This window comes from Coloeus monedula, assembly GCF_965178545.1.
Source record: "Coloeus monedula genome assembly, chromosome: 16".
NCBI lineage: Eukaryota > Metazoa > Chordata > Aves > Passeriformes > Corvidae > Coloeus > Coloeus monedula.
In genome coordinates, this window is record NC_138796.1 from 730,486 (window position 1) to 871,932 (window position 141,447).

Here is a 141,447-nt window from a genome sequence, read left to right on the forward strand (position 1 = left end):
CAGCTCAGTAGCTGAAGGTGGCAGAGGCGTGAGCACAGAGCAAACACTGAGGGCACACACAGATTCCCTCGCCTGACCCAGTGGTCAGCTGCCACTGATGCAGAGCTGAAGACTTACAGATGGATTTGATTGAGGTTTATTTGCAAACACACGTCCTCCCCTCCTGGCAGCAGTCCTGAGACACATCAGCCAACGGGGATCTGCCAGCACTGCCAGTCACACGAAGGAGATGAGCTCACTGCTGAGGCTTCAAATGGATAAATGCAGCCTCTCTGCAATTCCACATTAGAGTACAGGCTGCTTGTGGGAGTATCCCTGCAATGCTAACTGGGTCAAACCAAGAGAAAGGCAAAACTTCACAGCGTGCACAACCTGGGGTCCTTTCAAATTCACAAACTGCGAGTTCTCTTCCCCCCTCCACTGTACCATTTACCTAACAATAAAGATTTTGAAGGACCTGACTCTAGAGATTTATTTATACAAACCTCTCAGTACCACTGGAAATATTTAACATTTATGCATTTTGTTAAAATGAAAAGAGAAAAAATAGATGTTACTTTTTATGTACCCCTGCAAGCTTGGCTTTTAAAATAAATTACCATTTCAAAACATGTAAATACCTTAGCTAAAAAAGAGTTCTGGGAATCTGTAATCTACTATCAACTTTATTTTTAGCTTTGCCTGACTTTGAGTTTCATGTTGTTTGGGAAAAAACCCCAGAAGTTCCTTCCCGTCCCATATACCCAGTGTTACACTGTACAATTTATAGCAACTCCACATGGAAAAAAACTTACTCTCATTTGTTTGCTGGCATGAAGATAAATATAGTCCTCATTTCCAGAGAATTAAAAACAACTATCCCTCTAAATCACTTCAATCTTCTATTAAAAATTTTTTTCCCCGTATTATCTGAAAGTTGCAGCTTCTTTTTAAAATTAATTATTAAAATGTTTAGTTTGAACACTCTCAAACTACCACACAGAATAAAATAGAAAAAATTTATTCAAAAGCACAGGAAAAACACACAAAGATACAAGTGCAGAAATTATAAGTTATTATATAAAAATTTATTGGACAAACCCAGTATATTCAGGTGCAATTTCTAGACACAGGATTCACTAATGTGACTCCCTAGATGGTTTTCCTTCTATCAGCACTGGGGAAAGAAAGAGCTTTGCCAACATTTTTTAAATTGACAGTAAGTATGACCTTGTGATCCTGTCTCATGAGTAGATGTTACAAGCTAAAATGGTCCCATTGGATTTATTGGAGAAATTTATGCAATGAAGAATGTCCTGAATTAAATCCGACAGACCCTGATAGGAGAAATTAGCAAATGAAAGATATCATCTCTTTATACTTCGTAAAATAAGAGGCTCTTCGGTGCTCGTGCCAGCCATCCTTCCTGGTTCTGGAATTCTGTCTGAAAACGAAACAGACAAAAATATTCTCATGCATTTGGAGGTCCAAGGTGTGAGTACTATCTTCTACTATTGTCAGCTTTGATACACCATATCATCATAGAGAACCCAGGCAATTTTACAAATGAATGTTTCCATGAAGCTTCGCATCACTAAGATTAGATTTCAGACAACTTCCAACTCAGCTGTACTGAATGAGCTAAAGAAACACCATATTCCACACCTTTTATCAGGATCCCCAGCCTGCTGGAATACTCATACATCTAAATAAGCAAAAGCAACTTAGATGTTAAATAGGAGACTTGGCAGGTTGAGTTTATGAATGGACTTGACTACCCTGAATATGCAGCCTAATTAAAAGAGCTGGATAATTAGTATTTTAAACCCACTGCCTTTAGGTCTCCACTAATATACTCAACAAACACATGCAGAAAGTAATTTCAGAATATATTGACTTAAGGTCCAAAGCCTTAAAACTTGCATGGTTTTCTGTGTTTTAAAAGCAATATGCTGTTGTGTCTTATGATTAATCCTGACTTCTGTAACTAACAGTAACCAATTAAGTCTCCATGTGAAGTTACATTGGAGTCAACACGGCAGGGTGATCCTGCAGTCAGTAGAAACAAAAGTATACTTTAAAAACAATTCTCCTATATACTCAGTTTGTTTTAAAGCATGGAGAAATTTCTGATAGGAATAATTGTTTTCTAACAAAGAGGTAATTTATAGCAGTTTTGGTATGGAAATTTTGTTTCTTCAGCCCCCTCTTCTGGCAGAAGAAAAACAGCATTGTCTCAATGAATTAACTGTTAAAAACTGTTAGTACTTCTCACACTTTTCAGATGTCAGTAACATCTCAGGCCTCATACTTCTGAAATTTTTGGATACAAACCAAATAGTTCATAGTATTAACAGGAGAGTAATAAATTTTCACAGTAAAAAATGAAGCAATATGCCAAGCAGACTCTTTGAAGGAAAAAACTGGACCAATGAAGCTTTTCATTCTCTACCTCAGGTGGTATTAATTGTAACCAGTCTGAAAGCAGACCAGAAAGGGCAAATAACATTTAGCAGTGTTTACTGCAGAGCAATAAACTTTGGGCTTAAGCTTTTGTGGCAAATGGGATATGAATTAGGTTCTCAGAAAAGGTTTATGCCCATATAAAGAACTGACAGCTAAAGAGTTAAGAACTTTCTAAAGAAATTAGGTTAGACCAGATAAGAAACAGAGATATGCCCACTATTGAATATATTTTATTGAGACTTTTGGTTAAAATCTTGTATTAAATTGCCAATGTAGTGAGACTGTCTTTAGCTGACCCTTTGCAGATTTGCAGTAGTATAAGGGAGTAGGATTTGGCCCGTTGAACCTTTAGGGAAATGGCACATTTGGTGTCAGATGAACGCATTCCTTGCACAGAGGAGGAGGTACACTGTGTCCAGCTGCATGTTTATGCTTTTATAAGCATATGCATAGTATAGGAAATCTAGTCACAGATAAAACTTCTGCAAAATGACATTGCACCCACCTTTTTGATTTCTCTCAGTAGGTGGTTTGCCAAGGTTCTGCTTTGGATAATTCATCAAAGACACTTTTGGAAGGATATTCTGGGTACTTTCTTCTTTACCACCATGTAAGAAATGAGAGAGAATTCCATACAGGAGAGGTCTGCTTAAGGGAAAAATTACAAAAGTAGTCTGTAAAGTCTATGAAATACTGAGCATTAAAAATACACCTTTTACCCAGGAATTCTTAGATCTTAATATTTACTTCTAGAATATGTTCAGATGTCTTTAATGATTTAAAACACATTATGCCAAGTATCATTACATAAACAAGCACAGACCTAAGCTCCCCCTGAACACCAACAATCCCCTAAAAATCTCAGACTAAGAGACACTCTCCACTGAACTCCAGCTCCAGGTGAAGAAATGGAGCATGTTTAGCACAAGAGCAGAAATCCACATTCTCATCCATGGATCAGAAGGACCCACACACTCACAAAAGATCAGATTTTGGTGGGCTATAGGCCAGTCCACCACAGTACATCTAAAACCTGGCTCTTCCTAAGCACCTGACAGATTCAGACAGCATAAGCTACAGAGAATGCTGAACATGTCTGAACCTGCTTCAGCCCTCAGTTCTTTAATGCAGTTGTATTGGAGCACTGTGACTTTTTATCTAATCTCACAGTAATCTTTTTATTGCTCCACACAGCAACTCACAGATATGCAAAGAGCAGATCTACTTTCTGTAGAAAGCAGAATGTACTGGTAAGAGAGTTGTGTTCTGGCGTGCAAGGACACTATCTGGGGAATGCCACCGTGTTGGCAGAATTCAGTGTTAGTCTGGAGTATGTCTGAAAATGGCCCCATGTTTGGCATCATGAAGCTGAATCCAGCACATCAGAGCAGGAGTGGGATCAGCCACATTTCAGTTGGTGAGAACATTTATATGTGATTTATAATAACACTGAAGAGAAAAATATACTGGTATACAGAATATACAGTACATTCCAAAATTCCTCCTTACACTGATTTTCCACTTGCATCTTCAACTATATTCAGCTCTTTGGCAAGAAATTCTCTATCCAAGGGCACTTCAGGCTGGCCGGATTCTGGGAAAAAAAATCCCTGAAATTCTTAAGACTGGTAAGAAAAATGCCACCAATTAACAGAAAACTTCAAAAGAGCATAAGAGCACACACCTCCCCTTTAGACTATTAATAACTAACAGTGTGTTGTAATTCTAGGGAACTCACTTAAGCATTAGTGATTCATACTTGTAAAATTTACGAGGACATTACAATTTTTATCTTCATCCTAAAAGAATCTAAGGAAAATATTAAAGAAGTCTTACAGCAGAAAGATAAATTAATCAGGCAAACAACTCTTTCTCTAAACTACTACTCTCAGACATTTCAAGAAATTTGAGTCTGCAGGCTGTTATCAAGTTTTCTTGCTCTTGCATCAACTACTCTGTCAAACAATGTACCTCAAGGGTAAAGGAGCAGAGAGTAAGTTTTCTTGAAAACTAATGGAATGATTTGGCTTAATGCTGCAAGTAGAACTGTGGAGAGGTCGTTTGTACCCTATTAATTGCCAAGGGAAGACAAGATTATGTAGCTTGTCACACTTACTAATTCCATAGTATCAATGGAATTATTCAACCAAACAATCACTGATTACTATTACAGTGATGACACAAATTCATTGCCAATACCTGCTGTCAGAACAGATGCTGTGTATTTGTACTTGTTGTACTCTAGGTATTCCCGAATGAGTTCATTGATCAGGAGGTTCTCCCGGGACAGCGTCGGCCGCGGCTCGCTCTGGTCGTCCAGGGCATTAAACACTTCAGCTCTGATCCTCGCTCTGATTTGGGCAAGAGCTCCTCTTTTTTCCAGTGTGTCCTTTAAAACTATCACCATAAAAAGACGCGTTAATTTAAAGGCAAACGCATTCAAGCAGCAGCATTAATTAGCCCCGATACGAACAGAGCTTTGGCGAACCCCAGTGCAACAGCGATAAGGTATCACACCTGCGCGCGTGCCAGCACCCACCAGGCCAGGCACGTCACAGATAGAAGTCAAGCCTTCGGAGAAGTCACAAATACATTTCTTTTAAATCGCAAGCATACGTTCTGGCAATTTAAGAAGTAGAATGTTACTGCACCAAGATGTGTTTAAGTACAATGAAATACAGCCCACGGTACACGAGAGGAGCAGCGACGAGGGACGGCAGTCCCCATGTGCGCCCGCGGCAGCTCTGAGGCCCATCCAGGTGGCCGCGGGCCGCCGGGCCGCTCTCCCGGTGGCCCCAGACAGCCCCGGCCCCGGCCCCGACCTGCTTTCAGCTCCGCCACCGTCGCCATGACCGCGCCGGGACCCGGATGGCGCCGCGCACACTGCGCAGGCGCGGGACCGGGCGGGGGCGTCCTGAGGGGACAGCGCGGGGCCGGGGAGCTCCTGAGGGGACAGCGCGGGGCCGGGGAGCTCCCGCAGGGAACCCTCGCAGGGAACACCGCGGGGCCGGGGCGGGAGCGCCCTGAGGGAACACCGCGGGACCGGGGAGCTCCTTCAGGGGACACCGCGAGGCCGGTGGGAGCGCCCTGAGGAACCACCGCGGGACCGGGGAGCTCCCGCAGGGAACCCCCGCAGGGAACACCGCGGGGCCGGGGAGCTCCTTCAGGGGACACCGCGAGGCCGGGCGGGGGATCCGCGCTGTCCGCTGCCGGAGCTTTCGCCCGGCCCCTCAGGGAACGGGAGCCGCAGGGGATCCCTCTGCTGCCAGCGGGCAAGGTCGTGCCGGATAGAATAACCAGCATCAGCAGCGCCTCCGTGCTGCCCATGGAGCTGCCGCTCGCTGTCCTGCTGTGCCCGCCCGCAGTCCAGCCCTGCCAGCTGGGCGGTGTGCCAGGGTTGCCGTGCTTTCTCCTTCTGTAATTTCAGAGGTTGTCAAAGATTAGGGAAGGAAACATGGAAAATGAGAGAGAATTTCTCCCGTGTGTGTGACGGAGGAGTTTTGTACCGACAGGTGTACCGTCGATTAAAAGGACTCGGCAAAGATGAGCTTCTAATGAAAAGGACTTGCCAAAATGTAACTGTATATGGCGTGTTTTGCAAACTTGAGGATCCCTGGCGTGTCTGGAGGCTTGTGTGTGTGCTCCGTGTTGCTGGGATGAGTCAAGAGTGTTTATTTTGTCAATGCATTAAGTATTTCCCAAAGGAAATGCAGGCGGCGTGGGTGAACAAACTGGGTTTGCCATGGTCTAGATAGAGCAGCCTGCTGGGGCTTGTAGGAAAATGTGAGTCGCCTTAGGCAGTAAAGCCCAAGACTCACAAGACTTAAGTGTGGGGGGTGGGGAGGTTGTTAGGATTGTTGTGTTTTGTTTGTTTTTTACATTTCCTCTCAAAGCAATGTTTATATGACAATCTTCCAAAGCATCTCTGGTAGAGGTCAATAAATAAAATTTAGGAAGAGCAGAAGTGATGGTGAAGTCAGTGTGTTTCCTTAGCCCAGCAGTCGCTGTCAGTGAGTCAGAGCAGTGCGTGCCCCTGGCCACCCTGAGCCTGCTGCCCGGATCCCCAGGGCGACTCCGGGGACAAACAGCTGCTTATGTTTAATGTTAACGGCATTTTCACAGTCTAAACATGTTTCTCCGCATCCTTCCAAACTTCTCCATGACGTTGTGAGTCACTCTTCTATCACACCTGATTTCCCATTGATAAGTTGTTGCAGTTTTCCACACTGTATTTTCTGACCTGCTTCAATTTGTATCCAACAAAAAAAAGGTTCATATAGAATTTTGTGTGGTTCTTTTTTCTGCTTGCAAGGGAATCCCCTTTTAAAACAAGATTTCAGTTTCTACTTCTTGTATTAATCTGTGTTTTAAAAGATGCTGTTACAACAGTGGTTTGTGAAATCCGTGTTCAGTGACTTTCTGGTACTCTGAGACCGTGGTTCTGTATCTCTGCAAGTTTGGCCTTGTGTCAGCTCTGGTTTTTCTCCTCCACAATAAATATTTTGAGTCCATTACATTTTTCTTCTGAACTCTTCTGCTTCCTCTCACATTAATTATTTACTCTCTATTTTGACTTTGCTTTGGTTTACAAGGAAATAGAATTAATTGGAAGAGAACTAGTTTGAGGTAGAGATCCAAGTATCATTATTTGAGGAGAAACATCATTAACATGGAGCATGATAACTGGTGATACTGGGACAGTCTGAAGCTGAGAGAAAAGTATTTAGGATGTGTAACTTAAATTTTGTTAGTCTTTTAGCTTACAACAATATCTTGAGAAAAACACATGTAGGTAAAAATGTAGTTTTCTAGAAACTCCTCACTTCATGCTTATTTACTGTCTTCTGCATATAAAAATAAAGGGAATCATACTTGAACATTCAGCTGTTCTCTTGCAATACTATAAAGATTTTAACATGTTATGAACTAAGGCATGGGTTAAACTGACAAACTCGTAGAACTTCTGACACCCAATGTGTGTGGCTTGATCTTTCTGTGATAATTCTGCTCCATTCATCAATGCAGATGTGCCCAGGGTTGGGCTGGACGCAGCTGCTGCTGCTCTTCGACCTGACACCCTGAGAATGTGGGATCCAGGGGGACAGACCAGAAATATTGCAGCTGGATGGACAATCTGGCCACTACCAGCACAGCTCTGAAAGTGCAGCTCTGAAAGTGCAGGTGAGTAAAGAAGCAGTCTGTGATAGACTTTTGGTATGTGTGATGCCTGCTTTTAAGTTATCTGTTAAACAAATGAGACCTCTTTTTAACAACTTTGTCCGTTACCGTAATTGCCCTGGATGGACAAAAGCATTTTAAATTGACGTTTGTGTGATTAAAGATTTCTGATGTTACTGTAGAGTACTATGTAACCACCCTGCTATTTCCTGCAGCATATGATGCCATTCCTACATACGTACCACCATACTCCAGCTGGTCTATTCTGGTACAGTAGTCAGGCGAGCTGACTGGATTTAACTGATGCATTTTAAATAGGATGTGAAGAGTGCAGCATGAAACACAGCCCAGCGCAACCACAGGGCTGTGCAGTTAGCTCAACTAGTACATATTTTGATGCAAACCTGGCTGTGGATGTAGTTGTTTTGGTTCTGTTCATGCTAGTCAACTTGAACTAGTTTAGGGCATGAAACCAGTGTAACTGGTTCACGCTGAGAAGTGAGCTATTTGAAGGTGTGCTTAGGCTTTCCCTGGGGCCTTCCCCGAGGACGGTGCCTTGGCTTAGTGCTTCGGGGCCCGGGTGTCAGCGGGGCACTGCGGTACCTCTCCTCGGGGGAACCGTGGGGACCCTGTACCCAGGGGCCGGAGCAGTGCCACGGGGAAGGGGATGCCGTCATGCCCGCCGCTGGCTCCGGTCCGGTCCGGCCCGGCTCGGCGGGCAGGTCCGGTGCGGGTAGGAGCCGCAGGACCCTGGAGGCTGCTGGAGCTGCCGGGCACGCGGGCGCGGCTGCGGTACTCCGAGGGCAGCGATTTCGCCCTGGGTACGCTGCCGGGGGCGCGGGGCATTTCTGCGTTGAACAAAGGCACGCGTCGGGCTCTGGCCGAGGCCCCTGGGCCCGTCGTCCGCCCCGGATGGGGAGGCGTTGGTGGCCCCGCGGGACGCGCTCACCCCCAGCGCTGCGGGGGCAGCCCCCGGCGCCCGCACGCGGCACCGCCCGCCCGCCCCCGCCGCACCGAGGCGGGGCCGCGCAGCGCGGGCGGCGGCGGCGACGGGCTCGGCATCCCCGTGACGCGGAGCCAATCAGGGCTCCGAGCTGGCGCTGTCGGCCCGGCCCCGCCCGCCGCCGCCCGGGCACGGAGAGCTGCGGACGGGGAAGCGCTGCTGTAGGAGCCCGCGGTCGCGTTGCCGCGCCCCATGGGGATCGAGAGCTTCTGCAGCGTGGGCGCTTCCGAGCCCTTCTGGGTGAGCGGCGGGATGGGGCCGCGGCGGCGCGGCGCGGCGACGGCTGCCCGGTGTCGGCTGCCGGTGTCGGCACGGAGGGATGGCGGGGAGCCGGGTGGGACGGGGATGGTGGCGGAGCCCGAGGGGGCTGCGCCCGGCAGCGGGAGCCTGCGGTGCAGGCGCTCCCCCGGGCAGAGCGCGGGGGCTGCGGTGCGCCGCGGAGCGGCCCCGGGCCGGCGGAGGGGCCGGGCCGTGCCGGCGGCTCGTGGTCGCCGCCTGGGCGCGATGTCCCCACGGCCGGGTCGCGGCGGGTGCTGGCGCCCCTCGTGCGCGGGGTTTCCGGCAGGGAGATGCTTGGAGGGGGAAACTGGCGAGGGGGTGCCTGCCCGGGAGACTGGGAACGAGTTCCCGAGTGGCCGGAGCAGGTCTCTGCCCACGCGTTTGGCCGCTCGGCCGCGTTACTCGGGGCCGTGCGGGTAACAACAATAACGGTGCCTGACGGCTGCCGTCACACGAGAGCGGTGCCCGCTCTGAAGGAGGGCACAGACACGCTTTATGTAGCTTTATCGCATGCTTGTACAGCTGTATTTTCGCTCTTCCTTCATCAAGAGTGGTGAGCGCAGGTGCTGTGTGTGAACTGAAAGCCAGCTGAGCCCAGGTGAGCGGTGTGGGGACGTTGCGATGGGGTCTTGCTCAGCTGAGACGCGGGTTCCTGTGCGGTGCACCGGGTCCTGGCAGCAGCGAGGCACCTGGGAGAGCAGGACCGGAGTGAGAATTCATCTCAGGAGCAAACTGGTTGTATGTAGAAGGAGGTTGTGTGGAGGAAGGGAAGAGCTGGAAGTTGGGAAAACTGAAGGCAACATCGGGGAAAGAGCTACTTGTGTATTCATCAGATATTTGCGAAATGGTTTTGAGCTAATGAGCTGCCTTACTAGTTAAAAAATTAAATAGATGTCTCAACAAATACCACTGTATTGTTTGTCTCAAGAACCATTAGGGTATTACTGAACAGATATTTTTAAAATCATCAAGACTAAGACAATTAGTTTTTTCCAACTGATCAAAAGTGACTCGGCTGACTTACTTTTACATTGCTTATACTAATATCACTTTTCTCCTATTTCTCAGCTTTTTCAGAACTGGCTAAATTAGGGGTTGTCATTATGCATATTTTTTTCTCTCCCCTGGAATGAGACTTTTCATTTGAAGGGCTAAGAAAATACATGTTTCAGAATTAGTTTATGGAAAAACTGACTTGAGAGAGTAGTAGGATTGTGAAAAAGAGCTGCCAGCTCATACTTTGAGCTGTGGAATTGTAACATCAGGTAGACACAAGAACTACAATTAGGATGTTGGAAGCAACTAGTTTATATAGGATTTCTGACAGCAGATTCCTTTATTAGGAAAACTGTTCTCATTTCTATTACAGCCATTTCTGGTGTTTTTGTAAAAACTACTCCATACATTTTTTCCACTAGTTGCACTGGTTCCCAATGGTTTGCGATTTGTCATCCTTTTCCAGATCACATGGACTCTGCCTTTAATTTCTTCCAGCTAAAGATCCTATGGGTGTGGTTTGATTTCTGGATTCTTCGGATCCTGGAGAAAAACAATTGTGCACTTGAGTTGGAGTTAGATGTGCTTGCAAAAATCTTCCTTCATGCTGAACTTGTATTCATAAGTAACACTATTTCCACTTTGTTGTTGCATCATTCCCAGTAGGGGAGAGTAGTAATGCCAGTTTGGGTGCTTACGGGTACTCTTTGCTGCTGCTTTTTCTAGCATTTCCATTATTGCTGCTATTTAAAGCTGAAGCTGTACTGGATTTTCAGAAATTGTCTGTGTATATGCTGTGTTTACTGGGCTTTTAGATATGTCCTGTGATTGTGCTGCTCTTCTTCCTGGCTTCTGGACTTCACTCTTGTACTTCTCAGAGCTGGGTGATAGCTGGATACACAGTGGCACGTGTTACTGCCTTCTTGTGGTGGTTGCATTGGCTGTTTTGGTTGGTCCTGAAGCTTTGCTAGTGGAGCAGAGGGATTTCTGGCAAGCTCTGCTTCAAGGAGAAGATGTGTTTTCTGTCAAAAGGGATCCTGAGTTGTGGACAACTCAGTTTTAAATTGTGGGGGAGACTGTGGTTGAAAGGACCTAATGGACCCTTAAAACTGTATACTAATCTTCTTAGGCTTTGCTGGCCAGGATTTTTCTTGTTTGCACGCCCAAGGAATGTTATTGTTGAAAGTTCTTGTCTGAGAATTAAACAGATTGGTTTTATTTAATACTTACTCTGAAAGGTCAGGAACCCAAGGAAGATTGCCATCTTCTTCACTCCATGATTTTTTTTTCTTTCTCACTGTCTAACCTATCTCTGTGCCCCTACTCTGTGTTAACTTCACTGCAATCAGATTTTACTGCATGTAGTTATTTTATAGAACTTTACTGCATCTTGCTTCCTTTGAACCAGACTCCTTTTTTAGACAAATACTTAACCCTTGCTTGCTGTAGCATCGCCGAGTGTCTTGGAATGAATATTCCATCCATAAGATAAAGAAAGGTGCAGCTGTGCAACATAAAGTTACTGTTTACTGATAGCTGTTGATGACAATAAAAGCTTCAAAAGCTGTAGTGGACTTGGGGTAACGTTTTGCACTACTTGCATTCCAGTTCAGTGGATTTAAGGGCCTGTTCAAGCTGTAAAACTTTGTGACCTTACACATTGAGATAGCTTTGGCCAGAGTATCACTGCAGTCTACCTTATTTCAATACCAGCACACGAAAACCCAGAGGTAAAGCAGGGTGAGGAGCACTGTGATTCTGGTAAGCAGGATAAGTGTCACAGCAGATGTAAAACTCACTGTACACTTTGGCCTCCTGACCTGGATGTCTGGAGATATCTGCACATGCACAGTTGGTGGTCTCAGTGCGTGTACATTTTGAAATAATATGCTGTTTTTGCTTTGAATAAAATCTTGGTTTCAGTTTTTTTTCAGAGCTTGTAAAGCCTGCAGTACCATGTTTAGAGAAGTCTTTTCATGTTTGAAGTTGCTAAAGGAAGAGGTTAACAGTTTTTGTGACACTTTGAGATTTCAAAGCTCTCAATAGGGCTTTTATGAAAAAGAAGTGGCAAATATGCATCTGAAACTTTTGAGGTTCTTGCTTATACTTAAGGGAATGTGAGATAAATGGTTTATATAAGTTCCTATCATGTCGTTCATAGGCAGACAGTGTTTATTTTAAAGTTAATTTAGATAGAAGTTAACTTCTTTATTTCAGTAGGAATTTAGCAGAATTTTTTTCCACAGTTTTCTAGTTGGGCTTTTTGTTGTTGAGAAATGATTGAAAGCAAGTAATTGCATTCATTTCTAGGAGAAAAGCAAGCTTTCAGCTTCTCTGCTTTGTTTTGAAAACCAGAGTCCTGTAATGATTCAAGCTGTATCTCTGGCTGTGTAAACTGTGGCCCATTTCTTCCCTGTTGGTTCAGAAAGCTTTTGTGAAGCCTCTTCACTGTTAGTAAAGAAGTGGTATCCACATACTGTTCTAGGTTTAGCACTTCTTTGTGTGAAAACAAACTACAGAAGAAAAACAGACTGGATGAGTGAAGATGAGGCAGAACCTCGTGTGCAAAATCTAGGGACCAACTTGGAGGGATTGGGCTTTGGTTCCTTTGCTATTATGTAGAGTTCTGTCTGAGGCTTTCAGACATGTTTATCTACCTAAATAAATGTATTTTCTTAGTGTTTGTCCAAAGACATTATATTTTGTATTTGGTTGACATTGCTGTAGCAGGAGAGATCCATAATGTAGCTTGATAGAATTTTATTTAAAAAAAAGGTATTCATGTTCTTTAAAGCATTACAGTTATTAACTGACATTTGTGAAGTGATACTGTGTGACATAAACAGCTGCTGTGCTTACATTGTTCATGAGGACACCAGTAGTTTTACTGAAATAGACTTCTGAAGAAAAAGCAGTCTTATGTACGGAGCAATTTCGTGTTCTGAAGATCTGTGGCTTATGCTGTCACACATCAGATAGGCAGTAAATTGGCATGTCTCTTGGAACCCTGCAGCTTTTTGCACTGTAAGATATGTCTTTAGTGCTTTTTCAGTGTGTTTGTGGCAAAGCTGTGGGAGGGAGGGACTTGGAGGTGCTGTGGGAGAGTACTGGGTGAGCTTGATAACAGCTGAGTTTAGTCTCTTCTAAAGAGTACGCAGCTCAGGAAACTGCTTATATTTGCTGACACAGGAAGGTCATATGTGCACAGCATTTGGAACAGAGGAGTAGCAGAGTGTTAAACACAGAAACCTTTACACAAAATGGTGCTTTATTGTAATTAACAGTACATTGCATGATTCTCATGCCTTGGCTGTTGTGTTTTTTGGCGATGAAAGCCAGAGGCTTATTTGTCAGCTTTCTTCCATTTATGAACAAGGGTCTAAATGTGCATAGAAAAATAAAACTTAGATTAGAAATGAAACTGGTATCCCTTGATCCAGAATAGATAAAATTAAGGGAAATACAGGGAAATTAAGCCTCATAATCTGTTGTTGATGGGGATTTTCTGAACAGATGATCTGTAGTTCTGCAGCTGGCAATTCAAAGTTGCTCAGAAAAGTTAAATGAGGAAAAAAATGCGGCAAAATGCCTGAATAACTCATGCTGTTTCATGCAATTACAATGCAGTTTACATTGAAACACTGTGCTATACTGGGACCAAGTGAAGGTCAGTCCGGGTTGTGCTGAAGTCACTCTGGGTCACATCTCTAAAAAGCGTACTGCCGGGTACTGACCTTTTGCTTACTTTCAATAGTCAGAACTCCTTGCATTACTGTTTTCTCACTCTTTGCATCTGTGGTAGGTTCAGATACAGTTTATCCCAACTTAATTGTTATCTTAGTCCCTTGGTAAGATTATTACCCAGGTGTGTTCAAACTTCTCAGTGATTTGAACTCAGGGTACAGGCTGTTGCATTATTAAGCAGAAGCCCTGTTTTTGGTGCAAAAAGGAGATGGAGAGCAGGAATCTTTTTCTTGTATCCTTTTAGGTAACAGTGATTTCAGTGAAAAACTTTGCAGAAGGGTAAGCTCCATCCTTTGGTTCTGAAACTAGTAGTGGTAAATATTGTGTTGTCAAATGGCCAAATGTTTTGTCATGGTACTTGCAGATATGGCAGGGTACAGAAATGCAGCGTCAGTAGAGAGAGGCTAAATTTTAATTTTGTAAGAGCTAATATAATCTGTTAGATGTTTCTCTGACACACACACAAAAAAATTAGCCATAGTTTGGTGGCTTTTAGCTTCCTAGATTACAAAGCTCAGCTGTTGTAAATGCTGCAGGTGCTCCTTTCTCTGGTAATTTGTTAGCACCTGCTTCTTATTTTAGGCTAAAGGGGAAAAAAAGTGAAACGTTTTTTTTCCTTGGAATTTTACACACAGCTCCAGCTGATGTGGTGTATTCTATAATAAAGGATCTCAACTCTTTGTAAACGTTTGGAAATACTGATGTTTGGGTTTGGGACAAGGAGGTACAGACACCTGATTTAAGTTCAGGACCAGTTATTGAAAGGTAGAGGCTTTTCGTTGGGTGTGTTAACAAGTCAAATCTGCATTATGTAAGTCATTACTGTTGAGAACTAAAACCATTTATAACTTGCTAAAACCATTTCTAATAGAAAACAATATGAGAAATTAAGGGCATTTTATTGTCACTGCAAACACTTACTGGTGTTTTTCGCCCTAATTCTTCTTAATATAAACAATTAAGAAATTTAGGACTCTTGTTTATTACATGGTTATTATTTTTTGTCACTTTTCCACCTCTTGCTCTAACAATCTTGCCTTTGACAACATTAAGAGATTTTAAGAATAAAGCTCAGATTTCAGAATTTGAAATGAAGGAGGGCCATGGTGTCTTCCCTTTTCTGAGGTCTCAAGCTTCATGTATTATTTTGGGAAGCTGGGCTAGAAGACTTGCTTATGAATGATTTAAGCCTCTTCATTCAGACCCAGGACTTGCATGTCAAAACCTTAATTGGAGACCTGTATTTTTTGAACTTTTGCTAAACAGTTATTTGTTCTTTCCTTCCCTGACTCCTACTAGCATTTTAACCAATGAGCTTCATGTTTAGTAGCAGGAGTTTTATTCCATTCATGGTTTTGTGAGAAATCCACAATTGCTTGGTAAGTTCAGTTCTCCTGTAGTAATAAATAAAACTCCAAACTATGCTTTTTTTGTGGGTGAATGTGATCTCCACGAGGGCTGGAGATCTGAATCTAATTCTTAAAATTCAATGTGGTAGTTACCATTAACATTTCTTATTTCACCCTTGTGGCAGTAGAATAACAAAAAGGCAGAAACTTATTGATCTAATTGGGCTGTTATTGGCCCAAAGAAAGGTCTGAGGACTGTGTGGATATGAGCACCTATCCTCACATGAGCCCACGCAGGGAAGTGCTGAAGTCTCTTCCCAAACTGGCAGTCAGGCTCACACTGTTCATTTGTTCCGTTGCCTGTGGTAAATGGTATAGTTCTAGGCAGGAGCATAATTCCACAATTTCTCCTGGCAGAAGTAGTTTCTAGAGTCTGTGGAGATCTGGGAATGAGATCAAGTATTTGGTTGTGTGGCTTTTACTTTTTAGTAGAATCCTGGGCTTATGTTTTCCAAAAATAAAAAAATATCACTGCTGCCTTTCTTTCATCAAGCGTATTAAAAAAACTGTTAGAAAAGTATTATTGTAAAACCTGTACAAGTGTCTTAAATTTTTCTTCTGCCTCCTGTTTTGCAGAGTACACCATTAAATGCTACAGTAAAACATTAATTTTATGTAGTTAGCACAGACTTCAAAGGAATTGGCAGTGTATTGAAAGTTTTGTATAAGTACAGCATGGGGTCAGTGTATGCACCACCACAAAGGTACCATTTTATTTTCTGCACTAACCTCAGTTGCAGGAAAAACAGCTACATTGTGTCACAGGAGAGGTCTGTGCATTTTGAGTGACTTCCTATTTATTAAGGAAAAAAGCTAGAGGAAATAAATGTCAGCTAAGGTGGAAAGATATTTTTCCACATATATTGTGCTACTTCATCTGGACTTGATTCTAGAGCCAGTGGATCCTTTAATGGAAGTAGTACTTTTTTTCAAAATAATTTCAATATAATAGGTATAATATTTTCAAAGGACTTAAAAACACGTAAATAGAAAGTTTGCGGTGGTTATTTGAATGTCACATGTCTCATTTTGTGATTTGTTTACCACTTTTAGGGATTTTGTTACTGTCTACTGCTTGTTTCTGTGAATATTGCTGAGGAGACAGGAGAGCTGCAGGTGTGGGTGTTCCTGCTGCTTTTTTAGGGGTTCTTGAGTACTTTTCTTGTACAAATATCTGTTGCTTGTCTTACCAACTTGTCACTCCCTGTGATGTAGCCTGAACAGTAAGCACAGCAGAGCAAATGTGATGCTGGTGAAGGTTGTGCCATGATCATGCTTGTTTAGGCTCCATTCTAGATATGCTCTTAGACAAATGGTGAGCCTCAATACAGGTTTCATGATCTGATTCCAAAATATGAATGGCAGAACAAAGATGCCATATCAGGTATGAGGGACTTTTAAAGCAAGGTCAGAGTTCCTTTAAAGCAGCTTTAAAAAAGAGGTCCTTTTCTGCACTCCCCTTACCCCCCTCCCTGCACTGATGCAGCTCCTCTGAAGATGTAGGCTCAGCCAGATCTGCCAAATCTCCTATCTGGGGAGAGGCAGGAAATTTGCTGTCCTAGATAAATGCCATGAGGCTATTGGCTTTTAGCCTACACTGAGAGAGAGTGGTTCAGTCAGGTCATAGGTTTATAGGTGCTACACTGGGGAATTTTTCAATCCTGTATCTAGAGCTGGCAGATTGTAAGACTTCCTATTTCAGTGGGAAAGTGATGATACTATTATAATGAAAGTTGTCAGCTGCAATTACAGTATTAGTGCCTGAGAGAGCTAATTACTTTCACTCAACTAAATATAAACATTGCATTAAACAAAAAGTCCTTTTTACTGTTAGGGAGATAAGATTGAGAAGCTTTATCTTGGTATTACAAGGGAGGTTGTTCTTCTGTGGGTGATGTTGAAGTAGTGGGTACACAATGTCAGTGTCAAACTCCATTTGAAGGAGTAAGTGTTGACCATGATGTTAAGATTCCAGCGTGGTTTTGTAATTTCATTTTTTACATAGGTGTGTGGTAATGTTTTAAGTCACTTCTGAATCACAGTTTGGTTCGTGCAGGTGGGTTTAACAGTGTGGCTAGCAGCCTGCGTCTCCAGCACACTTGCACACAGCAGGCATGAAACTGAGCAATTTGGGTCTCTCCATTTCTGCCAATGAGAATTTTAAAATGTGCTGTTGGTCAGGTGGGATTATTGATGTGAGAACAAGCAACCCCCGGCTGCTCTCTTGACAGCCTTTCCTGGTTGCCAGGAGAGGCAGCCGGCATCAAATACTGTTATTGCTCAGATTAGCCGTGCTGGAGGCATGCAAGTGCCCTTGGTCCGTCTTCCCTCAGCAAAGGCAGAATAACTGGTCTTTTGTTTTGCAACTTTGTCTTACAGTTCTTCTGCCAATGTTTTTATCTTGCCTGTTCCTGAAATTTTAGACAGGAATTAGTATAATTAATAATTTTCCTAGGGTTTATGCACTGTTAAATAAGTGGTTTACCTGTGAATAGATCCACTGGATTCTGGGGAATGCCAAGCATTTTTTGTGCCCTTCTTGTAGACAGAGGGTTTAATTTCAGCTGTGATAGGAAGCTTTTTTGTGCCATGAGAGAAAACATGCTACAGGGCACTAAAACTGTGGACTGGTATTTTTGAACCATACTGCTGATGATAGAAATGAAAACTGAGAAATAGGTCAGGTAAATTTAAAAATACCCATCTGCTATTCTGGGAAACTTTAAAATTGTTAAGGAACTTCTGAAAAGAAAAACTAATCTAAAACTATTTAACATCTGAGATATGGTTCTGGACTACACTAAAACTAAGCCAACAGTGTATCTCTACTCTCCCAACATCTACCAAGGAAGGAACAAGGATCTACCAAGGAAGGAACAAGGATCGGGCTGATTCTTCTCCAGTGGGTTCCTGCAGTCACAGCTTAAAATAAAGGCTGCTTCCAAATTATACAGTCTAATAGCTATAGACCTTACCCCTTTTTTCCTCCTCGTCCTTTATGGCAAGAGGCTGCTGGTTTGGGTAGGCTTTCAATAGTTGTATCTGTGTCATTTGATGTGACTTTGCAAAGTAGAAGAGTTAACTGATCAGTCAGAGTGAAAATTGTTAATCTTTCAACTGAGAAAAATGGAGTAACTTCATGTTTTAATAGAACTCGATAAAATAGTGTTTCTAAAACTTGAGTCAGAAAAAATGTCATTAATTTGTTAATTAATGTCTGTTAAATACAAAGGTCTGCTTCAGTGAATGTTTCTGCATTCTTCCATGAAGAATTTTTGTTTGTGATGGAAAAAAACAACTGAAACTGGGTTTAAATAAAGCAAAGGAGAAGCATGTACTTTCCACTGGCAGAAGTAGTCTAGACTTGCGTAACTGAACCTGTAATTTAAATGTGAATGCATGCTGGTTTCGTGATGAGAGTCACGTGTTTTCTAACTGCAGTGGAATCTTCTAAAGCTGTGGTGTCCTCCAAGCAGAACTTAGGGTATGCCTGCCTTTTGTAAGGGATCGAGTTCCTCTTGACGTTGTCCATTGAGGGCTGTCACAGCTCAGTTCAGACAGAGTCTGCTGCTGATGTGTCCTACAGACAGTCCCTGGCCTGCTTGGTGAGTCACTCCGGTGGCCCCAGTGCCTTTTGGGCTGGTGTTAACTAGGAAACTCCAGTAGCTGCTGGTCAGTCTGCACGGCAGCCGTGACCCAGCAGTGTGAACCTGAGTGGAAGGGTCCTGTGAGGACATGGGGTGCTCAGCAGCAACTATTGGGTCTGCAGCTCTGTTCCTGTCTGTGCTACTGCCTTGTGTAGATGCAGCCTGAGGGAATTGCACTTGGGGAAGCAGCAGGAAAAACACTGCTGTGTCTTCTCTTCATGTGTTCCTTGCCTTTTGCCACCTGACATGAATGTAAAATGGAAGGGACTTCTGTGTCTCACCTCTGTGTTGCCATTTCTTTTGCACAGAGAAGTGTTTTTAAAGCTAAGCATGCTCCTACTTGATAGCAACAGCCTCTGGATGAAATCCTGGAAACATATGAAAGAACTGATGTTGCTGTTAAATTCTACCAGTAGTCTTGCCCAAAATTGCCTATTTCTCCCATCTTTCTGTTCTGAACCCTGAAGTACCATTGCAGTGTACACTCTTGCCTTTTATGCAGAAACAAACACCTCCAGATAACTTGTAAATATGAAAGTCAAATGAAAGGTTGCACGTTTTTAGAATATCCTCCAGCCAATATGCATAGTAGTCATATTTACAGCACTTCTTGCTTTTATTTTGCCACATGGCAGTGATGTGCATTACCTGCCCTCTGACCTTGCTGGTATTTGCTAGATTCATTTTATAGCAAGCATTTAAAAACACTGAAAAAGAAGTTAACAACTTTCTAAACAGTGTATAGATCTCCGAAAGTTTACTCAATAAAAAGATGTCAATGCTTTTGTTTGTTTCTTGTAAAGCTGATTACATCCTGTTGATTTACTTGTATAATCTTACACTGTCTTAATTTGTGAATTGTAAACTGTTCTGCAGAGTCATAAGACTTCTTCTTGGCTGTTGTGCTGGAGTAGAGCAGCTGGGACTTAGAAAGCCAAAAACGTTTGCGTGGTGGCTAAATGTAAGGATGACTCAGCTGAAATTTCTGATGAGTTATGCAGTCAGGAAACTTAATAAGTGTGTGGCTTGCTCACAGCGTCTCACAGCTGCTGCCTTGTCACGAACAACTTGTATGACCCCTACACAGATACATTCAAACATAATTGGGCATTCTTATGTTCAACCAGTGTTAGTTCCCTTGAATTGGCTGTAGTAAGCTCAGAGATTTTCTAAAAATGAAAAATTAAAAATGATACAAAGTGAGAAGAATTTTTAGAATGCTGTGGAATTAGAGGAGAAAAATACCAGCTGGGTTTCCTGTGTATACTGTCTGTTGTATCTAACTGAGAAAGAAATCCTAGATTCTGAAAGAAATCGAGGGAAATGGGGAAGGAAAATGTATCTTCCATTGCTCTTTAGATCTGTGTTCTCTTTGTCATTGTGTTTGAAGCTGTTTATTCAGTGGAAGATGGGGATAAACAAGGATCAAAGTGTGGTGATTCTGGGCAGTGGGATCTGCATTCGGCTTTGATGTTGGAATAGAGGGAACAGGCACTACAGCTCCTTTTGGTTCTGTTTCCTCATCTATAAAATGTGGACAATGGCACCTGTTTCAGTGACCAGCTCAGGCTTCTACAGAGGAGTAGGATTACTGGCTGTCATTATGTCCCTGTAGTGGTACTGGTGTTTTGTGTAGTTTAAGCTGTGCAACTGTCTGAAAAAACGCTTTGCCACTGAAAAGTTAACACTATAGTCAACAAGCCTTTGGGCATGGGACTGCTGCTCTTGGCTCAGTGACTTTTAAACAGAAGCCAGGGAGCAAAGCTTTGGCTGTTGAATATTGCAGTCCATCTGCAGCTGCAGTATTGTGCATTGGATTATTCTGTTGGAGAGTCAAAAATCTACGGCACTTGAGAGAATGTGTTGCATGTGATAATTTTTCAGCAAGGTCAGTGATTTTAAGGTAAAATTTGCTGCAAGAGATTTTCCAAACTCAGAGCAATTGTAAATATGGTATGAAAACTCACGTTACTACTAAATAGTCTGTCATTGTGAATAGTCCTTGTGCCAGTAATTAAAATAGTTACGTTTTTATTACTGTGAGCATCAGTTTTGGTTTGATTGTATGGTGATTTATCTTGGGTTTGAGAATTGTGTTGAGAGAAGTAGGAAAACATTGAGTTATGTCAATTTACATTCTCTTCTTGTGAGTAGGAAATGAGCTTCAAGGGTGAGCCTTTAACTTGGTTATGTGCCTTGTTGTGGATTTTTTTATTCTGAGTCCCTGTTTCTGATTTTCAAATACTGGAGTTCAGTGTTGGCTTTGTCTGTAACTTAGCCTGTTTTCTTGCCCCAGGATTGGAATTTGACATGGCACACAGAAGATCCAGACTTCACCCCATGCTTTCAGAACACAGTCCTGGTCTGGATTCCTTGCATTTACCTGTGGCTCTGCTTCCCAGTGTACTCCCTGTACCTTCGCCGTCATGACAGGGGGTATATTCAAGTGTCAAACCTTAACAAAGCCAAAACGGTACGTGAGTCTTTGAACAAAATCAGAACTTATCAGGCTTGTTTGGAAATTGGAATCTATTTTCAGCTATGTTTTAGCACAGTATTTTTTTGAGCCTCAGTCCTGACCCACGTGCACACTTCAGGTATAACTTATTTGTTCTGCTTGTGCTTGATTTCCCAGCCTTTCCTGTTTTCATTGCCCTTTTATCAGGCTTTCTGAAATCTACCCTGGCATTGCAACAAACATGCAAATCCTTTTAAAGACCAGTTGGAGAAGACTATTTTAAGGCAACTCAATCTCAAAGCCCATATTTCTATCATAAAAAGAATTTATTATCCTGCCAGCTTCTTAAATTACACGGTATACATTTCTAGAGCTGCTGCAGGTGTTCTATTCTGCTTCAGTTGTGAAACAGGTACTTAATGATTTTGGATTTTTTCTTCCCTGTAGAATAAGTGCAAAGTTTTAAGATGGACTTTTATTCTTCTTTTATTAAGAAGAATAGCATAGTGTATTGGAGAGGTTTTTGCCTCTGCAATCTGTTATTCAGGAGTGAGATTGACCAGCTTTCTGCTTCATGATAGACTGAATTACATGGTATTAAAAATCAGTAAACTTTTTTCTTCTAGTTGGAATTCAATAATTAAAGCCAAATTGCTTTTCTTTTGTGCATGTGGTAGAATTGCCCAAACAATAGGATCTGATTATGACTCCTGCTAACACGTAACATCTAGTGTTCATCTGTATATTGTGCTGCATTATCTTTGTGAACTGATGCATTAAAGACACTTTTTTCTTGCAGGCTTTGGGCTTAATACTGTGGATAGTCTGCTGGGCAGACCTTTTCTACTCTTTCTGGGAAAGAAGTCAAAATATTTTTCGAGCTCCATTTTTTCTTGTTAGCCCTACAGTATTGGGTATAACAATGGTAAGTTCTTCTGCACGGCCATTGTCCGTGCAAAGCTTTAACCAATAACACCATTTTGGTATTATTCACAGTGCTGTAATTCTTTAATTACCAGAAAAGTAAAGAAGTAAAAGATTGGCAGCTTTTGGCAGTGCTTTTGTGTATGTGACTGTTTATTTCTATGTAATGTATATTCTTTTCCCTTTTTTGCCCGCTCCTTATCTTTACTGATACAGAGAATTTCCTATTTAAATGTATTTTTGAATTACACTTAAAATTTCAGAGGTTTAGAAGATCTGGGAGATACTGGATTAGAAATGTTAAATAAGCAGACTTTAGCACAGTACCTTTTACGTGTGCATAACCTATTGTAAAACTTAAAATTTGTGAATATGTTTTCATCTTATTTGTCTACAGTTGCTGGCCACATTTTTAATACAATATGAAAGAATAAAAGGAGTCCAGTCTTCAGGTGTAATGACAATTTTCTGGTTCATCTCATTGTTATGTGCCACAGTGGTTTTTATATCCAAAGTAAAACATGCCTTAAATATGGTAAGTGGATTTTAGCCTCATTCAGTTGAAAATAATCCTAAATGCTGTAGTGATAAAGTAGTTGCTTGGTAATTTTGCCAGTCAAATCAGTTAATGATTCATTTAGTGTACCTTCATTCCTTGGGTTGTAACAGCAAAAGCAGCAAGAATTAATGACTTCTGTTTTGAAATGCTCATGAAATTCATAGTGATTTTAACTGTGGCAACAGTTGCCAAGAAAATTGGGTTGTCTGGTGGAGAAAGCGGATGTGTCTGCTCAAGTACACTCAAAATGTGTAATCTTTGATATCAAACTGCTCTGGCTGGGAGTTTACATCATCTTCCTGTTGATTATACAGTGGATTTCCTGAAACACTTTGTTCAGTGCTGGTGTGGTCTCACCTGCTTGGACAAAATCAAAATGAAATATTTTTATGCTAATTTGCCCTGTAGTAAGGTGACTTCAAATAACAGACTAATTGTGGAGCTGCTTCTTGAACCTTTAAGCTGCATTGGGAATTTTGGGAACTTTCAGCCAACTTTTGTCTTCAGCTGTTGGGAATGGGATTTTACTGAGAGTGGGTGTCCATCTATCCCTGTGCTTTGATTTCTGTGGCTTATGTGTTATGCATCAGTCCCAGACAAAAAAATGAAAGAACCTCTGAATTTTGCACACAGTGGAACAAAGTGTAATCTAAATTCTGCTCCTCTAATTCTTATCTTCTGTGTGCATACTAATTTAAAGACTTGCTTTCAATACTCTTTGCTACCTAATGCATAAATGTCTTGCTCCTGTAAGGAATGCACTGACTTCAAATTGGGGCTGTGTTGGCACAAACCATGTGTTAAGGAGAACTTTTTACATAAGAAATCCATGCTTGTATTTTTATGGTAGTGACTGAATAAAAATAAATATGTCTTTCACATCCTCTCCCCTCGCATTACCTTCCCTTTACCAAAATAGACACTGACTTTAATTTGCATGGGGGTGAGTAGTGTAGCACTTAGTTTGCAGAATTTACAGTAAGGAGTTGTTTTCTGTTTAATCGTAACATGTTACTTAAAATTAATTCCTCAAGCATTCTAATTGGAATATTACCTTCCTTTGCAGGGTGCTGATGAGGATGCATTTCGTTATGTCACCTTCTGCATCTACTTTGTCCTGGTATTAGTAGAGCTCATCCTGTGTTGTTTTCCAGAGCAACCACCTTTGTTTTCTGAAACAGTAAATGATCCTGTAAGTGAGTCTGTAGTATCACACGTGCAGTATTCTGTGTAATGAGCTCCAGGGCCATAATCTCACAGATGACAAGTAATTAAAATTCTGCTTTTTATTTGGTGATGCAAAAGAAGCCCATAACATGCAAAACTGGGGGAAGGGAGGGGCTGTATGTAAGAAAAAAGCACAAAAATACTGTTGCACTCACTGCTGAATAGCATTCCTGAAGGATCAGTTATAGGTATTTATATTCAGTAGTGCTGCTGGCAGTTGGTGGGAAATAGTGATTTGAAATGCTGTGCTCCTGGTTATCTGATATGTTCAGTAGGCAGTAGCATGTGGATTCACTTTATTTGAACATGGGGAAGAATTTAGACCTGGAAAGCTTTTGAACCTGGGCAGGTGGCATGTGATTTCTGTTTTTATCTCTCTTGTGTCAAGTAAAAATTTAATCAGCTCAGATTCAAGAGCAGCTGATGTTAGAGGGTAATTGGATGTAGACATCTAATTTTACATTGACAGTATCTTCTCTGCATGTGTTCTTAATTATACCAGCTCTATGGGGTGGATCTAAAGTGACCCAAAGGATGCTGGATCATCCTTGCACCACCTCTGGGTTAGATGTTGAGCCACAGTGGGGTGACACTTGCCACTGCCTGGAGTTTGGATGTGCTGAGTTTAGGAACTTCAGTTCTATACAAGGTCTAATTCTGGTTTGATGGCAGTTAAGTGACACTGACTGGTGAAGGAAAGTGTGAAATATGTGAGGGGGGAAATAAATACTGCCTTTGTAACTGTGGAGAGGGTTCATGACCATTGCACTTACTGAATCCCACAGTTACATTCTCCACCAGTCTCCAGGGTGCCAGGGGTGCTCTGCTTGGCCATGGCAGACAGTCTGTGTGTGTGCCTGGAAGGTGGAGCATATTGCTGAGTCTTTGGATCCTCTTTGTCTTTTGGTTCTTTTCATCTCATTCAGGGGTTAAATATATTTGACCAGGATACCGTGGGTATAGGGAAACCTTTTCTTCTTTGATCATGGTTGTAGTAATTACAAGGTGCTTTGAGACCACAGTGGTTTATTTTTCTGAGTATTTCTAGGAGTGTCTTTAGGAAACAGGGCAGACTTCAAATTTTAACCTTCCATTTTGTTGGGGAAAAGAGCAAAGAAATCATGTTAGTCAGCCTTAAATTCTGCTTTATTCCCTTTTTCCAAATATTTCCAAACCAGAAATGTCTGTAAGTCTTCAGTAAAATTTTAGTGTATGTTTACTTAAGCCTGCAAACTACAGTGAAATTTCTAAGATGTAGATGCTGATGTATGTAGAAGTCAGACAATGTGTTTTGTATCTTGTTTACATTATGTAAATCCAGACTAGTTAAAACTTTTCTTCATTCTATCTGGCATGAAAGTCAGTAGGATTATTAATTATTTGTGTGATAACTATTTAATTTTATCAAAAGTAGTATTATTTAGAAAGTAATCTAACATGTTTTAATATTTTAAACTTTTACTTTATGCAAACCAAGTCGAGTTTTTGGTAGTACAAGATCTAGTGGGCTCTTAGATTCAGAGTTTCCACCAGCAAGTAGATTAAAAACAATACAAAGGAAAAAAAGCAATACAGCATTTTATGTAAAGTTCAGAATATTTTAAAATTTTGGTGTAGTTGAAAGTATTCCCTGTATTTGCTGAAGTAGAAGTCTGTCTGTCAGGAAAGCAGGAGTGGCTGAACTCTCAAAGTTTTGTCCCCTTCCCCTTCTCTAACTTTAAAAACTTCTATTTATTCACTAATTGATGGTATTGGATTTGTTTGCAATCATTTTACTCCAGGTGTTTGAATACTTTGGAGATGTGAAACTCTTATCCCCTTTCAAAAAACAAAAGCATCTGTCTGATACATTCTTTTATTGTTCCTTGTAAAAGTTGCAGAAAGGGCTATGTGAAGAAGAGAAAATGCAAGACTCTGTTTTGTGTAGTTGGATTATAACACGGTGCAGGACAGCACAGTACAGGAGAAGCCAGGCTACACAGACATGAGTTAAAAATGCATATGATTGGAACACTTGGCTCTGGCTCTTTTAGTTGCAATACTCTAGTGATGTTTGGTAACTTCTGTAGATAGAATATCTGAGTTGCTCCAGTTATAGTTGATGATAAAACCAGTGGTTTGTTGTGCCTAAGGAGTGGTGTTAGCATTCCTTAGATGCTGTTCAGAGCTCTGAAAGAGGGAAGAGAGAAATGTGCACAGAAATTCTGCAAGTAAATTAATTTTTCATACCAGTGAAATTCTCCCAGCCTTTCTTAATGCTCTTTTAACCCAGCCAGATTAGGAGAGGATGTGAACCTGGAGAGCAGCTGAAAGAGCCAGCCTTTGTGCTGGGTGTAGGACCCGAGCAAGCTGTGCACTGAAGGAGCTGTGCTGAGCTACTTAAGTATAGATACTTTAGTTTCCCATACATATTTGATGAATGAGATGCAGGGCTCCTAAAGGGTGTTTTGGGGTGCTTTTATGGAGTTTACAATTTTTTTTCATTTGTGCATCTGTGTCAATGGAGTCCTAGCACTTCACTGCTAGAACAGGAGAACTGAATTTTTCATTCATGATTAACTACCCAATTAACATATTTGTGCCCTCATATGGTAGCGTACCTTGCATTGACATAGGCACTGAACATGACACCTGGAGAGACTGTCTGGCCTGCACTGGCCTCTAAAAGTCCTTCAGCTGTTTGTTGTGTTGTTGATATGGAGCACTGCTATTCCTGTGTCCCAGTGGTTGAGCCTGCTGTCAGCCCTGACTCTGTGCTTGTGTTTTCTGAACAAGCTCCCAGCAGCATAAATAAAAAAGTTTTAGTAATGTGAGAAAAATACTGTAAACAAAAGGAATTTCAAAAACATCTTCTCTGCACTGCTTGTTTCTTTAGGCCCTGCATCAGTCACTTTGCATGTGGATTGATTTCTTTTTCTCTCCTTTAGAATCCATGTCCAGAGTTCAGTGCTTCTTTCCTCTCCAGAATCACATTCTGGTGGATCACTGGGTGAGATCAAGCTCTGTATAATGCACCAGTTCAAGTTAGATGGCACTTTGGGATCCTGCTTTTAGAGTGAAAATAGCAATAATCATGCAACAGTAATTTTGGTTGTTTTGGTTGGTTGTGTCATAGATTAAATCAATTTTTTCTTCAAATTTGATTAATATTTTTTTATTTCCTTTGTAGGGTCTTTGTAATTTTAAATTTTGACAGTATATATTTAGTGTGTTTGATGAAAGAATATAGTAAAAAATATTCTTTGGGAAGTACAAGAAGGTAGAAATTATTTGCTGTATTTAGAGGTTAAGACATTGAAAACCATTACCTCTTTTTGTCCAATGGGCTCTTTTTTTCCCCATTAACTTAATTTTAGTAATGCTATATTATTTGTGAATTAAAACACAGAAACATGTAAAATAATACTGGTATATAGTTGTGGCTGGTACTTGGCCAGAGTTCCAACAGAAAGCTAGATGAAAGGAATTACTTTGTGAAATTAAAGGCTAATAACGATTTTGAAACTTGCTAGGCATGGGAATATTAAGTGCCTGGCTGATTTTCAAATGAGATCACTTCATCCTTTCTTTTATTTTCCCTGAAATTTGAATTCAGTGGCATATCCTGGATCCTTAGATGTTTTGGTGTCTAATTCTCCCAGTAAAGACAGGAGGATGTATGTTTTAGCATCTGGACCTGTGTTGCTGCAGGCACTAGTGCTTGCTGCATCTTTGTGGAGAGCTGGCTTTGTTCTGGGGCCAGATGCAACTGTGTCTATGTATCTGTGTCTGTATATACATACAAACATTTCTAGTGTTCTTAAATTTATTTGCTAATTCTTTCTAATGCAGGTTGATGATTCAGGGTTATCGGAGTCCTTTGGAAGCCAAGGATTTGTGGTCATTAAATAAAGAGGACAAATCAGAGGAAATAGTGCCAGGTTTGGCTAGAAATTGGGCAAAAGAGTGGTCAAAGACCAAGAGGTAAGTTCAGTTATCCTGGCTTCCAGTTCTGCCAAGATATAAAGGTTTAAAAGCTCAAGTTACTCAGCCTCTACTTAGAGGTATTTGTCATTTGTTACCAAACCTGCTTTTGTAAGGCCCATGTGGCTGCCTGTGTTTGTCCTGAAGTGCACACAGAGCAGGAACCAAGTAGGGCATTGTGTTCCTTCTTTATGAAGAGCTGCGTTGACTTTCCCTTAGTCTTTCATGATCCAAAACTTATTACTGTGACTTTTGATGTATGGGTTTTTTTTCCCTGGGGAGGGAATGTTTGGACACAAACTTCTGTCATGTAATTTAGGAGCTTGGGCTCCCTCTGTAATTGGCAAAGCCTCAGGAGGGTAGTTCAGGGTGTAAAAGTGAGCAGCTTATTCCTTTCTTTTGACTATATAGGGAGTCTGAGCATCTAAGCCAGATGACTAAAATTAGAAAGACTGCATGCCTGCAGTCTCCATTCTACTTTCATCATCCTTGGCTGCAGCAAATAGGAGCACCTTTTCATTGAAGGAAAATTGTGTGCTTGCTTACACAGTGTGTTTTACATACAGCTTGTCCTCAGTTCAGAGCATGTAGTTTAGCGTAAGCCAGATGTAAGAAAAGAATGTGTTCAGTCCATTGGGGATATCTTGGCATAAATCTGACTTCAGTCTTTTAACTCTGGTGGTACAGTGAAGCCTTGATTTCGATGGAAGTTCAGCATACTGGGTTCTAGAATAATAATGTCCTCTGCTCTGAGCCGTATTCCTCATTCCCCAGGGAAGACTTACAGGAGAGATTTCCAGGAATGTTACCTATCCAAGCAAAGAAAGCCATTTCTGAATGGCCAGTTCATGTAGTTAGGTTGTGTGATTTAAAATGTTTGACAGTAAAACCCAGTTAAACTATTAAGAATCATAATGAGGTAATTTACATCCTATTTGTATAGTGTACATTTTCCCAGTTGGCTTTATGCTTGAATAAAGGCTACATTCTATACCTCATGTTTTTCCAGGCAACCACAAAACATGTTATATGTGCCGAAAAAGCAGCAAAAATCAGGAGACTCAAATGGTGATGTGACAGAAGAGGTTGAAGCTTTGATTATGAAACCATCTCAGAAGAGCTCTGAAGCATCTTTATTCAAGGTTTTATACAAAACCTTTGGACCCTATTTTCTCATGAGCTTCCTTTTTAAAGCTGCACATGATCTCTTGATGTTTTCAGGCCCAGAAATTCTGAAGTAAGACCTATATACTTTATTATTGTATTAAAAGTATGTGAACAGGTTTTAAAACATGCTGGTATTTCACTCCCCAAGCTGCTTTGCCGTCAGCTGATGCAATGAGGAAGAGGTGTCATACAAGGGAGAAACCATAGGCAAAGGTGATTTTGGTCCATTGGTTTTCAAATTGCAACATCATGCAATAAATGTTTGACTTCTTATTTTCCTTTTTGACACCAGGAAGGCAGGGCAGGAACATAATCAACAATAGCAGGAGAGTTTGCTCAGTTCTAACCTGTAATTATTCTGTGCCTGCACATCACAGTATGTGATGCAGCAAAGAGCTGAGGGGCTGGGAGAGCTTGTATTGCTTTGAGCTGAGAAGTAAAGCAAGTGTAAGTGGCTGTATTTCAGCTGGAGGGGATATGGAACTTTTCAGTGTAGCTCCAAGAGAATGCTGTGTGTGTAAGCTATGTGCTACTCCATGTTTCAGAGTGGTATTTAAGGAGGGAGTGATGTATGCTCATAGAAAATGATCTCCAGTTTCCAAGAAGTTTGCTTAAGTGTTTTATCTAAGTTTGGTACTTTAGGTGCTTGAATGACCCATACAACGTTTGGAATAAGCTAAGGCTGTAACCATGACATTTGGTTCTGTTTTCCATCTATCAAGAGAACTCATTTCTCTCTCCACAGGTTGCTGCTCAACTTTGTAAGTAACAAAGCTGCCCCAAACTGGCAAGGCTACTTTTATACAGTGCTGCTGTTTGTTTGTGCCTGTCTTCAGACACTGATTCTTCACCAGTATTTTCATATTTGCTTTGTAACTGGAATGAGGCTCAAAACAGCCATTGTTGGTGTAATTTATCGAAAGGTAGGTGTTTCTTTAAATGTACAACAATGCTGTGACTGCAAATATGCAGTATCTGTGACTGTGAGAATGCATCACTTAAGTCTGAATAATAAGTTAGGAGACTCTGGTATGCTGATTCCTAACTCTTAATAGAAATAAGAGCATGTCTAATTTATAAATAAAAACCTTTAAGCTAGGGCAGTTTTCTAATTTACTAGTTAATATGCTGCTTCTCACTGTCAAATAAGAAACCTTGCCTCATTAGATTAGGGGTGTGCAGTGCTTCAGTTGGTGCAGAAATTAAGGTGCATCTACATTTACAGCTTCATTTGAGATTTACCAGCAGTGCCACCTTACCTTAGAATAAGATGGAACATTTTAGACAGCTGAGGACCAATAGCTCTGTGTTAGATAAATGTGTCACAAGAAATTAAGATTCCACTTCTTACACTAGAACAAAAACACAAACCAAACCTAGTAAATGGTACCCCCAAGCAATCAAACCACCAGCCCTAACCCCAAAGTTTGCTTATTGACTTTAATTCTGTATTAGCTTAAGCCCAGCTGATTGATTCAAACCGTTCAACTTGCATTTTGCGAGGTGTATATGGTAAACAGAATATGAAGGAGGAAAAGGATTGCTTGTAATTTTTAAAGAAGCAGTTCTGTAAAGCAATTGAATTCTGTGGAGAAAATGCAAATGGCTAAGTCTGCCCTCATGTTGTTTTAATTGTTTTTTATTTTTTACTTACATGTAGGCACTTGTTATCACAAATTCTGCTAGGAAGACTTCTACTGTGGGTGAGATTGTGAATCTGATGTCTGTGGATGCTCAGAGATTCATGGACTTGGCTACCTATATAAACATGATTTGGTCTGCACCTTTCCAGGTGATACTAGCACTGTACTTACTGTGGCAGGTGAGCACTGTGTGTTGTTTGCTGTTTTGACTTTGGCAATGTGCTGCTTTCATGATTCTGTGACTAACACAGCTGTTGTTGAGATCACTGGAGGGTTTGCAGCAGTGAGGGGAAAGTGCTGTTTATTAGGAAGCCATTCAGAGCTGCTTTTGTCACTGCCATCAAGAAGGAAGGCAGGAGGTTCTGAATTCACATTGAGCTCGTACGGGGAGGATGCAGAGGGGAGCTGTTATCTTTTGAGGCACTGCAGCACCCAGAGTATCTTATATGTCCCTTGATTTAACTAAAAGTTCTCTTGGTTCTAGAGTCACCATGTGAGATGTCTGCTATTTCTGGTTCACATAGCACTGGGCTGATTCTTCTTCAGAAGAACAGACAAATCAGCAAAAAGTGGAAAGTGTTAAAACATATTTGTGTGTATAATGAGCTATTTGGAGAGAGATTGAGCTCTATGTACCTCTAAATGGGGACTATGTATGTTTGTTTCAAAAGTCAAAGTATACAGATACTAACCTAAGCCCCTACTTGATCCTCCTCTTCTTCCTCCAGGCTGAAAACCTATTTCAGAATGATTTTCTGTAGTGTATGCGGTGGTTTGAGTCAAGATTTTGAAAAATTAGTTTGAATAAATGCTTGCAATTACGTACTTTTCAGAATTTAGGTCCTTCAGTGCTGGCAGGGGTTGCTGTCATGATCCTTCTGGTTCCAGTAAACGCTGTGATGGCAATGAAGACAAAAACCTATCAGGTTAGCACCTCTATATAGTGCTTTTAAGAAACATCTGTTCTTTGATTTGCTCCTGTAGGTTTTTCCTTTTATTTTTTCCCATCCCTCTGTCTATCCCTCAAAAAAAGGGAAGGGAAAGAAAGGTCAGAGGTGTTGTGTATTCAGGACAAACAAACTAATGCATTTTTCAGCCTTATAGCTGATCTGTGCATAATGGTCTAAAAATTTGCACTAGTGAAGACCAAGGTAGCACTTTGGGCAGCTTCATGAGATGTCCAGTGATTGAATTGGAATTAGTTCAGTTTTTAAATTGCTTAAAAACTAAAGTGCAAATGTGAACTACTGTCTGCTTAATGAACCTGAATGAATGAAATATTCATATTCCCAGGATGTGTAGCTTGTCCTTTTTATTGTTTGCTTCCTGGAGAGATGAAGAAGGGGAAGTCTTAGTTGTTGGCTGTTTTTGATCCCTTGTTGATTTTATTTAGTGGGGATCAGTTTGTTACAGAGAGCGCACATAAATAAGCGTAGACTCAAATTTGAGTTTTCTCCTGTAAAAATGACTTCCAACAGCCCCACCACATGCTTTGTGCAGACTTCACTACTGACTGAATTTGCTGAATGTCAGAAAAGATTGATATGCTTAAGTGAAACCTTAGTTAGAAGTTCATTAAAACATGCTACAGCATTCGATTCCCACAGGGGAGAGGTAGGGACACCTGGCCTGCCACAGCCACCTTGTCTCTGGTCTGGGATGGCTGTGCCAGTGCATTCTGCTGGCTGCCTCTGCTGAGTCAGCAGCAGTTCAGCTTTGCACTGCCCTCGTTAAAATATTTTAGGAAGATGGAAACTTAAGAATGGCTGAATGGAAAGCTTCTTGCCTTAGTACACCATCAGAAAGCCATTGATATTGCTGAAAATGAAGCAAAATCAAGTTTGGGCTAAGGTTAGATGCAAGCTGCACATCTTAGTGGTTTATTTTTTAACTGCATATTGTACCTGAGTCTCAGGGCTCCCTAACGCAGGGTTAATCATACTTAAACCAGTGCCACAATTGTTTTGATCTTGGTTTGGATTTGTAGTTACATGAAGCACTCTTTTAATTGGTTTAAAACGTCTTGTTAATTCTGCATATTTGTTTGTTCAGATAGTATCTCAGATTTCCTGCTTGGGAAGCTAGTAAGCATTTGATGATAATGAGGTAAATTTGCCATTGCAAAATAGAAAGCTCAGAACTTTGAGGTTCTGCCAAGTATTGTGCTCTGTTAATTATTTTTTGCAATGTTGTTTTTAGGTGGCTCAAATGAAGAGCAAAGACAACAGAATTAAGCTGATGAATGAAATTCTCAATGGGATTAAAGTTCTGAAACTTTATGCTTGGGAATTAGCCTTCAGAGAGAAGGTATTAGAGATCAGACAGAAAGAACTCCAAGTCCTAAAAAAATCTGCTTACCTTGCTGCAATGGCAACCTTCACTTGGGTTTGTGCTCCGTTTTTGGTAAGTGAAACAAATCTAGAAGTCTTCTCTCCTTTTTGGGGTTGTGGTTTCCAAGGCAGCACTTGAGGACTTCTTTTGGTTTTGTGTTTTAATGAGTTGAGTCAAAATGCCCTCCAGAGTGGTGGGTGATGGAGCACTTAGGGGTCCGCTTCTCTATGGAAAGGCACTACTGTTTTCTCTGAAACTCAGTAACATTCAGGTTGGATGTATTCTAGAAGTTAATGGCCAAAGTATTGGAAATAAAAACCTCTTCTGCATCCCCTCCTATTTTTGGTTGAGTACTTGAGGAACCTAAGATGAAATGTATGGTCAGATTTAGGAGAGTAAAAAAATCCCTTACTTCAATGTGTTTCTGAGAGCATCAGGCCCTTACATAAGAGTTCCTAGTTAAATGGGATGTTGTGCTCCAGGAGTGACTCTGGCCAGGGTTCTCCAGCATCTGTTTAAGAACAGTGTGGAAGAGGCAAAGCCATTGTGTAGCCTGAGATGGCTTCAAATTCTTTAAAAAAAAAAAAAAAAATCAAAAAAAAAAAAAAAATCCATGCTACGTGAAACATCCTTCCTGTGCTTGTGGTTAGCTTACATTTCAGCTAATACAAGGGAGAGAAGAGTGAATCACATCAAAATTGCTTCAGACCCTATTAGAACAAGGGGCCATTGCTCTTGTCTGCAGAAGCAATTAAAAGCCATGACTACATTAGGATAAAATATGTGCTGTTCCAGTTGAAGGTGTTTAAATGTACTTTCCAGTCTCAGATTCCTTCCCTGCAAACATTTATAGAGTTTACATTATGCTCTAGGCATGATGAAAGGCAGAGAAGCAGTGCCCTGGGTAGGAAGCATCAGCTGCATTCTTAAGTGAATGCTTTTCTAAAAGAAGTCTGAGATTATCTTAATATAAATACATTATTAAATGAAATTTCTAAATAAAACTCTGCAGGTGGAGTCCCTGATGCTGTTCTGTGGAGCCTGAGGAGACAGATTGGTTAAGGTGTAGCTCTGCTCCAGCACACACGGGGGATGTGTGGCTGTGGCTCCACGGGAGCTTTGCCACTGGGGCACAACCCGAAGTGCAAGGCTGCTCTTCAGCATCTTGTTTCTTGGATGTTTGGGTTTTTTTTTTTTTTTTTTTTTTGGTATATTTTGATTTTAAAAAATTATTGCAAATGCCTACTTGAAAGCACTTTTGACATTCAAAACTTTTATTTCCTCTACTCTTTCCCCTCTTTCCATGGCCAGGGTTTTTAAAAACACTGTTTAATAACAGTGCCAGGGTACTCGTTTTGCAGTACCTCCCCTGCTGCTGTGTGTGCTGATAAGGGTGTATTTCAGACTAATTGCTGGTAACACCAGCGCAGACATGCTGCTTGTGGGGTTATTCTTTGGACCCTGTCTTGTTTCTCATCTCCATGGGAGGGCTTTCTCCCTGGGATGTGGTTGTCCAAACTAAGGGCTGTACAAACAAGCCCCTGTACAAGGCACAGCTGAGACAGCTGCTGCACCAAGAACAATACATGTCCTCACAGCAGTCAGATTTTTTAACAGAAATAACTGATGTCTTCAATGGATGCTGTGCTTAGATGAGACTGTTCCTTCGGTGGAGAGCTCATTATCTCAAGTCTTTTAGGAGGAGCGATGCCAGAGGTTTATCTACCTTGATTTCTTGTTTTAAGTGGCAGTCTGTGGGAAAAAGCTGCTGGATCTTGTGATATACTGAGGTATGAGTGGTATTATCACAGAAGAAAACACTATGAAGGGAATAGTTGAAAGTAAACATCTGTTTTTACTTAGTTTGGTTTAATTTTACTATAATTTATTCAACACATTAAAAAAAAGTCTGTGGATGTTTGGAATTATTTTTATAGCTTAGGTCTCATGATAAAAATGGTTCCGTGTAATTTTCTTGTTTCAGTATGAAACTGAAACAGTTCACAGCAGAAAATTGTAGTTACTAAAAGGCTTCATCTTTTTAATGCAATAACATTTCAGGTTTCTTGGAAAATGGTCTGTCCATAATAAAGTGGGCTGTATTTGGAAATCTAGGGTTGTGGTTGTCTCTACAAAATATAAAACAGGTTTGTATTGGGACGCTTCTAACTCTTCTGTCTATATATGTTACTGATCCAATATCTGATACTATGAGGAGTGCCTTAAAACTGAAGGAGATCAGGAAAAAAGACCAGTGATCATTTCTCTACTTACCTTCTCCTGCTGTGTGACCTGGGACATTTGTGCTTTCGCCTTTGCTACGTGAAGAAAGTGAGCACTTAACCACTTTTCCAAGAGGAGCCATCTACTTCTTTTTACAACAGCAGATTTAAATCATGTGTTCCTTTTGCAAAAAGTGTTGTCAGGAGCAAGAAAGTTGTCAGAGCATTCTTCTTTGTTTGATTTATAGTCTTCTGATTCTAGTTGTCAGACTGTGTACTCCTGACTTGGTGGCTTTAAGGCATGTTACCCTCACTGTAACCCTTACATTTTGTTTCAGGTCGCCCTGTCCACGTTTGCTGTGTATGTCATGATAAATAAGAACAACATCTTGGATGCTCAGAAGGCCTTTGTTTCTCTGGCATTATTCAACATCCTCAGGTTTCCACTGAACATGCTTCCTATGGTCATCAGCAGCATAGTAGAAGTAAGACTTCAGTAATTAACAGGTGTTCCTGTGCAGAAGGAAGGCCCTGGGTGGAAAGATTACATTCCCCTGCTTAGAGAATGACCACTGGGGAAATTTGGCCACCTCTGGAAGGGGCCTTGCAGTTCCTGTGTGTTAAGTGCTGTGCAAGTGAAATAATCCCAGTTATGGTGGATGAGTGTTCCTGACATCACCCATATTTCTTGTGGGTTGGGAAGTGAAAGTTTGATGACTATTCAAGCAACTATGCAGTGGATTTAAGGAGGGATTAGGAGTGCATAATAATGATACAATGTGTATGTGGCACAAAACAGTGAGCACTTAAATGTAACAAGCAGAGTATAAATAGTTCTGCATCCTTTTCCCATGCAGGCCAGTGTCTCCTTGAAGCGCCTCAGGGTGTTCCTGTCTCATGAAGAGTTAGATCCTGACAGCATAGTCAGGGGTCCCATAAAAGAGGGTGAGTTTCTTTGCCTGTTGCAAATCATTGTGTACAGGTTTGGGTGGTTTCTTTTGCATTCTATAACAAATTTATTGCATTTTTGGTGGGTTTCACTGATAAATTTGAGCCAAAAAACAGAGACGGGAGTTTGTAAAATGAAAATTATGTAAAGGTTCTTCTTCCTTCTCAGATAGTTTCTTTCCTCTCCACTCCACAACTGATTTTGCAGTGCTAGAGATGCAGGATTTAGTTGGTATCTCTGTGTAGCTGACATTCATGTACCTCTTGGTTCCTGAGTAAGGGTAAGCTTGGAACCTCTGCTAAATTCAGTAAAAGCAGAACACAAGTTTTTGGTAAGCAGTGGGTTGTTGTTGTTCTGAAAAAGTAGCTTTATACCTCTACCCATGTGTGTTTGGATTGACTTCTGTGGCAGGATCCAGAGCACACAGTTTAGCTGCTTGCACTGGTACTTTTATAAATATGAGTTTTCTCTTTGCAGCTGAAGGATGCATTGTTGTGAAGAATGCAACGTTTAGCTGGGCCAAAACGGATCCTCCTTTGCTGAATAGGTAGGGATTGGTACCCTTCATTCCACTCCATAATCTTTCTGCATCACAAATGATCTATATTTGAATTATAGAGTACATATGGAGAAGAGTTTGTTGCCATAGAGAGAGAACAAATAACATCAGTTCTGTTTTTTTTTTTTTTTTTTTTTTTTTGATTGGGGCTTTGTGAACTAGAGGGACTTTGATTTTATTGCATTTATGGAATGCGTAAAGGGTGGTAGCAAGAGATGTAGGGATCGAGGAGGAGAGAGCTGCAGGGCATTCTGGGCTCTTGCTGTGTGCTGCAGGTGGGATGAGCACAGCTAGAGGATGCAGCCAGCTCTGGTCCCTCCTGTTTGCCTGTAGCCCCAGGCTCCGTTCTACAGCCTGATTCTCACTTTACTCTGCTATCCCTGATCCCGGGCTGCAGAAAGCAAACAGTGATGCAGCTACAAGCTGTGTCTTCCCTGTGCCCTGTTCCCTTTCTTAACTTTGGCTGCTTTTTCTTGGGCCTTAAATGGCAAATTCTTTGGGACAAAAATGCTGTATTTACATGTATGTTCATAGAACACTTGAGAGAAATCTTGGCAAGGCTGGGTCACAGTGCTTTTTTTTCTTTCTTTCTTCTTCCCCTTTTGACTAATTACATATTAAGATGCTGTGTTCTAAATATGAGGAGAACTGGGTGCTTTCTGAATGAGAGGTCTGGATTTTCAAGCAGTTGCAATTTCAGCACTGAGTCAGTATTTGCAGTGGGTGTTCACACTGCAGCTGGTTTTAGTTGGGCAGTTCAATTGACTGTTTAACTACTGGGGTGTGCCAGCAAGCAAGGCTGAATTATGTGCACTTTATTTCAGCATTAATTTCACTGTTCCTGAAGGCTCCTTGGTGGCTGTTGTTGGTCAAGTTGGCTGTGGAAAGTCTTCACTGCTGTCTGCATTACTGGGGGAGATGGACAAAAAGGAAGGCTACGTGGTTGTCAAGGTGTGACATGTCTGAAGAATTGTTCAGCTGTTTGTGGGTAGTGCCAGAGGGTTGCTAGATTTCCAAGTAGTGTGAAGAGGGAAGAGAGAGCATTTCAAATGAATGCACTTTTTAGCCTGATTTCCTGGCAAACCATGTATATGCCTTAGCTTGCACTCTGTGTAATTGCTTGTTAAGCCTTGACCCCACAGCATCCAAATCTGTTGGTGTCAGATTTAGCCACATAAAACAATGGAGGTGTCAAAGATGAGTGTTCTGGTGAGTCTTGTTAGCAGCTGGGTGTGAGATGGGGATACCCTGTTACATATTCTCTGAGGAAGAGCAGTATTGGGCCCTACCTTCTTAGACATCAGAGAATTACAAGGAGAGAGGGTGCACCCAGAGACCTGAATGTGGGAAAAGCTGCTGTTGCAGTTCGTTTGTTCTTGGACATCAGAGCTGCACAGAGCTAACAGAGAAAAAAATGACCTGGAAAGAAAATTACTTTAAGAGCAAAACAAATACGTTACATTTGAAAGTCTGCAGGTTTGGCCACCTCCAAAATTGTTGTGGAAAAATAAAGTAGTTGAGATCTGAATCACTAATTATTAGTGCAGAAAGAGAAGGCAGAACTGATACTCAAAGCAAAATACTCTGCATTATCTCAGTCTCTTCCTTTGAAGTGACTTTTATATGAAAACCACTTCCTCTGCTTTCTACAGAAATCTCTTGGCAGGGGTACATTTGTTAAACACTTGCATTCCAGATTAAACTCTTTTGTGCAGAACATAATTTATAATTATATGAAAGAAGTAATACTTTTGACATGCAGAAATTGTGCAAACGTTCTCTAAACAAATGTTTCCTCCAGGTTTATGTTAATCATATTTTGTTTGAAGTCCTTTATTTTCCACCAATGCACTTTGATACATTCACTTGTAGAGAGGATTATAAAAATAACATTTTGGAGGAGGTGGTAGCCCAAGAAGTACTTTGTTTGGAAATGACTGTAGGTAATTTGTGAGGTGATTAGCACTGCCTGCCTCACAAAGCCCTGCTGTGCTTTGACTCTCTGTGCAGACTCTTAGTCTAAAGTACTGAACTTTACTTTTCTTGCAGGGCTCTGTAGCCTACGTTCCTCAGCAGGCCTGGGTCCAAAATGCAACTCTGGAAGATAACATTGTCTTTGGAAGGGAGATGAGTGAGAGCCGGTACAAGCGTGTGATCGAGGCGTGTGCACTGCTGCCTGATGTAGAGATTCTTCCTTCAGGAGACAAAACAGAAATAGGAGAAAAGGTATTTCAGTACCCACTCCACCATTAACGGTGCTATTGCTTGTAGTTAAGGCTGTGTGACTTCTATTTTACTTTATCTCAAAGTTGTATTGAATTTAAAACATTCAGAGCAGAAATCCTCTAGAATAAGATGCAGATTTGAAGTGTGTTTTCCTTCTCTTTAAGCCTCAAAGGGGAGGAAGGAAACCTGTCCTCAGTTAGGAATGTAAAACCATCTTGTAGTGACAGTTTTTAATTGTCTCTAAGTTGCTATGGTCATAAAGCTGAAAAATATATAGAAACAGGAAGAGAAAAATCTTCTGAACACTTCAGTTTCATTAAAAACAAGCAAACACCCCTCCAACCCCAACCTCCCCCCAGAAAATCCAAACCACAATTCACACAACCAACCATCACCCCGAATCTGGCCCTTGGTTACTGAAGCAAGGGTGGTGTGGGGTTTGGGAACCCGCATGGATGTTGTAGTGCAGTGCTGTGGAAGCAGGAGCCCGTGCCCTGTACCAGGAGCTGGCAGGGGGGGTGTGTGTGGCTGCTGGGGCTTCTCTGAGCTGCTGCCCTCAGGTACTGGCACATGTGCTCTGCCTGCTGGCGGGCTCCAGGTGGGCTGCAGCTCCCAGCTGACCACAGAACTGGCAGCCCCAGATGCAGTAAAGGTGCAGCTTTATCTTCCTCATTGGTCAGCAGGCCAGTCACATTGTAGAGTGTGAAGAGAGTTCGCTTCCTAAATCAGAGGCAGCAGTGCAGAAATAGAGCTGAGAAGAAAAGTAGCTTCTGACTGTACAGAGTTAGGTAGGTCAGTCAGGGTTAATTGCTTTACAAGACTAGCAAACCTTTTTTTTGACTAGCCCTTCACTGTCAGTGAGAACAGAATAGATGTGCCTCCTTCCAAGAGGATTGTGACTGATTGCTTATGCTGTTGTGGTAATGAAATTATTTGTGGAGATCTGTTTCATGCAATGTTGAAATTACTCTAATTTAAATAAATCACTTATGACTTGTGTCTTTCCTGAGCTGTATCAAGACATCATCTTTCAGCTGTAAATAAAGGATCACGTTTTCTTGTTTCCCCAGGGTGTGAATTTGTCTGGAGGACAGAAACAGAGAGTCAGTCTTGCTCGGGCAGTTTACTGCAATGCAGATGTCTATTTACTTGATGATCCTTTATCAGCTGTTGATGCTCATGTTGGGAAACATATTTTTGAAAAAGTTATTGGACCGAAAGGAATCCTGAAAAATAAAGTATGTTATAATGTCTCTAGAGAATGCTTTTTCTTGTCTGAGTTCAAATAATTACAAGTTTGTCAAGTTGCATATTTAGGCTCTTGTTTCTAACATCTGAAAAATGAAAGAATCCTTCTGCAATTTTTAGAGGACTTTATAAAGCACTGAGATTTTTGTTGTGAAAGGTGCTTTGGTTTCTGTAATTCAAAATTATTTAATGGAAAAATCAAGACAATTTTCTCTTAAAAATGCTGCATGCCTGGCCCTCATTAGTATTCTATTATACACAGAATTCAAGCAGTAAAGAGCAGTAGTCCAACCATGGTATTCACTAATCTGAGATGATAGAAACCCTTTATTTCTCTTTTGCCTTTTAGACTCGGGTTTTGGTAACCCATGCAGTCAACTATCTGCCTCAAATGGATACAATTCTGGTAATGACTGATGGAGAAATCTCTGAGATGGGCTCCTACCAGGAGCTGCTGCAGCAGGATGGGGCTTTTGCTGAGTTTCTTCGTACATATGCTAATGCTGAACAAACCATGGAGAACAGTGGTAAGCTCACAAAGAAACTCTCTTGATGTCTGTTGTCTTAGTAAGGGAGTCCTGTTAAAGGAAAAACCATAGTACTTTCTGTAGGTAGGAAACTTAAAAGAAATTACTATTTCTTGTGATTGCCTGTATAGGTAGAGGTGCTTATTTCTTGAGGATGTTGAAGGCTGTGAGGTTAAACACACATTCTTTCTTAAAAATAGGAAAATGTGTTACAGATCTGTAGTAAAATTTCCTCTCAGTGCAAAATTCAGATGGTAGTGAGACTGCATGAAGGCCAGCTGGGGTTTGTGCACCCTTCCTGTCTCTGTGTCTTCTTTCTGCAGCTAATTCCTTTGGGGATGGGGAGGAGGAAGAAGCGGTTCAGTGCTCTACCTGCTGTCCTTGACTCCTGCTTCTGCTTTACAAAACAGCTGTAGAGTTGCACTGGTACAGGAATATACTTTAGATTTATTTTTCTTTTATCTACAGACAGTTGCAGTATTGGATTTTAATAGGGGAACTTAGTCTTTGCCTCCAGCCTGTTTTCTTCACTCTCTTGCCTGTGGTGATTTCCTGACACTCCTGCTGAGAAGAGCACCGTGCTGGCTGGGGTTAAGTTGTGGACACGTGTTTGGTAGCACATGCTGAGTGCTGCAGACAAGGCTTTGGGAACAAGGAGGGGCCTCTGAGGCTGCTTTTTGCTTTGTCGTCTATTTGGAAAACTGTTGGTTCCTTCCCATTCCCTAGAGGGAACACAGAGGTGTTTTTTGGTGTACTCCTCACATGTCCATCATGGGCAAAATGGAAATGGTGTCTCATTTACCTGCACTGATGCAGCTGGGAAGTGTTAAAGAGGTGTTGAAGGGCTTCCTTTGGCAAGGAGCTGCTCCTGGTGCTCATGTCAGAGTTGCCTGTGGGAGGGCTGTGATGGTCTGCCTTGCTCTCCGAAGCTCTACCTCTGAAACCTCCATTGATTGTTCCAGGCTGCCAATTTGCATTGTGCCCCTGGGGCAGCTCTCTAGGTCCAGGCTGGCACCAGGCTGCCCCTGGAGTCAGGAATGGGCAGGGTTTGTTTCGTGCCTGTGCAAGGTGGCATCTTCTCCTGGCTCCCTCTTCCAAGGAGCTGGATTTGGGGATGGTCTGTCATCTCAAGGCTCAAGCTCAGGCTGCCCTGCTGTGTGCTAGCATTCCTCTTGGAAAGTTCTCGTGGTAGTCCCAGCTGTTGCTCTGCAGACTGGGATGCTGGTTTGGGTGGATGCTCTAAACAGCAGGTGCTGCATGGGTGGGTGTCTCACTGTGGAGAGCTTGTGGGAAGAGGTTCTGTGGAAGCAGGATCAGGTTAACTTCTGTGTATGTTCTGTAGGTGCTTCTGTAGCTACTTAGGGCACAGTCAGACTTGTTGCAGTCTTCAATGTATGTAAAATTTGTAGGCAAATAAACTTTCTCTGTGCTTCCCTAGGCAGTTAACAAGTTGACTTTAATATGAAGATTTGCCTCATTTAATAGTCTTGTTCTTTTAGTCTTTGTCTCCTCCCATTTTCAAATGTGGAAAAGTAGGTTTTGAAATCCTTTTCATTAAACTAAATTACTTTATTTTTCCATTTAATTACTGAATTTTCTTTTGGAAAGTGAGCCAGTGCTTTATCTTTTGCCATGGTTCTCTGCAGTTTTCTAATAAGAAGCACTTCTAACTTCAGTACGACCCTGGTGATCTGGAGTGGATTGCTGTATCACAGGGTTGGCCTATTTGCAGTATATTTGTTCATCAGTTCCACTCAAGTGATCTTCTGCCAATGGTAAAAAGTGAAAAGTAGAGTAATTTCTTGTCTGATTCACAGGGATAATATTCATGTTTATTGAATGTGTAAAGGTCACTATTACTAAGAATCACAGGCTCTTGGATGGACACAGGAGTCTGTGACAGGAGTCTGACTGAGTTGGCTGGAGGGTATCTGCACACCCACTCCTCAAGGGAGGCTCCCTCATGTCTGAAGCTCTGTGTTGGCAGCCTGAGAACACTGTGGTTTGGTGCTTTCTGCCTGGAATGCATCTGCTCTCCTAGGGTGGGAAAGCCTCTCCTCCTACCCAGCCCCTGAGGTTTGACTGCAGCTCTGGTCCCTGTTGCCTCCCAGACTTTTTTTCTCGCTTTGGGATTCCTGAGGGTTACCTGTGCTCTACTGCTGCCTTTCCCATCCTCAGCTTCATGCGGTTTCTTCTCTGTGTGGGAAAACCGTGTTTGTGGTTTGGGATTAAAAATAGGTCAATTTCAGCAAACTTGATTCTGCCTTGGGTTTTGTGGTTTAGGTTATTCTACTTGGATGTGTGGTTGTAAAGATTGAAAATGGTAGAGTGTGTTCTGGAAAAAAGTTAATTATATATGCTTTTAGAGTCAGATCCTTCATTAGAAGGAACGATTCAACCTCTGGAAACAGGTAACTGTTTGCCATGTGGCTTTATATTAGTGCTTGCCTTGGAGAGTAATATGAGTAACTGCAGTTTATTTACGAGAGACTGAGTCATTATTAGAAGAATTTTATCTGCACAGTGGAAGGTATTTGCATGGTTTGCATGTCCTTGTTTGTGTGAGCTGCAGCAGTTGGTGTGGCAGCTTGTAGGTAACTCAGCAGCAGCAATTCTGTATCTGAAAGGCTTCCATGAGGAAACTTTAAAGATGCACCCTGGACCTAGAAATGTAGTGAGTGTACCAAGAGAAGCGTCATTCAGAATTGAGCCCTGAGGGTCCCTTTTGCTCTCAAATGTGTATTCAGTACTCACAGCTGTTCCCTTTTATAATTTCTGGGTACTTTTTTCTGCAAAACCCTCATTAGTGGGGTTATTCCCTAAGTGCATGTGTCAGATTTACTATGGCAGTCTTGAGCATTTTTTGTTCTCAGAGCTAAATATGGTATAAGCAAGAAATCTTTGTGGCCTACAACATGAAATTAAATTTGAGCTTTTAGGGGAGGATGGTTTATTTGTGGTTTTGTTTTCTTCAGCAATGTTCTAAAGCAGTATGTCACTGGAATGCTTGCTGTTTTTCATATGGGAGCCTTTCAAAACAAATGCTGTCAAGTGCTTAAAATAACTAGCAGTCCCATCTTGGTTGGTCCTTATTCATATGAATAAGAACTAAGTTACTGAACTTTTTCACATTCTCTGCATTTTGTCTTTGTTAAGACCATGCTGAACGATTTATCTTTGGGTTTTTAGAGTAATGAACCAATATTCAGTTTGCAGACTGGAAAGGAAAGCAGTCCACAGTTAATGTGCTGATGATCTGTTTTTATGCATATATGTGCTTTAGTATAAAAACATGAAAATGTCAGACTCTAGATCTACACAAATTTTCCTGAATATCTTTTGAATATTTTCAGGTGGGTATCTTTGCATAAACTATGCAGAGCCTTTAAAAATGCAAAACTCCTTGTTGCAAATTCCAAATTAACTTTCACACATGAAAATAGAGTTCCATTTACTGACGGCTAACATTTCAGGAGTCAGACATTTGGTTTTTATAAGGAAAAGTGTCATAACCTGAACCTAGAAGTTTTACTCATGGCACTATATTACACTGAATTAAATTGTTCAAAAAAGGGTGCTATTTCAAGCTGACAGGTTTTCTGGAGTGTGCCACATCTTGGTACAAGCGGGATGTTGTGGGATAACAATTCATGGAGAGATCTCTTGCTTAAAGTCACCTGATTCCTACAGTTGCCTAAAACACCAGGCTTTTGCACGTTTCTTCCTGCTCAGCTTTGCAGGAGGACTCAAAGTTACTAGCACGTGCCTGCTGTTCTTACAGCTTCACTCCATCGTTTACAGAATGTCTTCTCATTGCATTTTAAAATAATAATAATTTTTAACTAACTATGTAGGAACTGTGGTTTGACAAGGAGTGGCTGGAGTGTTGGGTTTTTTCCCATGGAGTGGGTCACATGTGACTTGGTGTTGCGTGCTTGAACATAAAGTATGTCCTCATTATTGTATTACGTTATCATTACTGACCTACATTTTCTAGAAAAATAAATGTTCCCTGTCCTGGCACTTAACCCTGTTGGGGGTTGAACTAAACTGATTTGTACACCTGGTCAATTTTCTGTTATTATTTGTAAATACTTGTGTTCCCTGCTTCGTTTGCATATTAAGACTGCAACTGGCAATTCAGATTGAAGTGAAATGCTTGTGTCTCTTTGCCTAACCATTTTCATGTTTACTTTTACTTTTTCACCCTCTCAGATACAAATAGTCCATCTGCAAAGGAAGGCAAGCCTATAGAAAATGGAGTCCTTGTGAATGAAGCCCCTGAAAAGCTTATGCATAGGTGTGTATTCTCCTTTATTTTTCTCTTCCTCTTGCCCTGCATCCTTTCAAACCAGTCACTCAGATGTGAATAAACAGTAATTTGATGGTCATGGTATTTGTTAGAAGAAAATATATCATGCTGGATCCATCAACTTGAGACAGGCAAAGCTGCTGCTGCTCTGTGGTTCCAGGTCCAGCAGTAGGAAATGCTCCAGCAGGCACCTGAAGCACCCACATGAGCACAGCACCATGTGGCCTCATCCAGGCCCCTCTCTGGCTGAGCAGGACAAGGTTTGCTGGTGGTAACACATTACTCGTGTCCATCCAAGCTGGATCTCTGCAGTGGGTGGGCTCAGTCTCTTGTCTGTGTGGGAGCTGCCCCTGGCACGTGGCAGTTGAACCTCTGGGGCTGCAGCCCCACTCCAGGCTGGTACAGGCTGTTGCACATTTGTGTCTGCACACACACAGCTCTCACAATACTCTTTCCATGTGAAGAAACTCTTGTGTTATAGCAAGATATTGTGGGTTTGGCTTGCATAAAAGGGAGAGTGTTCTACTGGCTGGTCCAGCTTTTGTGTGTGTTCCCAAGGCTTCTGCATTTGACTGCTGTCAGATGGGATGAAGTGCCAGGTGGACCTTAATCTGACCTAATAGCAGCTGCTACTGTGCTTGCAAATCACTCTGATGATACCTTTCCAAAATCATCTCCTGGTCTATGTCTTATTCTTATGGGACTCTAGAGACACTGTATTTCTGGAAGCTAATGAGTGCCTGGGAGTTAAATGGCTTTTTTTGAGGTGAGTGCAGGTACCCTTTTTGCACTCCAGCTGCTGCTGTGCTGCTGATGAGGTTTGGAAAGGCTGGTCTTGATGTCACAGAGCATTTTTCTTTCTGGAGTGGGATTGTGCAACCAAGACTTCTTTATCTGTCGACTTTATCTGTTACTTGCACCTGAACATGAGTACTTGGGACCAGGGCACTGAGGGGAGGAGGGAGGTCCGAGTAACCTCTGGCCCTGTGATGGCTGGTTAGGACATCTCCATAGGAGTGTAAACCACTGACTGGGAGCTGTGCACTGTCAAAGCCCAGTTGTGAGATAAACACCTGTCCTATGTCAAGCTAAGACTAAAAAATAAACGTCTTCAAACAGGCAACTCAGTAACTCTTCAACATTCAGCAGAGACACTGGGAAGCCACAACACCAGAGCAGCACAGCAGAGCTGCAGAAGCCACTTGCTGAGAAGAATTCCTGGAAACTGACGGAGGCTGACACAGCAAAGACTGGGAGGGTAAGGTCTCCAGTTGCCACTTCCTGTGCCCTCGTTCAGTTTTGGAAAAATCTGTTTCAGAAGAAAATAACTTCTGAAGACCATGTAACTGGTGTGGGAACAGGCTGAGTGAATTCTTGAACTTGCTACTTGTTGTGTAATACCTGATGGAAGTGTTGCTATGCCCTCTGCTCCCGAACTTGAGCCCCGTGTTTGCCTGTGGAAAGAATGTCAACACAAAACTTCTGTGTGAGATGATGGGCCTGACCACATCAAAGTTTAGAAGGAGAAATGAAAACCTTGCAGCTATTTCTTGGAGAGGTTATGACAAATTAGGTGACCTAATGAAAACTGCCCTTCAGTGTAAGGGGCTGCAATTGAGTCAGATGAATTTAAGGCAAATTTCCACTGTAGACATAAGTATCTAATCCCAGGACACCCAGGGCTTTTTGGGAAACCTGAGACTGGGAAAGTGGCAGTTAACACCTCCTAGCAATGTTGCTTGAATCCAAGCTTGGATTGCTTGTTGTTGATTAAAGATAGATCATAGGATAGAAGCCATGTGGAGTAAGGGTTGGTTTGAAGGCTTTTTAATCTTGTGGTACAAAGAGAGAGCCAGAAACTGGAGCTCCTCAGTGAAGTTTTTGGCTCTGCTACTGATGCCCTGTGTTACTTCAGGCAGCTCCCTCCCTACTCCTCCCTTCCCTTGGATGACAAGGGAAGGATGATGTGTGCCTCCCCTGAGGGAATGTTGGGTTTGGCATGTCTCCGTGGAATGCTTTGCAGCATGTGTTCCCAAGCAGTGGCTCTCCAGAGTGCAGCTGCTGTGTTTTCATGGCCTGATGGAGGGATACTGACTTTAAATAGGTGTTGGAGAAGGGGGTGTTGCTGCTTTGAAACTTAGCTGCAAAATGAGTATTTCTTTTTGTCTTGTCTTTAGGTAAAGGCAACAGTGTACTGGGACTACATGAAAGCAATTGGAGTCTTTATGTCTTTCTTGGCCATTTTCCTCTTTATGTGTAATCATATAGCCTCCTTGGCTTCCAACTACTGGCTGAGTTTATGGACAGATGATCCTGTTATCAATGGGACACAGCAGAACAGAACTCTCAGACTGGGAGTATATGGAGCACTGGGAATTTCTCAAGGTTTGCTTGGTCTTGTGTATTTTAAGATTTGCTGATTCAGTGTTTCTAATGCTCTTGGTGCCTGCAGCAGCATTTTGCTAAGGATTTGAGTGTGGGTTTTTGTAAAAGATGAAAAACCTGAATTTAAAAAACACCAAGAAAACCAACCTATAAAATTATTCAGTTAGTAAATGTGGTTTTTCTCTCATTTGTACAAAGTGAGAAGTGTTTTGCTGGTTGATGAACCAGAATTGTAACAAAATGTCTGATCTGAGAAGTGGCTCCTTGGCCTGTCAGCAGACTGTGCTGGCCTGGTGTGCAGGGGCAGTTTGTCACCAGAGCCCATGGCTGTGCTGCCTCCCTGCAGCCCCAGCCTGGCTCAGCTGCTCTGGCTGGGCTTTGCTCTGGCTGCTTGTGGCTCCATCCAGGGCACTGTGGAGAGGCTGCTTCAGTCATGTTTTGTTTTGTGTCCTCTTTGTGGTTTAGAGTTTGTTTGCCATGAAACCTAAGGCCCCAAGTACCCCACTTCAGAATTGGTATGAAAATCCCACAATAAAAAACAAATGCCAAGTGAAAATTCAGTGACTTTTACTCAGGGAAAGTGTTCAAATATTACACAAATTTTTGTAATGGAGAAGCAACTTCTTCCATGAAAGGAATGTGATGTTTTCACTGATTTTTTTTTTTTTTTTTTAATTACTTGGTGTATTTGCTGAGTCTACCTGAAATGAACCCTAGTTCTCAGGATTATTGTACTAGAGACATGCTAATGCTCAGTGATAACAAAATGAGGAAAATGTTTTGTGTGAGAGGTGGCAGCAGTTAAAAATGAATCTCCTTTTCTAGGTATTGCTGTGTTTGGCTACTCCATGGTTGTGTCAATAGGAGGAATATTTGCATCACGACACCTGCACCTTAACCTGCTGCACAATGTGCTCCGGTCTCCAATGAGTTTCTTTGAACGCACTCCCAGTGGGAACCTAGTGAACCGTTTCTCCAAGGAGATAGACACCATTGACTCCACCATTCCACCCATCATCAAGATGTTCATGGGCTCCACATTTAACGTGATTGGGGCTTGTATCATCATTCTGCTGGCCACACCTATAGCTGCTGTCATCATTCCACCCCTGGGACTTGTCTACTTGTTCGTGCAGGTAAAGAGTGTTACCTGGGGGAACCAGGACCAGCAGTCACATCTTCTGTTATTTAAGACAGCTCTTACTCTGCACTAGGAAGGATTTCAATGTGTTGGATTTGAGTCATGCTTGACTGACTGTGCTTTGCATGGTTTACTGATAACCTGACGTTAGCACAGCCTTTCCTTCCTTTGTCAAGTGTAAAATGACCTCTGTGCAGAAGTAAATCCTTTAATACCTACTTTATAAAAATGCCATTAGATTTTGTGGCAAATATTGTACAGCTTGATGCTCAGAGCCCAAATATGGAAAACATATGGGCTTTTCCAAAACCTCTTTCCAAATATGAGAGTAGTCTTTAGAAGGGTGTGTGTCTGTATTGCTCATGTGCCTGTTTCATCAGACTATTGTCTATGGAGCAAGAGAGTGGATGGCAGCCTTTCACTCCTGTCCTGTGTGGGCAGGGTGTGCTTGCTTCACTGTGGCTTTACTCCTAGAAACTGGTAGAGCCTGCACAGATAGAACAGCTGGGGTTTGGCTCTTGAATTAGTAAACCCATTTGGCTCCATGAGTAAACCTTAAAGGTGGTGATGTGTGTGTTTTATACGGTTGAAGTAAACTTTCTGATAAAAGAAAGAGGAGAAAATGGCTCTGGCATGAGATGGTTTGATTGACAGTTGTTTAAAGGCAGCAGAATGTATGCAATGGTCTTTTAGGCCTAAAGGTGTTGGAGAGGGGTGTGTATTTCCATGTGTAAGTTGAATCTCTGTCACTAACAGCCCAGATGGCAGGGAACTGTTTATGATTCCCCTTGTTTTTCCAGACACAGTCTAGATGTAACCATAATTCTCATACTCTGATTTGCAGAGATTTTATGTGGCCACTTCGCGGCAGCTCAAGCGCCTTGAGTCCGTCAGTCGTTCTCCTGTGTATTCCCACTTCAATGAGACTCTCCTGGGAGTCAGTGTCATCCGAGCCTTTGAGGAGCAGAAACGTTTCATCAAGCAGAACGACATGAAGGTGGATGAGAATCAGAAAGCTTACTATCCAAGCATTGTTGCAAACAGGTAACAGTGGAACAGCAGTTATCTGGGGAGGACATGGATCTGCTGGCTGTGCTCCTTATCAGTCACAGCTCTTGGCATACTTATCCAGGGGAGGGTGGCCTGTGTGGATAAATCAGTTTCAGAGATGTTTTGTTTAAACTTCTGTGATGAAATTAAAATTACTTCTGAATCTCTCATTTCTGAGAGTTCCTGCCTTACTGCTGGCTTATATTCTTTTAAAAAGTTTTGATTTATTGATCCCAGTGTCCAGAAAGCAGTTGTAGTTAAGACAGGAATTTATGCACCTGAAACATTTATTAACTTTGGATGCCTCTAGGTTCACATGCTGCTGAAGCAGAACCTCACATATCTTGCAGTGCCTGTGTCACTAGCAGGACACACATGCCATATTATTAATCTTACATTAAAAAGATGTGTGACAGACCATTTGTTGTCCGCATCCCTGATCTCTGTGGGTGAAGTACTGGAAAGATGTTTTTGTGCCTTGCAGGTGGCTGGCTGTGCGTCTGGAGTACGTGGGGAATTGCATTGTCCTGTTTGCAGCATTGTTTGCAGTGATTGCACGCAACAAACTCAGTGCAGGGCTGGTTGGCCTCTCAGTGTCCTACTCACTGCAGGTAAGTTGGGCTTTTTTAAAAAGAGCAAAACCTCTGAATTGTTAGACTGCATCAGAAGGTCAGAACCTTGATATGGCTTTGGATGGAAAACTAATACAAGGAACATAGAAAATAATAATTACGAATAGTGTCTGAGAAGATGCTGGGAAGTTTCCTCTGTGCCTTCCCTGTGGGAGAGGATGTGGCCAAGGTGTCTCGTCCCCTGCATCTTAAAGGCATTTGGGCTTTCCTCCTGTCCAGCACTGATTAGTCAAGATCTTGCCTGTGTTTATGCATTCCATGAAATTGCAATGCTTTGGTTGTTCCGTGCTTTTCATTTATTGCAGGTAACCTATTTAGTGTAAACTGCTCTCTGACTTCTTTTCCTTCTTGCAGATTACAGCTTACTTGAACTGGCTGGTGCGCATGTCATCTGAGCTGGAAACCAACATTGTTGCTGTTGAAAGAGTCAAAGAATACGCTGAAATGGAGAAGGAGGTACTTGTGGAAGTCACTGCCCTATTCTGAGGTCTCAGCTGCCCACTGAATGGGTTGGAGGGTGGGCCTGTGCTCTGAGCTGAGGGGTGGGACAGAGCTCAGGGCTGTGAGTGCCTGCCAGGGACAGGCTGGGTCTCAGTGGGGAGTTCCTGTTGGCGCTTTGTGGTGCATCTGGTATTTACAGAGTGCTGTTTAGGAAATGTGCTCTTACATCCTGGGCTAAGCAGTAGGTCTGTACAAATGTTTTGGTTTCCTAAGTCTTTAAACATCACAGTTTAATTTGTTTCTCTTTTTGCACTCCGTATGGGGAATAAAAAGGTTTTACTTTTTTTTGTTTTGATTTAAATCACATAACTCATTTCATCTGCAGTTATTCCCTTTATGGTTACAGAGTTCCCTGGGGCTTCTCTTTGCCTTGCTTATCACTTGAACCTGACCTGGGTCACTGTTTTTGCAACCAAACATTATGAAGACCCTTCCTAGAATTTTTTCTTGAGTTCTGGTAGCAGACCAGTGTTTATAAATTTAAAAGCCTTTTTATTTGGCAGTGGCAGTGAATGCAGTGGGGTGTGTTCTTTCCTTTCTCTCCTCTGTGGGAGGCTGAGGTAGCAGCTTTTTACCAGCTTATTAATGTTCTAGTGCCCAGTCCCAGCTAAACTGCTTCTAGTTGCACATGTGGCTGCCCCAGAGGTTTCCTTGCTGTGGTGGGGTGTACAGACAGGTTGCCTGAATGTGTGCTGCCTGCATGATTCTGCCATTGGCAAGAGGAAAATTTATCCAGCAAGTGGGCCTTGAGGTAGCCAAGCCCTTGGCTACACACACCATTTCATCTGTCTTGAGGTAATTCTCTCCCTCTCTTCTCATCACAGTTCCTTTTGCAAATTACACACTAAGAAGGATTTTTCTTAATTGCATTCTGTGAGTCCTCTGAGCCTGTGTTGGTTGAAGCAGGAGCTGATCAGAGGTGTCTGTGTGGCTCTTTCAGGCTGAGTGGAGCATTGAACAAACGGCCCCAGCCAGTAGCTGGCCCGAGGAAGGGAAGGTGGAGTTCCGAGGCTACGGTTTGCGCTACCGCGAGGACTTGGATCTGGTTCTGAAAAACATAAATGTTACCATCAGTGGGGGTGAAAAGGTAATGACTCTGAATTCATAATAGAGCGTTGCAGTTCACAGGTCTGCATGCAAAAGCAAAAGAGAGGTTTAACCCTGTTGTGTGTCTGGGGTTCTTAAGAGCTAGAAAAGCTTCTGTAGAATCAGCCCTGTTGAAACTGCAGATGTTGTGGGCTCTCAGCCTTTGCAAGGTGTGTTTTGCATCATGGATAAAGAGGCACTGTTGTGTGGGGCTGCCAAGTATCACTTGGCCTGGTTTCACTGGGAGATGAGGTTTATCCTGTCTTCTCTCCCCTTCTCAGGGAATTTTGCTAATTTCTTTGCTGTAAGCAAAGAGAAGTAGGTTGCAAAGAGATTAATTTAATTATAATCTCAGGAGAATAGCCTGCAGAGGGGGGAAGTCTGATCTAGTGAGGCAGAAGTTGCAAGGTGAGACTGCAGGAGAAAATGGGACTTCAGAGCAGATTCTCTGGATCTGGCCAAGCTGATCTGTGTGTTTCTCCTCCTTCTTCCTTGCCCGTGCGCTCACACGTGTCCTACCCCAGTCCCGTGTGGATTCTCTGATGTCTGTTAATAGTGTGATCTTGCACAGCAGAATAAAAGGTAGCTGTGACAGATCTACTATCCAGCTTCCTTATTTGTGGTAGCCAGCTGGGCATTTGTTTTCTCTTGAGTGCACACTTTCTACCTACAAATAAGTATAGGTAGCAGAATGCTGCCTCAAGTGGTAGGAATGGGCAGATGGCAAGAAGTGTTATCAGCCCACCAAAGTAGCAATCTTTTATATTTATTTTTAAAAAAGAGAAGAATTGATCAAGACTTTGGTCTAACTGGGAAGTAAAATGTACAGTGTGAAACTGAGAGCTTTTGGTGTGCGGGTAACCCCAAGACAGCCTTCAGAAAATGTGTTGGTTTCAGGTGGAAATGCTTGGAAATGCTTTAACTCAGTAAGTTGTTCTTGTATTTCTTCCCAACAGATTGGAATAGTTGGAAGAACAGGAGCTGGAAAATCCTCACTTACTTTGGGTTTGTTTCGCATTAATGAAGCAGCTGAAGGTGAAATTATTATTGATGGGATTAATATCGCAAAGATAGGGCTCCATGACCTGCGGTTCAAGATCACCATCATCCCCCAGGTAGGTGCAAAATCCTGCCACTACCAGAACTCCTTGGGTAACAGTGATGTTTCCATAAAGTACTGAGGAGAAAATTGTTACTTCTGCTCTGATGTGTGCTATGAAATTCAGTCACTTCAGATTGCTCTTTCATGGACTTGAAACCAAGGTTTTCTCCCTAGGCTGGTTTCAGTTTGCCTGTGCCAGCTAACAAGTAGGAGCTTGGCTGTGGCTGAGCTGTGTTGTGGAAGTAAAACCTTGGCCTCGACTCAGGAGCTGATTGCTTACATGCTACAGACAGCTCAGCCTAAATGGGAAGGGCTGATCCCAGCTGAATACCTGCTTGGGATCCCTTTGTGAGCTGGGCACAGTGTGTGCTATCAGTGCTGTTCTTTCACAGAAACCTGTACATAACCATCCCAGTCTAGCCCAGCAACTGTGGGTTTGATAGTATTAAACATTTGGAAATACAGCTTTATGAGCATTGGATTTAGTCTCAAGTCTTTTTGTTCTTACTGTGTAGCCTTTATTGCCTGTTCTGATTCAAAGTAAGACTATAAAATGTGATGTTAATAATTACCATTGCAGCAGACTGGCAAAAACAAGTGAGCTCACTGTAAAAGGTTTTCTGCACCACTTCTTTTAGAAATCTGGAGGGGACCTCACTTTCTCCTTTTGATTGCTTTGCATCAGTATTTCCAAAGTAGTATTTCTTCCTATCCAAGAGAAAAAGAGGTGTAATTTCATTCATACTGCAGCTGAAGAGTTTTGAAATATTTACAGATGGTTAATTCCCTAAGAAGTGAAGAGTTGACTTAGTAGTCCCTGCTGACAGAAGGTTGAGCAGGGAGGGCCTCTTTTGTTGCCTAGTGGTCCAGTAAAAAGAAAGTTGGCTGGGGTTTGGGCATTTTGATTGGTTTGTTTGTTTTGTTGGGGTTTTTTTCTGAATTCACGAGTTCCTAACTAATGGAAAGGTCTGGACTGCAGAGGGCAGAGGTCAGGCCCCCAAGAGGAGTAAGGAATAAGAGTGAGGGAGAATAACCTGTCACTGGAAGAAAACAAGCCCTCACTCCTAAACTCATTGCATTAGCATGCTTGCAGCTGCATCTGTACATGTTGTTTCCTTTTGTTATCTAAGAAATATTTTTGGAGCACTTGCCATGTTCTTTGTACATTGTCAACTACCTCTTTCCATGACCAGGATCCAATATTGTTTTCCGGCTCTCTGCGTATGAACCTTGATCCTTTTGACCAACACTCTGATGAAGACATTTGGAGGTCTTTGGAACTGGCTCACCTGAAGAACTTTGTATCATCCCTTCCTGATAAACTGAATCATGAGTGTGCTGAGGGTGGCGAGAACCTCAGGTAGGTCAAAGAACTGTGCTTGTGAAAATTCTAATACCTCCCAGGCCTGTGTGAGAATCTGGGGAGGCAGCTGGGGAATTCTTAATGTGTGACCAGGCAATCAACCAGCTAGGTTTTATTCAACATGTTTTAGCTCTTGAGTTTGGGGATTTCAAATAATTTAAGAAATACTTGGAATGCTCTGAGGTTTGTCAATTCCCTTGGAAAGCATTTTAGCAGCAGCAGTTATTCTAAGGAAGCTGTTGACTTGCTATTTGCACCTTAACAGGGTTTTATATGTTCAGTTTGTAGAAACCACTTAAGTCCAGTCCTCAACACTGCACTAATTCAGTGAATCAGCCTGATGCAGTTATGCTGAAACCACTTGTGTTCTCTTACTGCATTGCGAGGACTTCATTTGAGGGGGATGTAGTTTCAGAAGCTGTTAGATATTCTGCAGGGAAATAGTAAGACTGACCTTATCTTTAGAACAAGGAATTGCCAGGTTTCAAAATGAATACCGATTAATGCTGCAAACTTGTTCTGACTTTTCTCCCCACCCCACCCCATCTGTGCAGTGTGGGACAGCGCCAGCTGGTGTGCTTGGCACGAGCTCTGCTCAGGAAGTCCAAAATCCTGGTTCTGGACGAAGCCACAGCTGCTGTTGATCTTGAAACAGATAAGCTCATACAGTCAACTATAAAGTCTCAATTTGAAGAATGTACTGTATTAACTATAGCACATCGTCTGAACACAATCATGGACTACACGAGGTAAGGTGATACTGCTTTTATCTTGCTGACTGTGTGATCTGCACTGTGCTCAAAAAATCTTTGTGTTAGTTGGATGTTTACTGGTTCATTTCTAGCTGCCTCTGCACAGGGCTGCTGGGATCCTTGGTTTGATGGGTACGGTGTGCACGTTCTGGCTTGTGGTGGCTGTGCTTGGCCTGGGGAGCTCCTCTTGTCCCTCTGTCACACTGCTGTTGTGCTGTTCCTGCCTGGGCAAACTGGGAAGGGGAGAGGGGCAAGGACAGGAGTCTGTTCTTGGGTCTTGCCCTAATTTAGGCACAGACAGCATGGGGAATCCAAAGGGGCAGATCCTGCCCTCTGAAGTTTATTTGGTGTTTTCACTTTCCATCCCTGCTGGTTATAGTTCATACAGCCTCCCTCAAGCTCAGCTGCCTTGCTAAGGTGTGGTTGAGGGCCAAGTTGTTGTCTTGTATTTCAGTTTTAGCTCTCTTGTCCCATTTATCACAGAATGGCAAAGTGACCAGTGGTAGGATTTCAGTGTACTTTTGTAGCCCTCTCTTTGTGCTGTCAGCAGTGACAGATCAGAGGGAGGAGCACTGCCCGTGCCAGCCACAGCCCCAGCAGTGCTGCCAGCAGGCGAGCACCCAGTTCAGCCATGGCAGTGGTGACACCAGGCAGCAGCCCCTGCCAGGGCTTGGTGACCATCTCTGCAGTGCCTGGCCATCCGTGGAGGGAGCTGCAACAGTGTTTAGCAGTGAGCTGACCGCTGACTCGGTGCACTTCCTTGTCCCAGCTGCATGTTTTTGTTTTGTCACAGAAGCTGTGTAACAGCAGTTGGTGTGGGGTGGCGTTATGGGAAGGTTATTTATCCCAGCTCTTGCAAGGTCTTACAGGCCCTCTCACACCTTGACAAGAAGTGCTGCCAGCTTGTTTCTGGCTGGCTCAGAGTGCAGTCCAGAGTCTCGAGGCTGTCTGCAGATGGCTGGGTAACCATGTGCTACATAAACAATGCAGCACACAGACCATCTGCAGTGAGAACCTCGCCTGTTCATACAGTCAGCACTGTCCTCACTTGCAAATAATGGCTATGCTGCAGTCTCTGTCTGCACACATATATCCATGTTCACTGGCTTTCTGGATCTTCTTGTGACCACTTTTTCTTTTTCTTTTTTTTTTTTTTTTTTTTTTTTCTTTTCATCTCCTTGTTTTACAGAGTGTTAGTCCTGGAGAGAGGAGAAGTGGTGGAGTGTGGTACCCCAGACCAACTACTTCAGGAAAAAGGCATTTTCTATAGCATGGCCAAAGATTCAGGCTTGGTGTAGCATTTGAACTTGGCTATTTACTGTGGGGAAGAGGGAGGTGATACATTTGGAGAACTGTATCTTCTCCCCTGAGCTGGACTAAACCACACAGCTGAGTTTCAGACACAGTGAAGTTAACCAGAGCATGGCAATGGAAGAAACATAAAGATACAATTTTTTCTTACACTTTATTTCTCCTTAGTATTGATTTTACCCACCTTTAGGAGAAGCACATACATGGTGCAAGACACTTCAGAGACTCCTATTTTTTGCCTGAAATCTGTCATTATATGCTCAGATGTATGGCTGAGTGATTCATCAGAGAAGTTCAGAAAAGCTTTTTCTTCTCATCTACTCTTATGTTCTGAAGTTCCCTCCCTTTTATTTTTTTTTTAAACATTTTTGCAAATGCTAGTTATTTGCTTGTTTGTGGATTCCTCATTTCATGAGCCATCTATTGTGGGATGCACTTGGAACATTTTGTGGCATATAGTACTATAGTCCAAAGATTTTTCTTCTTGTGAAATAAAATGTGTGCCAGACTTTCTCATTATGGCATTTACTGTACATGGTTGATGCTTTATGCATTGTCCTAAAGGTTTCATGTGTTTACAGCGTAGAGCAGCAAGTTCACTGTAATGTCAGTAGTGCTGATGTGAAAAAGCACAGTCAACTTCAAAGCAGTATTTAAGCATGTCTAGAATGACAATCACTCCAAAACCAAATTGGTGCAGCAGTTGGTGCGTTGCTGTGTGCAGGCCCTGATCTTACACCCAGCTCACTCAGGAATTCTGACTGGGGTGCCCAGTGCTGGTGACACCTGTGGGGACGAGGCTGAGAGTGAGGATTCGCCTGAGCAGAGGCTGCAGCCTCAGGGTGACGTTGATTGTAACACCCTTGGCTTTGGCAGTTCTGTGCTTTCATAGCAGCTCTGCCACATCAAGGACCATTAGCCTTATATCAAAGAAACATGCCCTTCATGCTGCTGCTGTTGACTCTTAAATTTTGTGGGAAAATGTTCTGTTACAGTTGTTTAAAATTAGTGTTTTTAAAGTTGTGTGTCGGAAGGGTCTAACAATTAAACTAGCAATGGAGTCTGGTTTTCAAGAGCCATGCTGAATTTTCATCTTTCTGTGGTAAGAAAAAAGTTACTTTTCTAATGTTCTAACTAGTCTTATTTTAGAGGAAAATGCTGGAAGAAAGCAAACTAAGTCAGATGGATCCAAATACACAGCACTGAGAATGTGGACTTCTGTGATTGATATTGCTGACCTTAATACTAGACAATTGTTGTCCTTAGAGAAAAGCTATTTATTTTTTTGTAAATTATGACTCTCTGAAATTGAATAGACTGGAAATTTCTTTGGTATTTTTTGTAATGACAATGCAAATATTTGCAAAGAACTTGCAGTAAAAAATTGTTTGAAAGAAAATGTGTTATTTCTTGCGTTGTGTTTGACAAAGGGTTTGCTTTGTCAGTTTAGCTTTTTGCCTTGAAAATAGAAATTGCTGGTCCTGCTTAGACTAATCATTCTGCTCAGCCTGATGTCTGGGGTTGTTAGGGTGGTGGGTAAGAAGCCATGAGTGCAGATAACTGTGCTGTGGTAGGGCTGGCTCATTTTGTGGTTTGCTGAGTAGCCAAGGTCATCATGATGGATCAGCAGAGCAGGAGTCACAGTGCTGTGGACCTTTGTCACCCCCAGTGGTGTCCATGGCCTGTGTCTGCCACGTCTCCTGAGCTTGGTGTGAATTTTCTCTCTGGAAATGGAATGAGCAGGGGCTGATTGGGGAGTTTGGGGAGGAGCTGTGGGTTTTAGTTTTTCAAATCCTGGAACACTTGTGCAGCACTGTGATGGACAGAAGGGTGGAATGATTGGAGCATGTGTTTTATAGGAACAGAGTAGGGGGCAGGTACCCCAGGGCAGAGCAGGGGGTCTGTGGGTAAGGGGTGTGGCTGGTGTTGTACATTAAGGTGGAGATGGAGCTCCCTGCAGAGACCCAGAGGAGAAACTCTGAATGCCACTGAGACACCTCTCCTGCTTGGGAACAGGCATCCTCCAGGAACACTTTGTGATCCTCCCCTTCTGCCCCATCCTTGGGAGACCCCTGGCAAGGAAGGGAGCTGCTGTACAGCTGAATTTACTGTATCTGATTTCAGTGCATGTTGATGTATCTTGCCTGACATTGTTTACTGCAACATGGAAGATTTCTCACATCTGGAAAAGCTGATTCTGCCAAAAAAACAGCTCAGAATTTTTAGGAGACCTGAAAAAACCACCCTGTTTTCATGTGTGTCAACAGAGCTACTTCTGTAAGTGTTCCCAGTCCTGACCCACAGAAGATCCTTTCGCGGTGTGGCGACGATGTGGCCCAGCAGCAACTGTGCTTTGGCTCACTGACACCTTTAACATTTTGGCATTCCTGTGCATCTTGTGACCATCTGGGGCACTGGGAGTGTGACTTGCACAGTTTGTGTTTGGCATCAACTTGGTGTAAATCAATGCACGACACCTTTGATTTATTTTCTGGCTTTAGCAGTTTCAGTATTGCCTTAAAATTGGAATCATGGGACAAGGATTTTTTTAAGGCAGCATTTCTCTCCTACATGCTATCTCCAAGTGTTAACTGTTTTATATATTTTGCTTTAACCAACTTCCAGATAACCTCTGTGAGACTTGAGCTCCAGATTCATCACAGTACTTGGACATATCTCTGGGGACTCCAGCACATGTGAAACATGGTGGGATTTTCACATGTGATTTTGGGAATTGCTTTTCTTTTCCCTTTTCAGCACAACTTGATGTGTGAAAGCTGATGGTATTTTTGCTTGTTCTTAGTTTGGGTTAGCTGACAGCAGAGCTGTGCCCTTTCAAAGGTCACCAGTGTAAAAGTATGTTTTGATTATTGTCTCCTGTTGCCTTCCCTCTTCATTACCAACCTAGGAACAGAAAACAAAGCATTTAAAGATGTTTATATTGGAGATTATGGAATGCTAAAAGATGTCTGTTTCAGAATTACCCAGCAACATGGGCAATTCTGTCCCTCTTTGACCTCAGTTAAAAAGGAAAAATACCCATCTCAGTATTTCTAAATGCTCCTGTTTTTGAGGTCCATTGATAAACCTTCGGAGTGCTCCTAACTCATATCTGGTTTTGGAATTGTTTTGTCTGTGCCCTCAAGTACGAGATTTGGAGAAAGTAGAGGGGAAAAAAATTCTTTCCTGGTACCTGAGCCCCTGTGACAGCAGGCACTGGACCTTGGTAGCTTAGGGACTTGTGCAGCAGGAACCGTAAACTGTTCTTGACTTGGGTGCAGAAGCCACTGAGCAGCTGTTGGAGAAGGAACTGCTGGGGTTTGCCAATCAGTTGCCAATTCTTGCAGCTGGAACTCTCCCATCCCCTCCCCATTGCCCCTTTTTGTGTTACATTTGCTTTAGTTTACTGAAGAGACTTATTTCAATACCTGATTCTATTTTTATTTCAGCTCTCTAGAAAATGAGGTGATGACAAAAGTCGCAGTAAAGAGCAGTATCTCACGGTATTTTGTCTGTCACATTTTCATCTTGTGTTTCCTGAGGAGAAACTTGGGGACATCTCTGGCTGCAGACACTGCAGGAGGCCCAGGAAGGCTTTACTTCTGCTTTGGTTTGTTAAAGCAACATCTGATAGGTGACCATGCCAGAGGCTCTGCAGCACCAGGGTGGCACATCCAAGAGTCAACTTGCACTCAACAAGGAAACCAGGGACGAACCATCAGGTCAACAGGTGAGATCCTGCTGCTTTCCTCATGTGCTGCAGGGATCAGGGAGGAGGGCATTTCCAACCATGCAAATTCCTCGTGGCCAAATTCAATTTGGAAATGTTGGTGTCAACGTTTGGACATGCCCTGCTGTGAGCACCTGGCCCTTGGCAGTGGGAATGCTGCAGGCCTTGGGCAGAAGGAGCAATGGATGCTCTGGTGCCACGCCCAGCCATGTTCCTGTCGTGCCCTGCTGAGCCCCTGCCGGAGCTGGCTCTGCTCCTGCAGAGGGAGGGAGTGGATCTGATCCCCAGCTGTGACAAGAGGCAGCCTGTGCTCTCCTGCTAAGGGGCATCCTGCCTCCTCTTCCTCCTCCCCCACTGTTTGTGCACTTTGGATGATGAGCTCCAGCTGCTGCCTTGGAGTCCACAACTGTGTAAGAACAGCGCCCAGGTGAGCAGTCCTTAAGACACTGACAAAACACTTCATTTGTTCTGCCTGGAGCTTAGGATAAACTGCAAACAGTTCAGTTTCCTTGCTACCAGTTAAACTCTTCCTTGCTGTCCATAAAATCTTGTTGGCTTTTAAAAATAATCTGTGTAATCTTTAAGTATGATGGATATTTGGACTCCATTTATAGTATAAATAAGGAATGCTGTGGTCTTTCCCTTTTGGCTTGTTTGCTTTTATACCAGAAAAGTGTTTAAGTCCTGACTGGCTCATTTTCAGCAGTCAAATGAGGTTTTGGTATCTGGAAATACAATGAAAGTGGAATTGCAAAGTTTCCTATAGAAATAACGTGTATCCCAAGTTACCCCTTTCCATCTACTCACTGCAGGTCTGGCTCATACAAGCTTTGGTTGAATGTCAGGCATTTTGGAGAGAAACCAAAACAACTCAATTATGAGATCAATTACTCCTGATAGTGGTGGTGCTATGGGATACTCCATGGGTGAGTCATGCAAGGCCTGATTCTTCCATCAGTCTGTAGAATAGTCCCTTCTGAGCTATTAAATGTTCTGGAGTATCAAATTCTGCTATCCGACCATTTTCCAAGACTAAAATCCTGTGAACATTAAGACAGAGGTGTAAGTTTGGGGACACACAGCAGCTGTAATAAATGTAGTTATTTCTACTTAGTTTTAAAATAAATTTCAGTACTTGCTGCTTATTCAGCCAAGCTTTCCAACAGCTTTTCAGCTGGGAAACAGTACTGGGATAGAAAGAGTTTCTGTTGAGTGACTGTTCAAGTACTGAGTTTGGGAGGAGGGGTTTTTGGCAATTGAGACTGGAGTGAGATTTGTGAATGGGTATACAGGTGTTTTAGTTTCACAGCTCTCAGGTGACACAAGGAGCTGTGGTCATGGTTTTGCTGTCAGTGGCAGGGAAAGGGCTGTGACACAGCACGAAAGGCATTGTGTGGGAGTAAAGGATCTCTGATTAACCTACTGGTTTCCAGCTGGTTTAAGAGAGATCCACCAAACTCTAAAGCAAAGCTTGGAGGGTTAAACACAAAGAGGACAGAAACGAAATTGCTGTTCAGCACCACTGTGGTGTGTCAGTCACATCAGCTGCCTGTGTGTTCCCTCCTGCTCAGAAATGTCTGTACCTGTCACAGTCCAGGAGGGTGTTCACCCGGTGAGTGATGGTTAACACGGTGCTGTCTCTGAACTGAGTCCTCAGCATGGACTGAATCTGGACATCAGTTTCTACATCCACTGCTGCTGTGGCCTCATCCAGAACGAGGATTGTGGCTTTCCGCAGGAGTGCTCTGGCCAGACAAACCAGCTGTTTCTGACCAGTGCTGCAAGTAAGAAGAGGGCTGGTAAACTGAGGCTGGTAGTCACTTTTCCTTGGGGTCAGATCAGATGATTCATATGAAATTAATAATGAAAAGGTGATTGTTCCCTTTCTCTGAAAGGGTGATTGAGGCTGGTGGCACTGCAGGTAGGTAACAGCATCAAACAGCTTAAGGAAGTGAAGGGGAGGCATTGCTATGGCACCCAGAAAATTAGGGTACTTGGAACGGGATTGTGGGATTCTAAGTACTGCACAAATGCAAACCACCACAATGATTACATCTCAGAAGTCTTCCTTGGTGTCTTCTGATTTGATTTCATGCTGCTAAACAGGACAGTAATACAGCAATTTGCTGTCTGGATGCCATTAAAAAAACCTGATTATATTTTAAAAGGAATTAGCTTCCTTATCCAACCAGCTCTGTTCTCCTAGCCCAGGGGCTGGCACTGCCCTGCCACTCCCTTTCTGCAGATAAAGGTACCTTAGGTTTTCCCCTTGGTCAGTGCACTTATATTCCAGCTGCTCTGGCAAATCTGCAACAAAGTTCTTGAGCTGAGTCAGTTCCAAAGCTGTCCAGATGTCTGCATCAGTGTATTGGTTTAATGGGTCGAGATTCATTCTTAGGGAGCCAGAAAACAAAACTGGATCCTGAGCACAGAGACAGTACAAACAACTCCTGAAATGAATATAAAAATGAGCTCTTGGGTCCTGCCTGCTGGGTGGGAATCTGTGACTGATGTTATCTTGAATGGCAGATGAACATGGCATTTCCAACATGGAAATTGCTCAATGTCCCTCTTGTCACTGAATCTTTATAAACCCTTCCCAGCTGTTCAAGATCCTGCTCAAGGATTTTGGAAATGAGTTTCATACCTGGGGTACGACAGTTATCTTGGATCTGAGGTTGTGGAGGCCTAGTTGGGCAATATCCTGTCCATCAATTAGAATGGCTCCTTCTGCAGCTTCCACCAGTCGCAGCAATCCCACGGCAAGGGTGGATTTCCCAGCTCCTGTTCTGCCAGTTATGCCAATCTGTAAAGTGCAATGGAAAGACTTTGGTTTTGATGTTGATGGTTTTCTCACAGTTGGACAAACATGTCATGTAGCTGCTCTCTGTCTTTTGACAAGAGACAGCTTTGCATGGATCAGATCTTTAGGGCTGCTCATGATTGGCATAGCCTGGCAATGCTTTCTTAAAGGGAAGCATTTATAGTTCACAAAAGCCTTTGATGGGAAGAATAATTACAAGACTTAGCAGCTCGAACAGGGCCTTGATGTGGACCTAGAATGAAAAAATGGAATTCCTTTGCTGTAACAAGCTGGACAAGGTGTGCAGTGGGGGAGATGGGCTCCTGCTTTCCTGCAGCTGCCAGGCTGCCTAGCTGGGTGCAGGTGGGGGCTGTATCCCCCTGGATCTGGTCACTGCCCAGCACTGCTCACAGTGCTAGAGGAGTGGTTCTCCTACCTTCTCGTGCCCATTGATGGTCACACTGATATGCCTCAGTGCTAACTCTAAACCTGGCCTGTAGCACAGGCTGTAGTTTTTAAATTCAATCCTTCCTTCAGTGAGCCAAACTTGCCCTTGGAGTTTGCCGTTCAGAGTCCAGGGTGCCTGAAGAGATGGAAGCAAACAGCAGTGTTTAAGGCTGATTTAAATTACCCAATCAAGTGGCCATACTGGAATGGGATGCTCATGAAGATGTCTGTGCCAACTCCCTCCCAATCTCTTTGCTATTTCCAAACCAGAAAAAGGCCTCCAACTTTCATACTGCAGATGCTGGCTTTTTACTTTATCCAAAGATGCCAATCAGATTTTCTTTACTGAAAATGGGGATGAATATTTGCTTGCAAGTCAGAGTTCTGACATTGAGTGGTTCAATAAAAAAAATTTATATTCCCCTGTAAACAGGACTGTGAAAGCATCCTCTCTCAGGGCAGCATATGGAGATATAATTCTAATGATTACAGAACAAAAATTTTTTCACTGGAGACTTTTAGCAGCTAAAAGGCTATCTAGGAGCCAGCAGTTATCAGAGTTGCATCTGAAGTCACATAATAAATACTCCAAATATGGGCAGAAAATGTCTCATTCCATGAGTGTTACCAAGTGAAGCTATTTTAATGGCAATCCAATGCATAACTCTCTTGAGAAAATAATGATCAGAGGTTATAAAACAAGTCTAGTCAGTTGGATAAAACCCAAATGCTGCAGTTCTTTAAAGGAAACATGACAGGCCTTTCAGGAGGGGAAAACTAGAGGTTTTTCAGGTGGAACAGGAAAGTTACTCATTGAGTTTGCAGAGATGTTCAGCCCCTTCTAATAAGGTCAGTAGTGGATTAGCTACCTCCTTAGGAGTCCTCAGGTATTCTCTCACTCTCTCCACAGAAACAATGTTGTTCTCTATTTCTGTCCAGGAGCGAACCATCCAGTTCAGAACACCAGTTATCTGCCACAAGGAAAGAGAAGCATTGGGGCAGAGAAAATGAGCCCTGACCTGTGCTTGTGAGTTACCCGGTACTTTGTGTTAGTGTTTATTTCTAAAGATCTCCTCAGCAGCTAATTATATCAGAAATTAGATTACATCAGAAAACTTTAAAATGCTGAAGTGAAAGCCAGCTCCTGCCACAGCCCCCTTCAGCAAGTTTATAGAGAGTTAAATGCTACTGACTTGGATGCTAAAAGGTGGTGTAGCTGTTTCTTAGGTTCTTGTGCAACTAGTCTACAAGCACGTAAGACAGGTGCTAGAGACCTTGCTTCAGATGCCCAGGGGCTTGCTTTGACTTAAGTATAAGTTCAGGTGCAGGAGGAAGATGGCCTGTGCATGCGTTTATGAGGTTCATTCCCTAAGGGGCCACGTGCTCCAGATGCTCTGGATTTTAGCAATGACAGCAGGATTTGGTAGGAAAAGGCATCTAGAAAGGCACAGAAATAGTTCATAATTTCTTAGAAATTAAAATGCAGTTGCTTTTGATAGAGGCAAGCATGGTATTATTTCCACACTGGGTTACCTGGAGAGCACAGGAAATGGAGAAGCCAGCAGTTCCTGGGCTGAGCTGTGTCCTGCCCATGGCTGCAAACAGGGCTGCAACCAGCACGATGCCATTGCCCAGGAACTCCAGGTTTGTAGCAAGCCACCTGCAGGAGGAGGAGAGCCCAGGGCTGTTGCTGGGTGCCCTCTCCCTTTCTCCCAACACGTGATTACTTTACAGAACACTCACAGAGCTGCTGGGCAGATTTGTACCTGTCAGCAACAGCTCCAGGGAAGCAAATTCGCTGATTCTCATCCACTAGGAAATTGCTCTTTGAAATAAACCTCTGCTGGTCCTTGTGAGCACGGATCACACTGCTGCCTTGGAAAGTTTCTGAGATGTGGGAGTAGATGGGAGACCTGCTGGCAGCCTCCATGCGTCTCAGCTGGCAGGAGGTGGTGACATAGAAGTGCTGGTACAAGGGAAAATGGAAGGGAGAGACATTAGAAGGCTCATGCCTCTCAGGAGGTGCTCCACAGGAAATTTGGGAGGGCCTCAACAAGTGCAACAGTACGTGCTATCCTCATGTTACAAAACCTTATGTGCAGGTAGGAGATGCCCTTAAAAGATGAGCTAGTGTTCCTACCTCGGTTATGTCCTATCTTTATTAGGAATAACCCTGTGGTTGGGGCAAAGGAGCCAGGGTACTCTGACCCCACAAAACCTCTACATGCAGTTTCTCCTGTAGCTGAGCCCTCTGCTTGATGGAAAACAGAAGTGAACTTGACCTTCCCTCATGCTCAGTCTTAGCTGGCAAACATGGATATATGAAAAGTAGTGTAGGAATTCTGCAGGAAAGGAAAAATGCTTTTGGTCTTCATGTGATTTACACTAATGGTGATAAGGGGTATAGCTCTAGGTAGGATTTGATTTAGACATCAGAAAAGCACAAGCCTCTGAGAGGGCGCTGGGGTGCTTTGGAAGGCTGAGGTGATGAGGGAAAGGGACTGACATTGCTCTTGCTTAAATGCAATTTGAGATGATGAAACTAATTTCTGCATGCCTTCATTCCTAAGAAATGGAAGGAGGCTTTCTGCAAGGACGTGGCTGTGCTGCTTCAGCCTCTCCTGCGTGTGTATCTGTGAGCTCCTACCTGGAATGCTGCATAAAGAACAGTCAAGGGCACTATGGCCATTGCTGCCCATGGTGTAGCCACCACAATCACCAGGTAGATCTCCAGTAAGTTGAACAAGAATCCCAGCACAGACTTCAGCTTGTCAGGGATGACAGAATCAACAGCATCCATGTCTCTGGAGAAGCGGTTCAGCAGGTGTCCAATGGGTGTTTGCTCAAAGAAGAGCATTGGGGATCTCATGACACTGCTCAGCAGCTGCAGGAAGAGCTGGTGTGAGGCTAACACGCCCCCCAGGAGGACTGCTGCTGTGCAGGCAAACCTGCCCAGGGCTGTAAGAGAAAAGGAACTCTTGTTACTAGGTCTGAACAAACCCACCCTGGAGTTCTCCTTTGCAAGATCGTGATCTCCACTTAGTCCTGTGAATGCTGCACCAGTGTGCATTCAGGAAGGTGCAATGGGAATTAAACCTCTCTTTAGCAGGAATTAAACCAAGCCTCAGAGTTGCAGGGTAAGCTACTCTTTCTGTAGGGTAGTTACAGAGTGGCCAAAGACCTTCTAAGCCAGCTTGATGGGGGGCATGGATTCAGCAACTTAAATATGTGGGACAAATTATTCATTCATCACAAAATAAGCTTGACTGGGATTACTTTAAATTGCTCAGTGATATTTTTTCTTTTTAAATAGAGTGACCAAAAGAATTGTGGCTATTCTAAAAGAAAAAGATAAAGAAATGTAGAAGTCCATGAGTTTATCTTCTTTTCTCTCTGTTTTACGTGACCTAAGCCAAGATTTAATTCAGCATGGAGAAGAGCCCCCACTTGCACTTTTATATGATTAATTTATGCTGGAAGGATGGAAAGAGATAAGAAGAAGAAAGAAAAACCTTTAGGGTTGATGCCAGAAGCCCAGGAGGCTGAAGCCCAAGGGTATGCACTTGTTTATATTCTGAGAAAACATCCTGGATATGGGGAAGGGAGGTGGGAATACAGAGAAGAATTAGGTGAGCAACTTAAACGAACCTTGAACCACTGCCAATGCACCAAAGACTCCAACTCTGAGCTCTGTGAGCTGCTGTGTCCCATTGTGCACGGGGTCATCTGTCCAGAGGCTGAGCCAGTAGCCCCGCGAGAAGGCCACGGCCTGGTGGCACGCGAAGGACAGGACGGCGCTCGCGCACAGGGCCGGGCCCGTGGCTGCCAGGTAGGCTCCGTGCACCCCAGCACTGACCTGCAGCGAGGCAAGGGGGCAAAAAGAGCACGAGACGTTGGGAGGATCAAGCTTGCTAGCAAAAAAAAGCAGCTCTGAAGCAAGGAATGATTTATTATGGCATTTCTTGGTTATATGTCACAGCCATAGCAACCATTTTGATTCTTTGTTTTCCTCACGGATGAGTAACAAAGGCGTACTTAAAGAAATCATTAATGAGTGATTATTATCAACTGTTGAATGTTATGCAGTAGGCTCATGTTACTTCTGGAATGCACATAAGGCTTTCCTTATGTTAGGCAGAGGTTTTTCTGTGTTCCTGGTGTGAGAGAGAACTCATGTTCACACGGGGTGCTTGTGTGGGGGCCTGCTGGTCAGGAGAGGTGAGGAGACCCTTGTCTGCCTAGTGCTGTGCTTCCCTAGAGGAAAAGCTGCTCCTTTTGGGGTTTCTAACGTCTTACTCTCATTTCTTCTCAGTATAGTATGTCCTTGTCTCAGTTATAGGACACACTTGTACAGCTCAGCTGACTCCCTGGCTGTGGTTTAGCTTAGGCAGGGAGCTGACCTGCCTGCCATGAGTGTGATATCCCCATGGAATGTGTCCTTGCCTCTACAGGAAGGTGCTGTGCTTACCCTGCCATGCTGAGTTGTCTCTGCCTTGGTTAATCCTCCACTGGTGGCTGCAGCACTGGTACAGTCTTGACTCACAGCAACGGTCTCCCTTCCCACAGCAGATTTTACTGAACCACCACTTCATTAAGAAAACAAAAATCCTTTCAATTTTTAGTCACCCTATCCATCCCTAAATTCATGCCTTTTTTGAGGGCTGCAGTTTTCAGGGCCCTCCAGAGTGACCCCAACCATTGTCCATGTTTGTCACAGTGACTGGCCTCTGTCAAGCCACTGAGGAGCAGAGGCTTAAAAGCATTCACTCTCTGAGGCTGGTTTGGGATGAGTCTGACCTTACAGCCCACTGGAAAGTCATCAGCAACCAAATGCATCAAGGTGTGCCTGTACTTGAGCTCTGTTCTGGCTTCTTGTGAAATACAGAAGGAATATCAGTCAACTTCGACATCCAAGAGCAGGTTTTTAACTCTTTCTTGAGTTTTGCCCGTTTGCTCTTGTTATTAATTTACAGATCAATCCCAAACCTGTATCATACTCAGAGCCTCCATGTAGGCTTGTAGGGGCTTTTGGAGTAAGTTCTTCAGTGTCTGAGACTGCTTTAAGCTTACCTAAGGGGTTTCTCCTGAGATGGACCATTTCCAGTGGTAATAGTGCCTCTGGTGTCTCCCAAAGCTGTGAAACAAATGTAGTTTTTTTCTAAATGTTTTAGAATCCTGTTTTGTCCTGTATAGCCTTTGAAAGACAGGTAATATGGAGGAAAGATTCTTTTAAAATATTGTTTCTAAAGAAAGAAATATCAATGTTAGGCTTGAAGAATAGCACATAATAGTGGGTAGTAGTTTACTGCAGGATTAGTGTCTCCTAATATGGATTCAAGAACCAATTTTGAGGTGATGAGTCAGATAATTTGACAGGCATATTTTTCTCCACACAAAACACCACCTTACTGTGATTTGGTCTCTGCTTTAAATGTCCATAATAAAACAAATGGGATATGAAGGAAACAATTGACTTAATAGACCTAAGAAGAATGATTCCAACCCATCTGGGTTACCTGGGAACCCAGCACATGGCTTCTCTTCCGCAGTAATGTGCGAGTGAAGAAATTCTGCAAAGGCCCCATTTCTCTGTAGAAGTTCTTGGTAGGAACCAGTTTCTGAGATCATTCCGTTCACCAGAAAAACAATGCTGTCCACTTGAGGCAAAATGTTAACTGTGTGGGTCACCAGCACACGAGTCTGCTTGAATAAAGAGGGAACAGTTAAAATTGTTCTGCTGTCAGTACTGGTATCAGTATGTCAGCATCAAATTTAGGCCTCAAAAATTCATCAGCCTGAATGGAATTAAAGGGCATTTCCTTTTATTTACATTTCTGAGCATATTTGCACAGATAACTGGAGGAAAGGACATAAAAGTAATTTTTCCCTAGATAAATTGGCATATTCTGCATTTTTAATAAACAATCGGGCCTTTGAGTATACCTTACATTCTTCTTAGCCAGTCATTCTGTTTCAATACATAATTATATTCTGATACTTGCAACCAATCCTCATGGAGAGAAAGGTTATAATCAGATATGTTTGTTTTAATTGGACTTTCTAATGCAAGGAATTACCTGCTTCCTGTTTTCCTTCTGTAATGTGAAACTGAATTTATATTATTAATCCAGTAGAGCTGCCCTAGCATCTCTTCTCATGTAACTGTTTTTCTTATCCAGATTGCTTGACAGCAGAGAAATATCAAGGAATAACAAAATGCAACCAATGCAAAAAGAATGGAGAAGTGTTTAAGTGATGAACATTTGGGTGATGAGAACTGTAAAGGTGCAACTGACCTATTCAAAAGTGATAGGATTAGACATCATGGTGATAGAATTTTGAACAGATCAGGCAGCTCTTCTGAACTGTGCTAGAAGTAAATCTCAAAAGGAGGGAAGGATGATGTCAACAGAAGACCAAAGAACAGTAAACTTGCTGTGAAAGTAAGGCTGGCACTAGGCATGTAGTTTGCATGAGGATAAAGCCAGCCTTCCTTCTCCTGGGTGAGCTTCCCTGCAGGACTTGCAGGTGCTGTGTGGCCTGCAGAGGAGGTGCGTGGCCTCCCCAGTGCCCTGCTGCCACTGCAAAAAAGCATTTGTGAGCCTTTGATAAACGGAGCAACCCACCCTGCTGGAAACATTTCAGGGCTCTGCTAATTAGCAACATTGTGCAATTGTTTACAGTTCAGGTTTATAGCACACCTTGTCCTTTAGTAAACCATTGGGTCCAAGAACATGTTCAAAGATGTGCTGCCCCACATGGGCATCAACAGCTGACAGGGGATCGTCAAGCAGGTAAATCGAAGCCTTCTGGTACACGGCCCGAGCAAGGTTCACTCTCTGCTTCTGCCCTCCAGATAGATTGATTCCCTGGAAAATGTATTGACTCTATTTATTCCAAAGCTACAGCATATTTCCCAACTGCTGACTCCCTTTTACACTGAGACTTTACGACTTCCTTATTTTTAAATCAGTGCATCTCCCTCCCTCCCTCCCTCCAAATAGGGCTCTTGCAGAGGCAGGGTCTCTTGAACCACTCCTCTCTCCTGCAAAAGAGCACCCAAGAATGACCTGGATGTGTTGATTTTAGTCTTAAACATCTCTCATGTCTCTGATTAGGCTAACTGTCAGAAGGTGGACTTAAACTAAATTAAATCATGGCCCAACTTCCCAGAAATTCCTGAGCACCTGCCTCTTGCGAATTTAGGTTTTCTGTGTTTTAATCAGGACTCCCAAAGTTGTAGCTACTCAGGGGTAGATGTTTTAAGCAGGACACCTGAACTTGTAGCTACTCAGGGAAAAGTTGGCCAAAACACAAACCCCAGCCAGTACCTTTTCTCCTATTTCACTCTTCTGCCCCGCAGGGAAGGTCTCCAAATCAGGGTGCAGTGCACAAGCCTCTGTCACTCTATTGAACCATGTTTCGTCCATCTCTTTCCCAAATAGAATATTATCTTCCACTGAAGCATTTAGAACCCAAGCTCGCTGGGGGACATAAGCTGCAGTGTCCTATAGAAGTGGAAGAATGTTAGCAAACTTTTCCATAAGGTCAACTTGACACTGTGGGAATCCATCTTTGAAGAAAAGCTCTCTCAGTTACGGAAATCTGGAATAATCATCACCACTGACAGTTCTCAGAAGGCTTTGCAAAATGTGAGTCTGCACTGTTACTGCCTTACAGGGGAGTAAACAGAGGTACAAGTACAGGATGCAATTTACCAGGATGACACTTCAGCTCACTGTCAGAATGGGAAACAGAACTGCATCTTTGGAGTACTGTTCCAGCTCCTATTCCCAAAGTCCAGGCACATCTGAGAGGTCTGCAGCACCTTGAGATAATTAAATGTGGACTGATACATACAGCCTGTGTTAAAATTCAGCAGTAAATGGGTTTTCCTCAGGTACCTGATGCTGTGTTTAATACCTTACAGTTCCTGAAAACAGCCTAATTAGAGAAGCAAATGCTGAGGGCAAAATTCACCTTCATGGTCACGCAGCCATCTGTGGTCTCCAGCTCGCCCAGTAATGCTGCCAGCAGGGAGGACTTGCCAGCACCCACCTGCCCAACCACAGCCAGCAAAGAGCCCTGGGGCACGGTGAGATCTATGCTGTGGGGAGAAGATCAGGCTCTTACACTTAGATACACTTCCTGAAAATAAATGTAATTATTATCAAAATTCTTGCTATTGTCAGGTATGTATCAAGTAAATACCCTAATTTCATCCCTTCAAAGACCCCTCCAAACAGAAAGACTTCTTCATCCACATCCCCATCTGAGTTTCATACCCAGATCCCCACTCTGGAGCCAGGCTAGCCCAAAGCATTGGGTGTAGAACATTCCTGAACACCAGAACTTTTCAAAGCTTTTCTTTTCTAAAATGTCAATGCCTTTTGAAATAAGCATGTAGTGATGTCATATATAACATCTGCATTCTATCTACTTTTTTCACTTAAATTACTGTAATTTCATATTTGGGCAAGAAAACTGTATAAAGAAAACAGTCTCCATGTATTACAGCAACATCCAGATACAGGCACCTTCCCATTTATGTGCTCCTCAACATAAAAGCAAGATTATGTTTTGTCTCATTTTATAATTTTCAGAATTCAACATTGAATAAGAAGCAAACTCAGAAGCCTCTGGATATTCCACCCTGGTTTCACTTAGGCCCTGAGGAATTAGTTCATTCAGCATCCCCTGACCTACAGAATTGAGAGATGACTAAGGGTAAGTCTGTACCTTCTAAGACAAGGAGAAGTTTCTTTGCTCCAGCAGAAAGTCCCATTTCTTATGGTGATACTTGTCTGTGCTAAAACATGAAGAAAGACAGACCACTTGTAAATGCAAAGGTAGCTACAGAAATGTCCCAATTTATGTGATTTTATGTTTCAGTGTATATTTGTTACATAAAATGAACCTTTATTATGAAAAGAAGGGGTAAATTACCAGACTAGATTTCCTTGTTAGAAATAATGAGGCCAGAGAGATAGTGACAGTAAGGGGCAAATATTTTTCTCTTGACTGTGGTAGACACCCTGAGTAGAGGCTGAACAATGGAAATTACTCCTCTTATTAGACAAGAGCACTAACATAAAAGCTCACCACAGCCAGAAGTGCTCCTGCGAGAGCTCTCAGGATTCAGTTCTTCCAGATTCAGGAAAGCTGCTAAGCGGTTTAAGGAAACTTTGGCCTGAAATGAAGCAGCACACAGAAGAACATAAGATTTAGAGTAGAAAGGGAGCAAAAACCCAGAGTGAAGGCTCAACTTGAAGACTCACTTAGAATGTTGAGTAGGTGCTATGCTGCAGATGCTGTAGGCTTAGATGGGCCAAAGGCAGCTCTTCCTTATGTCACCTGCCTTTATTTCCACTTAGCTTAGCAAAAACCCCATATCCTTCCCTGTGCTTCTGGTTCAGTGAAATTGGTACTTTTTCATCCAATCCTTCCTGCAGTCTTTCCAGTGATTGCTTCTGTACATGAAAATCTGTGACAGTCTTGGAGTGTAAGAGGGAAATAAATTTCCTAATTTCTTACTGAACAATGAATTGCTTTTCTTTCTGGCTTGGACTAGCAGGGTTTCTACTGATCCCCTATGGAGATTTTGCTCCACCTGTTCTGATTTCTGTGATTAAAAACAGAACTGGAAGCCCCTCTGAGATCTAATGGTGCTTGTGCTGAGCTAGAAAAGACTTAGGAGTAATTCTTGTTGACTAAGTTGTCAATATAAAGGAGCCCTTCTGAAAAGCAATGCCACAAAGTACCTTTAGCTGCAAGCCCTTGCACTTCACTGTTTCACAGTGGCAATTAAATAGCTGATGTACAGAGCCCTAAGAAATCCCTACTTTTACCTGTTAATGGGGATATGTAAAAAAATCTCTATGGCCAAAGGAAGAGAAACAGGGCCTGCAGCTAACCTGGACAGCAGCATTGATGGAGAAGGGCAGGAAGGAGTGGGCAGTGTTGAGGATGTTGATCAGTGTTAAGGACACAAAGGCCTTCTCAGCATCCAGCACGTGTGTGTTGTCCACCAGGGTGTAGACAGCAAACATGACAAATGTGATCTGAAAGGGAGCAAAGGAAAAGAAAACCATTTGCTTCAAAATGGTCCAAGGGTGACAGGCCCTTCCTTAAGACTCTGAGGCCCATTTGGTTAAATCCAGGCTATCACCTCTAGGTGCCTGTCCTGCAGCTACCACAGGCACAGGTCTGGCATGTTGCTGACAGAACCAAGTCTCATCATTTCAGGTTTGCTCTGCTTTAAGGAGGTTTTGGTGTGGCAGCCACAGCAACTCCTGTGACCTCCAGCTCCTCCAGGCAGATAAAATCTTTAGCTGTCCATAGGAAAAATCTGTCCAGGCAGAAGTACAAAGAGAAGTAACAGCACGTGTTTTATGTAGGAAGGTGATCTGCTCACCAGGAAAGTTGATGAATGGAAAGAAACTAAGGATGCTGAGAAGAGAATCTGAGATCTTTTTAAGGCCTGAAGTTCTTGCTTTCGGATTCCAAGCACTTTCTCCATGAAGGTTTTCTCCCAGCCATGCAGTTTGATTACTTTGATGTCACTGAGAATGGCATTGGTGAGTTTGGCCCTCTCATCCTTATGCTTCATCTGGGTTTCCTGTAACAAATGTTTGAGTTTTATCATTTAATAGGTTGAATGTTTAATGGTGCAATTATTCTGAAGAAAAATACCTTATTCCTGCCTCCAAATCCTGAATAAATTTCCCTGCAGTTGAGCTGTGTATACTGTTTTGCTTAGGAATCTTCCAGGCTGGGAAATATTTTACTTTTCATCTTCAGAGCTTTATTTTTACCGGCAGTACATAAAAACAACAGAAAAGTAGGGTAAACATGGTAAAAGGCTGAACATGGAAGACCTTGCTCTAAATTTCAAGAAACTTAGCAAGCTTCAAATCCTCCTATGTTACTTCAGTCAAGCATGAATAATAAATACAAGCCATCACATAACTCAGTAAACCACTTCATTTTCACAAAGCAAAATGTACCTGAAACTGACTCCTCTTCTTGGTGATCACAAAATTCAGAGGCAAAAGAAAAAGGAATACAGCAATTGCAGTCAAGGCAGATGGTCCTAGAAGCTGCCAGGAGAGAAATGGGAAAGAGAAGGAACTTCTGGTGATGACTAGGAAAAACTGTTTTTCATTCCCCGTGCTCACCTTCCCTCCCATTTGAGCTTGTGCATAACATCCCTCTGGCTAAGCCTTTCCCCTGATCTTGCCTTTGCCTTTCCTGGGAGTTGTGCTCCCTAAGCACTGTGGATTGTTAACTCTCCAGGCAGGATAACGCCTGTCATCAGGCTGTGCTGAATTTATTTGCTCCCTTGTTAGGAACTAGATCAGTGCTGAAGGCAATCCAGAGGCACGCTGGCAATTCAAGCCATTCCCGGCTCTTCCCAACCGTCCTTGGGTGCGTTCAGGACATCTTGTGGCTGCCCTGAGTAAGTGACCCTGGACAATACCAGGTTTTCCTTAAAAAACAAACCCAAACCCTCAACAAAATATTCTTGCAGCATAAATAACCCAGCTTGTCTGCATTTACACCAAGGTGAGATGAAATGGTGGCATTATCCTGTGCCATTAACTTGGGACAGCTCTTGGATCCCACGGTTCATAATAATCGTGTATCAAAACTTGTTTCTCATGGGTTGGTTATGTCTCCCTAGGGATGGCTGGACAGGGGAATGCTGGTGTACACAAAGCATTACAGGTATTGTCTACACAAATGGTCTGTGAACACCAGCAAACAAGGTGTAATTATGCTCCAACCGCATTCAACTTGTCAACGTCACTAGGAAAGGGATGATGACTTCTCAGCAGTCTGCACCATGGCTACTGGTTTTCACAGTCACAGCATCCTGCCAGGCACGAGGCACAGTCCATCCTGGGTAATACAGGAAAGTCTCAAAGGCCTCTGGAAAGCTCCTGTGAATCACCTGTCTCTACACTGCTCCTTCTTCCATTTACCAAAAACAGGGACTAAGAAATAGGGCTCTGTACTGCTGAGAAAATACCACACATTGATTAAAAATGGATCTTTTAGATTACCATCCACTACTTCTAATTCAGGTTTTGCTCTCTCCTTGCTAAATTCCTTAATACCGATGAAATTCAAAGTATCCAATACCCTTTTTGAATGTCATGTAACTTTGCTTTTCAAGCTGTTTCAGTGATCTTCTGGTAATCAGGCTTCAGGATGAAGTACGTCAAGTTGCTATTTCAGACCATTCCCCATTATGTCCTGGAACTATGCCAAGGAGCTGGCACTGGACTTTTAGTGTGCACTGGCCACCAAGAGGTGACAGAGGAAAATCTGAAGCAGAAGTTTATCAGTCAGATTCATTTAACTATACTCACAGTCTCCTAAAAGGGACTGAATGCTGAATACACAGGTGAGAAGATGAACTGAAGGATCAGGCGAGGATTCTATACCAATAAAAATATTTTTCAGAAAGAAAAGTGAATGCACCATGCTACAGAGCTGCAAAAAATATGGCAATTTCATGTAATTCAAGCCAGTAAGTAGAATTTTGAAATCTCCTTTTTCCTTTCATATTTAGAATAGAAGGGGATTGATAAATACTGTCATATTTTACCTGCCACAAGAAGATAAAGCAGGTGATAATCCGAATAGGGGCCAGCCAGGTCCCATTAAAATAGATAATCAGATCCATTAGCTTCTGCACATCAACAGATACCAGATTAACAGTTTCACCGATGGTTGCTGCTTTCCTTGAGGCATTTGACATAACTAGGATCTAGACAGGGCAAAGAAAAGACATCATCAAACAACAGCTTTGGTCCAAAAGTCAAACAACTTTCTTTTCCTCATAGAGAACAAAGAGGGAGAAAAATATCAAATCCCAGGTATTGAAACCATGCTGCTGCCTGGGCCCTGTGACTTCACTTTGAGATGAAGCATCTCACTCCTTTTCCCCGACCATCATATACAGGATAAGAAAGTTTATGTTGATTTTTGCTTTCCTTTTCTTGGCTTTTCCTTCAGAGGGAAGCTCTGAAAAATGTATCTGCCATGTACTGTTCAGAAATGAATACAGGACAGCTACAGCTTAAAACTAGTTTCTAGTGACATCTCCCCTGATATTGCTATGAACAATGTACAACATCATAACTACTAATACAGAGCTAGAAAAAAGCAAAAGTAAAAAAAGGGTCTGCACCCTCACCTTCCTATACACAAGCCCTGTTACTGCAGTTCTCAGCCTCAGCCCCAGAACAAGGCACATGTACATGTAACGTTGCTCAAACAGAGTCTGGAGACAACCCAGCAGGAACATGCTGAAGGCATAGAAATAACCAAGCCAGCTCGGTGCTGCCTGATCTTCAATGAACTTCAGGAAAAGGCTGCAAGACAGGAGTAAAATGTTGCTGAATCCACACAGAATTATCAGACGCAAAAAACAAACTGGCAGAAATACCGGAGATCTTTCTGTATCCTCTCTGGCTGAAGTTTATCAGTAGATAGCAGAAGAACTGGAACATATAATATCCCGATTTTTGAAATCTAGCCACTCTTGGTTTTGAAGCAATCTCTGATCTCAGCATCCTCTCAGGGTAAACCTCATTTTCAGTGTTAAGGATGGCTCCTGATTTTCATGAATTTGTCAGAAATATGCATAGTGGTAGCTGTAATCTAAGGGAGTAATTGACATTTCCAGAACTACTTCTAATCTTAATGACTGAGAAGAGATTTTGCCCTTGAAAATATAATGTACTGCAGGTTGGTGTTGTACCACCAGAGCCCACAAAGCATTTTATCAACTCACAAAGCTATTTAAGATGTGTAGGATGCACAGCCATGCTCTTTATTAGTCAGGGAACATACAGTCTTAAGACTACAGCAAGTGGCAAGTGGTGTGATATACAGAACCATCAAATAACTCCTGTTCTAGTAAAGTTGTCAAATGGCTTGGTGCATCCTGTCCTTCCCACTGTTGGAGTACAGCAGTGCAGACAGTGTGCACAGCTTCACACAGTGGCTTTGTGTCTTTTCCTCCTGCCTTGACAAAGGGCTCAGCACAAATGACACCTGAGCTCCTTCCATCAGCAAGAGCAGATTTTGGAAGGTCAGTGTTTGTGTGTCTGTGGGTGCTGACACACACATCTCTGAGCTCGTGGACACGGCAATCTTGTACATGTGATAGAAATACATTATAAATGTGCACATACCTCAGTAACTTTGGGGTGGAGAACAGGAAGACATCACAGATAACTAAGCAGACAGTGCTGAGAAGGAAGTAAGTTCCAAACATGCTCCAAAACATTTTCAGTAAGGGCCCGCTCTGACTGTGCTTTGATTGCAGTAGAGCCTCTGTCTCTTCAGCTTCTGCTATGCCAGTTTCAGTTTTCTGACCCTTTTTAAATGTAGCAGACTCCATTTTCCTGAAGGAAGAAACAATGGGAAAGCTACCTACAACTGGAGAAAGCTTGGGACATTTGTACTTTCAAAAAATCACTAAATATCTCACACTGGGTCTCATACCATGTCCAGTATAAATGCTCATCAAAAACTGATTCCTCTCACAGAAAGTTAGTTCTGTGCTTCCAAGAATGGAAGGATGTTCTGCAGCAGATTTTAACACACCTTAAAATCACATTTTGCACAAAGGCACTCACACACCAGTACCTGTGAGTGTATTTGCTTAGATCATCTAGAACTACCCAGCTGAGCCCATGGTGTGCTCTCCAGAGCAAATACTCACTGCTGCGTTCTGCTGTGACACTTCTTCCACTCTCTTTCTGCCCAGGCAACAATTTCTTCAGAGGAATCCTGTTTCCTCACTGGCCACAAGTCATGCACCCCCAAGGCCTGCTGAGAGCCTTTCCAGAGGAGCCTGGAGGACACAGAGTGCAGTCAGGGAAGCACAGCAGGATCTGTGGTGTGCGTAACACTTTCGGAACACGGGGGCATTAAGGCAGTGCACACAGGCACTGACAGCCTGACAGTACTCAGGGCTGTCCTGTCCCAGAATAAACATCAATGTCCAGGAACAGCAGTTTTGCTTTGAATCCCTAGGCTACCTTCTGTCAGCACAATGGGGATTTGCAAGTCAGCCTTAATTTCTAGTCCATACTGAGAGTCTTGGGTAGTGGAGGACAAAGTTCAGTTTAACTTTCTCTGGGCTCCATGAAAGGCAGATGAGACCTGATCACAGTGACAGTAGGCCCAAAGAATGTGATTGTTCTACTTCTGAATGCTCAGCAGCACGCTGGCCCTATGCCCTCTTCACTATTTTCCCCTTTCCCAGCATTTGTTACAGCAAGGTCTGGCAGGCAGAGAGGGCTGTGGTTGGTGTACAGTGATCTTTTGAAATTGATGAGATCTATTTCAAGATTGGGAGGGCACTGGATGGGTAGTTGGGAGACAGAGAATTATCCAGAATCACAAATCTGTGTTTTAAACTCTTTTGAGAAAAGTAAGTTAAATTTTTATAATTTGATTTTATGAGAATACCTCAAGCCCCTAGAGAAATAATTTAAATCCTCACTCCATAAGCTAACTCAGGGGCTGAGATATTTCCTGGCTGCCATCTACATCCTCTCTCATCTCTGATGCTGTTGTTTTTTTCTGATAGTGTAGCAAAACCACGTCTTCTGTTTTCTTACCCAGAGAACCACCAGTATGTGATTTTGGAAAGAAAAGAGCTGCTGGCTTCTGGGCACTGATTCTGATGGGAGAGAAAACATGTGTGATATTTATATATAGAAAAGGGCATGCATCAGATGAAGATAGTTCCCTTCTGGGCTTCCCCAGGAAAATCAATCAGAGTTATCCCCTCTCCCTATTCACTGAACCAGAGTAAGTGTATTGTGGAGTCTCAATGGGATTGGGAGATTTTGGAGAATTTGACTTTGCATTATGTCTCAGATGTAAGAACAAAGAATGTAATTCTTCATACCCAAAGACATTTATTTTCTTAAGCACAGAGCTTTTCTATACTCATACCACCAACAGAGTACTGCAGCACAGGAGAGCAGCACCAGGGGAAGCAGTAGGAGCCCTATCCACTGGTTTCAGTGACAAGAAACACGAGTATGGATAGAAGGTTTTTAGTTTTGAAAAACTTACATAGAGAGACAGTGCACTGCTATCCCAAATTCTGCCAGTTACCTTTTAAAACTGTCAGCTTTTTTACAGAATGATGCATCTTGCATCACCCAGATACTCATGTGCCTGTGTATCCCCATAAATTTAAAATCCTGTTGCAGCAATGAAGCAAATCATTAGGAAAAGCTGCCTTCTACTTACAGGATTGTTGTCAGCTTCAGAGAAGAAGGGAGGGTCATCAACTAAGCAGAATAACACAAGTTCTCCTAGCACCAGGCCAGCATAAAGGTAAGTTGTAACATGGTGGAAATGGTCTTCCAGAAAGCCCTAAGGAACAGAACACTGGTGAAAATGAGGCAAGAACCTTCATGTTTAACCAGCAGAGAAAGAGCTTCTCATGTTCTACCTCTGCAAATAAACATCCATCACAAATATAGTGTTGTCAATCATTTTTCTCAGCACATATTTTAAAAGAGGAATTTGATTCTCCTCCTTACAGTCAACGAGACAAAAATATCCCTGTTGTTTAGAGACTTTGTAGCCCTGCACATTGAAGGTATGTGATCTCACTTACTTTTTCCAGGGCATGCTGAATTTTGGAACTAAACATCACAAGTGCAGCCACAAATGAGAGCAGCCAGTAAATCAATAGGACCCCTGAAGACTGGATGCCCATCATTCTTTCTGCTTGGGTAAGGAACAAGGCGAGGACCTGTGAGGAAGTACAAGTTTGTCCAAATAAATACGTGGTACTGGAATGTCAGTGTTATCAAATCAATGAATACAATAGAGAAAAATCAGTTAGCTTCTTGCCCAAACATTTCAAGATGTTCAGAGTTGCAGTATTGTTCCTAAGAGGCTAAAACTGAAAAGCTTTATGTGCAATTTTGCAGTCAAGAATGTCTCCAGAGAAGGCAAATAAGAAAATTACAATGGGGCCAACAGGCTGGGAAGATTTAGGTTATGCAGGTGCAATGACAGAAGGGGAAAACAGGCACTTATTCATTGAACAGAAATCGCATTTCACTCTAAACCACACTAAATCACATACTATGATTATGAGAAACGAAATCTTGTCTCGTTGTTGTGAGACCTCTTCCTAAACCCTACTGAAACCTCCTGCCAGGTGTGCTCTGCCCACAGGTCTGCCTCAACTCCAACACCCTGATGTGTCACACAGCAGTGGTGCACAAAGTGCATCCCCAGCCTTCTACTCCCCATCAGGCAAACTTGTACTCAGAGATAACGAGAACCACAGGAAATACAAAATCTGTCCCAGGAGGGCTAAGCTTGGCTATGTGCAGACAAACAAGGGAAGAATTACCATTGTGATTCCCATCACAGCAGGGCTAATGAAGAATGCTGAGGTCCGTGGGATCCCTTGGCTTTTCTCCCACACCATGAAGAAGACATTAGAAAAACACACTATTACCAGGATGAATCCAAGGACCTGGGGCAGAGGCAGAAAACACACACTGGAATGAACTGAAATGCTGGGACAATCAACCAAACTGAATGATCCAAGCTGCCTGGGCAGTAAGACTGGAGAGGTGGAAGATCAGGTTTGGGACAGAGAATGTTATGGGAAGTGTCAGGGAATCAAATGCAAGTACAGGGGAGAAGATCTTATGACAGATCTTCCTAAAACTTTACTTGATTTATACTGACCTGAGCTGGTAAAAGTAAAAAAAAAAAAAAAACCACAGAGATGGATCATCAGGAAAGAATTAATGATTTAAAAAGTTAAGTTCTGCATCAAGGTTGTGACAATGTTAGGACCAAATCCCATGCTTCACCCTTACCATTTTGGCTTTGAAGATGTGGGACATCCTGATGTAGCCTTTGTTTCTGTGTCGAAGATACAAGTAGTAGAAAGGAAAACAGATCCAAAGATAGGCACAAGGGATCCAGGCAATGATGGAGCTCTCGAAGCACCAGGTCAGTCCTGGGGCGTTTGCAGGCCATGTCTGGTTCCAGTCCTGAAACAGAAACAATGCAGAAGTGAAGGACATGATGCAGAGCAAGGCTGGGGAAAGGAATCCCATGACGGAAAGAGGAAGGAGATAATGGCTCGCAAACTATTACGGGAGTTTATCAACCTTAGGGATGGAAATCTGTGTGAATCCGGACTGACCGACTCACTAGAATCCTTTTAAAGGGATTTCTGTAGTGGGTCCGGGCCGCGTCCTCGCTCGCAGCTCATCACGTTTACTGTGGCTGAACAGTCTGTCCGGGCGAACACTCGTCCCGGGGAGGCAAAGTCCGCGGCACCCCGCAGCCCCTGACGGAAACACGGCTTCCCGCACGGCGGAGCGCCGGCCGCCTCCCCTGCCGGCCCCGCGGCCTCCATCGCTCACTCACCCGGGGCCCGCACAGCGCAGTGCCCGAGCCCATGGACCCCCTGCCCGGGACCCCCGGCCCGGTGCCCGGCGCCTCCTCGCTGGGCAGAGCTCCGATCCCGCCGGAGCGACTGCGCAGAGCCCCGGCCCGCCCGGCCCGCTGCGGCCAAAGTCCGGCCGCGGCCACGGCAGCGGCAGCGCGCTCCGAGGCGGAGCCCTCGGGATTGCCGCTTTAGGCGCTCTCTAGGCACACGGTCTCGGATAGAAAGGAGACACTGTTTATTCTTTCCACAAATCCAGCACGCCAAGGGGGTAAAAATAACATTTTCTGGTATAGTAAAATTTACATGAATACGCCCATCTAAGACATATTCTCCACCTATCTCATGCATATTTATGTATCTGGCGTAATTCAACACGCTGCTTGAAACGCAAAATTCTCTTCTTTATTGAGCAACTTCTGTTGTAGAAGTTATCTGACCTTAGTTACGTTCACAAATGGCCAGAACATACAGGTTGAAGACGACAGTCTATTTTGTTGAAGTGACCTGGCATCAGCTACGCTTACAAAGGGTGCGAAGGCGCAGCCGGGGACGGATAATCCCGGGACGGATACTCCCGGGACGGACACTCCCGGGACGGACAATCCCGGGACGGATACTCCCGGGACGGACACTCCCGGGACGGACACTCCCGGGACGGATAATCCCGGGACGGACACTCCCGGGACGGACACTCCCGGGACGGATACTCCCGGGACGGACACTCCCGGGACGGACACTCCCGGGACGGATAATCCCGGGACGGACACTCCCGGGACGGATACTCCCGGGACGGACACTCCCGGGACGGACACTCCCGGGACGGATAATCCCGGGACGGATAATCCCGGGACGGACACTCCCGGGACGGATACTCCCGGGACGGACACTCCCGGGACGGATACTCCCGGGACGGACACTCCCGGGACGGACACTCCCGGGACGGACAATCCCGGCTGGCGGCACCCCCGGGCCGGGGCGCGTCCGGCGGGGCGGCCCCGGGCGGCGGCCGGGCCCCTCCGCGGCGGCAGGGGGCGCTGTGGGGCGCTGTGGCGGCGCTGTGAGGGCGCTTCCGGCGGCGCTGGCTGCGGGCGGTGGCGGCGGTGCGGGGATGCGGCCCCGGGCGGCGGCCGCGCTGCTCTGCGCGCTGTGCTGCGCCCTGGCGCGGGGCTCCGAGGACATCGTCGTGGGCTGCGGCGGCTTCGTCAAGTCCGACGTGGAGATCAACTACTCCCTGATCGAGGTGGGCGCCGCCGCCCCGCCCGCCGCCGGCCCCGCATGCCCGCCGGGCGTACCGAGCGCTGCCCCCGGGCCGCGGTCACAGGTGGCGGTGGAGCTGCGGCTCTTCTTCACCCTGGCACTCTACAGGCTGCTTGCCATAGACCGTGTGCCGCTGCTCCCTGGGCACGGCTGCTGCTGCTGCTGTGTGACAGGGTTAGAGAGTGCCTGGTTCCAGCGCTCCTCGCCTTGTTTTAAGATATCTTTGTGTCTGTTTTGTTTGCTTCTTTTAGATTAAGTTATATACAAAACATGGTACTCTGAAATACCAGACAGACTGTGCTCCGAACAATGGGTATTTCATGATTCCCCTCTATGACAAGGTAAGACATAAATACCTGTGCTGTCCTCTCTGTGCTGGAGGCAGCAGCTGCCTCCACCTCGATCTGCCGGCAGATTAAACCTCAGAACAACACCCACCATGAAACATTTGAAACAGGATATTTAGTTCGGTTTGGATCAAAGTTTCAAACTGTTTCTTTTTATAGTGCAACTACTTCCTTTCCCAGTGCTAATTCTTAAAGAGAAAAGCCAGGTAACTGTAGCTGCAGAATTGCATTTGTGCTGTTTAGTGGAATGACTGCAGCACTGGGAGCCTGAATTAGTGCCAGCAGCTGTGTGCTGTAGCTGTACAGGTATTGCATGAAAAGTATAGGCTCCTACAGAGTACAGATAAAGCTTTCAGTTTTTTACCTATAGAAATGGAAATAAATGTATATGAGATGGTGTTTTGGTATGACTGAATTGAAAATAACCTGAGTGGTTAATTGCAGATGTTAAAAATGTCTTAAGGAAATAATGATCAGGGAAGCTCAGAATGTATCAGTAATTTGATGTCTACTAGACTGGAAAGGTATTTCAAATCAAATTCAAGTTGCCCTTGGATGGTCAAAATGGTTTGCTCTTTTGAGGAGCTAGTTAACTTAGGGATCAGAAGTAGAAACACAAAATGGTTTGGGTTGGAAGGCACCTTTAGAGGTCATCTAGTCCAGCTACGAAATAATTCCTTCCCTTCCCAGTCTAAAAATGTAACATGCTTTCTGATCATGGTGATTTCATTCTTAGGCCTTTGAGCCTTCCCACGATGAACTCCAGAATGTGCAGAACACATGTGGTGCTCTCTGATATAAAGAGGATCTCTGTATTGATTAATACCCTTTTGGATCAGAGCTTTTAAAAGGATTGGAATTTTGTTATCCTGTGTTTGGGCAGAGTGGTTGAATGCAACCCAGTGGAAATATCAAAGGCTGATTTAGAGCCCATCTGTTGGGGCAGGTAGATTTGATTTGAATAGAGATAGATTTGAATACTTGCTAGCACTGAGCTGCTTGACTGTGAGCCAGGTTTGTGCTGGAAGCAGTATAAACATGGTGATACTTAATTTCTGCTCTTGGCTGGATGTGAGCCCAGCATCCCAGCCTGTCTGGGTAGATATTGCTGCTTTGAACAGAGTATCATAAGCAGGAGGAAAGGAAAATGGTGGAGAATGGTACACTTGAGTCTTGTGTTCCTCTCTGCAGCATGATGCTTGTGTTCTGACTTTCTTTTTCATCCTTTAGCTAAGTTGAATTTAGATCAATGAAGACAGTTACTGCTTTTTATTTTTTAGGGGGATTTCATTCTTAAAATTGAGCCTCCCCTAGGGTGGAGTTTTGGTAAGTGCTTGTATGCCTTCTAACAATAGGACACTGTATCTGCAGTGTCAGACTTATCTCTAATTTGCAGCTGGCAGGGAAGATGGAGCACTTTTCAAAACCTATAAACCTTATTGCATGGTTTAGTAACTGAAATGTACTTACTGTACCAGGGGAAGGTAAAGCTATGTAGTAGACACTGACAAAGTAACTCTTGAACTGATTTGAAGGAATGTGGGGTTTTGACAAAAATGGCTGCGGCAGGAGGAGGGAAAGAGGATTTTCAGCATTGGGATTTGGGGGTGCTTTAAATTTGCTGAAGAAAGACTTCCAGAGCAACACTTGGCATGCTTGAATTAATACATTTCTGTGATAGTTTTGTAAAGCTGAAGCAGTTTCTTTGTGATTGCTCTCTCACTAACTACCACGCTGTTTCATCGTTCTTCTCTTCCAGAACCAACCAGTGTAGACATCCACGTGGATGGCATTAATGACATTTGCACAAAGGGAGGTGATATTAACTTTGTGTTCACAGGATTTTCTGTGAACGGAAAGGTTAGACTCCTTTATCTTTATTTATTCCACCTTATGCTAATTCGGCCTTCATAAAAACATTCAAATTCTACTCTACAAGTTATTTTTATTTGTTTATACTTTGGTTTCTTTTTTATTTTGACAGGTTCTCAGCAAAGGTCAGACATTAGGTCCTGCTGGAGTTCAGGTTGTATTGAGAAATGCTGGCAGTGACATAAACATACAAACAACTATTACACAACCTGGAGGAAAGTGAGTGTGGGTGGTATATACTTAATTTACCTGTTCATTTGCGTAAAATCTTTTCAATTCTGCCATACTGACTGGGACTGTAAGAGTTTTGAAATATTTTTTCTAACATGTGAATAGAGTCTGAATTGTTTTTCTGTGAACAAATGTTAGTGGCTGTTTCTGAAAAGACATAATCCCTTTCTTGCCTTGCAGGTTTGCTTTCTTTAAAGTGCTTCCTGGCGAATATGAAATCTTTGCATCTCATCCTACCTGGATGTTGAAAGAGGTTAGAACCTACAGAAGTTCGGGTTTGCCTGTTTAGGGAGGATGGATCTGTTAGACCTTGTCTGGATCAGTTAGTGTGAGGAAGGGGCTTTGTGGGTGGACAGGATTACTGGAGCTTTTCTACATCTAATTCAGGTAGTCAAGAAATTGCCTCGTACAGACCCAGTTTGGGGATAGTGAAGCCAGCCAGGGAAGGACTGGCAAATGTGCTCTTGCTTTCCATCTTCTGATCCTGTACATTTTGCAAGAATATTGTAGCAGATGCTCTAATCCCTCCCTCCCAGACTGCTTGTTTTCTGAGGAGCTCTGATATCCTGACCATTTCCTAAATCACTAAAGCAGGAAAAATACTGTTCTAGAAGGTATCTTTGCTTTAGTGTCTTTGTGTCTTGAGTAGCCCGGGGACCCTCTTTGGGGGCTGCTGCTCTGGCCTCTGTTCCTGTTGTTGAATGTGCAGCCTCTGACTGTTACTGCTGTAAATGAGATTTAATGCCTGCTTTTGATGAAAATATTTGTTTCTGTATTTCAGTCGAAGACAGTGGTGCGGGTGACAAGTTCCAATGCTTATGCTGCCAGCCCCCTGATTGTTGCAGGCTACAACGTCTCTGGGTCTGTGAGGAGTGATGGAGAACCCATGAAAGGGGTCATGTTTCTCCTTTTCTCTTCTTCAGTCTCTAAAGAGGTAATGGTTGATCAGTACCTTTTCACTATGAGAATGGCTATAAATAAGAACTAAATAGCTTCTAGGTTCATATATACTCATCTCTGTCCTTCACTGGTTTGTACAACCCCTCAAACTGTATTTTTGTGTTTGGTTCTTTTGTTTTGTGTGATTTATTTTTTTTTTCTTTCCCAACAAGGCCCTTGTAATCTAACATGACCTCCATGGAATTATTTCATGATTCATTGTACAGTGGCTGTAATTTGTCTTCAGCATGAGATCTTAATTACTCTTTGCCCGCTTGATGGGAAGACAAAGTTCAACAGCTTCTACTGCCACCTTACAAGTGTGTTAAGAAATGAGAGAGACATCTGGTCATGCAGAGTTGAGCTCTGTTCTGTAATGTTAACCCTGTCCACAGAACTGAAGTCAGTTAAGACACCTGCTGGAGTCTTGGGGACGTTGGATGTTCTGTCCTTGTTTACCATAAAGTTGATTATTTGCTGTTTTTTCCTGTTTTACCCATACCTGAATTTTAAGCCATGTTGTCAGACTTTGTCTCTAAAATGGTTTTATATTTCCCATCATTCATTCACAGTTGAGAATTTTGAACCCTCCTGTATCCCCCTCCCAAATGGTTTTCTCTATTTTTCTTTGAGACAAAAGGTTGTATTGCATTTATTACCACAGGATGTTGTAGGCTGCAATATTTCTCCTGTGGATGGGTTCCAATCAAGAGATGAGTCTTTATCCTATTTGTGCAATGTTGTATCAAAAGAAGATGGATCTTTTAGCTTTCTTTCTTTGCCAAGTGGGGAATACACTGTGGTAAGTGACTAGAAATTCATTGCTTGTCTATTCAGTGCGTTGTTAACTTTCATTTTCTAAACCAGAGTGTGGTGTTGCCCCCTTCTCTCCTTTAAGCTGTTTCTTTTTTTTCCCATTCTCTTTCTTACATCTGGATGGTGTGGGAGCATGTTCTCTGTCCACTGCCTGGAGTGATGGTCCTGCGTTCTCAGTCTGTGTGCTCTACACATGGGATTCAGGCTTCTCTCATTCCTTTAATACTTCTAGCAGTCATATAGTCTCCTATCTGTAAGCTCTTGCACATCCAAATACCTTTGCTGTATTCTGAGTAGGGGGTTACTTTTTCGTCTTTTCTGATAATTTCATGGTTTCCATTAATCTTGAAATACTGCCCATATTTGTGTCTCCATCCCCCTGAGCTATTTTTTCCAGGAGGTTTGCAGCTCATTTGACCCTTGGTAGAGGTGTCTGGTGGTGGTAAGAACATGGAAAATGGTAAAGGAAAACCATTCTGTCATCACAGTTTAGGAGTCAAAGCCATGTGTCTTCTTTTCAGATACCATTCTACAGGGGAGAGAGAATCACCTTTGATGTTGCTCCATCTAGATTGGACTTCCTTATAGAGCATGACAGTTTACAGCTCGAGGTAAGGCCTTCAGAGGGAATAATCCTTTTGTGCCACTCATTCCTGTAAAAGTCTAACTGATTTTAGCAGAAAGCAGCTGTATTGTGGAAAAACTTTGTAAGAAGTTGAAGACACTTGTTTATGCACAGCAGGTAGAAGACAGCTTCTAGTACCGTGCTGTGTTTATGTACTTTGGTCCCTTTTACTAGGAAGAAACAAAATAGGGCAAAGCTGTCTGCTATGTTCACCCTCATGTCCATGTTGCAGACTGGCAATAATCTTCCAGGTTGTTTAAATTTCCTCGTTGAGATTGTCACATCTCTGGAGAAGGGCCTGCAGGTTTTTCTGGTTTGCAGAGTTCCTTGTGTATGGCATTATGATCTGTGACTGGGGCCCAGTGGAGATAAATGGAGAATGTGTGTTCTGTACTTACAGGAACAGTATGCCTGGAGATCAGTTTGTACTTTCACTGTGATTATCCTGGTACATTTTTTTCCTAGAGCTGGAAATAAGTTTCCTTTGTATGTGTGTGGAGAGAGAACAGTTGGTGTTGATTGCTGTAGGTGTGTGTTTGCATTTCCTGAGTAAAGACTGATGTTAATTTTTTCCCATTTCAGCCTGTTTTCCATGTGATGGGTTTCTCTGTCACAGGCAGGGTGTTGAATCGTCCTGAAGGAGAAGGAGTTGCTGATGCCACTGTGACTCTGAACAATCAGATTAAAGGTATGCAACTGATCTTTGTTGCTACAGGGAAGCATTTATTAAATGCAAGTACAGGGCTAGTGTATGATGTGGAATTAACCCTTAAGCATAATACACTGCTTTTGTTGCAATGTATTTGAAATATTAAAGTGGATTTCGTGCAGTTGATTAATTTTGCATTTACTGGTTTAGATGAGGGCATTAAGTGTTCATTGGTTTGGCAGTTGAAAATTTCTTAATTTCTTTCAACCATATGCCAGATTGTACTTTGAAATACAGAAGTGAAGGTTCATCCAGTAAAAAAACATAATACTATTTCTTTGTTGCATAATATGAATTAAAAATAGCCTAAAGCAGTGCATGCCCTCTGGATCTGTTGATACATAAGGACAGACAGTCAACATGTGCCCTGGTTTTTAACTCTTGTCGTTACAGTGAAGACAAAAGCTGACGGCTCTTTCCGCCTTGAGAACATAACAACAGGTACATACACAATTCATGCGAGGAAAGAACACCTGTTTTTTGATACTGTTACTGTGAAGATTGCACCAAATACACCTCAGCTGGCAAACATCATTGCAACAGGGTAAGGACTGGCATCAGGATGAAAATGCAATTTGATCTGTGGATGAGGCTGTGAAGATGGGTGATCCTTTCCCATGCCATGCCCAGACTTGTGTAGTGTTGTCAGGAGCTAAATGTTGCTGAAGAAATTCAAGGTAAATAGGGCAGCATGAGTGCATGTTTTTTGCACAGTATTTTGCTCAATAATAATTAAGGTTTAGAGCAGCCTCTTCATAAGCTCTGCCTTGCAAACAAAGACACTAAGACATGGGCAAATTAAGAATTTTGGAATGGTATGTGAACCGAGAAAGCATCAGAGAAGCTTCCTGCCACTTCACTCTTGCACAGCAGGAGGGTATCTGGAATCACACAGCTGAGTAGTGCAGCGTTGTACCAAACCTCTGCATTTTACTCCTCACTTTCAAGGTCATTGTTGCCTTACATGAATTGTCTTTTTCTTGTTTGATGCCTTGACTGTGAGTCTAAGGCTGGGTGGTGGTGGGAGATACAGTGTGAGCTGAGGAAGGTGATAGAGTCATGGTTCTGTGTCCAGGACTTCAGAGGAGAAAATAGTGGCAGTGTTCTGGAGAAGTGAAAACTTGGAATTTATTGAGTCAAATAGCAGTCAGCTCCTACAGACATAGCCAGGCAATTAGAAAAAACCCTCTGTGCTGCTAAATGATGGGGTGAAATTTATTCAATAACTAGCTATGTTGTGCTGTTGAAGGCATTAAGCAAAACTTACCAGCTTCTAATTTGTCATCTTGTCTTGTGCTTTCACAAGTGTAGGTGTACCAAGGTTGTGTTCCAGTAGATTACCTATCATATTCGAGGTTTTTGACACAAAACAGTTGAAATTATTTAAAACCTGTGGGGAGAAAGTCCTAAATCCATTGCCTAGCACAAAAAAAAAAAAAAAAAAAAAGGCTTGAAGTGATTGGGTTAGTGGCAGGGAAGAGTAGAGCAAATTGCTTGCAAATCTCTCTTTCAGGAGAAATCATTTTCAATTTAGGTGTTATTACCTCAGCATAGTGAGGTTTACTTTTTAAGGAAGTTCTAAAACAAGTGGTTTTTTCTGATCTTTGTCAAATCAAACTATTTGTTCTGATGACTGGCTTTTATTTAACAGGTTCAGTGTGTGTGGCCACATCTCAGTAACTCGTTTCCCTGACACAGTCAAACAGATTAGTAAATACAAGGTAACCATGATACCTGAAGACAAAGACAAAGCATCACTGGTTACAACAGAAACGGACCCTCATGGAGCATTTTGTTTCAAGGCAAAATCGGGTACATACAATGTTCAGGTAAGAATGAGCTTCACTGTAGGACTGTCATGGTGTTCTAGAAGATTTTATATTTTGGAAAGCATGTTGGAGAGGCTGGTTTTGCTTTGCCTGGGATTTCCAGTAAATTTCCATTTTCTTATTTCTGATAAATGCATTGAAAACAGCAGAGTGAGTGTATTTGGACTGGTATCTGGAAGCTGGTGATGTCTTGATGTCATATACTTTACAGGTAATTATTCCAGAGGCTGAAACCAGAGCAGGATTGGCTTTGAAACCCAAAATGTTTCCTGTCACTGTTACTGACAGACCAGTGATGGATGTGACCTTCTCTCAGTTTTTGGCATCTGTCTCAGGGAAGATCTCTTGTTTAGGTAAGTCCATTGTGAAAGTGAAATGGCAGTGGGAATGGAGAACTTTAGCACTGCATGTGTGAGTGAGTGAGTGTTGTTGAGACCAAGACACTTGCTGTGGTTAGTTCCAGCAGCAGATGTGTAAACATAACTTCCAGCACATGGAAAAAGCAGCTCTTTTTGGTGGACGTTGTGGCCTAGTAAGGTACCTTAACAAAGTTTGGAATAAAGTTATGCACCTACTTTTAATACTTGCTAGTGATAAGCAAGTATTCCTTCCTCAGAGGATGGGTAGGTTCTGGAAGGAAATGGTCCTGACTGCCATTTGGGACTCTGTACATCAATCAGAGAAGTACTGGAGGTGAAAAAGAAGTTTACAAAAAGAAAGGAAAAAAGCAGTGAGTGTAAAAACTGTAGGATAGATGCTCAAGCTGTTGGCAGAAGCTTTCAACCTCTGTTCTTTTCATAAGCTTTTTGTCTTTATTTTAGTCTTAAGGTTCCTCTCTCCTGCTATTTTCCTTGATTACCCACTGATTTCAGCAGATGATGATTGGAGGCTGATTTTTGTCATTTTTTACCCTTCCTTTTTTCTCTTTGAATCCTCCCTGCACTTTTTGTTCTGTCTCTCAGGTGTGTACTGGGCTCTTTAGTGTCTGCAGTGTGAGATGGACCCAGGGATTTAATGTTGATCTCAGGTTTTTTCTTGCCATTAGATGAAAGACTATGATTAACAGTCTCAAAGTCCTGCAGAATGCAAAAAACCACTGGTAAACGTGTGCCTGAGAAAGAAGTTTTAATTGGAAGCATACTGGGAGGGAGTAATCACTTGAATGCTAGTACCTGTGAGGTGTGGCTGGAGGGGTTTTGGGGTGCAGCCTGACGAGCTGTGTTGCCTCCCAGACGCGTGTGGTGAGCTGCTGGTGACGCTGCAGTCCGTGAACCGGCAGGGCGAGAAGCGCAGCCTGCAGCTGGCAGGGAGCAGGGACTCGGTGCCCTTCACCTTCCAGGGGGTGCTCCCGGGCAAGTACAAAGGTAGGACCAGGGGAACTGCTTGTGGGGCGCCTTGGGAGCTCAATTTGTGACCTCATCTGAGCACTTCTGTTAGCATGGATGCCTTTTACAGTATGCCCAACACAGTTGTGAAACTTGAGAGAATCTGGAAAAATACCTTACAACAGTGCATCAGGTTTTTCTTAATGTTGGATGTTTAACCCTGTGTCAGCCCAAAGGTTACTGCTGCCCTGAGTTTCAGGGTCTGCATGGCTGGTGTGGGGGAAGTGGGCTTTATCATGAACTGCCTTGTCCCAAGCCTAAGAACAGGAACACACTGTAGTTCTGCTTCCAGAGCGCTGCTCCTAAGAGCAATACGTATTTTGCCCAGCCTGCCGTGGCCTGTGAAAATAAATTGTTTTCCAGGGAAAGGTGTAGAAGGAGTGTATTAGATTGCACTCTGTACAGGAGTACAGGGAATATCTTTGCACCACGTTAAATTGGGGTTAGGTTGTGGTGTCCTCTAGGCTGCTTTGCCTGTCACAGTGGTAGTGCCCACTGAGGAGCCTTCCAGGGTGGCCAGGCTTCATTATTCCTTTTCATAGTACAGCTTTCCTGATAGATGTGTTTGGTTCCTGGTGATGCTGCAGTGCTGTGAGCCAGGTCTGTTATTACAGGCATTGTTGGGTATTTCTCTTTGAAGATTATTGTCAGGGAAGTTAGAGTAATCCAAGCTTTTTGTATCACAAAACCTGCCCTTATTTACTCAGTTTTACCTTACTAAAATGCTTTGTGTGGTATGTATTCTAGTAAGCATTGTACATGAAGACTGGTGCTGGAAGAATAAGTCTTTGGAATTGGAGGTCTTGGAGGAAGATGTGTCAGGAGTAGAATTCAGGCAGACTGGATATATGCTGAGGTGTTCTCTTTCTCATGCAATCACACTGGTACGTAGGAAACAAATGTTCTTGTATGTTTTTAATGACCTTGTGGAGGCTGGTTGGATTATGCTTGGAGTCAAGGCTTTCTCCTGTCTCTGGAGGGTCACAGAGCATGGGAGCATTGATGTTCAGAGTGCTTTGAGATTTGTCTTTTAAGTTTGGTAAAATGGTCTTGTGATGCTAGCTGTTATAAAAGACATGGGACATTGATGTATCTTTAGGTAAATACTGTTTTCATTTTGTCATTTGGTAGTTACTAATAGGGAATTGTGCTATGTGTTCACAGGAATTTTATCAGGATGGAAATGGACCAGAGAACGTTGGTGTTTATAACCTGTCCAAAGGAGTTAACAGATTCTGTCTTTCAAAGCCAGGTAACAGCTGTAGAATATTAGTTTTAAAAATGAAAAATAACCGGTTAGCTAATACTGCTGGGAACTAAAAAACCCATAAATCTGTTGTGGTTTCTGAGGCTTCCGAAAGGCATTGTTTTAATTACATCTGTATATAAATGATCTGTTCCAAGTTTTTAGAACTCTCCATTTCTTCTGCTATTTAGTCCTTCATCAAATCTAGATTCCAGAAATAAAATATTACTATTTTTTTTCTTGGTCATGGAAGTATTTCATCTTTGATGAATGAAGATCATGTTAAAATAATGTCATTCATATGGGTTCTATTTGTCAGACACATCAGAAAGTGTCTGTGTGAAAGACAGCAGATACATAGTGGAATTTTTCAGTTGTTTCTATACCTCTGCTCTCATGTGATCTTGAGAATTCAGCCAACTTAAATTTTTTCAGCAGGTCATTCTTTGCCTTAATGCTTGTAGGTGTGTATGAAGTGACCCCGCGCTCCTGCCACCAGTTTGAACATGACTATTACACCTACGACACGTAAGAGTGCGGCTGTTTCTGACCTTACACCTCCCAGCGTGATTTTCCATAAAGCTTCCTTCTCCTGCTTGCTTTCAGCAGGACAGGAGGCGTAGAGGGAAGCTCTAGCAAGGTGTATCACATGTGTTTTCTTGCCCTTCCTATCTTAAAAATAATAACAATCAAATAATGATAGGCTTTAAAGATGCTGTAGTTACTTTAGATGGGTATTTTTGTCAGCCTTCTGTCTGTTTAGCGTTGGGTTTGCTTTGTAACAGAGAAGAGTTATTTCACTGAAAACCGTTGGTCACTTCTGAGAGCTGAAATGCAAAAGATAGGGTAGTAAGATTACTGAGAGGCACTTACCACTATTGCATGTCACTGGTGCCATGACCTTCTGGTGATTCTGCTCACCCCATTTCCTGCAAGCTGAATAAATGTTCACCCTTACCACAAGTAAGCAATGCTGATCTTCCTCAGTCAGCCAAGTTTAATTAGTAATTTATAGATTATGGTCCGGTGACGTGTTTAATGACACTTCGACATATGAAATCAACCAAATCAGCTTTAGCTTGAGAGGAAGCAGAAGGCACCAAGGAAGGAATTGCTTTGAGGCTCAAATTGGGAAAAGCTCCCTTTCCAGTAGATGACCATCCCAGCACTACAGCTTTGCTGAGTAATTCTTGTATTGTCTTTTATAAAGCATTTCAATCTCAGGGGTGAGAGTGCAGACTCTGCTAAATAAGATTTGCTTATTTAGGAAGGGGACCTTGAATTCATGTCTCTGTTCCTTTGATTTTCAGGTCATCTCCCAGTATCCTGACACTCACTGCAGTTCGACACCATGTCCTTGGCACGATCGTAACTGATAAACTGATGGATGTGACTGTTACCATTAAGTAAGGACAAAGAAATTGTGAGGCTATAAAAAGTGGAAGAAAAAGACATTTATCTCATAAAGCTTTACTCCAGTTTTACTGCTGCAGTGGCTGCTTTCTAAGGGGATGGCATCCTAGCCTAGGCTGCGAGAGGTTTTTATGCTAAGATGTGCTTTGAGTTCTTTGGAGAGAGATAAATCCAGCCCTCATTTTGAGCATTGTCTCATCATTTCAACATTGCCCCTCCCTTCTTTTGTGTCATGGTAAAAAGAAATTATTTTCTGAGTTTTTGTATACTTTAATGAGCTGATGTTTCAGAATTGAGAGGGTGTTGTTTTAGCTTAGGTCTGAGCTCTTTAGGCACTGGCATCTATTTCTTTCCTTTTCTCTTTCCCCAGAATGAGAATCTGCTGCTTTAGAGCATTGTTACTGGTGTGAAGAGGGTTATAAAAGGAAAAGCATGCAGAGTGATTACATACTAATGCACCAATTTGTGTTTAGCTGAACAGAGAGCTCACTAGGGAGCACTGATTTGTGAACTGCTTTAATTGTATGAGGTGCCAAATCTGCCTGAAAGTGTCTGATAATGATGAGTGTTTTACTGATACTCTGCTGGTGTCTACTTGTTCTAGACTATGAGTTCTCAAACTTTTTTGAGTGCAGAAAACATCTTTTCAGAGAACATTACCTACAGAGCATTGCCTTGAGTTCTCAAAGATTAATGACCCTATCACTGCAACTGCTGGGCAACTCCAGCAGCTGGAAAGGAGACATTGAGACAGCAGAGAGCCATTAGGATTTTAAAAACAACTTAGTGGGGAGGTGACTATTGTACCAACATTCTCAGCTTGTTGGGTTTTTGGAGGGTTGGCAAGTGCTTTGAAGGCAGCTCAGTTGCCACAGATATCTCTGATCAATCCTACCTCAAGCTTTTTGGCTGAAGTCCAATTTGTGAAGTGCCATCAACATAAAGGGGACAGCTCTGGGTTTAAAAGCAAGCCAGTTGTTTTTACAAGTCTGTGTGCCAGGTCCATGACTGTGATCCATTAACTTTCAGTTAACACAAAACCCCAAACAACCTCAACCAAAAGCAAGGCTGATTCTCACCAGTTTTTGATAATGGCTTGGTATGTTTTAAAAATAAGGCTGTAGTAATTTTTTATGAATATCTTGAGATTGTGTGTGCCTGTATGGATTTTTAATAGGCTTTCAGCCAAAAAAACCTTTATATATTTCTGTATTGTCTGGACTGCAGAGAAGGAATATAAAGCCTTGATGAAACTTAGTGTGATAGAGCAATAGTAACTATATTTTTGTCTTAAAAAAGACAAGCTAGAATGTATGTGAAGATTGAAGCAGGAGACAGAACTATCCTGGTAATCTAAAGTGGTTGTAGGAAAAGTAATGGTGATCATTTCGGTTCTCTCCTCACTGAGAATTCAGCCTGTTGAAGAAGAGACAGATGATAAGATATAAAGGATGATTGGAGACTAGAAGAAAATGCTAGAAAAGAGAGGATGCAAGATCAGGGAGAATGAAACAAAATGCATAGTTCTGTGCTGATTCTAAGAACTTGGTTGAACTTATCTAGCAATCTGTTCAGTGGACAGTGACAAGATGGCTGAGTAGTTCAAATGTATAGGGCAGAGAGGTGAGAACTCACAGCTTTTCCTGGGAATTGCTGACTCTTGGAAATATTTATGTGTGATAGAAATTATTTTCTCCTTGTATTCTCTGCTTCTGAGAGGTAGGTTCTGAGGCAGAAGTTTATAGTTCAGGAAAAAAAGCAAGCTTAGCAGTCGTTCTTTTGTATAACTCATCTTTTCTGTATTAAGCTTGTTCTCAGGTTTGATATTCCAGCCTTTCTTTTTTAGTTTAAGGCTTTGTTAAAGGTACTCTTGCAAACTGATCCTTTGGCCTAAAAATATATCACTCCTGTGCTCTTGCCAGAATGAACAGGGCAGTTGAAAAGAAATGGGTTTAAAAAATATGGTGGGACTTGTCTGTGGTGTTATAAAGGCAGTAATTAGCAGATACAACAAGCTCTTATCCCTCCATATGGAAGGAGATGATTTTGTTTTTTCTCCATATTTTCAGGTCATCCATTGACAGTGAACCTGCCTTAGTTTTGGGGCCCCTGAAATCTGTTCAGGAGCTGCGTCGGGAGCAGCAGCTGGCAGAAATTGAGAGCCGCCGGCAGGAGAGAGAAAAGAAGGGTCAAGAGGAGGAAGGAACAAAGCCACCAGTGCAAGAAATGGTGGAGGAGCTCCAAGGACCATTCTTATATGAATTTTCCTACTGGGCAAGGTAATACCAAGCTCCCATGGACAAGGTGTATTCTTTGTGCTATTGTGTGGTGTTTCTGCCAAGCAGAATAGTGATACAGCTCCACATAGGACAGAGCTGCTGTCTGGGTGCTCATGCCTTTGGTGACTCTGAGCTGCATGGAAACCTAGTACCACATAGCAAGAATTTTGCTTAGGTTGTTGATACTTTTTTCTTGGAGTATTTAGATGCATTCTTGCGTCATTATGCTGTACTCTGTTCTACATGAGAGCTGCTAATTCAATTTTCTTCTAATTGTATCTTGTGTTTTACAGGTCTGGAGAGAAGATTACTGTAACACCATCATCAAAAGAGCTGCTTTTCTACCCACCTTATGTGGAAGCAGTTGTTAGTGGAGGTAAATATAAATAATTTATGGTTTGAAAGGAGTAGATTTTTAAGGTAGAAATGTATCTGTGTAGATAAACACATGAATAACTCAAAAAGGTAATGTTAGGAAAGTTTCAGTTGCAGCTATTTCTTTGGGCCAGTTTTATTCTGGAATTTGGAAGCTATTTGATAGATGATGCAAGTATAATTATCATCAGAATATTCTTCCAAGTGCTGAAAAACCACCTGGCACAAGAGGAAGGCTAGGTTTCTGGGTATTACAGCAGATTCTCAGAATTGTTCATAGTACCATCACCTAGAAAAAGAGTTGTGCAAAAACAAGGTTTCTATTTGGAATTTGTTACCAAACTGTCAGGGTTATCATCAGTTAATGATGCTACTTGTTAGGTTCAGTGTCCATCTTGTCCTCAGGTTCTTAAGTGAACATACTTTGTTTGAAATCACTGGGAAATGTTAAGTGCCTCTTTTCATGTGCCTCTTTGTTTGCATGTTCTAAATGCATTTGAGGGAAGGAAATAAATTTTTGCTTAATGTCATTAAACATGACATACACTGACCTGAATTTGAACTCAGAAAATGTGGTCAAAACTCAGTGTAATCTGGCTTGAAGGAAGTATCATTGCCATCATCTCCATGTGGCAGCAGTATTTGTACCTCACTGAGACCTCAAACCACTTCAGAAATCCATAAGGTTTTTTTGGGGATGTGCTTATAGCTCCAGAATGTAGTTACTCATTTTGGTACTGTTCAGATGTTTTAAGAGGTGTTGAGAGGCCATGCAATTGTGTGGATTGATCTCTTGTTCTAAGGTAAAAGGCCACCAGCTGATTGCTTTGGAAGTAGTTAAACTCCTGTTGTAAATCACAGTGTCAAGTGTATTTTTGACTTTTTTCTTTCTCTTAAATCCCCTTCGCAATGACCAAGAGAGTTGTCCTGGGAAGCTGATAGAGATTCATGGAAAAGCAGGCTTATTTCTGGAAGGGCGAATTCATCCTGAACTGGAAGGTGTTGAGATTGTCATTAATGAGAAAGGAGCAACTTCCCCACTTATCACAGTTTTCACTGATGACAAAGGCACTTACAGGTAATGAACAGATTTGTTTTGAGCCTTTGGATTCTTTAGTTGAAATGCAGTGGTTACTTGACAGTGTGTGTGTGATATCCAAGTGTTTTTTCTGAAACAAGTTCTGTATTCCTTTTATTTGAAGTGTTGGGCCACTCCACAGTGACTTGGAATACACAATCACTGCTCAGAAGGAAGGTTTTGTTTTGACTGCAGTAGAAGGAACAGTTGGAGACTTCAAAGCTTTTGCTCTTGCTGGGGTGACATTTGAGGTAATGTTCTGAACACTTTGGGTTCTAAATGAATAGTGTGTGCAGTTAGAGCTGGACAGGCAAAAAGTTAATCCATGTCTTCCAAAGACAAGTGGGTGTGGGATTTTGGGATAATTTATTATTACTTGGATAATAATCTTTGTTGTGAGAAGACAAACCTCAGTGGATGAGTTCAGTTGTAGACCATGACTTGCCGTGCAGAAGATAACTTTGCAAGGTTTATAGAGTAAAAGTTAGAACCTGCAGTCCAAAAGACTGGCTTTATTTGCTTTTGTGGAGTTGGACCACCCTCTTTTGATGAATTTTATCCCTCAAGGTGTAGGTGTAGTCTAGTTCTACTAGTGCCTGGTTCCAGACTTTGGGATTCTTTGTTCTGGCCCTCCAGTGTGTTCTATGAAGTGGTAGAGAATGGCAGCTGTGGTGGCACATGGTGTGCCACGGGCTGTGACTGGGATTGGGAGCAGAGGGTTCTGCAGCCCTGTGGTCTGGCAGGAGGGGCAGTACAGATGTGGTTAGTTCTGCTTGCAGCTGAGTGCTCAGAGCCGGCCCACCTGGACTCTGCAAGGGGCTTCTCAACGGAACCCTTCTCCATAAAGAAACCCTCACTTACACTTAAAATTGCTGATTTTTCAAAAACAGATCAAATCAGAGGATGACCAGGCTCTTGCCGGAGTTCTCTTGTCTCTCAGTGGAGGGGTGTTTCGGTCCAACCTCCTCACACAGGATAATGGCATGTTGACTTTTTCCAATCTGGTAAGTTGGAATGATTCATCTGAACATGGCTCTGTGCAGGGCTGTGTTACTTTGCCCTCCCAAATAGGGCTCTCTTGAGTGGCAGGTGTCCTTTGAAACCTAACCCACGATGAGAGATGTAGATTCCTGAGAATAAACAGCACTAAAATCTTAGCAAGTGAAAAATGGGAAATCTAACATGGCAAGAGATTTCTCCCCAACAGGTCGTAGATGATGTTGATTGATCTCAGTTACTAATTTGCAGTCTGTAAACATGAAACAAGCCAATTTGTTGATGATCATTGGAGAGTCTTTAGGGGAAGAAAATCTAATTACATTATTGATCTGTATGTGTGTTGACATGCTTGAGTAGTTTCCTTGCAGACATCCTTCTTTTGTGGTCACTTTCCTGTCCTTGAGGGCTTGTGGTAAGGTTTTAGGGCTGCAGTTTCCTTCCTCTCTTAACACTTTGTCACCAGGTGGAATTCCATTGGTTTATTGTCTAATGTGCTCTCTGTTTTTCACTGCTCGTGTTTTCCGACCAGTTTAACCTGTGGTTGGAACAGAGGACTTCAGCTCTTCAGAGAGCTCTTGCAAAACGTATTTGTTTGGAGTTGGTGAGTTTTTGCACCACTATGAGTAAACATCTTATTTTGTGCCTCTTTGCAGAGCCCAGGGCAGTATTATTTTAAACCCATGATGAAAGAATTTCGCTTTGAACCGTCATCACAAATGATTGAAGTGCAGGAAGGACAAAATCTCAAAATCCAGATAACTGGTTACAGAACAGCTTACAGGTCAGTGGAGCTGGAATGCCATGGAAAATGCTATGGGCTGTGTCAGGATGTGTTGTGCCAAATACATGTTTCCTCCCAGCACACCTCTGTTCTTGCAGGTTTGGAAGAGACTTTTCAAGTCTCAATTTAACTTAATTATGCTGTGTATAAATACTTCTTTTGGCCTTTTTTCATGGATGTGGATATATAGCTAAGCCCAGATGGCAGAGCTGTAGGAAGAAACATGGCTATGAAAGCACTGTCTCAGTGGCACTGGAAGTGGCTTGTGCTGCCTCCCGTGGGAGAGGACTATTCTAGGTATGGTATAGACCAGTTCAGGTATCTGACTTGAAGATCCTTGCTTTCCTTACCCAGAGGGGTGAGAGCAAGCTGCTGTCCATGGAGTTTAGGGAACTTGGATTCTTAAAGTCGTACTCTGAACTGCAGCGAATTCTGATGATTTAAACTGTTTTACACACACATTATAAACACCCCTTTTCTTCTCCATGCTATGGTAAATACAGTAAGTATTTTTTCATCAGTTGTAAGAATAAAATGTCTTCAAAATATGCATTAAAACAGCATCTGCACTTCTGTAGCAACTGGTTCTCTGTACACCTCTAGCTGTTACGGCACAGTTTCCTCTTTAAATGGAGAGCCTGAGCAGGGAGTCTCAGTGGAAGCTGTGGGACAGAAGGATTGCAGCATCTATGGAGAGGACACAATAACTGATGAAGAGGGCAAATTCAGGCTCCGTGGCCTTCGGGTAAGGAGTAGGAGGCTTTCTGTCATTTACTTTTCTGTCAGTTGATGATGGAGCAATGAAATGGGTTCTTTTCAGTAGCCACTGGTTTCTGTTTTCCCATCATGTTTGCTAACTGAGACTCCCTTGAGTCTCTCTGTGTGAAGAGACATGGTCATGTAGAGAACATTCAGTCTGATAAAAGGGGGAAAACTTGTGTATGTCTGTGAATTTGCTGGCAGCATACTGTGATGGCCTCCACAAACACTGAGCAGTTGCTGTGACATGACCCAGCCCCTGGTCAGTGCTTGGGTGACCAGCAGGGAATTTTCATAGGCAAAAGAATTCGGGGAAGTGTTTAGTTTCTCTTGTGAAGATATCAACAGCCTATTTTTAGCAGGATACTGGCTGTGGGTATGATGTTGATTGCACAGCATGTATGTGAAGTAAACTGTTCTTCAGGGAATGGGGAAGCTGAATTTATGGCACCACTGTGTAAGGAGTCAACAATTTGCTGAAGTAGAAGGCAATGTTTGGTCAGGTTTTAATCCTGTGTTTTCCTTCATCACAGCAGATGATTTCTTTTAATTCTGTGGTGTAACAAACTAATGAAAGTTCTGTATAGCCTTTTCTTATTTTCTGACAGTAAACACTCCTAATAGTGCTATTGAGTTGAATTTTGTATTTAAGATAAGTAAAACTTTATGTAACTGCATAGAGTTAAATCTGTTTGGGTGGCGTATCTTGAATGGAGTGTTAGAAAATTCTCTTATTGCTCTCTAAAATTAAAGTATGTATTATTCAGTGTTGGGATTGATCATCTGAACGTTGCTTTCAGCCTGGCTGTGTGTATCATGTCCAACTCAAAGCTGAAGGCAATGATCACATTGAAAGAGCTTTACCACAGCATCGGGCAATTGAGGTGATTTTTTCTCTTTTTTTGTAGCATCACTTAAATATGAAATGGATCTGTCTAGGCATTCTGTCTGTTCTATCAGCAGCAATGTAGTGAATGCATTCTGTTTAGACAAGTGCCTTTCAGCAAGTCATCTCCTTAAAAACAGGTCCCATATTGTGTGTCAGCACCATAGCTCAAAACCGAAGTGAGATAAAGCCCAAACAGTAAACAAGTGAAAAGGATTCTTTCACAGTTATGAAAACTATGCATCCAGAAACAAGAGAATAAATGTATGGAATACCTTTCAACATTTCTTTACAATATGGAACAACGCAGTAGTAACTTCAGGATATCATAAATTGTCATATTCTCCTATTGTTATATTTAGTTATGGACTGAGAGATATTGTTATGTGTTATTGGGTCCAAATCATGCAGTCTTGATGTTGGTGAAATTGTAATTTGGACTAGCAGTTTTATTTTTATAAAATGTAATAATTTTGGATTGAAAACTGGTGGAATCTTGTTAAATATTCCACATTAATCAACTGTAGAAACATCTCTGTGCATCTCTCAGCACAGATGCAAAATACTGAGACCAGTGTTCTGAGATCAGGCAGCCCTGTGGATGTACCTCAGCCTTTTCTAGAATAGTGTGTGCTTTTGGTACTTCCATTTTTAGTTTAGCTTAATGTCAGCCTCATGCTGATAATGCACAAGTCTGCAATTGCAAGTGGTGCACTCTGGAGAACAGGAACTTGCAATGGGAAAGCTTTCAAGTTTCCATGTGTTTAGTACAGAACAAAACTCACTTTTTATTTAAAATGATCAGCAATATTTGTGTTGTGTTATTGGTTGTGTTACTGTCCTTTGTTAACTGTTCCTCTCCCGGTAAAAACCTGAGGCTGTTTTGCATTGCAGGTTGGGAACAGTGACATTGATGACGTTAATATTATAGCATTCCGGCAAATTAATCAATTTGATTTAAGTGGAAATGTAATTACAGCTTCTGAATATCTCTCCACATTATGTGTAAGTTCAAGGCTTTCATCTTGGTCAAGTGTATTTGTTATTGCTTTCACAATGATTTTTTTGTGGGGTCACTGGAAGTGGTTCAGTAGCCAGAGCACACTTTTAATTTAAATTAGAACTAATAGTTTAGTGATGGTGAATTTGAATTCCAGATAAATTGAAGATTACAGTGTTCCTGACTGCTTTGCTTTAATGTCTCCATTTTTCATGGGAATATATTTAAGAAACACCTTCTCTGGTTGGCCTGTGCATTTTGGGATCTGCTTCCCTGATTAGAGATGCTCTGTCTGTAGAGGGATCAAGGCAGCAAGGGTGAAATGAGTCCTTTGTATTAGAGACTGCATTAATTCCTGAAACACCTGAAATTTTTGTCCTGTATGTCAAAACCTGAAGATACCATGTGAATTCAGTGATACCACAGGACATGTGAATTTAAAAGTACATAATAATAGACAGTATGAGACAAATAGGAAAGCTGAAATTTTCAAAATTCAAAACATTGCACTATGATCTGAAAAAACTTGCTAAAAACCTCTGATCCTTTTGGCTTAGGGTGCAAATGCTGAAGTGTCTGCAAGAGGTGTTGATGGAGGAGGAGTTACCAGTATCATTTCGCAGATTTAAAAGCTCCTTGAAATGTTACCTACAAATATAAATGCAGTGCTTGGATTTCTTTCACACTGGCTTGTTATGCATCTCACCTGTCAAGATCTCAGTGCTGTGCTGTTGGGTTTTTTGGGAGACATCCAAAGGATCCAACACTCAGAGCAGGTGTGAAGGCAAAATGTATCACCTTACTGAAGAGCCCCTGGGCATGTGTCCCATCTTTCTGGGGAGATTTATACCCTTGCAGTTCAGCCTAAGCAATAGGAATTGATGTCAAAATTTGGTTATGTGGAAGTTATCCAAGCCTGTGCTTGCTTCATATTAGGTGGGGTCTTGTGTTGCATGTACTGCACGTGAGCTGTTGGTGGGTGCCCGTCATCACCCTGGCCTCCAGTGTGCTAAGGTGTGCTAAGGTTGGATACAGACACAAGTGAGAGCAGTTTTGTGATCCACAGCACAGACTGCTTTTCATACACTAGGTATGTGGAAATGCCAGACAACAGTCGTTCCTAAGTTATTTCAAGTTCTATAAAAAGACTGTTTCTGTGACTTTTCACATCCCAGATTAGGACATTTCCAGGTGTTCTTACTTGACAACTTCCTGTTTTTATAAACACATGATGAATTTTGAAGTGCTTTTATCCCTGAAGATGTGGGATGTCTGCAATACCTATTGTGGTGCAGGCTTGGAAATACCTGGTTTGTGCTTTCTTCCTTCATTTACAGGTGAAGCTCTACAAAAGTGAAAATCTTGACAACCCAATTCATACAGTCAACTTAGGCCTATCCCTGTTTTTTCATTTCCCACCACTACTGCGAGATGGAGAGGTAAGAATATTGCTGCAAAATTAGCTTAGATCACTTTATATTTTTTCCTCTAAGGACACTGAAGTGTAATTTGTGGTGTGCCTGCAGAGCTGTATTCATGCTGGACTAACCAGTGTCTTGGAAGATTTGAAGTATGTTCGACTGACCTTTGCCTTTAAATGTGATTTTGTCTCAGACTGCTCCTGATGCTGTAGCCTGAATGTATTTTTTACCCACAGAATTACGTGGTGCTCCTGGATTCTACATTGTCTAAATCACAGTATGACTACACCTTGCCTCAAGTTTCTTTCACTGCCATTGGATATCATAAACACATTACACTGGTCTTCAGTCCCACTGTAAGTACTAAATACTTTACAACCTGCATGTATTTTGTGCTCTTGGCCAAGCTTTCTATCAGTGTAAATATAAAGAGGTTTATGAGTGGCATTAAAGTGACAATTAATTTGGATTTGCTGTGTGTTCAGTTGCCAGTGGAACAGGAGGGAAACATGAAACAGCAGTTGGAAATGAAGGGTGCAGATGTGCCTGAAAGGTTCTGTGCTGGCATGGCTGCTGTAGTGGGGTCACAGAGGTGTGGGCAGCATGGGACAGGTAAAGCAAAGCACACCAGGCTGAGACTGTCAGTGGAGACTGACCATCAGTGAATTGGCTTTACAAAGCAGCACACCTCAGGAAGGGGGCATGCATGAGTGACCCAGAGGATGGCTTTGAAGTGGAAGGTAAAGTAAATCCTAGAACAGCACTTGGAAGGAATTCAGATGAGAAGGGCTGGATGTGCCTCATGATCCTTAGAGTGCCTTAGAGCTGAGGGATTTCATAGTCAACTATTTAAAAAAAATAAAATGCATGATGTGCACTGTTTCCAGAGAAAGCTGCCTGAACAAGATATTGCCCAAGGCTCTTACATCGCGTTACCGCTGACGCTGCTCCTGCTGTTGGCTGGTTACAACCACGATAAGGTGGGTCAGGGTGGCTTTGCTCTTACCCAAATATTACTGTCCTATCAATGAATAAGCTGTACTGTGCTAACTGAGGCTTTGTTGGGTTGTTTTCCAGGGAGGGATGCAGTCATAGTCCCCTTATGTGACATATTGTAAGAAAAGCCAAAATGTATCCATGGTTTTGGACAATTACCTTCCTTTAAAAAAAGCTTAGCATGAAGGTGAGTTCCTGTGCCATGGTGGAATTTTGGCTTCTCATTTGATCGGTCTGAGAAAAAAACAATACAGCATCATTAAAATTCAGATAACCAGATTCAGTGATAATAGGAATGAAAATAATTGTTTTATTGGCTTCAGGAGCAATCAGACTGGAAAAAGTCTTGCAAGTCTTCAAGTCTGGTCTCTAGCTTTATACCCTCCCTCGTTCAAAAGCTCTCAAGAGGAATACAAATACCTGCTGTATAAATCCCTCTGTCTTTGTTAACAAGCTGTGCTCTTGTAGTCTTTCCTCGTATGACTGGATTTCTGTTCTACCAAGAAGAGAAATTAAATTTGTGTGTGCAGTTTGATTTCCTCTCAAACAATCACTTTAGGTTTTGATTATCAGAAATTCCCAGAAGTTTGGTTTGATTCCTCCCTGAGACTTGCTGCCATAGTCTTTGTAGATGTGCCATCCATGCAATAGAATCTGTTTGTTAGGGGCTACATGTCTAAAGAACGATACCATTCAGACCTTACCATTGTAAGCACAACTTGCTCCCCTTTTGTTTTTCCCCAGCTTATTCCCTTACTGCTCCAGCTGACAGCTCGACTGCAGGGCGTCCGTGCTCTTGGTCAGACAGGCTCTGACACTGGGGGCTCAGAGGATGCAAAGAGACAAACAAAGAAACAGAAGGCGAGACGGACATGAGATGAAAGGAAGGATTGTACGAAGTGGTGCTCTGTCAAACTGGAGCCTGAGGAGGCAAAGCCACTAAAACACGTTTTTGTTGAATTTGCAGACTTGACATTTTCATTTTTGCTACATGAGCACCATTTGTCACCTTAGCTCCATTTTGGTTGTAAATTTTCTATGGAGTCTATAGATTTCCTTGTTGTAAAGTGATTAAATGAATGCCTCCGCTGTCACTGTGAGTGCATCTCTCATACTTGAAGACAATTAATGATTTTTTTTCTTTTCATTGGAGCAGGTCATGCTGTCCTTATTAATGATTTATAAAAGCAGTGGTAGTAGACTACTTGATTTCAGTTTCAGTCTCTAGATTCTGGGATTATTTTTCCTTACTTTTTGAAATATTCACTTCACAGAAGTAGCACACAGGGATTTTACTAAATCAGTGTTGCTTGAAACAAAATTTTAGGGGACATAGCTGGACTGGTGAATTATATCATTGTCACTTCCAGTTCAGCAGTTTGATTGAAGAGTCTGTCTGATTTCAGTTCTTGTCCAGTGATAATGTTATCTTTGATTAAGTTTTTGTCTGATGAAGACAAATTCTCAATGTCATTTAAGGTTAGTTGTTAGTATCAGGTAAGTTCTGATGCTCCTACTGCAAAAGCAGTGTTTCAAGTTTAGTTTCCTATCCAGTGTGTTCTCTGTAGACCTCCAGAATTCCTAAGGTGGCTCCAGCTGGCTGCACTACTCTTTCCAAAGCTGTTCTGTGTTTTTGGTGATACCCATTCACCCATGATGGTCACATCTCCAGCTCAGGCCATGCTCAGCCTTTTTCCCAATTAATGACTGATTTTTTTTTTTACCATTTTTTACCTTTTGGTTTTTTTAACTATAAGGAATGTGAGCTTTTTTAAATCTCCAATGTGTGCAGTCCCAATAATGTAGTCTGTAATAAATAACTGTTTTTTACAGGCTATCTTTTGATTCCTGCTTGAAGTAGGTAGTTGGACATACACAGTTTAAATGTTAATGGGGCTTTTTATTGACAAATACTATAAAGGTTAACAGAGCATTTGAAGATGCACATAAATGCCTACAAATATTGCAAAGACATTGGTACTGCCAGTAAGTGGCAATGTTTCTCTTTTACAGTACTTGAAATAAAAGTCCCCTTACATTTAAATGTTTAGGCTTACAAACCCTACTATTCTTAGAAATTTGGATGCTGAAGGTTTTACACTGTTTTTGTTGTGCTTTGCAAGAGTTTGGGCCTAAATACTTATAACTTAATTCAGTGATGATTCTAATGTCTCAGAGGGAAATTTTGTCAGGACCGTAATAAGAATGTAGAATGTTGAAAAGGCATTATGTATAGAGCTTGAGATGAAGCTCTAATAAATTATCATGCTCTCTACTTAATGACTTTGAATTTGATACTGCTGTGATGAAATATATGGGGAAAAGACAAGGTGTTCTAAGACTTACAATAAATTGTACGTTTTCAGTACATTTTTATTTTAACTAGTGAATGTTAAGAAAGTTATTGCTACTTTGGGGAATGTATGAGGAAGAAATGCACATATCCATGTGCCTCAAAGGAGTTGCAGATACTCTCATCTTTGAACTGTGAGACTGACTGATGATTGAACTTAAACATTGGAACTGCTGTTAATAAAAAGAAAAAAAGAAAAGTGTTAATTCTTGCTAATTTAATGTTTGCTTCTAAATCTAGGATTTGCCCAGTGTCTCTTCTCAAGATTGTCTTTTCTTTGCCTTCTGCATCACACTTGTGACTATGAGTCCCATGTTTTGAGGTTTATTCTACTGTTGAAGTGTTCATTCCTAACAAAAACTGCAGCTTGAAGTTTCTCACTTGGCAGGGAAGTTGTGCTCTTTGAGAAAACAGGGAAAACTAAAGCATGACAGAATTTTCTAAAGCAGAACTGAATGCCAAGAAATCAGTATCTTCAATTGTTTATAGAAACCAATAATCAGATACACAGGCCCAAGCAGAAAAATGAGTGTGGTCTCTGCAATGCCCAGAGCCAGGAGCATGAAGCAGGACAGGGAGCCAGGTCTGTGTCCATGGGCACTGCCCAGAGGGTTTGTAGAGACGCTGTTCAGGGGCTGTACCTGGCACCTCTGCAGTGCTCCCAGCCCTTCCCCACAGCCCTGGGGAGATGGCTCTGCCCTGCTGGTGAGCAGAGCTCTGGAGGACAGAGAGGTTCTCCTTTGGGCAGCAGCACTCAGTGCAGAAATGGTGCATTCGGGTCAGGCCTGCCCGCTGTTCTCTCCTGGGTGGAATGCTTAGGTATCACTTACTCTGCACATCTAAGGTTTGAGTTTGTGCTCTTAAGACTTCAGTACTGGTTGGACTGGCCCTGTCCAAATTACTGAAAATGTCAGTTAAAGCTGCTTGTTGCATCTTTCATTAATTTATGTTAATGTAGAGAATAAATGCAGGATGGGACTAACATAATATGTTGACTTACTAGAAGTCTTTCAAGACTCAGTGTTTATTCTTCTTTTTTGCAGGCACAATAGTGGAAAAATGATTAATTCATTTGCTTGATGAGCTAAATATGGGCAAATGGCTGAATTCTGTGGGAAAAGAGAGTAAGGCCCTCTGGATAAAGATAGCATTGCACGTTACTTATTTTTTCTGTCAAAAGTAACAATGAATATTACATATATTTGATTAATCAATGATGCACAAAACTATTGTTTAAGATTGAAATGGATCATTAATACTGAGTTTTACAATTTCTTTATAGATGGTTCAGCTTAATTTCTAAATTTCTCTCTTTATTAGATGGCTGTCACACTCCAAGAACAAGTGTTTTTGATTAGCATGAGCAACAGTGTTAAAGATACAGCAATTAAAAAAAACCCAAATGTGATTTAAAAGCAAGAAAACAAATACTTAAAATAGAGAGCTCAGTGCTTCCCTTCCTACTGAGGGTAGGATTTCAGGAGGAAATATCTCAAATCTATGTTGCTTCTTTCTGTGATGATGAGGTGACTGAGGCTCCCCACCTCCTACCAGGTTACTTTTTACTCAGCAGAATATGAGCCTTGCCAGCTTCTTGAACCCACCAGGGAAAGAAAGAGATGAGATTTAAGTCAGTCGAGGCTGACAGCAAACAGGCCATCCTCTGACACGGCACTTGTGCTGTGGTGTTACCCTTATGTATTTTCCTTTGTATCAGCAAATGTCCGTACTGGGAAAATAAATAGGCAAAGCTGTGGGCCTTCAGCATTGCCCATCTGAGACAGGAATTTGATTCCTGCTGCTGTTCTTCTTCATGTGAATTTTGTTCCTCAGATACTGGAAGTGCAATTGTAGAATTAGCAATTCTAATAAATGATGGGTACCCCTCTGAGCCCTGTGCTGAGGAAATGTGGACTAAGCAGTGATGCTTTTGAAGGTGAGATGGCTTTAGAAATCCTGCCAGAATCTAAGTAACTGACTTGTCCAGGAAAGCTAAGGTGGAATGTGGAATTGAACCCTGAGATGAAAATTTTCCTGCTATTCAGTATTCCTTGCTTTATACAGCATCTGTATTTCTATTTTTGTCCACTCTGAAAGTAATTTAAATTGGACTTCTTGCAAAGGTAAATGCAGTAAAATGAGCGATGTAGAAAAGGCCTGAAAGGCAGCAAATTTCCTGAGCTGAGCACAACAGCATTGGCCCACATCACACCCAGTGGTGGCTTCACCTTATGTGTGGTAAATCATGTTTTCCTTGCAGATAGATTAGTGGCTTTAGAAAATCTCTGAAAGTCCAATAGATCTATTTCTGGTGCATTATTGACTGAAGCCAGAATTCTTACCTTTTTTTTTTTTTTTTTTTTAACTTTTAAAAGAACATCAGTGAGTTTAATCTCTGTCATTCAGTCATTTATTTAAACCTGGAATGAGCCCATATGTCCTTGTACAAATGAAGAACAGCTCAAGGCTGATTAGTATTCTCTGAGCCTTCATGGATTATTATTAGCAACTTTTCCCCCTTGAATGTTTACAAAGCTTTTGTGAGCTTTTTACATCAGTCAGCTTGTACTTTCAATTTTCTATTATACCTTTTGTAATTGCTTTCTGTCTATATTTGATATGTTGTTGCTTTACTCCAGTAACTTCCATTATCACTTTTAGTTTTGCTGTTGCTGGGATCAACCTGATTGCATTATTTACTCTGTTTGCTTAAAATATCACTTCTTCCTTGTTCTCCCCCCTCCTCTCATGCCATATTTCTGGGAATATTTGAGCTTAGCAACATGATGCTGTCTGAAGTCTTATTTGTTAGCTTCATAGCCCAAGACCATGATTGTGTGAAGCCAAATGATATGTTATCATAAAGCACTAAACACCCACCAGACCATTATTGAATTTATCATAGCTACGAGCTCAATACACAGTGAAAGATAAACTTGTTTTTTACTGCCTGTGGAAGTCAGCAGGTTGATTCCTCTTTTAATTCTCATTTTTGTCAATACCAGAATAATTAAATCCCCATCACTAAGACCAGTTTCTACACAGCTCTCTCATCACAGCAAATCCAGTTACTTTTTTTGAGCATAGGGTTGTGGTAAAACAATTCCCACTCCAAGCCTTCCTGCGTGTTCATGTGCTCCATTCCCTACCAGAGGCTCTGGATGTGCCTTCGAGGAGACAGCGTGGTGCTTCTGGCCTCTTGGAAAAGGGAACTGACAGGAACCATATATAGCCACTGAAATCCTTAGTTTTGCATCTTCTCCTAAAGCCAGGAGCACGAGCTTTATTGACAGAAGATAGATCAGAGAGATTTGGTCTCTGAGACAACATGACCATACAGCTCCTGAGCATCTGACAACTTACTCTGTTTCCTTTCTCCTCTCATGACCCTGTTTCAGGTGTATTGTATCAGTTTTGTTCTCTATACTGCAAGAGATGAAGAGCAACAGATGTGCTTCTCCATTTTCTTCAGGGTCTTGCAAACCTTGCCTGGGGATATTTGTTAGTTTCTGGTTTCTTCTAATTTCCTTCTGCTTGAAAGAATGAGACATAAGAGGCTATCTGCATATTTATACTTCTCAGATGAGGATTATTTAATTTGCAAGGAGCTTAATACAGTTCTGAAGAATCAGCTTTGTTTATCATTTTAGGGAATGGGACAACATTTCTGCTTAAAAATTAATTACTAGAACATAACACACTTGTGAGACTTGGTCTGGATTGAGAAAAATCTCACATTCTCAGGAGAGCTATTGGTCCTTTTGTCATTTGTAAAACTGACGTTAAAATTATAGCATTAGTGATTAAAGACTGAAAGAAAGAGGTCTCAGAATAACCGATGGATTCTCTGGCATATGTTAATATATTCTGTTTGGAAAGGTTACTTCCATTTATATTCCAGATGAAAATACTTGGTGACTTTATAGCATGTAATCACATTTTTACTCCAGAAGCCGAGTACTCTGGTTATCACTGGGAATAATAATCTAAAAAAAACCGGAGATGAATTAAAATAATAAAGAAGTGTTGATTTCAATAAAAACACATTTTAAAAGATTAGAAATACAGAAACATGCTGATAATTTTTTTCTTATAAATAATTTTGATTATATCTTCTGTAGTAAATTTCATACTATAATGTTAAAAAAAGGAACAAGAACTTTCAATTTATTAAAATGACTTCTGTAAATTGCTGATTTTAAATTATTTTAATTGATTTTTATGGTTATTTCATTTCGTAACAGAAAAAAAATCTAAAAGAAATAAGAAAGACATGGATCTGTTGAAACAAGTCCAGAGGAGGCCACTGGGCTGATCCCAGGGCTGGAGCACCTCCCTTGTGAGGCCAGGCTGACAGAGCTGGGGGGGTTCAGCCTGGAGAGGAAAAGGCTCTGGGCTGACCTTGCTGCATCTTCCAGTGCCCAAAGGGGCTACAAGAATCCTGCAGCTTTTGGCAAGGTGACAAGTGGGAATGAGTTTAAACTGACAGAGGGTAGGTTTAGATTAAATATTAGGAAAAAAATTTTTCCCTGTGAGTGTGGTTGCTCAGAGAAGCTGTGGCTGCCCCACCCCTGGAATTTTTCAGATCCCAGTAGTGGTTTGAAGCTTAGAATTTTTTTTTATTCTTCTTCCAGGCTAGGACATAAATGAGACCTTTCTCAGTTTTTCCCTGAAATCTTTTCCACTCCTTTACATTCAGTCCCACCTTTGTCACTTGAAGAACTTATTTGGAGAGTAGGACATCATTCAGATTCCAGTCACTCCTCACTGCTAGACTATGTGAAGGGGATCTCAGCATCTCAAGAAGGTGTTTTAAACATAAGGGTAGGAGACACAGTGATCTGGGCTGTGAATCAGCTGCTGCAGCATTTAACTCAGCACAGAAAAACCTGAATAAATAAACTGGGGATGGGAGCTTCAAAGCACCCTGTTAAAAAGCTACCAGCACTGAAGGGAAGTAGTTTTAGGGAGCTGAGGCACATTGGAGTCAGCTGGCTGTGAGCATTCCCTCAGCTGACAACAATAATATCTTCTGCAGGTGACAATAATCCCAGGCAGTATTTGCAGCTGGGGGTAGGACCAGCAAACTCCAAATCTCTGAACGGCCCAACCAGTTGGAGCCACAAGGATGTCTTAACCAGGGAAAGAAGTAAGTAGCCAGACAGATTTATTGCAGCTCAGAACATGGAAGTAAGTAGCAGACAGGCTGCTCCTGAGTGCGTGGGTGCTTGCAGCTTCTGGGAAAATGTGACAGGGTGAGTGCAGTGCAGGTGAGGCAGCAGGGAGATCTGGCTGCCAGTGTCAGCATTGCAAGGACAGTACACCTTCCCTGCTTCAGAAGAGTTGCCCTGATTATCTCAGAGAACCGTCCCCTGTACCCTCCTCTTCCTCACTTTTAAAATAACCTGTCTTCTATGGCTTTACAGTTTAAACCGATGCTGGCAGCAGCAGCTTTGCCGGACAGGTCAGGTTTGAGCAGCTCTGGGGGTGGCTCAGGGCAGGAGGCTCCCAGGCTCGGCTCATTAGTGAGATGAAATTGCTGGGGGCTGGGATAAAAGGCCCAGCCCAGAGGGGTGAGGGCCAGGATTAGGTTCAGCTGCAGCGGAAAGGCTGATGAGAGGCATGGCTGGGGTCTGCTGCACTGGAGGGATGCAGCTATGACTAAAGTCCCTACAGAAAGAGGTGCTGAGAAGCTCCCCTGGTATGGCCGGAGACTATGCTTACATCCCATGGAACATAAAGCTATAGACCAAAAAAAAAAACCAAACCCTTACAGCCAAGCAGTAAATCTTGTGAGATGAGATGTTTCCCATCTGCGTCTCCTGAAGAAAGGCTTTACCTTGGAAGGCTGGAATGCAAACTGAGATTGCAGAGGAGGAGGCAGTGAGAAGACAAACCTACAAACCTTTCTCCTGCACAGCAAGGTAAGCTCTCCCACGAGGAACTTCATCATTTTTGGGGCTAGCATTGTGCTTCAGCGCTCCTGTGTGTGGGAGCAGGGGCAGCTGCCAGCAGGGGCAGGGTTGGCTTCCAGCTGCTGCAGCTGCTGTGATGGTGTTCACTGGTACTGGGTTCTTTCCTCTGTGGATAGTACAGGCTTGCAGTCTTGCATGTCTTACTTGCCCTGTTCCAGGAGTCTGCTGTGTCTGTTTGGAGATTCCTTGGAAAGCGAGGAAGAGCCTGTAGCAAACTCCTGGGCTGTGTAAGACTAGGAAAGCTTGCTCATGGTTAACGTGTTCTGGGGTCTCCTCTGCCCAGCTCTAAACTCACTGCTCAGTTTGGGCTCTTCAGGTGCTATTTTGCACTGTGCTGCAGTTGCTGTAAACGAGTGCTGCTCTGAGCACTGCTTCTTTTGGCTGGGCATCTAATTATTACTAAACTGAAAATGTACTTGCAAGGGAAGTGCTCGAGCTTGTAGACTGCTTTGGAGTTAACTTTGAAAAATCACTTTTCTCCCCTGGTATTTTTTGTTTTAATATTCTTGTTCCTCTCCAAGTCTTTCTGTTCCTGGGAGGACTGAGGAATAGATTGTTTTCATTATCATTATTTCAGAATGGGGGGCAGGAGTGGATAATGATCCTATTTCACACTTCCATGAGTTGCCATGTGGTGATGACATATGCCCTCCAGCAGGAAGTACTAACAAGTGGCTCTCAATTTGCATTGAGCCACAGTGCCATTCCCAAAAGCCTGTGTGTTTTCTGCAGCATGTATAGGTACTCCCTAGGTCTTTGTAAATATTGCTATTCAAAATTGCTATGCAATAACTTCAGGATTTTTAGTGACATCTCTTATATGTTCTGCCTTCTACCTCCTCCCTCTTCTTTTAAAACAGCAGAAGAGCTGTTTTAATAGGCACACCAATAATCTGTGCCCCAAAACAGAAAACAAAACGAGGTCTATTTGATAATATAGAGGACTCCTGGTAGGATATAATTATGGATGGATCCCGGGTGGCACACAAGCATTAAAACATAACTTCTACATGCAAGTTAGTATTTCATCTTGACCTGCTGTGATCTAAAGAAAGATCATCTCTTGTGTGCCACATGTGATCTAGAGCAACTCTTCTCTCTGTTGTTGCTTTGGATAATCCTTAGTGTGTATGTTCCCTCTCAGGACTGCAGTCTGAGAAGGTGTGGCTGTGAGCCAAGCAGCGTATTTGGGGTTGGATGCTCTCAAGTAAAGCCTTGCTGATACAATGGGAACTGAAGTATCAAAACCCATCTGATCTTTCCTGGAGGAGCAGGAGGAAGAGCTGTGGGATATTGGAGTGTGACTGTGCTGGAGCACAGATTGGCGCTGTGCAGGCTTTTGATGACTCAGTGTTGATGTGTGCAGAGCAGAAAGATGAAGAGCAGTAGATCAGTGTAATGAGCTACAGTGAAGAGCCAAAGAATGGATTAATTTGGAGGCAAAGCAAAAAACTGTATCACTGAATTCCTGTTTGAAGTACCCATTGCAGCAGTAATGTAATATCTCTGCAGATATGTGAGGTACAAACATGTGACTTCCTGGCGTGTCACACATGAAACAGACCCAGCGTGGGTCCTGGGAACGGACCAAAGATTCTTCTCTTTTCTTTGTAGTAAGGAGAAAAGAGAAGACCATAAATAAATCAAACCTGAGAAGAGTAATTCCTGCTCCTCAGGTGGCTCATCAGATCTGAATATGAGGAACATTCAATGACAGCAATTTCAGTATAAAGTCAATTATCTGTGTGTAGCAAATTAAAATTGGACACATCCTTTAGTCTGGAAATTCATCCTAATGGAGCTGCAATTCTCTTTCTGTTGAAGAATAGAATTCCTTGAGTATAACCTCAGTGTGCATCAGCTCAGGAGGGGCATTGACTTGACAGGCATGGGGAGCCACTGGCTCTCCCCTCCCTGATTCTGCTGGACAACTTTTAAAGGAGTGAGATACCAAGATCCCATTACTCTGGATGTTCTGGACTGAAAGCTCTGGACCTTTAGAGGATGATAAATGTGGCTTTTAATTTTTTTCAGAGCTGGTAGAATTTCTCCTACTCATGCACTTTTCAAGAGAGGCAAATAGTGCAACCAGAAATAATGCAGAGTTACTGGAATGCATCCTTTTAATAAAGGAAACAAACAGGAAAAGAGTTCAGAGCTGCCACTTGGTGGTGTTTTCCTCCTCTTCTAGGAGTGGAGGAAGGAGTTGGCTTGAAAAAAGGGAGGCAGGTTCATTAGGAGTTTAGGATAGGGACACAGATTTTTGGAAAGATCTTTGCTTTTATTTTTGCTCTCCCATATAACCTGAATTGGCACCTTGACTTCTGTCTGCTGTTTTCCCTTCCTATGCTTTACCCTCCCTGAGTTTTGTCTCACTATGTGGATGATGTTCCCCCTTTTTTTTTTTTTTTTTTTTTTTTTTTAAACTGCTCTGAGACACTTAAATATTGCAGTCTTTCATCAGAATCATAAACAAAAATGTATTCAGTTTATTAAAAGTAAATTATTAATTGTATGGAAAATTGGTGAGAAACCTGGAAATTTGAATGTCCAGTTTACTCCCCCACCCATCACGATCTTCATACTCAGCTGGAAATAATGTTTGAAGCATTTGAGGGCAGGGTGGAACTCCCACCTGTTGTGTGGATCAGGTTTTTCTAAGACACATTCTCCTCTGGCTCAGAGTGTGAGAAAACCCATTTAGAGGTCCCTGCTTTTGAGCAAAGAGTTGATTCCTAAAAGTGGCTCTAGGTCACTTTTACTTTCAGCTGGCTGGTGAGGCATCTCCTGCTGTGGTGCAGGATCTGATCTCAAACCACACTGCTCCTGGTGTGGGTCTGCTTTCCACGCCAGTGCCTGGGCAGCAGTGCCTCTGCATGGCTGAGCAGCCCTTCTTTGTGAAAACTGGAGAGAGAAAAAAAAAAATCTGTCTTGTAGGAGTGGAGTTAATGTGTAAAATTACTGTGTTAGTTCCCTGATGGATTTGCTTCTGCAAAATAAATAACTGGAAACTAACACCGAATTTCTTTAATGGGGACATGGGAAGAAGATAAATCTTGATGTGGGATCTTAATGACTATAATAATTAATGGTTTAGTCTAAAGCACTTAGAGGGTGCCTTGTGAATGTCCCAGTGTCACACTGGGTGGGGACACCAGCACAGAGCCCGTGCCAGAGGAGGCTGGCAGCAGGGTGGGGTCTGGAACCCACAGATCAGAACCATGGCCTGGTTTGGTTTCAAGTGAGGTTTGTAGGAGAGATGATATCTCTTACTACACCAGCAGGCGAAGCAGCAAGCTCCGGGGTATGTGAGCTTTCCCCTCTCATGAAAGCACAGAATTGCAGAATATTCTGAGTTGGAGGGGACCGACAGGGAACACAGAATCCAGCTCTTAGCCCTGCACAGGACATCCCCAAGCATATTCTGCTCAGGTTTATACCCTCCCTGCAGTGTGGAGCTGCTGCTCTCCGCAAGATTCCTGGGATGTGCCTGCTGTTGTCCTTGGGCAGATGTGGCTGCCAGCCCTCTGTGCAGTGTACATACCTGTTAAAGCATTTGCTGACCCTTCAGGCTTTGCAAATAGGGCTATTGTGTGATATTTTCCTTAACCTATTCCTAAAATGATTCTTTTATTGCTAAGAATATTTAAATTGGTTGGGGATTCCTGTTTTATCCTGGCATTTGTTCTGCAGCATCCAGTGTGTCCTGCCAGACTGCAGACATTTACCTGATATATTGCTTTGCCTGGTGAGGATTGGTGTTCGTGAGTAAACCACATCCTTGCAAGTGTTTCTATCTCATGGAGTTTTGCTTAAGATGGGCTGTCCTGCTTGCTGCAAGTTTGTGGTGTTTTTCCTTCCATTCCTTTCCTTGTGGGCTGTACCAGTGCAGTCTAGTCCCAGCCAAGATTTCTGTGCTTGCTCATCAAACCTATTCATCATTGAGCAAAACCCTGTAACAAAATGTTTGATATTCCTCCCTGCTGCAGGGAGAAAGTTCCTTCAGTGAGCTGAATCTGGGAAACTGGTACTTGGCTGAAAAAGCCCTTGAGAGAATCACCGAGGCCCTTCAGCAAAGACAGGTTTGGAGGCTGCCAGTTTGCATTGTGCCCCTGGGAGCAGCAGTACCTGAAAGGTTTCCTGTGCTGTTGGTTCAAAGGGATGCTTGAACAAGGTCATGTCTCCTCCGTGGTGGAGCCATCTTAGGAAAAAGTGCTACTCTAAAATCAAAGGGCTTCATCTATGTAAATCTATTTTACTATTGCACATTAAGGAAGCAGTTAACCTTAAGTCGTCCTTCTGCTTGGAGAGAACTACTGTTAAGCTTGTTTGACCTGTGGGCTTTTAGAAGTTTTAAGCACATATTAACAAAATGTGTTCTCAAGAGGAATGCCAGTAACCTGCCAGTCATTCCTGGCTGACAGGGACCTGTCACTAAGTGACACTTCCTCTTGTGGGGGGGAGGAAGCAGATATGAACAAAGCCTTTCTCCTCCCTGAAGCAATCCTGCCAGTTGGCAGTGGCTGTTCCAGCAATGGGAGCTTTGGCAGGCAGCAGGCTGAGCTGTGGTTATTGAAAAATAGGCTGAAGTAGCAGCAGCTGACAGCTTGAAGAATCTCTGACAGTGTGATGATAACCTGTCTAGTACTGTCATCATTTGAGCTCAGCAGGACCAGGAAAAATCCTGATGATCTAGAGGGGATATGGAAAAGCTGTGATTTTTTTCTACTTTACCAAGGAATGGTTGTTTTCTTATGGCATGAAAGATTGTTTTAGCATTTGCAGAAATAAAGCTGGAGCACATTGACTGGCCTCTAAGGCCAGCCTGACCTGAGTTTTACACTTAAATTTTTAGTGGGAAAATAACAATGAGTTGGAGCATCAAGTTTCTTTCAGAAATCTTACTGCTACAGCAAACACCTTATTGCTTTAAGGGGGAGGAGTGGGTGTTGCCCCTCTCCCGTTTATTGTGTGACTTTGGCAGTTTGTTTCAGCTTGGTAAAGTGAGCAGGTGACCTGCAGAGTAACTGGGAAAAGAACAGATGAATTGCTAAATGTCAGTGGATGATTTCCATGTACAGAAGCAGGCAGTGCTCCCAAGTGATGGCGAGATCTGGAGCTCTGAAGATACAGGGTCAGCCGGGACTTTTCCACTTTTCCCACCCGACAGGTCAGATAATCCTGCAGCCACCATAAGCCCACTGCAGGGTGCCTAATTGCTATTTAAATGAGCATCTGACGTGCACCGTGTTTTAGTCTGGGCTGAAGGCCTTTTCTCCTGTCTCTGGTAGTGTTTGGTTGGCATTTTAGAGAGTAGCATTATTGACTGTCCAAATGAATTATTCCACACAGCCAGACTGAAGCTAAATAGGCACCAGTTGTCCCTTCTGGAAAGGATTTGTGCTGAAATGGGGACTGCTGTGGTGATCATTGAGAGATGAGGATGCCAGACAAACTCATTTCAGCGTTTAGTGTGAAGAGAAGGCACAAATTTGTATTTAGATCTTGAAAAATGAATTAAGCCTGTCTTTTTCTGAGGAGTGGAAAAGGTGCACCAGAGAGATTTATATGTTCAAACACAGCACTGATATGTTTCTGTGGCTAATCCCAAGACAGGATATTGTCCTAAAAAAAAAGGATGTGTATGGTGGAGCTCTTGTACCTGGAGAAGCTTGACAATCTGCACTAAGTATGGGTTGGAATCAAGACTGTTGGAGTGAAAGACATTCTCTTGGGAATCATGGGCACCTCTTACATTCTGGAACAAAGCTTTGTATTTCAGCTCAGTCCAGTGCTTTGCTCAGACAACCATTCTTTCTCATTAGCAGGTACCTAAAATTGCTCTGGAAGCTGTCTTGTACAACTGTAATGGAGTATGCTGAGTATTTATAAAGTGCCAAGTATCAATTAACATGAAAGATACCAGCAACTGGCTGAACCCTCTGCAAGTAATTTTATTCATGTTTAATCCTTATTAATCACATGTTACAATTATTTGGGTACATGTTTTCCTAGCACATTTAGCACTCTCAGGCTCCTTCATTTCATTTGCAGTACAGATAACCTAAACCTCAGGAATAAAGCTGAGCTTCAGCTTTCCAGCCTCTAGCTAAGCCTGCAACCACTCCACTTAGAAGGAGCTGCTGTAAAGGGATGGCAGCATAGAAACAATCACCTGGGAACTTTGGAGTGCAGGTGTGGCTTTGGAGCTGGGGAGGGAGGCCGGTGTTTTTCTAATAAAACTGAATCCTGTTTGAAGGTGTGTGCCTGACTCCTTGGAGCCCTTGAAAATCCCATCAGAGAAATCTGCCTCAGATTGTTTTTAGCCACATTTGATGTCCCAGCAACACACTTGATTAAAATTTGCATGGTGGAATGAAAGGATTCTTAGGACCTGATGAAAACTGTGATTGTCTCTAGGGCTGCAGCTATGGCACAGTGAACACCTGAGCTACAAGTCTGAGATGCTGTGGCACACAAGCCAGTTTGCCATTGAATTATGACTTCAAATGGCCAATTCCTCCTCTAGCCCCCCCTCTTCCCCCCAGTCCTTAGATGGAGAGATGGAAGGCTTCACGGAGTGCCTTATCAGCAGCCTGGCATTCTCTGAATGGTGGTGATGACCTTCCAGTGATAAGAGTTGCAAAGCAAAAAACAAAGGGGCGAAGAAGGTAATTTACACTTGAAAGGACAACATGTACAAATCATATCACAGATAAAGAAATGCTTGGGTTTATGATGATGCTCTTTGTTGTATGTGATGCTATCACAAGATGCTATAGCTACTTTATCTGGCATCTAATATACCAACTAGACATGACAATTAAAAAAATCTGAATCAAAAGAGCTAGTGGGAATTAGTTTTGCTGTGGGCTTTGTTCTTTTCCTGAATGAAAATAGCAGTAAGGGCTAAACCAGAGCAGTGAGCACTCTGTAGCCTATTGCAATTCCTATTAGAACTGGTGGTTCCTTGTTTTTTTGGGTTTTTTTTGTCCTTGGTTGTTGATGCAGGAGCAGCAAATTCCAAAGTTATTATTGCAAGTGTGCAGCATTATAAATGCCAGTGTATCGTTGCAATAAGTGTTAAGAGTTACACACTTGTAGAATAATGTTTTGGTTCTAGAATAATGGCTTGTTAGTCTAAGGAATGAATAGGAGTGGAGAAAAGAAATGAACAATGAATTTGGTTCCTGAAGCAAGGTTTCATTAACTGGGGAAAAAACCTAACCCTGCATAGCTGCAAAGTTTGTCAGTGCAAGCAAATAATTACTTTGCTTTCTACCAAATATATTTTGATTTTCAATAATTACAGGAAACACAAGTGTTTCTTCTAGGAATTGTTTTTTTTCCCCCATTACTGTATTAGTTGAAAATATGTACTAATGGCTAAATATAACGAATATTACTTTTGACTATCTTAATTTTCTTTAAATGGAGCTTGCTGAAGGCACTGCTAATTCATCCCAATTACTGTATCACACAGCTCCTGTAAAATTCATAATTAGACCTGATGCTTTTTTGAGTGCAGAGCAAGGAGCTTGCTTTGCTAACAAGGTGTGATTTCCCCAGTCACTTTTTTAGTGACAAATGTTTATTACCACAAATACTGCAGACCATGCAGCAGCAAAGTTAAAGGATTTGACTTCTGTAATGCTGGGTGCTTCCAGCAAAACACTGTTGGGAGGAACTCCTTGGCTGATACACAAAGTGTTGGCATATCCATGAGGAATATTAAGGGCGTCAAGCAGTGGAGAGTAATCCAAATGAAATTAACCCAACAACCTAAACTTGGTGTTACAGTGGGGATACTGCAACACGTGTATCAGACAACGAGGCCCGTGGAAAAGAAATGTATATGGACGGATTCTTGGTAGATGTTTGAGATGTTTATTTCTCCAGCCACATGGCCGGGCTCTGCCCAGGAACTGCGGCAATCACGGACCCGAGGGTCCCTGCCCGGGCAGGGAACACAAAAAACCAGCGGGGAACGAGGCTGAGCAGGGGCAGGGGAACTCCGTGCCTCCCCCCAGGGCCCCACAGCAGGGGGAGGGCCCCAACGACTTGGAATAATATCTCTAGCCACAAGAGGCTCATTTTGCTTAATTCAGAAATATTAAGCAGTTTGTATAACCGTACTTGGAACACGTTACAAAGAATGCGTATGGAAATGAGAATACCACCCTTGCTAATCTACTGAACTACAGAGTTAAAAGTGGACATCAATACCTAATATCTGCTTTTTTATTTATTAAAAACAGCACCTTTTTGCTGTCTTCAGCTGGAAATGGTATTGACCACGGAATGGAGTAAGGCACCCAAGTTTGTCAATAACAGCAAAAGATGTGATATAGTGGGATATAATGCTGAGGGCTGTAACACAGCCTTTCCTTGCTGTGCAGCCATAAATCCAGTGTCTGCTGCTGCCTATGGGATGGTGTAAAAGGGAGCTAAATAAAATGTGTTCAGCGTCTCTGGATGTGGGATTATGTGAGGAGAAAAGAGAGCTTTGCTGATGGCTCATAATTCTGCTTAGTTACCCTTCATGGGAAGGATGTTTCACCTGGGTAGTTTTCTGGAGCTAGTAGGCTAATTTTGCCAAAAAAAGTTGGTAAGTGTGTGGTGGTGACAAAGTTGTTTCTGTGCACAAGTTTGATACAGAAAGGATGTTCTTCCAATTAAATAAATATTCCAGCTTGCCTCAGTCTTCAGATCTACCAATTTTTTCTTTATTCTAAAAGCTAGAAAAATAACTTGACACTTATAAAATAAGCATTAATATCCCTCTTTTCTCATCGTTAGTGCATTTAGATGTCAAACTCTTCTCTTAGCATATAAATAGTCCCTTATGGATTACATTGTAATTTCTATGGGGGCCTTTAAAAGGTATGGATTAACTATTCCCCATTCCCAGTTAAATCTGTTACGAGAATTAAAAGATGGTGTTAGTAACTATTCAGCATGTAAAGCCAGGGAGAGATAAGATCTTCCTAAGTAATTGATCACTGTAGCGTCAGCCTCAACACATGGGATTATCAACTAAAAAAGGGGCATGATTTCTTTTTAGGGTACTCATTGGTAGAGTTGAGAATAAAAAAACCTCCTGGCTGCTCAAAAGGCACATGATGTTTACTGGACAATATAAACTGGGTCAGTCTTACCCCATTCTGGCCAGCCAGTCACCATTGTGGGTGGCAGATGTAGTGGTTCTATATCCTGAAATTCCTGATTGCACTGGATTTGTGTGAAATTGGAGTGAAGGAAAAGAACAATTTGGATATTTCATTGGGAAAAAAAGTATTTAAGATTCTTAGATCATGGTGTGTGGTTGTTTTTTGGTTTGGGTTTTTTTTTTTTTTTGTCTGCCCATTTAGTTTTTCCTCTCTTTGGCAGTACAGAGCACTGTGGCAGTGAGAGACAGACCTGAACTGAAACCTGGCTGCTCCCCCAAATCCTGGGTTCCTGTCACAGCAGCCTCAGCTCTCCCATTTTGGGAGCGGGGATTCGATACTGAGCCTGTGTCCCTGAGAGCAGGGCTGGAGCTCCAAAAACAGTCGGGTTCTAGAGATTCACATGAAAGTTTGCCCTAGTACCAGAGGATACAAAAAGGCCAGGCTGCCTTGGAATGGCAGCAGTGCTCTCAGTCGGGGTGGGGTCCGGCGCTCTCGCAGCGCTGGTGCCAGGGCGAGCTCTGCTGCTGCTGCGTTGGGCAGCGTCAGCCCACCAACAAATCTGAGCCTGTGACTGGGGAAGAAGAGTCCCAAACCACTGCCTGAACATGGACTATTAACAGTTTTAACTGGAAACATAGCAAGTCATTAGATTGCTTCCTAAATAGCACATACTTACTGACTGCCAGCCATACTTTTATTGTGTTAATCTGTCTCAAACAGGGGTTGCCCTGGCAGGAGTTTATACAGTGGCTTAAAATGGGAGCTGTGAATGCAGAAGAAGAGAACTGCTAAGAAAAGTAATTAACATTACTGAAAACAATTTGTTCCTGTGAGGTGGGAGTGAGTGCTGATTGAACACATGAGCTCCACTTAGGTTTTGTTGTGTGATAGATTTTTTTTTTTTTTTTTTTAATAACACTGCAGGCAAATTGTGATGGAAAACAGAGAATCACTGGAATAGAGATTTTTTGGAGTGTTTTATTTATAGTAACTCAGGAAGGATGCAGAAGGACTCTATGTGAAATAGGTGTTCTGCAGTACACTTGTAAAGTTATGGAAGATAAAACCTCCAGACTGAGGTTGAAATTAAATAATATGTTTGATGTTAGTCCTTTTGAAAATGTCACATTTAAAATTTAGAATAACAGATTAGCTTTCACATCTGAACTTCATTATTAAATTTGCTACTTCTTTCCCCCATCTAACAATAGAATTTTCTTTACACTAAACAAAGAAATTTTAAAGAAAAATGTATTTCTAAGCCTTAGGTCTCTTTAGGAGCCCTGGAAAGTATGAATGTACTTTGTCCTCAGAATGTATCCACAGAGGCAGTAAATTGTATGTGAGATCTTGTGTTCCTACGTGAACTCCTGCAGCTGTGAAGCAGCAACAGACACCTGTGAACGTGCAGTGGAGTTGGATCTGCTGAGACCTAAAGGAGGGAAGGTGCTCCATCCACTGCTTTATTAATAAAAATTTTGGTCAACTAAAATGACGGAACATTTTTCCTGGGGCCAGATTTCTTTGCTTGAGAAGACTTTTAATTTCAAATGTCTCTATTTCTATTTTCAGATGGGTAAAGTAAAAGCTGGGGTTTTTTGTTCTGTTAGTGAACCAAAATAATCAATTTGCTTGTACAGCTTTGCTGTAGTGTGCCATTTTTTGAGCACTTGCATTCTTGACTGGAAATACATTTTAATTCTATTTTAACATTCTTCCATCTTTCAAGGTTTTTCCTCACTGCTTTTTATGTATGATATTTGAATTATATGGGCAAGGTAAGGATGCTGCTCATTGAAAAGTGTGACAGGCTGCCATTAACCTGTCCAGAATAGTCTGATGGAGCAGATACTGTTTAGGTGAATTAAATATTTAGTATCTAAAAGCTTTTCAACACTAAACCAAAGCCCTTCACTTTTTCTAACAATGATGTAGCATGAGATCAAAATCCTTGTCCTTTTTCAGTAAACCATGGTCAACAGGAGGGCACCAGTACAGTATTACACAAGGGTTTCTGCCTTTTGGAGGGAGGGAACAAGATGTTCTTGTTCCTTGAGCTCTGGGTTCAGGGCAGTTTCCTCTCCCTTGCTGCCTCTCTGGGCAGGAGCTGGTGTCCGTGGTGTTCCAGCACTGCTCTGGTGTCTGAGGACAGACTGCAAGAAGGAGCCTGCTCTGGGGGGACCCAGGTGAGCCTTTTGCACTGTCCCCTGCCAGAGGGGCTCTCTGATTCTCACTTCAGTTCGGGTCTGTCTGTACCTCAGGTAATTCATCCTCTAAGGCAGTGCTCATGGATTTTGGGGTGTATGAAGGAGAATGCCAAGGAAAGGCCAGGTCCGTTTGGAGATGGAAAGTGGAGCTGGGATGATTTGCAGCAAACGTTGCTGCTAGTGAATGTTTGCTGCTTTTGTGGATTTTTTTCTTCTTGAGCTGCACTATATGGCACTGGAGGTGAAAGGGATTGCTGGGGTCCCTGCCAGCTTCTGGTTCTAAACCCAGTGGTGGCTGCAGACAGAACCAGGGCTGGCTGTGGAAGAGCTGGATGCTCTTTGTGCTTTTGGACCGAGGAAACCCAAGTGCAGAACTGTACTGGGCAGGCAGGGAGCTGTCAGCTGGTCCTGGGTGGAGTCTGGACACAGCCTGACAACCAGCCAGAGACCCAGCTGGGAGTGGGCACCCTCTGAGGGCAGAATGGTGTGAAAAGGAAATCTAAAAGGCTTTCTAAGGTGTTGGTTCAGGGATCACCTGTGATCTTTATTGTGTTTGTATTGAACAATTGTTAGCAGAGCCCAGCTGGTGATTACAAGCTTGTCACTGCATCCTTTGAGCCTTTTGAAAGATATTTGTTTTCAGGTCTGACGTAGTGTTATTGCTGTTCCTTTTGGAAACCTACACCTCTTCCGGAGTTAAGGTTTTTCACCTGCCAAAGCCCACTGGCAGAAGGACAGGGCTCTGAAGTCACCATGTTTCTCCTGAAGATCTGGGCCATTGGGTTTGTGATAAATCCATTCTCTTAATTGTTTGTATTCACCAAATCAAAGGTCCTTTTCCTGCTCTTAGATCCCATCAACGGATGGGACTCCTGAAAACCCCTGATGGGTGGCTGAGGTTTTGTCCAGGGTGGAGTTTTCAGCATGGGAATTGAATGGGGTTGTAGACATAACAGCCCAAGTGTGTGAAACTCCCACTAGGATGTGGGAGATGCGGTGCTGGCATGCACAGAGAGGATGGTGGGGAGTGAATCATTGGAAACAAACTGGTGTGTCTTACTCAGGGGCTGAGAATGACCGACTGAAACAAAGACTGCAAAGCTAAAGTGGAGCTGTCATAACTTCTTTGCTGTCTTCTGCACATCACCAAGGGTGGATTTCACTTGTTGCAGATGGTGGGGGAGGAGAGAAGTAAGACTGGGCTCTTGTTTTGAATCAAAACTCCAGGAAGCCAGTTGTTGTTTGGAGAATTAATTTGGTCTGGTGAATGTCATATTAGCACATTCAGAGCACACAATGCCCTTTCTGAAAATTTCTATTGATTTTTATGACAAATGAAATATTGCAGAGTATTAACACAAATGTTACTCCTCTTCAGCAGAGCTATTACAAAATTCTGTATAGTTCTAGTGAGACAGCTGCTGTGAAGGGACTGCTTGAGTCTTCTAAATGGGGAGGGGCCTGATGGTAAATCTCATATATGAGAGTTTCAGAATGAAGATATTTCTGTTGGAGCAGTCTAAGCCCAGGGGAATCACACTGAATGCACACCAAATAATTCTTCTCCTTTTCCAGGATTTTTATGACCGAGGCACAGCCAATATTCAGTGATTTCAGTGTATGTAATTCAAGTGTCAAGTTTTGTGGCATTTGTGTCCTTAGTGTGGATTAAGAGTTCTGCCCTGCATAATTTCATACTAATCATGAAACTCTTCTGGGAACAGATCATCACAGGTTAATCCTGAGAGGATCAGGTTTTATGACCTATACTACTCCATGATGCACCCTGTGCACATACCCTGGCTCTGCACACACCATTCTGCTTGGCCTGCTCTCCCTCTTCCTCACACCCTGCCTTTTTCTGTGCAGTCCCTGAGGATAAGAGGTGGGATTAAAGTTATTGGTGTTGCTGTATCAGCAAGTGAAACCGTCTGGCTGAAACTTGTCACTGTTGCAGGGAAATGTAATCCAGCAGAACCCAGCTGTTCTCATTACCCTTCCTTTAAAAGAAACTCAGCTTCTCTGATCTCCTGCATTTCAGCCTCACAGTGCCTGGATCTGGCAGTGACTCCAGAGACATGGCAGATGTCAGAGGCTCAGAGGTTGGAGCAGGAGGAAGAGAATTGGGAGGGAATATGTAAGACGCATCTGAATGATGGGTTTTGAAGTGTGAGACAGCTGAAGAGTTCTAGAAAGATCTGGGTTGGAAGGTGATGCTCAGAGAGCATCTTGTTCCAAACCTGTGCCATGGGCAGGGACACTTAGGGTTTTGTGAAGGTTTGGCTAAAATGGAAATACTGTGCATCTAAATCCCAACCACTGATGCAGACTTTACAGTGTCAGACTCTGGTGACTGTACATTGTTGGATTAATCTGTGCCTACAATAAATTTATGAAAATACATTAAATGCCTGCATCCAGCTTGCTGCCACCTCATGGCTCTCTGGAGACTGACATATAAATGCCCAGAAAAGATGGCAAGATCAGATGGAGCATATTGCTGTGATCTGCTGGGATGGTTTCCCAGGAAAACTTGATTGTTTTACATAATCCTGTCAAAATGCCTCCTAAGGTAAAGTAGGAACGTAGTTAAAGTGATTTTTCTGTGTCAGTCTCTCCCTGTTTAAGCTATCCTTGCCTTTTTATGTAGCTTTTGAGCTAACATCTACCCCATCTGTTTTTTGACTCTTGAGATGTTGTTTACATTTACACAACTGCATTTTAATTTTGATGTCAGATCTTACTGGTGAGTGCTTGTGTGTATAAAATAGCTCCAGCCCTTCAAGATGTGAAATACAAGATATCAGAGATACTGTCAGGATAAATGCACCTGCAGTGAAGTTTCCCAGCCTCCAGACTGTGATAAATGGTGCCTCCTTCTCAATTTTTGATGAATACAAGAAATCTTGAGGTTATATTAAATTGTGCTTTTTCTTTTTTTTAATTACACTTGAAGGGTTGTGTTTGTCTCTTGCCATGAGATGTTTAGAATAAATAATGCTTAGCCCTCTAGTGCTGCCCCATGACTCTCCTGGATGGAGATTAAAGAACCTGAAATCTGAATACTCCCCTTGTGCCACCCCCTGCTGCCCCTCCCTGGGTGTAAAATCCCAGACTGGCTCTGGGTACAGTCTGGATTGAGACAGGCAGGCAAGAAATGTCAGGTGCTCAGGATTCCTGTGGCACCTTGCAGCTGGCTTAGAGGAGCAGGATGTGCAATGTAGCCAGGAGACAGCTGTGCTGTCTGTGCAGTGTCACCTCATAAGGTATCAGCCATCAAATGACATAATTCAATGGCACCTAAATGCATTGAGCAATTACCTTGTTTTCCTCTTTTTTTTTTTTTTTTTTTGGAAAACCAGTTGAATGCTGTTTTTTGTTTTTTTTTTTTTTTTTTTTTCTCTAAATGAAAAAACATGTGAGATCTTTGTGTGATGTTTGGGTTGCCCAATAAATGTACTCTACCCATAGCAGTTAATATGCTTTGCTTCTCTACCTGCAGCCACGTAGGACAGAGGGGGTTGTACAGGGAGCTCCTTGAGAGCAGCATAAACTGTTTAATAAATTTCATTTGTCTGCAGAATTTGTGATTTGTGGTTGTGCTGTTAGGAAAGTTCGAGAAGTAGGACTCTGTGTTTGACTGACTTTGACAGATATGGTTGTGTGCTGTAAGGGAGGTACAAACTCTAATTGCAGGAAATATGGATGTGTAAATATGGGGGAATTCATGTTGGGAAACATTCTTGGATGACCAAGAAAATTCCCTATACTATTTAAATTTCAGTTTTGAAGTTGTATTTTTTTGCTTTTGGTTGAAGCATTTTAGACCAAACAAGGTGGCAGCTGATTTGGAGAACAACATTGTGAATTATGTTTCTGGTGACAAAATGCAATTTCCTTGCAAGAGTGAGACACTTAAAAATGAATGAAGGCTGCTAAAAGTATGAGCTTTGCACTCCCCCTTTGTTCATAAATAACCCAGAATAGTACTGTGATTTGTATTGGCAAGACATCAATTCAACAGACCAACATTTTGGAATCTCAGTGTTTAGAGATGGATGATATAGATCATATTCAAACAGCTTTCTGGCTTTTTCTTTTAAGATTAAATTTTGGTCACTTTAAATATACTATTTTAAATCTCTGGCTTAAATATTAGAAGTAAGTAAAAAATGTTGTGTTTGCTTTTAAAATTCTTCGTGTAATATCCAACAATGATGATCTGCAGATTCATCCCAATGTAAACTTTATGAAGAATCCTCTGCATTACAGCAAAGTTGGTCAGTAGCTAACCTGGAAGATTTCTATGCTGCTCTTTTACACCAGGAACAAGGCATTAGAAAGGTAGTCTGGTCTAGCTGTTCTCAGAAAGTAACACCTTTAAGCAGGGGGGTATACTGTCATTGTTTGCAATATTATGCCCATGCAGGTAAACAAGCCAGACCCTTTATTTAAAAGAAGTCAAATAATAACCCCATAACACCACACACCCAAAGACCCCACTGAAATCATAGCAAACTTTAAAGAAAAGGTATGAGCAGAAAAGCCCCTAATTGTATGGATGAGATTAACTGGTAATTAAAAAGCCAACCAATTTGAGTTAAGAGGTGGATTAATTAGATAAAACACCAGGAAATCTAATTAGCTCAGCCATTTATTTTATATTATTTATTTTTATTCCAAGAAGATTTTACTGTGGCTTCTATGAAGCTCAGAGGAGCACAGTCAGATTTAGCTATACTCCTCTGTAATGAACCACATCTCTTAAATTTTATGTGTGTTATAATTTATTTTATCTATAAATAAAAGCACACTTAAGATTTAAGGATTTGATTGGCAGTTTTGGTGTGTCAATGCTGAAACTGCAGAAGGCAGCAGAGTTTCAGGTCTCATCCCTGCAATACAGCTGGTGACCCAAAGCCGTGCATTTTCACAGTTCCCTCCCATTTGTAAAAAATGTATTTCTCTGTTCATGGCATTTGAACTGTCCCTCTGCCCCTGGGTATTTAGTTCTTTACAGAATGTGGCCAGGCAGCAAGTGCATCTGCCCTGTCTAGTTAAATGTGCTTTGAAAGCTAATTGTTGTCGTAAGCACTCATCATAACAGACACCTTAGAAAATCCAACTATCCAAAATTAAAATTGCATGGACTGAAACAGGGTACCAGAGAAGACTCTGCTGATAACCAGATTTGTGTGGGATTGGATGAAGCTGTGCACTAGCGAGGAGCTTTGTAACGTGGGTGCACAGGCAGAGTTTTATTGAGTGTCCCTGTGTGACTGGAGAGGATTTTAATGCCCTGTGTAAAGAGTCTGATCTGGCACTAATTCATCTGTGTCTTATTTTATGACAGTACATGAAGACTGAGAACTTCCAGCCTGTTGCATGGCTGCAGGATTTGTCCAGGCTGCTGCCTTAGAAAGGTTTGGTCACTTGTTCCCATCTGTCCCACAGTAGGACACAAGCCCGAGGTCCCAGCCCACACCCACAGCTCCTGCCAGCCTGGGAATCCACACTGCCATTTCATCTTTTACCTGTGCACTGAAATGTAAAAGCAGGGATTCAAGCAGATCTATGTGCAATTAGGACTGGGGCATTTTTTTTCTGGAGAAGAAATTAGCTGAATTTTTTGAGGAGACAGATCTCTTAAACTTGGGTTGCATCTTTTTCAGAGATAGTCCAGTATTCCAAAAGTGGCAGAAAATTTTCAGGAATGTTGGTTGTTAAACCTTTGAAATGGGTATTTGCAATTAGGCTGTTCTTAAACTTCTGGTCCTCAGAAATCCTTCAGAGGTTGATCTAAAAAGGGAATTTACATTTGTATTCCTTTAAAAAGCCTTAACATTCTACTTTTCGCATGAGTCAAATGAATTTCTAATATATATTTTGGTTCTGTAACCAACCCAGTATATACATTATTCATGCAGATCTGCATCTCCACATAATTATAAGGAACATCCTGAGTAACATCAGAGGTTTTTATGCTGGTGTAGGGAAGTGACTCATGCAGCAAGAAAGGCTCCTCATGTTTCAGCTTGTGGAGAATGATACCCTGGAAAGGGCTTGCCTGACCAAAGAAGAAACTGTTGTAAGTGAACTTTGTTGAAAAAGGAAATTTCTGTTCTTCCAGAAAATCTGCTTCTGTAGGTCAACTCTCAGGTTCTTTTTAATTGAAACTACAGATAAATTCTGAATATGCTTAGGTACAGCAGTTAGATTCAAGCTGATAAATGTAAATTAAAGGTTAAAAAAACTGTTAAAAATATTTAAGGGGGAATGTGGAAGGGAAAATACAAGCAGAATGGGAGAGTCCTTGAGTGGGGGGTGGTAAAACCCATGATTTTTGTTTCTAGGGAAGGAACAGTTGTAAGCAGAGTTTTTGAAACGTGTGTAACTTTTAATAAGGATGCATAAAACCTAAAGGCTCTTGGGAAATATCAGTTCTATAAGTAGAAGAATTTAATTAAAGTCCATCTACGTGTCTTTGTTGGGAAAAAACCCTAGGCAAGCCTAGAGATTTCTCCCGAGATTATAAGTTTGGATATAATTGCACTAATTTAACTTCTGTAAACTGTTTGCAGATACTTGATTTAGAAATCCGCAGTGTTTTGATTCTGGAGCATATGGATTAGGAATGGGCAAACTGACAAATCTCACAGGTAGATGCCAACAGGACATCATTGGCTTGGTCTAGAGTTCTGTGGGATGTGTTGCAGGACCTGACAATTGATGTTTATTCAGTGATCACAAAGTAACATAAAAGTTTAATATTGTTTGGGTGTGACAGGTGAGTTGTGCTAAATAAAGCTTGGTTTGTGTTACATGCAGGGCAGTCTGGGCTGTGAGAGATGCTGAATGAAATGTTTATCCTGGGGAAAAAAATCTATTAGGGACTCTTGGAAGGTGAATATCCTGGACAATCAAAAAGAAGTGTGGCACCCCAGAGCAACAGGAACATGTGGCACTCTGGGCACTAAAGAGCAGGAACAAGAGACAAATATCTGTTGCAGTAGTCCTGGAGACTTTTAAAATGGAAGTTGCAAAATTCTAGGGTTTGGAAAAACATCATAAAAAAATGCTTCAGAGGTTTAAGAATGTGTCTTCAAGTGAAAAACATAAGAATTCAATCCACTTAGTTTATGAAAAAAAAGATTGAAAAGTTGCTTGATTAAAAGGCATTCATGGGGATAAAATACTGGGTGTTTAAAAGCTCTGGAAATTAGTGCAGAGAAACAGTGTTTGTAACGGAGTGTGGAAAGGGAGCTGAAACCAGAGTCAAATAAATCCACATTAGATGGAAAGGAAACACACTTGTGTCCATGACAGAGGCATCATAGGAGAAAAAAACAGGGCACTACTATATTTTTTTTCACTTCTTTGCTAAAACAGGACCAAATTACTTTTCTGGGAGAGATTCTAATAAAACATGGGTTCTGCTAATGGTAACAAAAAATCAGTTGGCAGCTCTTTTTTTAATGGAATGAGAGCTAACCCACACCAGATTCAGGTATGCAAGTGATGGCTCTGTGCTTTCCACGTCAGCAGTTCTTGCTGAGTGAATAAAACCATCTTTGCCATCTTTACAATATTCTGGTCTTTATCTGAAGTAGTAAATAGCAATCAGGTGTTCATCTAATAAAGATATTTACCCAGGGTTAGCCAAGTCTATTGATGCAGAGTGTCTACTGTACCTGCTAGTCTGCTCTGTCATACTTGTCCAGTTTGGACCCAACTTTTCCTCTTTCAGCAGCTCAGATCCTCTGCAGCATTCAGAGATTAATTTCCATGCTCTCTCAGCCTCTGACCAGGTGTAACCTTGCTCCTCTTGATTGAAATTCTGCCTGGGTTGACCTTAATGCATCTCCCACCCTCTGTGGAATTACCTGCTGTTTCTACATTTGAAGCTCTGTAACTTTGCTGGTCAATATTTCTATTCCTGTCTGCAGACTTTTAATTGCACCTTTGATCCCTCAGCCTTCCCTGCTGGGTGCCTAGGCTCTGTAGCTCAGATCTTCACTGTTTTGCCCTTCTGCTCTTCCAGCTCATCAGTTTGCTCCAGTGGCCTCTGTGGGTGGCTGTCCTGAGCATCTACAGCAGAGTCCTTTGTTGTGATATCCAAGGCATCTCCCTCCTGCCAGCAATGAAGTGTTTGGGTTAGAAGGTATTTTATAATAACGTTGGTTTTTTTCTCCTCCTAATAACCCTCTGATCTACCTGCTGGCATTTGTGTCCTGCTGCTTCCAGTCTGTAAATGCTGTGTGAGTCACTTCTTTTGTGCATCATCAGTATAACAAAGCCTCTTGGCCACACCAACCCTTCCAGGGTACACAAACACAGCCCAGCTGCACCTTTGTGCCACAAAGGCCACTGAGATTCCTTTTGCCCTTTACCAACAGAGCACATGTTTTAATCCATCCTCTCCTGTAGGCATTTTAGGCACTAAACTTACTGCTGTGTCCAGAATTCCTCATTCTTCAGACTGATTTGACTGCAGCCTTGTCCTACCTGGCTGTGGGTGTGAATGTGCTGTGGATCCTCAAGTACATGAACTGAGTCAGTCTCCCCAAGCCTCTGTTTGGAAACTGATGTGTTTTACACTGGAGTAATGGATCTGGGGCAAAACCCACATGGAAAGAAGGTTTCCTATGTCAGCAGGTAGACTGGATGATTTTTCTTTTTTGGCCCCTGTCTGTGGTGCTTTGGCAGCACTTTCAACACTGGCAGTGAGCCCGAATCTCAGGAAACATGCTTGAGCACCAGGCACTTTTTTGTTATGTAGTTGAAATTTAGGTGACTTTCTGATAGCTTGCGATTACTTCAAATAAATTTTTTTCTAGTTTCAGAAAGGACTATAACTGACTTGGAACTCCTGCCAAACTCTGGCAGAGCCTTGCTGGGAGGGAAAGCTCACTTCAATTTACAGCTTGCAAAGCTCTGTGTTTTCTTACCTGGATTTAAAGAGAGATCTTTAGTTTTGCTCCCATATCTAAGAATGCATCTCTGTCTTTGCTGGTTTGCTAACAAATACTGACAATGCTGGAAAATATGTTAAACTAAATGAAGAGCTACCAGTAAGTTTGTACTTAGGCTTAGCTTATTATGGTGATTCTCTGTTTACTAATTGCCAGTGTTTCTACATAACACTTGTGATGGGTATTTCTGTGGCCAGACTGAGAGACAGGATATGCTCAGGACAAAGGAATAATTTGCTTTGAGCAGAGAGAAAGCTCAACAGTTCTATCAGGTCCTACACTAAGAATTTAGAGCATTTTTGTTCATCTATCCTGCTTTTGCTTGAGAGCTGATTTTGGCTTCATGTGCTTGTAATTGAAATTTGATGTTGTTCATATTATAATATCGTTGGTATGCAAAATGGCACACACTGACTGTTTGATTTGTAAATGGCTGCTTTAAAATGGATGATCTTGAATATTAATGAAGCAGGCTTTCACACAAATTGCCATTTTCTTCTCCTTCTGCTGTCCCTTTTTTGATGTAGGTGCAAAGGGTTTGACAGTATGGAAATTATGAAAATAAGCAAATTCATTTCATCAACTGAACCATTAATTATTCATTAACTATTTAAAAAGCAACATCTCAGCTCTCTGTGTGTATATATATATATAGTGTCATTCACCATCTACTCTATATAATGTTGTCTGCCTTGGTTTCAGTAGGTGTTCATTATTAATTTTTATCATAACTTAGTCAAAAGACTGTGGTTCCCTTCATCAGATGCTTTTGAACTGATAAGACCATATCTGCTCCTCTTCTAACTACATGGGCATTTTGAGTGATGTATTATGTGCAGTGCAAGGCTTTTATCAAAGCAGGATGCAATGCAGCTTTACAGCTAAATTAAAGTTGCCTTCATACTTAAACTGAACATTCAGTTCCTCTTGTGTATCCTGTTCTGTAGAGCAGATTTGTTTCATTCCACATTGATTGATATTCTCAGAAATCTGTATTCCTGTCCTGAAGAAGAGATTAGAAATTGAATTGCAATGAACTTCTTCAAAAAGGCCAAGTTCTGTCATGTAATGAAGTAAAAGAAAAATATGACATATACCTTGTTTAAAAGCAAATTATGAAATAGTTATGAAGGTTATCCCGTCATTACTAATAATAAGGTCTAAAAATGAAAAAATCAGCACAGCAAATGCCTTTCAAGTCCTGGATGGATTTCAGTAGACTGTCCTAGGCAGAACCAGTGTTGCTTTGACTGTAAATCTCGGTGTGAGACCTAATGCTAGGATGTCATTCAGAGAACACTTGTGAGCTGGTTGGCTTTGCTTGGGGCACTAAAAGTATTATGTACTTACAAATGCATATAAAACATGGGAGTGGGTTTTCTGACTCTTGCTGGACTTCCAACATTATTATTTTGACCTCATCTCACAGAATACAAAATTTCTTACCTGTGAGTTCTGAATGTCATGCAATTAGATGCAATTGAAAATCAATAATGTCTGAATAAGTGATGTTGAAAAATCATTAGCAAACATCCAATCAGTTAGACAATGGAATCATACACTGTGCTAAGCACGAGAGGGGAGGCCATTATCAGCAAAAGTTGTGCAGCTTTCAAAGAGAACAGATGCCCAAAGACAAAGTTGATCATAAAATCAGAAACAACCCAATCTATGTAATTTATTCATTTTACTAAGCTCTTGATCCAATTTGCCATATGCTATGGGATATCAGTTCTGAGTATATGTTCTGTTTTCTCTTATGCACTTATCATAACACAAAAATATGAAAAACTTCATCAGGGGAATGTTAAGGATCTTGTGAGAGCAAGGGCATTCCAGAGATTCCTCCTTTGATTATAACATGGGCCGTTGAATCTGGTTTGGCAGCTTGGGTTGGTAGTGTTGTATGGACTGTGAGTGGTTCATAATTTGCCAATAAACTGCACTCCTTAGACCCTGGTAGCAACAAAGGGAAAAGGAGGCTGGGATTTGTAATGACAATTTGCTTTTCCTGGTGAAAGCTCCGTGGGGAAGTCACACAGGGTGAAATGATGGCTCCCACTGTTTTTCCCTGGCTTGCCTTCCTGCTGGGCGTGCCTGTGTGTGTAGGTGTGCAGTGGTTCTGGCTCTGTGTGGGGAGGTGGAAGAGCTGATGCACCCACTGAGCTCTAAAGTTTGTGGCCATAAATAAACTTTCTTGACATAGGACATCTGGAATCATGTAAGCAGCAGCAGATTTAGGTAGCATCCTGCTCTGTCAGCTGAGTTAGCCTGCACTTGCTGGACCTCTGCAGATCTGTGCTCCCTCCTCCAGATGTGCCCTGCTTCACTGCTGGGGACATTTCTCATCTGCAAATAAATATTTCTAGATTGTAATTCTCCAAATGCTAACTGGAGACAGCAGAGTTGTTGTGCTTCATGTCCTGAAGGGACCTGCCTATCATGGGTTTTTTTGAATATGGAAAAATCATGTAGGAATGGCAGGGAGCTAGAAGCTAGCAGTGAAACATGTTTCTTTTCAAAGAATAACAGAACATTTACTTGAAGTCAGACAATCTAAAGATGTGTTCAGAATGCATAATTCAGCAAACACTAAGGAATAAGACTTGAAATATGAAGAAACAAAGCCTGCAGTTAAGTTGAATATCCATTTAAGCTCTCTGCTTGGCTGCAAAACATCATTGTGACAGACAGTTTGTTCTGGGCATGTCAAACATTTCAGCTATGAATTTATACAGGGCAATTAAAGAAACTAATCTATAGTTGATGTGAAGAAGTGTAAATTGGAAAGCTTCAGAGTTAATATGGAAGTTTAGACTGTGTGGACTTCCCTGCAGCCACAGCACGAGGAAGGAAGTAGTGATTTTCTAGATGATCCTGTAGCACCATTCTTCTCTGTAGCATGTCTCCAGCAGGACAGTGTTACTGATTTCTGACTAATACTGGAGGTGCTGGGTGCCAACTCAATTTTAATAGCCAGACACAAAAGAAGTATGCACAAGGTTGCAGGTAATATGTGGAATAGACTTGTAAATTGTTTTGCTGAAATGGAATCATGAAGTCTCTTCTTGCCTGAAAGACTTGCTGTGTTGCTGGATCCTGAGAAGGGGCTCTCTGCCTGACTGTAGGGTCACTTCTGGCTCTCAGATGTGCAGCTCAGTTGGTGGCTGGACTCTGGCTGGCACTGCTGGAATCACCAGCAGCATCTTCCCCCTGCCCCAGGGCCAGCACAGGACTTCCCAGCACTGTGGGGCAGTCTGGGTTTTGCCTTCCCAAGGCTGATCAGCTGTGGCTGGCCCTGGGCTGGGCTGCTTCTGCCCAAAAGAGAAGAGCAAAGGGAAGCAGATTGTGCTGAGGGAGGCATCCCAGAGCTAACCTTGAACCTTCAGCTGCTTCTAAAGGAAGCAGGAGCAAGGAACAACTGGAGGAATGAGAAATGACAGTATCTGTTTCTGTAAGACTCATTTCAAAAACTTGGAACTTATCAAATGTTCAGCCTGAATGCATGTGTTACTACTGTCTCATTTGCATGCTAAGTGTCACAGAGTGCTCCTTTCTCTTGAAAAAATGTCTGATATTAATTTTTATGAGATTACTGTTTATGTGAGGATACTGATATGGAGCTGAGAGCCTATTGGTTCTTTAATTTATTTTTTTTTCCCTTGCCTCATTTGTCTCCTCTTTCACTTAAGAAACTGCTCTTGGTTCCTCAACTTGTAGTGAATAAAAATTTTGCACATACGGGGAATTCAGGGCATGGCCTCCCTGTCTAAGCTGTAAAATACAGGGCACTGTATTATTCCTAGTACTTAAATAGCTGGGCATCTTCCCTCTTCCCCACTGCCCCTACTTTTGGCTCCATGGGCTTTACTTTAACCAGCCTAAGGATCTAGGTTCCATTCCTTATCCCTGCAATGCCAGAAACACTGAGAACCTCGAAAAGGCTGTGATATTTCTATAGCTAATATTGTCTTATTGTTCCCTGGTGTTCCTGGAAGCAAACCTTCTACCCATGACACTGTCTCCCCCAAATATATCCTGATCCTAAAAATGGATTTTAGCCATTTGAGGTGTGGAGAACTGCATTTGTGCTGATAACTTGTTGATATGGCAAGTTTTAGTTTAATACAAGCTGGAACTGCTGCACTCTATGAAGGTCTTGAAAAGCAGAATTTATAATGGAAGTGGCAACTGACCAACAGGTAGTGAGGTTACTGAGGTACTGCTGTAATAAATTGTTGTGACTTTATGAAACGGTGACATAAAGAAAGCCCATTTGGTTTTAGAGCATAATTATCCCATTATTCTACTCTCTAAATTTTGTTTTACTGCTTTCTCCTAAAATAAATTTTATTACAACCATAAGCATATTAAGCCATAAAGCAGTCTGTTCCACGGGCAAGTGTTTGCACTTATGGTGTGTGCTTTGTGTGTGTAAGGCAAGCCATATATTGTGTGACATGTGCAGGGACCATAAACTCCTCCAGTGACTGAAAACCTTAACGTACCACCATAATCACAGTTCAAAAGTTTGTACAGGTTTTCCCATTAAACCACTGCTGAACAAGCATGTTCAGTACACAGAGCACAGCTGTAAGACTGATCTCCTTAAAGCTTAGGAAAGGAAACAAACAACTGTGGGGTTTTTTTGGTTGTTTTTTTCTTTTCAGTTTACTGACTTAATATTGGTTCTGTGAAGTTGCATCCGCTGTTTACTGAAGTAGCATGTTTGATGTTTTATTTTGGAATAGCAGTGAGCTGAAGACCTGAACTCCTTTGGAACTACTCATGGAAATCAAGTTGCTGATGCTTATCCTTCCTTCACCACCACACAGGCTGGGGTCCATAAGCTGCTGTTTCCACTTCTCCTGTTCCCATGGAGCTGTTCCAAGGCTCTAGGCCTTGGGTTTAGAGGGTGCCAAACTGCTAAATCAAAGCAGATGCCCAACACCCAGACAGGCAGGCTGTCAGGGGCTGAGCCTGGTGATGTAAAGATGTATATCTATATTCTGTTTTGTTCTATCTTCAAAATGACATGTTGGTCGAGGAAATATTTTCCATTCCTGTGCACCCTGTAGCAGAAATATTACCCATTTTTGAGAAAATTTATAGGTAATATAATTTGTTTAGTCAATAGGAAGCTTCATCTGGTTTCCTGATTTTTAGTTGTGTTTCTTTAACAAATAGGGTTTAACAGCTGAAGGTGCCAGCAAGGGTTGAGTCCCTATTGTGCCTGGAGATGTGCCATTAGCAAACACGGCTTGTCACTTCTTTCTGTTTATTACTTTCTGACTCACTGAAATAATCTCTCTGTGGGTAAGAATTATTTTAAAACAACGAAGATGGGCAATAATTTGCTCAGAAGACATAGCCTAGTTATGTTCATCTAAGCAGGGGATGCCAGATAAATAATAAGGCTCTGCTGTAAAAAGATGCTGGAGTTCATGATTAGCTTGGCCATGCAAGAGCTCTCAGCTGAACTCACAGCCCAGTTCTGCCCTGGACAGCCTCTGTCTCAAGGAGCATGTTTGCCAGCAGGCTCTGAGTCCTGTGCTCCTCATTTGCCTTTGTGCATAGGATGATATTAATTATTGCTTTCCCCACAAAGCTCTGCCTCGGGAAAATGTTAGTGTTAAATGTTATTTTGCAGCAGGTACCTTCTCACTGTCAGTCTGCCTAATTTTCTTTATAAAGGGGTGAGGGTGACATCAATCTCTGGCTCCTCCAGAGCTCCAGTCCCCCAGTGCTTCTCCCTTAGATCTCATTTTCCATGCCATACTGGCTGCATCTCTACATGAGGGTGCTCCATCATGAGCGCCCCTCCCACATGCTGCATTGCCCTAAATTGTGCCTGTAGACTTGTTCTGTCTCTGCAATGACTCCTGTGTCTCAGGGTGAGTGAAATACCTCGTACATATAATGCTACCAGAGTGTGACCATTCATATTGATTTGACAAAATGATGAAGCAGGTAGAAAAAAGGAGAGGGGTATCAGCGATGCCAGCTGTCTCCTGGGTGTGATGGAACACACTTCAGAGCAGTCTCTTCCCCCCACCCTGATCTCCTACAGTATCAATTAAGAGCAAATCACAGGCAACTCCTGTACTGCACCATCTACACAAATAATTTATGCTTGTGAAAAATATTTGTTCATGGTTCTGGTGATTATGAATTCATGTTGTGATGGTTTCTATGCGTCTGAAAAGGAGTAGAAGTGCACTGATATTAAGCGTATATTTAAAGCCACTATTAATAACAAACAGTAAAATCTTTGTAACACACACACACACAAAAAAAGGAAGAGTATTGAGGTGTTATGGAACATCTGTCACCTAAAGAAGATAAACCCCCTTCCTTCTGTATTTTGTATAAACAGATCCTACCTAAAGCTTGTTTGCTTAAGTTAATTCCTTTGAGGCGGTAGAGAGCTATCAGGCTGTGTGTGGACCACCCCACGAGGCAAATACATTATTCATGGGAAGGTATTGACTTGTGTACTACACTGCATGTGTTCTGCCTTAAATCTGGAAAGCCATCATTTATCAGTTTGACATTTTCTAAATCTTACCAAGCACTCTAATCACTGGCTGCCTGCTCTCTCTTTAGCTGGGCATTTGACCTTGGCAGCATTACTGACTTTCTCTCGCAGGAAGATTGTGTTTGAAAGGGGTAATCTGTAGTAGGTGTCCTTTAATGATTCACCTACTGGAAAAAAAATAATGGAAGGGACTAGGGAATACATTCAACGTTTTTCAATTAGAGAACTGGTAACATTTTAATTAATTATCAGAAAGTTTGTCGATTGGGTGTTATCCTTTTCCAAGATGTTAGGTTTCCCTTCTCTCCACTCCCTGCTTTCACAGGTTAATCCAGGGGAATCACAGGTTAATCTAGGGAAACTGATCTTTGCTGGGAGTTAAAGTGAGTGCACCACTGACAAGATTTTCACAGATTTGGTAAGGGTGAAAACAGTGAATTCCCAGCTTGGATCTGCCTTGTGCAGTTCATGCAGGTGATGCAGCCTGAGGATGGCTTTGGGAAAATGGAACATGGGGTAGAGAGGCCAGAGACAGAGGGAACATCATCATGCTGAAAACCCACCCTCTGCAAGGTATGCTGGCTTCCTCCTGCAGTAATCCTGAGTACTGGGAGTGAGTGTGAGCTGGAATGCTTCTAGGAAAGATCCTTCACAGCCTGTATTGTGCCCTGTCTGAAAAGAAGAATTTTGTGTAGAGACCTCAGAATTTATTTGGATCCCAATGGAGTTTGGAGAAGGAAGGTATAGTTATCCTCCATTCAGATTCTTATCTCCCCATCTTAAACAGTTTCACCCACCATTTTTAAGGGTGTGTTGTCATCTCTTACTATTGCAGGAATTAATGTAAGAAATGAAATTACTTTGATTTTTTAGACTTTTTTTTTAATACATGCATTTGCACATATGGAAAAGGTTTCTTTCTAGGACTGTTCTTTTCTCTCTTATGCCTCATGTTTTATCTTGAGATAGAAACATTTTTCTGATACACCCTTGCAAGTGAAACTCTGCTTGCTTATTTTTCCTCCATGTTGTTGCTTAAGGGGAAAAGTATGTCAGGATGATCTATTGTGGGCAGTTAAATAAATCCAGCACCAATTTGTATTCTGCACTTTTATCAGTAGAACATTTCTCATGGCCTTATCAGGACAATTTAAAAATATGCAAACTATTGTCAGGTTCCATGGAGAAGAACAAAAGGATT

General features: G+C 42.3%; 4 protein-coding genes across 15 annotated transcripts; 2 read left to right on the forward strand and 2 right to left on the reverse strand.

Annotated features, from left to right (window-relative positions):
- Window positions 1-1,041: 1,041 nt before the first annotated feature.
- On the reverse strand, window positions 1,042-6,949 carry CEP20 (centrosomal protein 20). 5 transcript variants are annotated; one of them, XM_082291868.1, is made up of 5 exons: window positions 5,115-6,946; window positions 4,645-4,842; window positions 3,955-4,039; window positions 2,951-3,090; window positions 1,042-1,423 (listed from the first exon to the last, which is right to left on the reverse strand). In XM_082291868.1, exons 1-5 carry the CDS (start codon window positions 5,770-5,772, stop codon window positions 1,347-1,349), a joined length of 1,158 nt encoding a protein of 385 aa, XP_082147994.1. In that variant the 5' UTR covers window positions 5,773-6,946; the 3' UTR covers window positions 1,042-1,346. The 5 variants fall into 5 exon arrangements, 2 of the variants coding, with proteins under 2 accessions (XP_082147994.1, XP_082147995.1); XM_082291869.1 differs by having other exon boundaries at window positions 5,268-6,939; XR_014226851.1 differs by lacking the exon at window positions 3,955-4,039 and having other exon boundaries at window positions 5,115-6,949.
- A 1,788-nt stretch (window positions 6,950-8,737) lies between these two features.
- Window positions 8,738-57,738, forward strand: ABCC1 (ATP binding cassette subfamily C member 1 (ABCC1 blood group)). Of its 6 annotated transcripts, none has more exons than XM_082292311.1 (32): window positions 8,738-8,866; window positions 20,998-21,174; window positions 21,959-22,084; window positions 22,481-22,618; window positions 23,709-23,834; window positions 26,797-26,858; window positions 27,701-27,832; window positions 28,842-29,069; window positions 29,745-29,922; window positions 30,660-30,821; window positions 31,476-31,568; window positions 32,842-33,045; window positions 35,534-35,680; window positions 36,053-36,140; window positions 36,622-36,691; window positions 37,528-37,654; window positions 38,753-38,929; window positions 40,000-40,167; window positions 40,527-40,704; window positions 43,071-43,115; window positions 44,920-45,004; window positions 46,136-46,274; window positions 47,194-47,401; window positions 48,227-48,537; window positions 49,387-49,586; window positions 50,077-50,203; window positions 50,579-50,680; window positions 51,666-51,812; window positions 52,768-52,926; window positions 54,107-54,273; window positions 54,831-55,025; window positions 56,218-57,738. In XM_082292311.1, exons 1-32 carry the CDS (start codon window positions 8,819-8,821, stop codon window positions 56,324-56,326), a joined length of 4,623 nt encoding a protein of 1,540 aa, XP_082148437.1. In that variant the 5' UTR covers window positions 8,738-8,818; the 3' UTR covers window positions 56,327-57,738. The 6 variants fall into 6 exon arrangements, with proteins under 6 accessions (XP_082148437.1, XP_082148438.1, XP_082148439.1 ...); XM_082292312.1 differs by having other exon boundaries at window positions 46,163-46,274; XM_082292313.1 differs by having other exon boundaries at window positions 46,166-46,274.
- A 3,125-nt stretch (window positions 57,739-60,863) lies between these two features.
- On the reverse strand, window positions 60,864-81,450 carry ABCC6 (ATP binding cassette subfamily C member 6; the record flags this gene model as incomplete). Its single annotated transcript, XM_082292264.1, has 30 exons — window positions 60,864-61,109; window positions 61,653-61,847; window positions 62,325-62,491; window positions 62,717-62,875; window positions 63,309-63,455; window positions 64,189-64,290; window positions 64,853-64,979; window positions 65,086-65,285; window positions 65,967-66,277; window positions 66,968-67,175; window positions 67,788-67,905; window positions 68,390-68,453; window positions 68,836-69,019; window positions 70,021-70,188; window positions 70,651-70,827; window positions 71,300-71,426; window positions 72,059-72,128; window positions 72,422-72,509; window positions 73,234-73,380; window positions 73,734-73,937; window positions 74,326-74,418; window positions 75,933-76,094; window positions 76,524-76,701; window positions 77,527-77,739; window positions 78,060-78,191; window positions 78,964-79,025; window positions 79,607-79,732; window positions 79,980-80,117; window positions 80,730-80,855; window positions 81,208-81,450. 30 exons carry the CDS (start codon window positions 81,448-81,450, stop codon window positions 61,001-61,003), a joined length of 4,545 nt encoding a protein of 1,514 aa, XP_082148390.1. The 3' UTR covers window positions 60,864-61,000.
- A 1,421-nt stretch (window positions 81,451-82,871) lies between these two features.
- LOC309579043 (BOS complex subunit NOMO1) lies at window positions 82,872-106,125 on the forward strand. 3 transcript variants are annotated; one of them, XR_014226858.1, is made up of 32 exons: window positions 82,872-83,028; window positions 83,297-83,386; window positions 84,673-84,718; window positions 85,152-85,252; window positions 85,377-85,483; window positions 85,676-85,748; window positions 86,277-86,429; window positions 87,099-87,236; window positions 87,772-87,861; window positions 88,458-88,563; window positions 88,978-89,128; window positions 90,236-90,413; window positions 90,625-90,766; window positions 91,646-91,777; window positions 92,546-92,682; window positions 92,963-93,050; window positions 93,509-93,572; window positions 94,355-94,450; window positions 96,527-96,736; window positions 97,030-97,112; window positions 98,030-98,189; window positions 98,314-98,440; window positions 99,080-99,193; window positions 99,842-99,969; window positions 100,573-100,714; window positions 101,529-101,612; window positions 102,509-102,619; window positions 103,952-104,053; window positions 104,272-104,391; window positions 104,923-105,015; window positions 105,113-105,218; window positions 105,776-105,907. XR_014226858.1 is itself a non-coding variant. In XM_082292061.1 (31 exons), the coding sequence occupies exons 1-31, from the start codon at window positions 82,897-82,899 to the stop codon at window positions 105,905-105,907; spliced, it is 3,630 nt and encodes a 1,209-aa protein (XP_082148187.1). In that variant the 5' UTR covers window positions 82,872-82,896; the 3' UTR covers window positions 105,908-106,125. The 3 variants fall into 3 exon arrangements, 2 of the variants coding, with proteins under 2 accessions (XP_082148187.1, XP_082148186.1); XM_082292061.1 differs by lacking the exon at window positions 105,113-105,218 and having other exon boundaries at window positions 105,776-106,125; XM_082292060.1 differs by lacking the exons at window positions 87,099-87,236; window positions 105,113-105,218 and having other exon boundaries at window positions 105,776-106,125.
- Window positions 106,126-141,447: the final 35,322 nt, after the last annotated feature.

What these genes read in the sequence shown, in the direction of transcription:
- CEP20 (XM_082291868.1), bottom strand. Translation starts at nt 5,772, where the DNA reads ATGGGCAGCACGGAGGCGCTGCTGATGCTGGTTATTCTATCCGGCACG. An exon ending in GATGCAAGTGGAAAATCAGT is followed by an intron (nt 3,091 to 3,954) that starts GTAAGGAGGAAT and finishes TCCCTTAAGCAG; the next exon opens with ACCTCTCCTGTATGGAATTC. An exon ending in TACTGAGAGAAATCAAAAAG is followed by an intron (nt 1,424 to 2,950) that starts GTGGGTGCAATG and finishes TTTCGTTTTCAG; the next exon opens with ACAGAATTCCAGAACCAGGA.
- ABCC1 (XM_082292311.1), top strand. Translation starts at nt 8,819, where the DNA reads ATGGGGATCGAGAGCTTCTGCAGCGTGGGCGCTTCCGAGCCCTTCTGG. An exon ending in CCAAGCATTGTTGCAAACAG is followed by an intron (nt 49,587 to 50,076) that starts GTAACAGTGGAA and finishes TGTGCCTTGCAG; the next exon opens with GTGGCTGGCTGTGCGTCTGG. An exon ending in AGATCACCATCATCCCCCAG is followed by an intron (nt 52,927 to 54,106) that starts GTAGGTGCAAAA and finishes TTCCATGACCAG; the next exon opens with GATCCAATATTGTTTTCCGG.
- LOC309579043 (XM_082292061.1), top strand. Translation starts at nt 82,897, where the DNA reads ATGCGGCCCCGGGCGGCGGCCGCGCTGCTCTGCGCGCTGTGCTGCGCC. An exon ending in TGATTCCCCTCTATGACAAG is followed by an intron (nt 83,387 to 84,672) that starts GTAAGACATAAA and finishes TTTATTTTTTAG; the next exon opens with GGGGATTTCATTCTTAAAAT. An exon ending in CACTGGTCTTCAGTCCCACT is followed by an intron (nt 104,392 to 104,922) that starts GTAAGTACTAAA and finishes CACTGTTTCCAG; the next exon opens with AGAAAGCTGCCTGAACAAGA.